This window comes from Hemitrygon akajei, chromosome 1, assembly GCF_048418815.1.
Source record: "Hemitrygon akajei chromosome 1, sHemAka1.3, whole genome shotgun sequence".
In the NCBI taxonomy this organism is placed as follows: domain Eukaryota; kingdom Metazoa; phylum Chordata; class Chondrichthyes; order Myliobatiformes; family Dasyatidae; genus Hemitrygon; species Hemitrygon akajei.
Genome location: NC_133124.1, coordinates 154433396 through 154577574, shown reverse-complemented (window position 1 = coordinate 154577574; position 144179 = coordinate 154433396). Strand labels below are relative to the sequence as shown.

Here is a 144179-nt window from a genome sequence, read left to right as displayed (position 1 = left end):
GGGGTGGGATGAAGCTGAGAGCCAGAAAGGTGATTGGCAAAAGTGATACAGAGCTGGAGAAGGGAAAGGATAATGGGACGGGTGGCCTCAGGAGAAAGAAAGGTGGGGGAGCACCAGAGCGAGATGGAGAACAGGCGGACAACTAAATATGTCAGGGATGGGGTAAGAAGGGGAGGAGGGGCATTAACGGAAGTTAGAGAAGTCAATGTTCATGCCATCAGGTTGGGGGCTACCCAGCTGGTATATAAGGTGTTGTTCTTCCAACCTGAGTTTGGATTCATTTTGACAGTAGAGGAAGCCATGGATAGACATATCAGAATGGGAATGGGACGTGGAATTAAAATGTGTGGACACTGGGAGATCCTGCTTTCTCTGGCGGACCGAGCGTAGGTGTTCAGTGAAACGGTCTCCCAGTCTGCGTCGGGTCTCACCAATATATAAGAGGCCACACCTGGAGCACCGGACGCAGTATACCACACCAACTGACTCACAGGTGAAGTTTCGCCTCACCTGGAAGGACTGTCTGGGGCCCTGAATGGTGGTGAGGGAGGATGTGTAAGGGCAGGTGTAGCACTTGTTCCGTTTACAAGGATAAGTGCCAGGAGGGAGATCAGTGGGAAGGGATGGGGGTGACGAGTGGACAAGGGAGTCGCGTAGGGAGTGATCCCTGTGAAAAGCAGAAGTGGGGGGGAGGGAAAATGTGCTTGGTAGTAGGATCCCGTTGGAGGTGGCAGAAGTTACGGAGAATTATACGTTGGACCGGGAGGCTGGTGGGGTGGTAGGTAAGGACATGGGGAACCTTATCCCAAGTGGGGTGGAGGGTGGATGGAGTGAGGGCAGATGTGCGGGAAATGGGAGAGATGCGTTTGAGAGCAGAGTTGATGGTGGACGAAGGGAAGCCCCTTTATTTAAAAAAGGAAGACATCTCTTTCGTCCTGGAATGAAAAGCCTCATCCTGAGAGCAGATGCAGTGGAGACGGAGGAATTGTGAGAAGCGGATAGCATTTTTGCAAAAGACAGGGTGGGAAGAGGAATAGTCCAGGTAGCTGTGAGAATCTGTAGGCTTATAGTAGATATCAGTAGATAGGCCATCTCCAGAGATGGAGACAGAAAGATCAAGAAAGGGGAGGGAGGTGTCGGAAATGGACCAGGTAAATTTGAGGGCAGGGTGAAATTTGGAGGCAAAGTTAATGAAGTCGACGAGCTCAGCATGCATGCAGGAGGCAGCGCCAATGCAGTCGTCGATGTAACGAAGGAAAAGAGGGGGATGGATACCTGTATCGACTTGGAACAAAACATTTACTTATCACTTTTAAGAGAATAGCAACAGCATGAAGATGGCCAATTGGAGATTGGGCCTTTAGGCTCATTCCATCATTGACAGGTAAAGCTAGGAGTGCCTATGTTCATATGGGCATTGATGAGGCTCTATACTATGAGGAAGTTAGAAGTTCTATTCTAAAAAACATATAATATAAATCCAGAAACCTACAGATACAGATTTTGCAGCCTTGAGGTTGAATTAGATGAAGGCCCAAAATAGCTATACATCAGGTCAAAGGAGCTTCCTCAAAGGGGAAGACGGTGAATGAAATTGGAGAAATTATTGTCCTGGAACAATATCTGAGAATGCTTTCCTCTGAGCTACAGGTCTGGATAAGGAGCACAACCCTGCAACGGCTGTAGAAGCAGCTGGCCTAGCTGATGTGTTTGTTGCTGCCAGATGGAAGAAGCAGCCGTGGAGCTTCACTGCCTGGAAAATTAAATAAAGATCACAAAGAGCCAAGTGTCTCCCAGTCAATACAAAGGGTGGATTCAGCCGGGAGTACGGCTCCTGTAAAGGAGAAGTCTACGGAGGTCAACTCATTTTCTTGATCTTCCAAGAGACTTGTTTGTTACATGTGTGGTGAAGAGGAGCACGCTAAATTTGTCTACCACAAGAATTCTGTGAAACTAACCCAGATGTGCTATGTGCCCATAGGTGACCTGAAGTCAAAGATGGAGCCACAACAATCGCAGAGAGAGATCATGGTGGAGGTGAATGGCTGAGAGTTAAAGGCACTCATTGACAGAGGCAGCAACCAGACCCTTGATCATAGACAATTTATTTCTCCTCATAGTATGTGTATGACTGAGAATGTGCCCATCTGTTGTGTATAGGTAGATAAAAATCTTATCCCACAGCAGATGTTTATATCGAAGTGCAAGGCCAGAACTATCACCGGAGCGTAGGGGTTGCTGATCATCTCCCCTTTCCACTGGGGCTAGGTCAGGATTTGCCTGTTCCTCTTGATATTTGCATCCAAGTAAGGTCTGTAATGTTGCATCTACACGGGGAAAAGCCAAGGACATCGAACAATCCACCCAACCCCTCAGTGAACTTCCTTTTAATAATGCTGAAATTGAAACTAAGTCTGGAAGGGATCATAAAAGTCGTAGCCAGAAAAGACAGGAAAAATTTCAAAATACTTAAGAGAATTCATCCATTGAACCAGCTTTTGGGGTTTCCAATACCAATTGACATCCAGACAATGCAACAAAATGATGTTCGTCTAACTCCTTATTTTAAGCAGGTTAGACACTTTAAGAAAGGGGAAAAAGTTGAACTGATGAATGGAAATGGGTGTTTTATAGAAAATGGGATACTGCACTGCCAGCAGGGGTTAGTGAAGCAGCTAATCTGCTAGAGAAATTGTACTTGAGTTGGGTCACTCTATACCCTGGGCAGGCCACCTGGGGAAATACAAGTTTTGACCGTAAGAAGAAACATTTTCACTGGGGGGAACTACGTGTTGATGTGGCCCAGTATTGCAGAAGCTGTTCTCAATGTCAACAAACCTCAGCCAGATTTCCTTCTAAAGTTCCCCTTCAGTCTTTGCCAGTCATTGCCACTCCATTTGAACGGATGGGTATGGATGTTGTGGGCCCAGTAGAATGAAGCAAGTCAGGAAATTGCTTTATATTGTTGATTACTGACTGTGCTACTAGATATCCAGAAGTTTTTCCACTTAAAACTGTCAAGGCTAAGTCAGTTGCTTTGCGTTTGGTGCAATTCTTTGCAAGGGTGGGTTTTCCTAAGGAAATTCTTACTGATCAGGGACTAACTTCATGTGCAAGTTATTGAGGGATGTGTACAAACTGCTGGGGATTAATAGCATCAGGACTACCCCATATCATCCCCAGACTGATGGGTTGACAGAGAGGTTCAACCAAACCCTTAAACAAATGCTCAGAAAGTTCATAAATGATACAGGATCTGATTGGGACCAATGGTTACCCTATATGATTTTTGCTTATAGGGAAGTACCTCAGGCATAAACCGGTTTTTCACCTTTTGAATTATTGAATGGACATGAGGTAAAAGGCCCACTTACTTTACTTAAAACCCACTGGGAAAAGAGTCACAAAATAGCTGAGCCACAGGGTGTGGTAGCCTATGTTGTCCACGTGAGGGAGAAATTGGAGAAAATGGCACAACAAAACCCAAAAACCTGGTATGTCCAAACTGCACGGGAGCGGAGTTTTTCCCCTGGACAGAAAGTTTTGGTAATGCTCCCTACACAAGAGTGCAAGCCTTTAGTTAAGTGGCAAGGGCCTTATGACATAACACGGAAAGTAGGTCCAACAACGTATGAGATAGCAACTCCTGACGAGGGATGCCCACGGAGAATTTTGCAGGTTAACTTACTGAAAGAGTGGTTTTCCAGGTCTGACCAGAAAGAGGTGTTGTTGATTAGACGTGTGGAAGAAGAGGACGACGATGAGGAGCAGTATCTTCCGGTACCTGTCCCTGCCTTGCCCGATCTCATTCATCTCACGGCTGATCAGCAGGCCCAGGTCAGTGCTCTTTGTGTCCCGGAAGTTTTTAAAGAAATTTCTGGTCATACAAAAGTAATTGAATACAACATTGCGCTTAAAAAAGAATGCTGCTGCGAGAAGAAGCAGCTACAGAATCCCAGAGCGCCTTCCGGTGCCCCTAAAAAAGAACATAGAACTCATGCATTCCCTGGGCATCATTGAGGTATCAAGAAGTGGGTGGTGAAACCCCATTGTCTTGGTTCAAAAGAAAGATGGTACTGTGGCGATCCACTTCCCAGCGCACTCAAACCGGCTCACAAAGCGGCGCGCGCCGGCATTGAGGCCGGTCCCAAACAGGGCGACAGGCCTTCTTCACCAGCAAAGGGAAAACCCGCGCGCGGGACGGGACTGTGAATACGCGCCCCCTACAGCATTCCCGCCCGGGGAGGGAGGGATCAGGAAGGCTTTAAAGCGAGGCCGCGAAGTTTGACTAAATATCTTTTGCAACTGCAGCTCATCGACTACGTGTCGTTATTTCAGCGAGGCGTGTAGCACACCGCTACACTAGCATAATTTCAAAACTATATTCACATTTTATAAATATAAAATTCCAGCTGTGTGGCAAGAACGACTGTGTGAGCGGGATATGCGTCCGCCCAGCTCAGAGGGGACAGTGCTGACACCAGGGAGCCTGATAAGAATTTGGTGCTGGGAGGAAATTGTAAATTGCCAAATAATGAAAATTACGGTATGGCTTAATTCAACAAATGCTGAAGAAATGGAAGAATAGGAGCTAAGTTTATTTTTCCAGAAAGACGGAATAAAGATTTCTCATGAATAATGGAAAATTTGTCATTAAGCGCTCAAGCTTTGGAGGTGGCGTGCGTGCCAGTTTGTGGAACGGACACAGTCACTGAGCCACAGCTGGAGCGAAGCATCATTTATTGCAGAACTGCCAACTTATTGTAAAACCGCTTTTGTTTCAACAATGTCCTTCCGGGATAGAAAATAACCGGCCTTCCTTGGATTTTTCGTGGTGTCGGTACAAGGATCTTGTGAATCGTTACATTAATACCCTAATTGCAGGAGTCAGAGCGGGATAATAATATCAAAACTGCCGGCAATGCTCACATCCGTCAAACCGGAGAAGAAAGGGGAAAACACTTTTACAAGTTGAAATCAAAGCTATTTACTGTGAGTTATGTTACGTACCCGTGACACGTGACAGTGGTACCCTTGTCACGTGACTGGGGTTGAAGCTATACCGGACTTGAGCTAATGGTCTTGTGATGGTGGAGTGACGTCATTTTCCCGCCAGTAGAGGTCATGTGACAGGTTTTTTTTACAGGTTATAAAAGGAAGACCCACCCTGTGGGGTGGGGCAGTTCGTGGCTGGGTTTGCCAAGCTGACTTCATGTCACTGCGTGATTTAATGTTATGACGCAGTTTAGTTGAAAAATGAAGTTTTCTATAATGCCTAAAGTTTAAAAGGTCATTGCCGGCAGTTTCTTACAATACTGCTAGTGGAGAGTGAATATCGGAGTTCGGAAGTTAAAGATCGAGGAGAATCGATTTTCGACGGTGGATGGGTTTCGACCTTATTTGATCCTCATTCGGAAGGATTCCGTTGACTATTCTTGCTGTTAATCCCTGGGTTTGACCAGAAAGGATTTGAGAATAGTGTGGAAGGAAGGTCAGTGCCTTTAAGCCGTTATATTTCATAAAATTCTTCGTGGGAAAGTTCGACGCCGGGGATCGAAGGACAACGACGTGGAAGAGAATTTAAATCGCCTTAAAAAGTCTCTCCTTTTAAATGGACTGTGAGCGTTTGAACTTTCGACATACCGCTTTAAAGAACTGTTTTTTTTTCAATACCGTTTTAAGAACTGTTTGAACTGCAACGCTATTAAGAACTGTGAATCTGCCGCATAGCAGCTGTTTTCCGGTTACGCTAGTGTTTGTTTACTTTTGGGGGGTTTGTTTTCAGTGTTTAATAAACGTGTAATTTGTTATAAAAACCCTTGCCTAACTCATATATATTTATTGTTGCCTGAATACGTAACAGTTAAAATCAATTCATCGATTGCTCATGTGAAAATAAAGTTGCAATGAATGAGGTCCGCTAGTGACAGGAGGTTTTGACAGACATGTATTGTGTGTGTTGTTTCTGCACAGTTTGATGTCCAACGTCACGAATGAAAGGCCTATAATCAGTTCCAGTGACAAGTCTGCATCACCTAGGTTAAAATATCAACTGCTGTTAATACTGGACAGAAGCTTGAGAGGAAGAGACAGCATTATAAGGACTGACGGGAACACGCGCTGAAGGTCTGACAGCGAGTGCTCATAGATCAGGTTGTCAGTAAACAGCTCTGGTTCCGCTAATTGTTTCAAGGAATCAGCTGATTTGCGAGCAGCCCCGTTCGAAAGAGACCCTCGTACGCCACGATTCTAACGTGGAATGTGAGTATTTTAATTAATAGGAATTAAAATCGCATCAGCAGCTGCTGAAGGCAGCTTTATGTCCTAGTAACCGAAAGGTACTTACCCGGGACACCAATAATTCCAATTACCGTGTAACAAATAATCGGTTCGTCCAACATCATTAATCCTGGGTAGTTCAACTTTAAACTTGTGCTCCTAAATTTCTAATATACTACTTTTCATAAAAGACGGCGCGGGTAAATAAGTTCAAACAAAGCTGATTTATCAAATTTCTTCTGCGTCTGCTGGGTAAAATACTTCCGCGATCAGTCGTTCAGTGTGCACCGCGCCTGAATGTTTCCGTCCTTAATGTAACTGAAGCACAGAATGAGATTCTTTTATAGAATAACCGGTTACCGATAGCGAAACATCTTGTACGGTGACAGGTGTTATTTACTGCTAATTAGCAATTATTTTCTGCTTTCACGAATCGGTGCGGCAATGGGGAAATAATTCGCTTTACTTTGTAAAAGTGAACGCAGCACCGGTCAAGGAACACACACAAAATGCTGGTGGAACACAGCAGGCCAGGCAGCATCTATAAGGAGAAGCACTGTTGACGTTTCGGGCCAAGACCCTTCGTCAGGAGCCTCCAGAGACGGCCGGTGCTGGGACTACAACACCAATGACGATGCTGTTAATATATTCCATGTAATGACAGGATATTATCCGAGTATCGCTGTTGGCGACAGTCATCAGTAATACTGTGATGTGTCCACTTCATCAAAGCTGATTCCACTCTAACATTGTGAGTCGAGTTTCTGCCCCGCACAAACTATAGTGGCATTCATTAAACAATAAAGTCCACACTGCCTTGTTGTTTCGCTCTGATGACGCACCTTTAATATGACTCGCAATTACTTTGTTCCGGTGATGTTTTCTGGTATGTTGTAGGAGTCAAACTGGACAAACTGGAGGGAGTGGTAGAACAAGGGACCCTACGGAAAATCCAAGCAATTCTGGACAATATCTCTCACCCTCTGCTTGCCACCTTGGCTAAACAGTTGGGCACTTTTAGTAATAGATTAAGGCAACTGCCCTGCTCCAAAGAACGCTTTATAAGTTATTTTTACCCTCTGCAATTAAGCTCTGTAATGAGTTAACTGAGAGCCGGGTAAGTGATGACTCCCTCCGGTTAGATTGTTTAAAGTAACTTTTTTTAAAAAATTCCCTCTACTTTTCTTCTAATATTTACATCTGTACACTTGTATTGCTACGATGACACTGTAATTTGTTTTGGATCTATAAAGTATCTCTCCATCTATCTCTTGACGTTACTGGTGCAAACCCTTAATATCTGCGCTACTACTGAAGTAAGCCGCAAACACAGATGATAGCTAATATGCAGCGGGAGATACAATACAGACCCCTGCATTACAGACCCTATCCTCCACTACTGCTGACAGCACATAAAAAAGAGAAAGCATTGTATCGCCGTAGGATTTAAGGGAAAGCAAATGCTGGTAATAATATGAAATATGTCACCAAGTTAACAGATGACGTGAAAGCTGAATTTTAGAACGTAATTGATTCAGGCAAGGAGATAAAGTGCTTATCAAGTTACTAACCAGACATGTACTGCGCACTGGGACATCGATAAACTTGAATCAGAATCAGAATTAGGTTTAATATCCCCGGCATTTGTCGTGAGATGTGCTGACTTTGTGGCAGCGGTACAATTCAATACACAATATAACGAAAACAAGACTGAATTACAGTTATTACATATATAGGTATAGATAAACTCAATACTCGTGCAAAAATGAAAAATGGAAATTTAAACTAGTAAGCCAGTGTTCATGAGTTCAATATCCATTCAGTTATCTTTTGGCGGGGGAAGAAGCTGTTCCTGAATCGTAAAGTGTGTGCCTTTACACTTCGGTCCCTCCTTCCAGATGGAAGCAATGAGAGCATGGTATGACCACGGTGTCAGGAATCCTTAATGATGGACGCGGCCTTTCTGAGGCATCGCTCGTTGAAGATGTCCTGGATACTACAAATGCTACTTCAATCCTGTGCGGTAGCGACCTCCCCACCCATTACAAGACGATGATGCAGTCAGTTAGAATATACTGCATGGTAGATCAGAAGAAATTTCCGAGTGTTGCGATGACATACTAAATATTCTCAAACTCCTAATGAAATATAGCCGCTGACTTACCTTCTATTAGCGGCCTCAATATGTAGGGTCTGTGTACGGATTTCAGGGATACTGACACCAAAGAACTTGGAATTATTCACTCTTACCACTACAGATCCGTCTGTGGGGACTGGTGTGTGCACAGTAAAGCATCCTGATATATAAAGTGAGCCATCGCTGAAATACGCTGTTCGTGTTTAGACAGATAAATATACGGAAGAGGGGAGGAGTGGGGCATCATGAAGCATCAAAGTGATACAGGAATATTGTGTAAATTGAGATACTATCGATTAGGAAGAATGTTATGGTCCAACGAAAGATGAGACGAAGGAATGGCAATATTTAAGAAAAGGAGTTTCAGCCGTAGAAGCCGTGGTATTTCTCCTTTGCTTAGAATAAATGAGGCAGCGGAGAGATCTGAGAATGATAGGAGCTCTCATGACGGATTCAATCACAACTGAAAGAATCGGTTCTCAACGGTATTGGTAACAAGAGGAACAGATTCAAAGTGGCGAAAAATTAACGCACAGAAGATATTTAAGAAGCAAATTGGTATCACACCGAAGGAGGGAGAGGTTGAAAATTTGGACCTTTGACTCCAGTGATATTAGCGACAATCAAGTCGCAGAAGGCGAAGCTACTTTCACGTCTGTATAAGCTGCAGGGGTACAGGGAATTTGTGGGAGAATTGGTCAAAGTAGTTAATTCACACCCCCCCCCCAAGATATTGAAAGTGTCTTTCCTGAGTTTGAACAGTTCCACGATCACAAAAGTCGCCAATGGACACACCTGAGAAATGCTTTATGGTGGCAGACCGAGCCAAAATACTCGAACCAAGGGGAATGAAACTAATTTGACTTTTATTTTTGGAAAAGATAATGCCTTGCCCAATCGAGTGCTTGACCAGCATATTAGAAGTTCTTTATGATTATGAACAGTGGTTTGGGGAAGTTCATTGTAGTGCCTGTTCAATCGAATGCGTAGTATATGTCTCTATAATTACAGTAACTGTTTTTCTGAGAATGATTGTGATGGTGTTGTACCGGTAACTGGGAGAGCCCATAGAGCAGTCACGTATTTTAAATAAATAGGCAACATTCTGAAACCAGTTTTGGCTGTTCGGTGTCCTGACATTACAGTTGCTGAAATATCCGAGAGCCAGAGAACTTGGATTCATGGTATATCCCTTGCATACTGTTCATATTCTATACCTTCACAGTATGGTCCGGGACAATTTTGACCCGGCCCAAGAGTCCCCTCATAACAGGTGTCTATACAAAATTCTGAAGCACAGATCTATTTAGGATGTATAAATAAACTATCTTGCATTAATAAATGGGTGGTTAATCCTTAATTAATGTTTCAGAGAGCAGGAAGAGTGTATTTTTGGTTGCACACCACTCGTTTATGGGGGGAAAACAGTTACTATCACACAATATCATGTGCTATTTTACCTAAGCATGAAAATATGGGATTATTATATGGATTATAAATATGGATTATTATATGCATTATAAATATGGGATAATAAATATATATGATCATATGGGATACTAAAAGTTTTGTTTGGTTACAGGAGGTGAGGGTTGATATTGGACCAGTGGAAAATAATGCTGGTGAGGTAGTAATGGGAGACAAAAATAGCAGATGATTGCAATGGGTACTTTGGATCTGTCTTCACTGTAGAAGACACTAGCTAGGTGCCAGAGGTCTGTGAGTGTAAAGGAGCAGGAGTGAGTGCCATTGCTATTAAAAGAAGGAAAACGTGCTAGACAAAGTCAAAGCTCATAAGGTGGATAGGTCAGCAGGGCCAGATGGACGACACCTCAGATTCCTGAGAGAGGTTTCTGAAGAGAGAAAAGGAAACATTGATCATGATCTTTCATGAATCACTTGATTGTGGCATAGCCCCGGTGGACAGGAAGATTGCAAATGTCATTCCGCACTTTATGGAGGAAGAAGGTAAAAGAAAGGAATTGAGAGGCCAGTTAGACTAACTTCAGTGTTTAGGGAAGTTTTGGAGTCTATTATTAAGGATGAGTTTTGGAGGTACTTGAAGACTAATGATAAAATAAGTCAAATTCAGCATGGTTTCAGTCAAGGGAAATCTTGCCTGACAAATCTGTTAGAGTTATTTGAGGAACTAACATGCAGCAAGGATAAAGGAGAGGGATTGGATGTTATTTACTTGGATTTTCAGAAAGCATTTGGTAAAGTGTCACACATGAGGCTGTTTACAAAATCCTATGGTGTTACAAGAAAGATACTGGCATGGATAGCAGAATAGCTGAAAGGCAGGAGGCAAAGTGTGGGAATAAAAAGGCCTTCTCTGGTTGGCTGCCAGTGTCTAGTGGTTTTCCTCATTGGTCTGCATTGGGACACCTACTTTTCAAATTGTTTGTCAATGATTTGGATGTTCAGATTGAAGGGCTTGTAGCAAAGAATTCGGATGAAATGATGATGTGGAGGCCTAGGTAGTGCTGAAGAAGCAATGCGTTTGCACCAGGGCTTCGAGAAGTTGAAAGAATGGGCAAAGAAGTGGCAGATGGAATACGGTGTTGGAAAATGTACGATAATGTGTTTTGGTATAAGGAAAGTGGTATAGACTACTATCTGAATAGAGAGGTTCAAACATCAGAGGTTCAGAGGGACTTAGGAAGCCTCATGCAACAACTTCCAGAAGGTTATATTATAAGCTGAGTTTGTGGCAAAGAAGGTAAATGCAATGTTGGCATTTATTTCAAGGGGAATGGAATATAAAAGCAAAGAGACAATTCTGCACCTTTGTAAGGCTCCAGTAAGGACGCACTTGGATTTTTGCCAATGGCTTTAAGCCACATATCTAAGAAAGGAAGTGTTGTCATTAGAGACAGTCCAGAGGAGGTTCAGGGGGATGATTCCGGATATGAAGGAGCTAACATGTTAGGAACATTCAACAGCTTTAGGCCTGTACTCACTTGAATATAGAAGAATACTGCTGTTCTAATTCAAACCTACTGAATCTTGAAAACACTAGGTAGAGTGGATGTGCACAGGAAGTTTCCGATGATTGGGGCAGCCAGAAGTAGAAGACACACTTTCACAAACGGGGTGGGGGGTGGGGTGACCTTTGAAAACATTGATAAAAGGGAATTGTTTTAGCCAGAAGACTAGTGAGTCTCTGGAATCCTCTGCCACAGTCTGCAGTGGAGGTTAAGTCCTTGGGTATATTTAAGGTGGAAGTTAATGGTTTACTGAATGGGTCGAGGAATCAAACCATATGGCAAGAAGATCGGTGTATATGGTTGAATGGGATCCGGCATCAGCCATGATGGAATGATAGAATAGACTCAATGGGCTGAATAGCATGATTATGCCCATGTGTCTTATGGTCTTATGGTGACAATGGAACATCAACACGGTGCAGAGCTGGCCTGAGAATTTGCAGCTGGAGTTCTATCTCGAGAAGTATGAGGTGATACACAATGAAAAATCTAACTGGATTACAGAGTACAAAGGACAGGATTATGACATGAAAGTTTCTGATGAGTTGGTTTTCATTAGTCAGGGGCTGAGTTCAAGAGTTGTGGGTTAATGTTGCAAATAAATAAAATTATGATTTGACCAGACGTGGGGTACTGTGCTCAGTTCAGGTTGCCCATTTAAAAAAATAACACATGGAAGCTTTCGAGTAGGCTCAGGGGTATTAACTAAATATGTATTATGAGGACAAGTTTAGAAAAATAGGGCTTTTCTCTTTGGAGCAAAGAGGAATAAGAGGAGAATTGACAGAGGTATACAACAGAAAAGAAAAGGACGGATAGCGTGGCCATGCGGTGCGTTTTTGACATGTTGGCAATGACAAACACGAGTATACATACCTTTCAGGTAGCTGGAGGAAATTATAGGAGGAGGGGTGCCAAAGGCAGTTTTATTCTGCACTCAGTGAATGTTGAGTGTTTGGAAGCCCTGCCAGGGGATGCCGCAAGATAACTGTGAAAACTTCTTGGCTTATGCTGAAATAAAATGGAAGTCTGTAAAACAAAACTGTGTTAGCTTGGAGTGGGATTGCTTTGAGAAAGTACAAGACAACCTGTCTACAACGTTTTCAGAGAGTCAAGTGTTTGTCTGGGCAGAAGGTCATTACAGATGGAACAACAACAGTGGAACAACAATGGCAGCTATTTCTGGGAATAATAAAGAAGGTGCAGGATCAGTTCATTCCAAAGAGGAAGAAAGATTCTAAGGGGAGTAAGGGGTGACCGTGGTTGACAAGGGAAGGCAAGGACAGTATAAAAATAAAAGAGAAGAAGTATAACACAGCAAAGATGAGTGGGAAGCCAAATGATTGGGAAACCTTTAAAGAGCAACAGAAGATAACTAAAAAGCCAATACAAGGAGAAAAGATGAGATATCAAGGTAAGTTAGCCAAGAATATAAAGGAGGGTAGTAAAAGCTTCTTTAGGTATGTGAAGAGAAAAAAAAAACATAATTAAGACCAAAGTTGGGCTCTTGAAGACAGAAATAGGTGAATTTATTATGGGGAACAAGGAAATGGCAGACGAGTTGAACAGGTACTTTAGATCTGTCTTCATTAGGGAAGACACAAACAATATCTTGGATGTAATAGTGGCCAGAGGAATTGAAGGCAATTTACATTAGGCAGTAAATGGTGTTGGGTAGACTGATGGGACTGAAGGCGGATAAATCACTGGGGCCTGATGGTCGGCATCCCAGTCTACTTAAGGAGCTGGTTCTAGAAATCGTAGATGCATTGGTAATCATTTTCCAATGTTCCATAGATTCAGGATCAGTTCCTGAGGATTGGAGGGCAGCAAATGTTATCCCTTTTTTTTAAAATGGAGAGAGAAAACAGGGATTTAGACTAGAATGGTTGGGGGGTGGGAATCAAATTAAACAGTCTATGAGAGAGGACGTTAGTTCACAAGTAGAGAAAGCTTGTAGACAGTGTGTGAGGGGAGTTAGGCAGGTGATAGTGAAGGGAGTGCTCAGAACGAAGATGTAGGGGAAAAAGAAGAAAAAAAAAGATAGTAAAGTTGTTTGCACCGTTAGGGGTAAACAGAGAGTAAGAGGTGGAGAATTTCTTAAATGCATTTATTTTAATGCTAGGAGCATTGTAAGAAAGGTGGATGAGATTAGAGCAAAGACTGATACCTGTGAATATAACCATATAACCATATAACAATCACAGCACGGAAACAGGCCATTCCGGCCCTCCTAGTCCGTGCCGAACTCTTAATCTCACCTAGTCCCACCTACCCGCACTCAGCCCATAACCCTCCACTCCTTTCCTATCCATATACCTATCCAATTTTACCTTAAATGACACAACTGAACTGGCCTCTACTACTTCTACAGGAAGCTCATTCCACACAGCTATCACTCTCTGAGTAAAGAAATACCCCCTCGTGTTTCCCTTAAACTTTTGCCCCCTAACTCTCAAATCATGTCCTCTCGTTTGAATCTCCCCTACTCTCAATGGAAACAGCCTATTCACGTCAACTCTATCTATCCCTCTCAACATTTTAAATACCTCGATCAAATCCCCCCTCAACCTTCTACGCTCTACTACGTTCTACGTTCCAATGAATATGATGTAGCTATTAGTGAAACATGGTTGCAGGAGGGGTGTGATTGGCAACTAAATATTCCTCGATTTCGTTGCTTCAGTTGTGATACAATCAGAGGGGCAAGAGGGGGAGGTGTTGCATTGCTTGTCAGAGAAAATATTACAGCGATGCTTTGGCAGGATAGATTAGAGGGATCGTCTAGGGAGACTATTTGGGTGGAATTGAGGAATGGGAAAGGTCCTCCCCAGTCATCAGTGCTCTTTCCCTACCACAAGCTTCTTATTATTTCAGTGAAACCCTCACTGCCCCTTCACATCCAGAAATCCCTGAATCTGCTGTCCTTGCCCATCTCCCTGACAGGAATATGTACTTCACTCTGAAATGACTGTCATTTCCCAAATGTAGATATAACTGCAAGTAACATCCTCACATCCACACTTGTCATATCCTGCCAGTGGTCATGAAATGTGCCTTAATTTCCAAGTTCTTCTTAATTTTCTGTCGCTTTCCAGCTTGATGACATTTTTTTTCTATAAATGGGTGACAGAAATGTTCACAATACTTTCAGGTCTCAACAATTACTTATACATTTACAACATTAGGTCCATGTTCCAGACTTAGGTGAAAAATGTTAAATTCTGTGCTGACTCATCTCAAACTCCTCACCCACTGACACTTCATCAAACTCTCTGCCCAATAGCGACCAGGACTATCAATATACTGGCATAAAAAGCTCTCCTGGATGCACTTCAGAAGTTCCACCTCTTATCATTTTACACAAAGTTGATTCAGTTAATTTTGTTTAAATGCCCCATTGCTGTAACGCTGTTCCCATAACATCTCTGTGATTTATCAACAGATCTGTTGCTCAATCTCTGAGAGATTTATGGTAGAAATCCAGCAATATGATTGCTGTTTCATTTGTTTCTAAACTCTACTCACACTGCCTCATATGAATAATCTTCTGAGATATCCTACATCAGTAATGGTGTCCTCGATCAATAATCCACATTCCTCTTCCTATCTTGTACATACTCCCCAATCATATGAGAACCATCTATACCTGGAGTGAGGGATCTCCAGTGCTGTCCATCTTTCACTCAGTTACAGAGCTTCACAGGACAGAAACGCGGCCATGCTGACCAAGGTGTAAATCCTAGAGTCCCATTTGCCTATGTTTGCCCCATATCCCTCTAAACCTCTCCTATCCATGTACAAATGTCTGCAAAACATTGTGATTGTGTCTCCTCTACAGCTTCCTCTGGCCGCTCGTACCATATACCCCCCACTCTCTGTGTGGAAGAAGTTGCCCGAGTGTCCTTTTCCTATAAATGAAACACCACAACTGCACACAATACACTGTGGTCTCACCAATGACTTGTACTGTCATAATATGGAGTCCCATCTCCTGTACTCCAAACTCTAACTGATGAGTGCCTTCTTCACCACCCTATCTACATTTTCAGAGAGCTATGTACTTTTACTCCTTGGTCTTTCTGTTATCCAACACTCTTGAGGACCTGACTCATTGCCACAGATGGACCAGTCGGTGCCCCCTTTTAGGTAGTTTTCTGTCACTGAGGCTCAGTCAGAACATTGAATAGTACAGTGTAGGAACAGGCCCTTTTCTCCCCCGATGTCTGAGTTAAACACAATGCTACATTAAGCTAAATCTCTTCTCTCTCTTTAATTTCACTATCATATCTGCTTCCATCACTCCCCATGGCAGCCCATACCAGGCCCCACCACTCTGTAAATAAAACTGATCTACTACTTGCACTGCACATCATCTTTAAATTATTACCCTGTCACTTTAACGGCAGCCTTCTTGAATTTGACATTTCCACCCTGGGGAAATGATTCTGACTGTTTCCCTTATCTACAACTCTCATAGTTTTATAAACCTCTGTCAGACCTCCCCTCAGCACTCCAGTGAAAACAGTCCCAGTGTGTCTGATCTTTACTTATAACACCAGGCCCCAGTCCAGGCAACATTCCTGTGAATCTTTTCTTCATCTTTCCAGCTCAATCACTCCCTTCCTTATTGTGAGGACCAGAACTGCACAGGACTGCTGCTGTGGTGTAATTAATAATTTATACAACTGCAATGTGATGTTGCAATTCCTCTGCTGCCAAGGACAAGCATGCTGTTCACCTACTTCACAACCTTGTTTAATGTGTGGTGACTTTCAGGGAACTATGTACCTGTATTCCAAGATCTCTCTGTTCAGTAACACTCTCCATGACACTGCATATGTCCTGGCCTGCTTTAACTTCCCAAAATCCATCACTGTGCAGCTGTCTGACTCTGTAACAACACCTCTCTGTTCTCTGCACCAACCACACAGAAATAAATGTCCATCAACCATTCACTGCACCTGCCTGTTAAGTGTGTGTTAATTCTACAAGACAAAACCTGGACCCCTATGTACTTCACTGATGTGCTGTTTCTCTCCATGTAATTAGTCATCTGCTTTTGATTCTTTCCACCAGTGAACACACCATCACTGTTTACCACATTAAACTCCATTTTCCAAGTATTCTCTCTTTTACCCAGCCTCTCTATATCCTGTTGCAGAGACCAAATATCTCATCACAACGTTACCCCCACCACATTCTCTGTCACTGACAGGCAGCTTTGGACCCCTCACACTCTGCTCCCTTGTCCGGGTGATTAATTTCGATTGTGAATAATTGATGGCCCTCAGCTTACCCCAGCTCCCTTAGCCAAACCGTTACCACCCCAACCTCCACCCTCTCCACCAGGATTTTAATATTGGTAGTATATAATTGAGGGTCCAGAACTGATCCAAGGGATATTCGAGTGGTTACATCCTCCCATCCTGAAACAAACCTGTTCATTGAGTTTCTGTCTTCTGTGTGAAAACCAGCCTTTTATCCTTGTGAACTCGTCTTGTGATTTCTGGTGTCATGCACAGCCTTTCATGAGGCACCTTGTTAGATGCCTGCGGAAAATCTAAGTCTACCACATCTACAGGATCCCTTCTAACATCTAGATGTACTTTTTTCATGTTAATCTAACTTGATTTGCCTTTTACTCAGTGAGCTGAGAGGGTCTCAAATTGGGTCAAAGATAGACATACTGGTGATGAATCCTTTTGGCACACTGGCCTTCATCAGTCAATGCACTGAGGATGGAGGTTGGGGTGGTGTGTTGCAGTATATAAGATGTGATGTCACATTGAAATATCGTGTTTAGTTTTGCTCACACTGTGACAAGAAAGATGACATTAAGCTGGAAATAAGGCAGGGAAGTTTACAAGGTCAATATAGGGACCCAGTTGACTGAGTTATGAGCAGTTTAGGATTGTTTTCCTTGTACTGTGGGAGAATGAGGGACGATATTATGGAGGTGTATGAAACAATGAAGGTCTCAGATAGTGTGAATGCACAATGACAACTTAAATGGATGTGGAATCAGCAACTAGAGGGTACCAGATGGTGAGAGAGCAGAGATCGAATAGGAATCTGTCGCTCCAGGTCTTTCAGTCAGACGGCGGACAGTTTCGCACATCACACACACTGGGGCACAAAACACTGACCCGAGTTCTCTGTGCTGTGCCAGTCTCCCCAGGTGCAGCCAGGCTTCATGGTGGATGTATTTTTTTCTCAGGGATGAAGTCTTTGGAGCTTCTGTAGCTCTTGGTTTTTGTGGGATTGGGTTGCTGGTGTTAGGATGTCCAACTCTACTCCATTTGCATCCGGGCTCCGGACAGTGCTGGAACATTGGATATGTTCGAAAACTGAGGTCCATCTCCCGATCACCCTACAACCATCTCCCTTCAATAGCTATAAGATCAAACACGCTTCTCACAATACAATACATCCATTCACCCTATCGATGACCTTCACAGTTTTGTATACATCTGTCAAATCTCCCCTCATTCTCATGAATAAGGGTAAATTGCCTTGAGATTATTTTTTATCCTGCTCAGAGGAACGTCTTATGGCCCTTTTTGGCTTTTCTAATCACCTACTTAAGCAATTTTCTGCTATCTTTGTATTCATTGATGCTCCAGTCAGATTTAGCTTCCTGAATCTGTTTATTTGAGCTGTAGAAGGCTACAGCAGCACAGATCTGCCGGTATATGCAGTTCCTTCCTGTGTCCATATTTCATTTTCTTCTCACAATCTGGTTTTACACTGAGACCAGTTGTACCCTCGCCCTCCAGCTGCTGTGTCTGAGGAGGGCGCTCTGCACTGTTCTTGGTCCCGGGGAACGAATGACATCACTTTCACCAACTCCTCAAGTGTTTGCTTGCAGAGTGGAAAATTAACACTTATAATTCTTGAGCAGAGCTGTGAACAGTAAAACCGAGGAATTCTTCAGTATGGACCCAGTGTGGTTAGTGTGCTTTCTTTCAGTTCTGTTGTGCATATATCATTGGAAATTGGTGGATGTGTTAAAGTGCAAGTGGAGTTGGAAGATGAGAGGCCGCTCTCTGCAGTCTGTCACTCTGACTCTGTCACATCCTCTTCCGAATCTGTCTCTCTGCACCTTCCTCGGGCAGTTCGAGGTGTTGCATATAAAAGGAGACACCAGCAGTCAGTTTGTCACTGAGCATCCATCTGAGTGAAGCAGCATCATATTTGGTGGAGGTAAAGAAGGTAAATGACTGGAAAAACAGTGGAGCAGGCATCTTTAAGTGCTCTGTGTTACTATCCAGTGAAACATCAAACCAGCAATTTGCCCCCTGACTCCTACTGGCACATTTCAAGCTGCAGCAGGACATGCTGAGGGACACAGTGAGGCTTGGTGCAGCCGTGAAAAGAGTTCGGTTGTGGTGGATAGCAGGGTAGTGTTGTTCTGCTGTTGGAGAGGGAGTGGCTGTGTTGGGAGAGGAATCCGCTCAATGATTGCACTTGTAAACTATCCCTGTGAGTCATATGACTCGCAGCTGCGCTACAGACTGACGTGTAGTAATGTAGAACATTACTCAAAGCATTGACTGTCAATGGAAAGAATGAAAAGGCTTTGTATTGTCTATTCTTGTAACTTTTATTGTGAATAATCTTTGTTTTGTTAATGATTTGCACCCAACTGTGTATCTGAGAGTATAGATATGCATAGTCCAGTTCTCATCAGCCTCATCAGAAAGTGCATACCTGTATTGTAATCCATTTGCCATTCTATGGCCCTCTTCCCCAAATGATCACTGTCTCCCTGTAATGTGTGGCATGTGGCCAGATGCGTAAGGCCTTGGACTGGTGTTCTGAAGGTCGCTAGTTCGAGCCTCAGCTGAGGCAACGTATGTGTCCTTGAGTAAGGCACTTTACCACACACTCCTCCTGCACAGTTATCGCCCAGTGGCAGCGGTTGGTGCAGTATATAAAATAAATAAATCTATCTTAACCTTGAACTGGTATTTAACTCTCTCAGCTTCTCGTCGCTATGCCAATTTGCACATGGCTCAGGTGGTAATGCAAAGATTACCACCTATGTTCTACATTTAAATTTGCTGCTCAAATTCCCTTAGCAGATCCCGTTTCCTTGTTCTACCTATGTCATCCATACCACTTTCACTGGACCTTTTCCCTCCCACTGCATGTTCCTCCACAGGGCAGATAAGCTGTCCTGAAGCAGGGCATAGGCAGGCAACACAATCAGTCTGTGACTGTGCTACAAGTTCTTCGACCATATCCAGTCTCCATCAGTAAGCAGGGGCTAAAGCATGCTCAGGTGTAACCTGCAGAGTAGTGGTGTGAAGGAACACCTTATATCTCCTTTATTTGGTCTATCTGCACAAAAATAATTCCGGACATTGTTCAGTGGAGTAGTGGATAAAGAACTGAAAATATGAAAAGAGGTGCAGCTTGTATTCAGTGATGCAGATAATGGAACACACTGGGGAACATAAAAATATCTGGTCTTCATGACTTACAGCTTCATATCGCCTCTTCTTTTCCTGATCTCACATACTGCTAATAACATTATAAATAAATATAATTGTTAAAATATCCCACATGGAGGTAAACATACAAATAACGTAGTTAAACACTATGAAATATTGTGAAGAATGCTGCAAATAAACGTTCAGGTTTATGTTGTTCTGAGCAGGCTGTGTACAACAACAAAGAGAATTATTGCGCATCACAAATCAGATTAATTACAGTCAGAAATAAATGTAGTTAACCCGTTGTAGTTCAGCACATACAGAAATATGGGATACACCACATGCTGGTATAAAAGGAAAATAGGACACATTATTATTAAAGGTTTTGGAATCATTTTAATTGTTGCTCCAATAGGAGTGAACATTCCAAGGAAGATTTCTCTGCAGACGGGAAAGTATGTGAAACACAGACTTGATGAATCTGTGCAAAATCTCCACTAGTCACACTCAGATTCTTCTCTCTGACATCCTGGAGATCCACTCCCTGGACTGGAACTGCAGAACAGAGGACACGAACAGACACATTGAGCGTTAAGCTGGAACGTCAGAACGGTTACGGGCTCTTGTATTCAATATGAAAAATAGTCTGAACTTTCAAATCACTTCACTGACCACTCTGATGTTGCCATTGCTCCTCTGGATCTCAGCTCACTGAACTGAGATGGTGATATCACTGCAGGCAAGCTGACGATTTCATTACTATTCCACGCCCACCGTTGACCATGATGATAATGTTGTCTCTGGAGCCTTAACACTGACCACTGTGGTCATGTTACAGCGTGTCTTAGTCATTCCCAAGAGACCCATATTTTAAATTCCTCCTCTCTGCATAGAATTCAATTTGAGCATTATCAAATGAGAGTTCCCTGCTGATCGTGATTATCCAGCACAAAGGCACCTATAAATGGTGTACATTACTGCTGCATTTGATTGCGTAACTAACAACTCAGGAGAGGAATTAGTCCAGATGCTGCTGTCCTGCCGCTTCAACGCAAACCTCAAATGCAGGATCACCGCCTACCCTATACATCAGCTTTTATCGTAAATATGCAACCGATGTGTCATTGTTCTCATGCCAATAGATTACAATTTGTTTAAATGCATCTGGTCTGGATTCTATGTCGATAAGCCACTGCACACCTGATTTCAAATTATATGAAATGAAGACCAACAGAAATAACTAGATACTTTGTTTCTCAGACTGGACGGCTATGTTTTGTGATGTGTCACAGGGTTCAGTTCAGTGACATAAGTTGTTGGAAAAAATATGACACAGCTGTAAATCTGACAGCAGGCTGTCCTCAAAAAATGAGAGATCGTACGTGAAAGGGACTAGTGATGGAGGCCACCAAGAGATATATGTCAACCCGAGGACAGTTAAATGCTTCAGTGGCTGAGATGAGCCAGACTGCACAGAGAACAGCTGTGGTCTTTGTGCTGCACCAGTTTTCTTGCTTTTCAGTAACATTTTTCATGAAATTGCTTGCAGTGTTCTTTTGTCTTTATGGTGTAGCTTTTGCCAGGACACTGTCTCAACAGCAGTTGGATTTGCCAGATACAAGGAAGCCAGCAATGCCGGAGCAGTCTCAAAGAACATAGAACATAGAAATGTACAGCCCTTTGGCTCACCGTGTTGCGCTGACCACAATGTTGTCGCCTACTCTAGAGATTGCCAAGAATTTCCCTAAAAGACCTTATTGTGTCCACTTACATCACTGCCGCCAGCAGTGTATTCCACGCACCCACCTCGCTCAGTGTGAAAAACTTACCCCGACACTATTCCCCTTGAAATATATACTAACCTCTTTACCACAGACTCAGCTAATAAAATAACCTTCTGGATGTCGTGCATGAGGAATCCTATGTCCCACTGCACCTCTGATGTTTGAACCTTCTCCCCATTCAGATAATAGTCCACACTATTTTTCCCTTTACCAAATGCATTATCATGCATTTCTCAACACTGTATTCCATCTGCCACTTTTTTGCCTATTCTTGCAATTTCTCTAAGTCCTGCTACAAACGCTTTGCTTCCTTAGCACTACCTACCTCTCCACCTGTCTACATATCATCCGCAAACTTTGCAACAAACCCTTCAATTCGTTTATCTAAATCGTTGGTAAAGAATATGGAAAGTAGCCCTCCTGATAGAGACTTCTGAGGAACACAAGTCTCTGCCAGCCAGCCAGAAAAGGCCCCTTTAATTCTCACACGCTGCTTCCTGCTTGTCAGCCATTCCACTATCCATGTCACTATCATTCCCTTAACACCATAGGATTTTATCTTGTTAAACCGTCTAATGTGTGGCACCTTATCAAACACCTTCTGAAAAACCAAGTAAGTGACATCCTCTGCCTCTCCTTTCTCCATACAGCATGTTACTTCCTCAAAGAATTTGAACAGATTTGTCAAGGAAGATTCCTTTGACAGATTTTATTATCAGTCTCCAAGTACCTCAAAACCTCATCCTTAATAAGACTCCAGCACTTTCCCAACCACTGAGGTTAGGCGATCAGGCGGCTCCTTGCATTTTTAAAAATTCTCTCCCTTATTAAAGCGTGGAGTGACATTTGCAATCATCGAGTGCCCTGGGGAAATGCCATAATCTAGTGTTTCTTGAAAGATTATGACCAATGCATCCGTTATCTCTTCAGCAACCTCTCTCAGATGTAGTCCCTCTGGTCCTGGTGACTTATCCTCCTTAAGACCTTTGAATTTACCTAGAACTTTTTCCTTTTTATGAGCTATGGCACTCACATCTGCTCCTTGACCCTCACAGACCTCAGAGACGTAGCTAGTATCTTCCACAGTGAAGGCAGTGCAAAGTACCCAATACATTCATCCGCTATATTTTGGCTCTCATTACTATCTCACCAGCATCATTTGCCAGTGGTTCAATATCAACTCTCACCACCCTTTTACGATTTATATAATCAAAACAACTTTTAGGATCCTGCTGTATATGTATGGCTGTCAATTTGAGAACTTCTTTCCCTGTGCAACATATCAACCCTGTGCCTTGTGAATTATTCCCAGATACTTCAGCCATATATATCTGCTCTGCTGTAATCCCTGTCAGTATCCTCCAACAGTCCACCTGGGGAAGGTCCTTTCTCTTGCCTCTGTAAATTCCTTTATTCCATTGCGATACTGATACATGTGAGTTATGTTTCACCCTCTCAAACTGCAGTATGAATTCAATCATATTATGATCACTGACTTCTAAGGATTCATTTATATTCTCCCTTACGAGACCAGGGGTTTCACGAGCAGCTCAAGAACAAGCAGCTCTAAAAGCCATTTTGTAGGTATTCAACAGATTCGCTCTCTTGTGATTCAACACCGACCTTATTTTCCCAAATCCCTTTGATATTGAAGTCCCACATTACAAATGTGTCATTACACTTATTATCAGAATGAGAATCAGGTTTATTATTATCAGCATGTGACATGAAATTTGTTAACTTAGCAACAGCAGTTCAATGCAATACATGATACAGAAGAGAAAAAATAATAAAATATTTATAATATAATAATATTATAAATATATAAATAGACAGATAAATAAATGAATAAATCGATCAATTACATTACATGTATATTGAATAGATTAAAGCCGTGAGATATATATATATATATATATATATATATATATATATATATATATATATATATATATGTATATGAAGAAGCTCCTTGAAGATGTCTTGGGTACGTAGTAGCATAGTAACTAAGATGGTTACTAAGTTTACAACATTCTGCAACATCTTTCGGTCCTGTGCAGCAGACGCCTCAGCACCCCCACCCCCTCCATACCAGACAGTGATGCTGCCTGTGGGAATGCTCTCCATTGGACATTTATAGAGGCTTTTGAGTTAATTTGATGACATACCAAATCTCTTCAAATTCCTAATGAAGCATAGCTGCTGTATTGCCTTCTTTAAAACTGCATTGACATGTTGGGACCAGGTTAGAGCCTCAGAGATCTTGACACCCACCTCTGATCCCTCTATGGGGATTGGTATGTGTTCCTTCATATTATCGTTCCGGAAGTCCACAATCAGTTTTTCATCATACTGACGTCGAGTGCCAGGTTGTTACTGCAACACTAGTTATCATTTCTTACCCCTGTACGCCCTCTCGTCACCACTTGAGATTCTACCAACAATTGTATCATCATCAAATTTATAGGTGGCATTTGAGCTATGCCAAGCCACACAGTCATGGGTATTTAGAGAGTTGAGCAGTGGTCTATGCAACACCCCTGAGTTTGCCAGTGTAGATTGCCAGAGAGGAGGAGATAATATAACCAATCCGCACATGTTGTAGTCTTCCGGTTACAAAGTCAAGGATTCAATTTCAGAAGGAGGAACAGAGCCCAGATTCTACAACTGCTCGATCAGGATTACGGGAATTAGATGCTGAGAAATAGTCGATGAGCAACATCTTGACATACGTGTATGTGTTGTCCTCGGGCTCTAAAGCGGTCTGACGGGCTACTGAGATTGCATCTGTCACTGGCCAATTGTGGCCACAGGCAAATTGCAACAGGTTCAGGTCTTTGCTGAGGCAGGAGTTCAGACTAGTCATAAGCAACCTCTGAAAGAATTTCATCACTGCAGATGTTAGTGCTACCGGGCGATAGTCATTAAGGCAACACACATTACTCTTTTTAGGCACTGTTGTAAATATTACCTTTTTGAAGCAAGTGGAAGTTTCTGCCCGTAGCAATGAGAGGTTGAAAATGTCCTTGAATATTTCCGCCAGTTGGTTGGCTCATGTTTTCAGAGCCTTAACAGGTACTCCATCAGGACCTTCTACTTGTAAACCTGCTGGATCATGCTCAGCTCTGTCATACTCGCTTCCAGTATATGGAACAAATCATACAACAGTACAGCACAGGACATACAGATTGTCCCATAATTGCATGCCAAACCATCTGAAACGAAAATCAGTAAACCTCCAAATACTAATCCTTCTGACCTACACAAAATACACGGCATCCAGCACTCTCTGAGTAAAAAACATACCCCTCACATCTCCTTTCAAATTACCCTCTCTCACCTTCAATGTATTAGACATTTCTATTTTTTTTGTAATTTATTTTTTTATCATTTTTATTGTTCATCATCAAACAAACATTTCCATAAGATGTATTCAGACATTGCACATATATATCTTATAATCATATATATCACAAATTCCCACAAAGCAATTATCTGAGGGATACACTTTTAGAAAAGAACAGAAAGAAAAAACAAGCAAAAGGAAACAAAAACTATGTACAAGTAGGGAGTGATCTTTTTTTTTACAACATATTCATTGATTTGTGAGAATAAAATCAGGCCTATGAGGCATTATGTAGTTAAACCATTTTTCCCAGTATGAATCAAATTGTTCCAGCTTATGATTAACAGATGCTGTTATCTTCTCCATTTTGTAAATGTCCATTGTAATTTCCATCCATCCATTTAAAGTTGGGCTGGCCTGTGATAACCATTTCCTAGAAAGAGTCTTTTTACCAGCCACCAACAGTATATTCATTAAATATTTATCTCTTTTCAAACATTCTTGAGGTATATATCCAAAATATATGGTCTTACTCTCTAAGGGTATTTCACAGTTAAAGATGTCTTGTGTATCCTCCTCCAATAGTTGTGTATCCTCCTCCAATAATTGTGTATCCTCCTCCAATAGTTTATGATAACAGGGCAGTCCCAAAAAATATAATAATGATTTGCATTTTGATTTCCACAGTTTCTCCAGCAAACAGGGAGGTTACTATCATAATGGGATTTCTGAGAGGGTGTAATAAAATATCAAGTTTTTCTATCCAAACTCCCTCCATTTCTGTGAACTGGTACTCTTCCATTGATACCTCCATATTGTTGTCCATTCTTCCTCAGATATAATTATCCCTCCTTCCTTCTCCCATTTTGTTTCAATGTATGAAGTTGAATGTGTTTTAAGATTTGACAACCCCTTATACATGGTTGAAATGATTCTACTACCGTTATCTGAATTATATGCTTTTCTAAATAGCTCTATCAAGCATGTACTTGCCTTGGTTACATTTTGAAGCATCTTATTAACATATTGTCGCTTCTGTAAATACCGATAAAAATCTTGTGTTTCTAATAGATGTTTCTCTTTAAGCATTTCAAAACTGAACAGTGTTTCTTCTTTCATTATGTTGCAAAGAACTTTTATTCCTTTAGCTGTCCATTCCTTAAATCTAGCATCCAATTTATTTGGTGTAAAATCCGAGTCATATGCACACCATTTAAGAATTGCAATATCTCCCTCTAGATCATATTCTTTTATAGTAGTTTTCCATATTTTAAGAGTCAGTTTCACCCATGGGTTATCAATAGTATTTATGTACCTTTGCAAGTTGTTATCAGCCAAAATTGCTTGTATGGGGATGGGAAGTACCCGCTCCTCAATGTTTTCCCATTGAGCGTCATATGATGGGTTGCACCAACATATCACAGCTCTCAACTGTGCTGCAAAATAATAATCTCTAAGAGAAGGTAGGCCCCATCCCCCTTTTCCTTTGCTAATTGCAAAGTTTTGAGAGGAACTCTAGGCCTTTTACCCTGCCAAGTATACCTTTATAACATCTTGTTCCATTCATTGAATTGATTTTGATTAATCTCTATTGGTAGGGTCTGAAAGAGATATAACAGTGTGGGTAGTATATTCATTTTAATAGACTCAATCCTTGAACTGAGACTGAAAAAAGGAATCAGGTTCCATCTTGCCATATCTTCCATAATTTTTTATATAAAGGCTGATAATTACATTCTGATAATTTTGCCAAATCTTTTGGCATAATGATGCCCAAATATTTGAAAGACTCTGTGTTCCATGCCCAAGGATATCTACTTTCAATTTCTCTTGGTGGGCTATAGTAATATGAAAGTAATTGGGTTTTATCTATGTTGATCTTGTATCCTGATAATTGACCATATTGTTCAAAGGATTGCATCAAATTAGGTAAAGAGTATGTTGGTTGCCTTAGGTAGATCAACATGTCCTCCGCGTAACAACCCAATTTATGCTCTGTCCCTTTAATAGTAATTCCCCTGATATCTTCATTTTGTCTAATGTATTGAGCTAATGGTTCCAGATATAATGCTAAAAGTAGCGGTGACCATGCACAACCCTGTCTCGTGCCCCTTTCTAGGGTAAGACTATTTGATAAATATCCATTGATTTTAATCCTAGCAGTAGGGTTGTCATATAGTGTCCATATAGTTTTAATAACTGTGTCTTGGAAACCAAATCTATGTAAAACTCTGTAAAGAAAATTCCAATTAACCAAATCAAATGCCTTTATAGCATCCACACTTATCACTATTGCTTCGATTTTATTTTTTTGTATATGATCCATAATGTGAAGTGTACTTCGTATATTGTCTTGTGTTTGGTGTTGTCGTATAAAACCTATCTGATCGTTACATATCAGTATGGGTACAAACTCCTCTAATCGTTTGGCCATGATGGAGGTAAGTATTCTATAATCTACATTAAGAACAGATATTGGTCTAAATGACCTACATTCCATTTTATCCTTGCCTTCTTTTGGTATAGCTGAGATTATTGCCTCCTTCCAACTAGGTGGCATTAGTGCCTTTTTTAAAGCCCAGTTCAGTGTGGGGAGTAAAACAGGAATTAACTCATTTTAAATTCTTTGTACCACTCTGCCGTATACCCATCTGATCCTGGTGACTTGCTTAATTTAAGCCTACTAATTGCAACTTTTAATTCAACTTCAGTTATGTCAGCAGTCATCGTTCTATTTTGTTCTTCGCTTAAAGTAGGTAATTCTAGAGAATTCAAGAATGTGTCAATTTGGGTTATGCTTCCCCCTGGAACTTTGGAATATAGAGTTCTGCAAAACACTTCAAAAGCTTCTTGAATTTCACTTAGCTTATTTTTTATCATTTTCGTTCTTGGGTCCCTAATTCTATGAATTGTAGTTTCTACTATCTTTTTTTTCAATTTCCACGCCGGTATTTTCATAGATTTTGATCCACTTTCATAATGTCTCTGTTTCAGAAACATTAAATTTTTCCTGATTTCTTGCGTAGCTGAACTATAAGTTTCATTCCTAATACTTTTAATTTCCCCTAATGTATCTTGTGCCAAATTCAATTTGTGTTTTTTCTCTAGTTCATTCAGCCTATTTTGTAATTCCTCTAATGTTTTATTCCGTATTTTTTTTCTTATATGAAGATATCACTGTAATTTTCCCTTTTAAGACAGCCTTCAGTGTATCTCATAAAATGGGAAATGAAACCTCTCCATTATCATTAAATTCTAAGTGGAGACCAATTTCTTTTTTAATTTGTTCCTTAAAGTATGAATCATTGAGTAGACTTGAAGTTAGTTTCCAAATAGTATTCTTTGGTTGTAGGTCAAAATCAACTGATACATATATAGGTGCATGGTCACTTACATCTATTGTCCCAATTACACAGGTGTTTATTTTGTCTTTGTCTTTTCCAAGTGTTATGAAATAGTCTATTCTTGTATATACAGAATGGGGAGCAGAATAATGAGTGTATTCCCTTCTGACGGGGAAAAGGCCCCTCCAAATATCAATTAAACCAACATCCTCAAAAAGTGTATTAACTTTCTTTTGTAAAGATTTTGTTTCATAGGTTTTTCTATTGGAAGAGTCTAAGTTTGGTTGTAATTGTAAATTTAAGTCTTCCCCACATATCAGGAGACCTTCTGTTTCTGCTACAATTATATCAGTAATTTTCTGAAAGCAACCAATATCACTTCCCGGGGGTGCATATATATTCAATAGAGTAATTGAATTTCCATCTATATTCCCCCTTATCAGAATATATCTGCCCTGTTTATCTCCCATTTCGAATACTTATTCAAAATTTAGCTTACTTGAGATAAGAATAGCAACTCCTGTCCTATGTCCTGATTTATATGAGGAGAAAAACAAATTAGTGAAGACCATTCTCTTTCATTTTCTATGTTCATTATCACTTAAGTGAGTTTCCTGTAAATATACTACATGGGCTTGCTCTTTTTTCATTTTGGATAAAATTCTATTATGTTTGATTAGATTTAATAGCCCATTGACATTAAAAGAAATGAATTTTACCTTGTCCTTAGCCATCTGTATTTATCTCTCAATGTATCATTGAAATTAGCAGGATAACACTTAATCGATCTACTCCCTGAACAAATAAGAACCAAGAAACGCAAATAATAACAAAAATGGCAACAAACGTGTGATTCCAAGGCTGAGGTCTCCAGCACATGACCCTGCGTTAAGCTAGAGGAAATGTCTAGCTGTGGGGGATAACCCCTCCTACTTGCAAGTGTCCACACCAGGTTCCACTTGCAGGCAAGTGTAGCAGTTTTATTGGTTTCCTGGACACAGTGTTCCATGGTTGGGAGAGACTGTGGTCCCACACGTGCACCTGTTACATATACATTCAGTTCTTGGTCCTCAATGGTGACTGATCTCTGCTTCAGTTTCTCATTGTGTGGAAGCTCAGCTCTTGGCAGATGTGGTCCATAGACATTGGCCTGTACCACACTGCCATTGACTCTATGTGATGTACCCTTTCCAGTGAGAGTTTCCTCAAGAATATTGATATTGCCCCATGCAAGATTGGTGAAGACATGAGGCTTGATGGAGGCTGGAAATATAACTCTCTGGTTGGAGGCTGTTGCTAGCTTTTAGAGACACAGAGCAGTGTCAGGCACTTCAAGTTGTAAGACACCCCATTCCCAAGCCTGTTCAGTGTTTGGATGAGCTCAGTGCTACTCACGAGTGTTTTTACTGCATAAAGAAGTAGAAAGTGCTTTGGTGGTTTATGTTGACCACATATCACAGCATATATCATGTCCTGACTAACTGACTGTTAGACTGTCACAGAAGAAATGACCCTCTGTGTTTGAGTTTTGTGTCAGGATTTCCAGTGAGCAGTCCAACAAGAAGCCGCTCTCGTTGATCTGGTATGGAGGTATGAGCAGTATCTTTCACATCAGATGGATGGAATGGCCAGGGAGTCAAAGTCAACTCCTGTCTAATGATTGATCTGATATGTGATGAAGTCTGATCTATGATCTTGTTGAAATTGGTTGCTTTGGCCCTCCAAACTTTGAGTTCTTTCTGTAGAGTTTGATTTTCCAAGCAACGTCTCTTAATGATGCATTTTCAGGAACAATTAACATTTTTTCTTTGTCATCTGGAAATATATCTAATGAATTGCTCAGATCAGATTCCAGTTTCCTACGAATGTGGTTCCTTGTAGAATCTTGCAGGAGTGTAACTCCACCAGATAACATGAAAGATTCAAGTTTGGTGAACAATGAACTAACTTGTACAATCATCTTGCTGGGTATGATAGCAGTTCTTATACACACAGAACGCTACCACCGCTCCAATGCTATCACATATTTTCTAGCACTAGGGGTGTATACCTCACCAAAAATCACTATAAGAATTATTCACCCCGGATGGTACTGGTGGCCCAAATGTGGGGTTCCGGCTCACGGATAAATGCAAGTCTCCAATCTGAGAAATAACTTTCAAGTATCATCCTCTGCTTCCTTCGGCTGAGGTAATTGTGAATCCAGTCAGTCCTCTGCTCTAAACTCTTTGCAATATAACCTGTAAGACTAATCTGCCATGAGGGACATTGTCAAAGGCATTGCTAAAATCTACACAGAGAACATCCACCATGCTATCTTCTTTTAAAATCCCAGTTACTTTCTTGTAATTACTCAAGGCATTTATCAGACAGGACCCTACAAACAGCCAAACTGATTGTTCCAAATCAGGCCATGTCCCTCCATATGTTGGTTGATCCTCTCCCTTAGAATTGTGGCATATGATACTAAGATATGATACAGATGATTCTAAGGTAGGTGGCATTGTAGATAATGACGTAGGTTTTCAAAGCTTGCAGAGAGATTTAGGCCAGTTAGAAGAGTGGGCTGAACGATGACAGATGGAGTTTAATGCTGATAAGTGTGAGGTGCTACATTTTGGTAGGAATAATCCAAATAGGACATACATGGTAAATGGTAGGGCATTGAAGAATGCAGTAGAACAGAGTGATCTAGGAATAATGGTGCATTGTTCCCTGAAGGTGAAATCTCATGTGGATAGGGTGGTGAAGAAAGCTTTTGTTATGCTGGCCTTTATAAATCAGAGCATTGAGTATAGGAGTTGGGATGTAATGTTAAAATTGTACAAGGCATTGGTGAGGCCAAATTTGGAGTATTGTGTACAGTTCTGGTCACCAAAGTATAGGAAAGATGTCAATAAAATAGAGAGAGTACAGAGAAGATTTACTAACATGTTACCTGGGTTTCAGCACCTAAGTTACAGGGAAAGGTTGAACAAGTTAGGTCTTTATTCTTTGGAGCATAGAAGGTTGAGGGGGGTACTTGAAAGAGGTGTTTAAAATAATGAGGGGGATCGATACAGTTGACATGAATAGGCTTTTTCCAATGAGAGTAGGGGAAATTCAAACAAGAAGACATGAGTTGAGAGTAAGGAGGCAAAATATTAATATAAAGAACACAACATATATAACTCGTGTTAGTATGGGAAGGAGGATTTTACACCATGTTCCAGGTATAATCTCAATAAATCCCAAATAATTGTCACATTGCCCGGATCATTAGCCCCGCTTGCAGGCCAACAGTCTGCCGGCGTTTGCCCCCAATGTGGTGAATCCCTCTGCTCGCCACCACCGTGGGCTCAGACATTTTCACAGTTGAGCCCCTCCTGTTCCCACCGGGACAAATATTCTGTCCGCCCCTTTTCACACCATCTTTATCCTCTCAATAAAATTCCCTGTCCCTCTCTCCAAGAATCGCCGATGGGGTGAGTGGTCTCCTCCTACCTCTCAGCGAAATATCAGACTCCAGAGGCGCTTCACAAATGCGCCAACTTCCCTCAGAGGGAAATGGAAATAAATCAAAAACGGGACATTTACCTTGAGGTTTTCTCCGCTGTACGGTGAGGTCGAAGCTTGAGCGGGAGATGAGTTAGCAGGGATACCGCCCTCTCGGCTGGTCCGCTACTGGTTGTAACCAGTGATTGACATCACTTCGCACCAATGGGAATAGCGCAGCTCCTGAATCCTTGGTTGACAGCGGTGGGGGAGGGGCTCGTCACGTGATTATTAACCTAGCCGTTAAACCGACCAAGCATGGTGACGTAAGATACCGTGCACGTGAGGACAGATCCCGGTGTGGGGAGCCCATGTGTGACGTCTGGCGAGTGGGTGTGCCTGTGTGACGTCACTTAGGGGGAGTGCTTGTAATTAAAAGCTCCTAAATAGACGTTTCCTATGATTTCAGTGGGACAACAACATTAATCACGGGTTTCATCACTGTTGTGTTGTGAGATGTAACGTCCCCTGTTATGTGTCCGGCTGTGCCGTATTGTTGGTGGAGTGGCAGTGTGGTTTGTCTCGACTTGGGTCACAACACCAGAATTGTCAGCGGGGTCCACACACAGTCAACAGAAAACCCCTCGACCCTGCAGTCTTTGTCTCCTGGTAAACTCAACACCCTGACAATGGGACCACAGATACCCCTTACTCTTTAAAGTCAGTTATTCATTCAGACAGCTGATCGCTGAGACGAATTATATTTGTTGGTCATTAAATTTCGCCCAGATTCGTTTAGACGGATTTGATGATGAGTTCGGGGTGTCACAGTGAAAGGGCTGGATGGCCGAACTCTCTCCGTTGTCCAACCATCCTTCCAGGTGAGGCGTCACTTCATCTGTGAATCTTCCGGGGTCGCCCGTTGTGTCCGCTGCTCCCGATGCGGCCGCCTCGACACTGGTGACACCAGCTCCTCCGCAGTTGTGCGGGGTAGGGTTGATTTTTGTTATCGGGGGTCGATATTATTGCTCCCTTTTTTGCGGAGGAGGGTTGTTTTTTTGGGGGTCGATGTTATTGTTCCCTTTTGTGCGGGAGGGGTGTGTTTTAGGGGTTGATGATCGGGATGCCGTTCTTTATTATGCGGGGGGGGGGGGGTGAGAATTTGATTTTTCTCTCTGAACAACTTTCATGCTCTTTCTTTGTTTCGTGGCTCTCTGGAGAAAAATAAAACCACAGAGTTGTTTATAAATACCTGCTTTGATAATAAGTCAACCTTTGAACTATTCTTCCTGGTGTCCAAACATTCCCATTCCCCTTCCGACGTGTCAACCCATCGCCTCCTCATTGTGCCAAGATGAGGCCACCCTCAGGGTCCAGGATCAGCGCCTTACATTCCGCCTAGATACCCCCCACAACCTGATGGCACGAATCGATTTCTCCTTCCGGTGAACAAATTTCCCCCTCGCCCCCCCCCCCTTCTCCCACTCCTTCTCTGACTTTTCACGTGCTCTCACCTGCTTATCACTTCTCTCTGGGTCCACTGCTCCATCCCTTTCTCCTATTCTCCACTCTCCTCTCCTATTAGATTCTATTTTCTTTTGCTCTTGAGCTTTCCCATCTACCTGGTTTCACTTATCACCTTCCAGCTAGATATTTCCTCGCCCGCCCCGATTTTATTCAGATATTTCCCCCATTCCTTTCAGTCCTGAAGAAGGGTTCACTTTTCGATAGATGCTGCCTGGCAGTTCCGCCAGTATTTTGTTTGAGTTGCTCTGGATCTCCAGCATCTGCAGACTTTGTCGCGTTTGTGAATTACCTCTCCGTTGCCCCTCCCGCCTCCGGCCACAGTTGGCGCTGCATGGACCTCCAGTCGCGGGTGGCGCTGTATGGACCTCCAGCCACGGGTGGCGCTGCGGCGAACCTCCTGCTCGCTGAAGAAGAAGAAGCGGCGGCAGCTGTTGGCGGTGTTTGTCCGATTCGGGTGGCGGTGAGTAGAGGCTGATCCCGAGGTTGAGTAAATCTGCTGGTGGAACGCAGCGGCCAGGTAGCGTCTATAGAAAGAAGCGGTGTCGACGTTTCGGGCCGAGACCCTTCGTCAGGACTAATTTGAAAGAAAAGACAGTAAGAGATTTGAAAGTAGGAGGGGGAGGGGGAAATGTGAAATGATAGGAGAAGACCGGATGGGGTGGGGTGAAGCTGAGAGCCAGAAAGGTGATTGGTAAAAGGGATACAGAGCTGGAGAAGGGAAAGGATCATGAGACGGGAGGCCTCGGGAGAAAGAAAGGGGGAGGGGAGCACCAGAGGGAGATGGAGAACGGGCAGAGTGATGGGCAGAGAGAGAGAGAGATAAAAAAGAGGAGGGGGCTTAAAACTAAATATATCAGGGATGGGGTAAGAAGGGGAGGAGGGGCATTGACGGAAGTTAGAGAAGTCAATGATCATGCCATCAAGTTGGAGGTTACCCAGCTGGTATATAAGGTGTTGTTCCTCCAACCTGAGTGTGGCTTCATCTTGACAGTAGAGGAGGCCATGGATAGACATATCAGAATGGGAATGGGATGTGAAGTTAAAATGTGTGGCCACTGGGAGATCCTGCTTTCAACACCTTATTTACCGGCTGGGTAGCCTCCAACCTGATGGCATGAACATTGACTTCTCTAACTTCTGTTAATGCCCCTCCTCCTCTTCTTACCCCATTCCTGATATAGTTCCCCCCCCTCTTTTTTTCTCTCTGCCCATCACTCTGCCCGTTCTCCATCTCTCTCTTGATGCTCCCCTCTCCCTTTCTTTCTCCCTAGGCCTCCCGTCCCATGATCGTTTCCCTTCTCCAGCTCTATATCCCTTTTGCCAATCACCTTTCCAGCTCTCAGCTTCACCCCACTCCCTCCAGTCTTCTATCATTTTGCATTTCCCCCTCCCCCTCCTACTTTCAAATCCCTTACTATCTTTCTTTTCAGTTAGTCCTGATGAAGGGTCTCGGCCTGAAACGTCGACAGTACTTCTTCCTGTGGATGCTGCCTGGCCTGCTGCGTTCCACCGGCATTTTGTGTGTGTTTCTTGAATTTCCAGCATCTGCAGATTTCCTTGTGTTGTGTAAATCTGGGCCGGTTGCATTGGAAAAAGGCCGGGACTGAGCTCTGCCGGACGGCTGGAGCAGGGGTACAGTGCCAATCTTTTAGCTGCTGGAGCTGTATGAGGGGTGATTGTTAAGTTTGTGGCCAAAGTTAGAAGGCCTAAAGTTATACAGCTCTCAGTACATTCACATGCAGTACAACTCTTTGAGTGGTTATGCAGAAAGTTTGTAGTTAATAACTTTTGTGATATTTCTGTTTCTGATACAAAAATTTCTAGGTTTTGTAAAATTGACTCCTTCCACCTTAGGCCACAAACTTATCAATCACCCCTCGTTTGTCACACCCAATTTGTGTACCTGCTCATTTCATGTAGAGACAGAGAAACAGTTTCAGCGACAGGTTGCTATCAATGCAATGCTCCTCAGACAGGATGAAGAGGTCAATACTCCCCAATGCCATTAGGCTTTACAATTCAACCGCCAGGAGTAAGATATGTTAAAGTGACAGGGTTGATTGTATTTAATGTATTTAAGTAAACTACTTAAGAACTTTTTAAAAGCTATTATTAATGCTTTTTGAGAGAGTGATTTAGATGCATATCATATTTTTACTGAGTTAAGTATTGTATGTAATTAGTTTTGCTACAACAAGTGTATGGGACATTGGAAAAAATGTTGAATTTCCCCATGGGGATGAATAAAGTATCTATCTATCTATCTATCTATCTATCTGTACTGGGCAACGTCGTTCATATGAATGAATGAATGAATGAATAGGGCTTCTTATAATGTCAAGCATTAAACCAAGGTGAAAGAAATATATGAATTCCAGAACTCCAAAGGAGTATAGTAAAGATATTAACAAGAGTATAGCCTATCAGTACATTTCAGTGTTTAACTGGTACAATAAAACATACAGTACTTAATTTAATAATATAAGTATTGCATGATTGCACTCACTAAATACTGTAAAATATAATTATCAAGCAACTAAAGAGGAAACGGTAATCATGTAGTTTACTAATTTAAAAGTAATTACCTACTTACCAAATGCCACCAATGAGACACTTCACAATAACTTCCACAAAGGGTCGGGCGTAATGTGTGTTTGGGGGTCTGAAGCAACTCTTGTCCTGGTGTCATCTGCTGATCTGTTGTTTCGCAGCCATGATATGACATACGGCTCAGGATTCCACGGAACTAGAGGAGGTCTGTGTGGTTTAACAAATGTATCTCTTTGATCTATGAGAATTCTTGAGTGTGTTATTGTCAAGTTCATGTGACAGAATCCTTTCTCACACTCAGCAGTACTAATAGGAATAACTTGTGAACAGCTCAGTATTGGGCATAAGTCTTGGGGGATGCAGCATTTTACAGTCCTCCACATAATCTCTGAAGGTATTTATTACAGAGGAAGAAGAAAGCTTATCCCTCTTACAGAGAGACGATATTGTAGCTTCTCTACAATTAGGCCGCATTTCAGCAGGCCAGTTTTCTTTATCAAGGACACACATATCATTTAGCAGGGAATTAATACTGTAGTGTTCTCGCACAGGTGTAAAAGAACTCTGAACTAAACACCAAGCATAAACCAGTTAATGAGGCAGTCCCAGTAAGATTAACCGTTTACTGTTCACTCTTCCACATTAACGTATGGTGAAAACTGTTGATAAAACAATACAAAATATATACAGTATTTGTTTCCTTCTTGACATCACATTTACATCATAAATACTTGCAAAAGTAAAACCACAACAACTATATTACATTAAAGTGCAACATACAGTCAGAATCTACCTACGCCATCGACTGGCTTTAAATACACTTCAACACAAACTATCCGCAACTCTTTAAATAACAAAAAACATAAACTTTATCAACCGTCATTACTTTTAACAGAATCAGCGTTAACATTTTTAATTCAACGTATCGATTATCTCATGAACTTACGGCGTTGCTTCACTAATGTTTCTAGTGCGTAGAAAGAAAACTCTTCTCGCGCTGATCCTGCACACATAAGCCCCCTCCTTCCCATTTCACCAAACTGGTATTTTCCCACAAGACGCAGCGTAACCGGGTGTGACATCATCGCATGCTGCGATATATCACAGACAACGAATTTACTTTAAACAACTTTAAACTAGAAAATGATAACAAACGAATTACTAAAGCGAAAATATAATAAACTAAACAAATGCCTTAAAGGCAACACAAATACATACTTAGAGGTTTAGAAGTTTGAGAACCTTTCAAGGATGTTGCAGTGAACATACAGTGCTGCAAATTGTTTATAAGACTAGTAAGAAACTGTAGATAATTAATAGAGACAATTTTGTTGGTGCTTGTTCAGGTAATTTCTCCAAACTTCCCCTTTTCAGCTGCCTCTTGAGCTTCTAGAGTTTTTGTACCAGGTTGCTTTCAGTCCATGCAGTGATCTTATGCTCCATTGGATCAGTTTGTCTGCATAAACAATCGTAGTAGTGCGTTTCTGTAAACACTAACAGTAAACCACATTCATGCAACGTGTCATACGTTAGAGCTAAGCCCAATAGAAAGTATTCTGAAGAGTCTTTTCAACAGACCTTCATAGGTTGTTCTGTCACTCCCAGATCTTGTTTCATCCTTCATTACTTTTTCAAAATGAAAACGCAGTGCTTCATAATTTTGCCACACTGTTGAAACTGAAACGAGCTAGCTAGGCCCAGAACACGGCCTATTTTGCAAATTTTTTGTTCTAGTTGAGAGGCACATTCAGACAATTCCTTTTGATTTAGAGGTGATCTACTGTAAACAGAGGACAATTTGTCCATAAAGGGTTGAAAATAATTTATTCCATGAACTTCTCTCACCGAATCACCTACTGCAAGTTCTAATCTGTCATCAAGACAGTGCCAAATTGTCACATCAGGGTAATGTTCATTGAGAATTGTAGCAACATTGGATTTGACACCATGCATTACGCTTACCCATTGCTTGCAAATGCTACAAGGTTCTGTTTCAAGTAAGAGTCATCAAACACATGGTTATTGAGACAGTTCAATAGATGCTCAGCAATAGTTGCAGTTTTCAGATCAGGCAGTTCCATTAGATCTGGACACATAAAATGGGGACCACCTTCCTTATCACTTCCTCATTTCAAATAAACCATTCGGGCGGTCTTAATGCTCAGGCTTGTTGATTCATCAATGAGAACAGGAAATTTGCCATTCATCTGCTTGATATGCGGGCAAATTTTCTTTTTCATATTAATGGCTACAGTTGAAGTCAGAAGTTTACATACACCTTAGCCAAATACATTTAAACTCAGTTTTTCACAATTCCTGACATTTAATCATAGAAAACATTCCCTGTCTTAGGTCAGTTAGGATCACTACTTTATTTTAAGAATGCGAAATGTCAGAATAATAGTAGAGAGTGTAAAAGAGGTTTACCAGGATATTGTCTAGATTAGAGGGCATGAGGTATAACGAGAGGTTGGACAAATTTGTACTGTTTTCTCCAGAGCGGGCTGGGATGAGACTGGATAGATGTTTATAAGATTACGAGAGGAATAGATAGAGTGGACAGACGATATGTTTTTCTTGGGGGTTGAAATGTCTAATATATTTAAGGTGAGAGGAGATGTGAGGGGCAAGTTCGTTTCTTTCCACAGAGTGGTAGGAAGCTGGAGTGCTCTGTTTGGGGTGATGGTAGACCCTACCAGTCACGTGATCCCATTTGCCCCTCCCATTTATCTGCAGGTGTAACAATCACTTCGCGCATGCTCACAGTCTGCGGATGGACAGTGCTTTCCTGTCCGCTCAGTGCTGAAGTGGATCGTCTGCGGGATCGGGAAAGTGTCTTCGCCTCCTGGATCGGGGAGCTGGGGGTCGGGACACTATCTGCGGGCCGAAAATATCACTTTCCCATCGGTGAGTATTGAGAACGATCCCGAGCAGGGTGATTTGATGTTGGCCGTGAGCCGCGAACTGAGGGCCTGTTACTCATTTAGTACTCAGTTATCTGGACTCGTCAAAAATGTGTCAACTCCACTGAATCTGCATTGAGCAATGCAAACCAGGAGCCCATGCTGTCTATTTCCACAGAAATGAAATGGGAGTCCTCCTGACAGGTCACGTGAGACTGTTTACCACAGATCTGCCCGCCCTCCGCTTTGTGATGCAAGATCATGTGGTGTGTGTGGACAGTCCCCGGATGGGTGGTGATGCTTCCTCCATGTTGTGTTGGGAAATCTGATGTTGGCCACTGAGTCCCGTTAACTTCCCCAACTCGCCTCGCTTCCTGAGGCTCCTCACCTTTGACCTTGAGCTTTATGGCTGTTGTGTCTTCTCCCAGCGGGGGTGGGTGAGAAAGGAGAATGTCCCAGGTTGTGGGGATCTTTGATTTCACTGCCTGCTTTACTGAGGGACTGGGAAGTCTAGAGGGGGGAGAATGGTTTCTGTGATGTGCTGATCGGTATCCAAAGGTCTCTGCAGTTCCTCACAGTCACGGGCAGAGTAGTTACCATTCAAAGCGTGAGGTGTCCGGATGGGAAACTTTATATGGTGTGCTGATAAAAATTTGGGGAGGGTCAAAGTGTAAATGCCAAAGTTATTATTGTTTGTTCTAACTCTGTTATTTTAGAATCTTTTATACAGTAGCGTGTACTATTAATTCAGTATCTGTGTATTGCTGAAGGGCCATCAGTGATGATTTTCTCCCACCTGGATCCATCTGCTCATCCCTGCCCATCTTGTTCAACCTCTGTCCAGTCTCCTAACCCCCCCCCCCCCCCACCTTCAGTAATATACATCAGCCATCTGTGTCAACCTCAGTCCACTCTGCATCCCACCACCTCAGTGTTATCTATCAGCAATCTTTCTTCTAACCTTTGTCTTCATTGTGTAGTGTTCTTTTGCACCTGTGGCCTTGCTGAGTTATTTCCAGAATCGGTTTTTGTTAGCTGGAATGCTGGAGGATCATCAGGTACCAGTTCTGTTGTGCATTGGTTTGGAGGTGCTAGTTTTTGAACAGTGACTGGCTGACACACTGCAGCATATCATTGTCAGCAAAGAGTACTGGGAGAATTGGTGCTTGGGCTATAATCCTGTGATCTACATTCCAGGCATATGGAACTGTTGGTGTTTTGGCTTTGACTTTAGATAGTGTTTCTACAGATGGGGCTGGATGGTCGTCCTGCAATGAAGCAGAAATTTTGGGCAGCTGGACATTGGTTGTGGGGAAATCCCGGATTGCACTACCCAGTGTGAGATGCAGGGACGATGTGTGAGACTGTCAGGATTGGTGAGTGGCAGATTCACCTGTGTGACTCTGTGAGGGTGGGTCCTGGGATATCACACTTTTTGATCCAGGTAAAATGGATCTGGGGATTGAGCTGCCCAGGTTCATGAGGTGTTGTGCAAGTATTTCTGGTCTGGGATCAGATGTTTGTTTCTGCAGTTCCTTTGGAAGCAATGACTGCTAATCTGAGGAGAGGATGAGTTCCCATTCCATCCTCACAGGGAGAGGCTATGAGTAAATGGGCTGTTCCGTGTTTACAACAGTAGAAATCGACCTGTGAGTTTGGTGTTCAAACTGTGTTTGGAAATTCGCCCCCTCATTGTCACCTATATGTCACTTCATAAGACCATAAGACAAAGGAGCAAAAGTTGGCCATTCAGCCCATCGAGTCTGCTCTGCCATTTCATCATGAGCTGATCCATCTCCGCTTTAGTCCCATTCCCCCCACCTTCTCACCATAACCTTTGATGCCCTGACTACTCAGATACCTATCAGTCTCTGCCTTAAATGCACCCAATGTCTTGGTCTCCACTGCTGCCCGCGGCAACAAATTCCATAATTTGTGGCAACAACCACACTCTGGCTAAAGTATTTTTTTCGCATTTCTGTTCTGAATGGGCGCCCTGCAATACTCAAGTCATGTCCTCTAGTACCATACTCCCCCACACCATGGGAAACAACTTTGCCACATCCTCTCTGTCCATGCCTTTCAACATTCGAAATGTTTCTGTGAGGTCCCCCTCATTCTTCTAAACTCCAAGGAGTACAGTCCAAGAGCGGTCAAATGTTCCTCATATGTTAACCCTCTCATTCCTGGAATTATTCTAGTGAATCTTCTCTGAACCCTCTCCAATGTCAGCACATCCTTTCTTAAATAAAGAGCCCAAAACTGCATACAGTATTCCAAATGAGGTCTTACCAGTGCCTTATAGAGCCTCAACATTACATCATTGCCCCTATACTCTATTCCTCTAGAAATGAATGCCAACATTGCATTCGCCTTCTTCACCGACTCAGCCGGAATTTAACCTTAAGGGTCTCCTGCACGAGGACTCCCAAGTCCCGTTGCATCTCAGAACTTTGAATTTTCTCCCTATTTAAATAATAGTCTTCCCGTTTATTTCTTCTACTAAAGTGCATGACCGTACGCTTTCCAACATTGTAATTAATTTGCCACTTCTTTGCCCATTCCCCCAATCTATCCAAGTCTCTCTGCAGACTCTCTGTTTCCTCAGCACTACCGGCCCCTCCACCTATTTTTGTATCATCAGCAAACTTGGCCACAAAGCTATCGATTCCATAATCCAAATCGTTGATATACAACATAAAAAGAAGTGGCCCCAACACGGATCCCTGTGGAACACCACTGGTAACTGGCAGCCAACCAGAATGGGATCCCTTTATTCCCGCTCTCTGTTTTCTGCCAATCAGCCAACGCTCTATCCACGTATGTAATTTTCCCGTAATTCCATGGGCTCTTGTTTAGCAGCCTCATGTGCGGCACCTTGTCAAAGGCCTTCTGAAAATCCAAATACACAACATCCACTGCATCTCCCTTGTCTAGCCTACTTGTAATTTCCTCAAAAAATTGCACTAGGTTTGTCAGGCAGGATTTTCCTTTAAGGAAACCATGCTGAGTTCTGCCTATCTTGTCGTATGTCTCCAGGTACTCCATAACCTCATCCTTGACAATCGACTGCAACAACTTTCCAACCACTGATGTCAAGCTAACAGGTCTATAATTTCCTTTTTGCTTCCTTGCCCCCTTCTTAAATAGTGGAGTGACATTTTCAATCTTCCAGTCCTCCAGAACCAGGCCAGAATCGGTATCGATTTTTGAAAGATCATTGCTAATGCCTCCGCAATCTCCACTGCTACTTCCTTCAGAACACGAGGATGCATTCCATCTGGTCCAGGAGATTTATCTACCCTTAGACTATTCAGCTCCCTGAGTAATTTCTCTGTCGTAATTGTGACTGCGCATATTTCTCTTCCCTGACACCCTTGAATGTCCGGTAGATTGCTGATGTCTTCCTCGGTGAAGACTGATGCAAAATACTCGTTCAGTTCCTCTGCCATCTCCTTATCTCCCATTACAATTTCTCCAGCATCATTTTCTATCGGTCCAATATCTACTCTCACCTGTCTTTTACTCTTTATATACTTGAAGAAGCTTTTAGTATCCTCTTTGATATTATTTGCTAGCTTCCTTTCATAGTTCATCTGTTCCCTCTTAATGACCTTCTTAGTTTCCTTTTGTAAGCTTTTAAAAACTTCCCAATCCTCTGTCTTCCCACTAATTTTTGCTTCCTTGTATGCCCTCTGCTTTGCTTTTACTTTGGTTTTGACTTCTCTTGTCAGCCATGGTTGCATCCTTTTTCCATTCGAAAATTTCTTCTTCTTTGGAATATGTCCGTCTTGCACCTTCCTCACTTCTCGCATAAACTCCAGCCACTGCTGCTCTGCTGTCCTTCCCACTAGTGTTCCTTTCCAGTCAACCTTGGCCAGTTCCTCTCTCATGCCACTGTAATTTCCTTTACTCCACTGAAATACCAACACATCGGATATTGGCTTCTCTTTCTCAAATTTCACAGTGAACTCAATCATGTTGTGATCACTAACTCCTAGGGGCTCCTTCACTTCCATCTCTCTAATCACCTCTGATTCATTACACAATACCAGTCCAGTACAGCTGATCCCCTAGTGGGCTCAACAACAAGCAGTTCTAAAAAGCCATCACATAGACATTCTACAAATTCTTTCTTGAGATCCAGTGCCGACCTGATTTTCCCAATCCACTCGCATGTTAAAATCCCCTACAATTATCATAACACTGCCCTTCTGGCAAGGCTTTTATATTTCCTGTTGTAATTTCTAGTCTACATCACTGCAGCTGTTTGGAGGCCTGTAGATAACTGACATCAGGGTCCTTTAACCCTGTGATTTCTTAGCTCAACCCATACAGATTCTGTACCTTCTGATCCTATGTCAACTCTTTCTAATAATTTAATATCATTTCTTACCATTAAAGCCACACCACCTCCTCTGTCTACCTGCCTATCCTTCTGATACACCGTGTATCCTTGGACATTCAGCTCCCAGAGACATGCATCCTTTAGCCGCGTCTCAGTGATGGCCACAATATCATACCTGCCATTCTGTAACTGTACAACAAGATCATCCACCTTATTCCTTGTGCTGCGTGCATTTAAGTATAACACCTTAAGTCCAGTATTTAGTACTTTTTGCATTGATTGCACTGCAACTCATCCCAATGGCTGCAAATTTGCTCCATCACCTGCCTGTCCTTCATGATATTCTTACTGATTAGATAGATAGATAGATAGATAGATACTTTATTCATCCCCATGGGGAAATTCAACTTTTTTCCAATGTCCCATACACTTGTTGTAGCAAAACTAATTACATACAATACTTAACTCAGTAAAAAATATGATATGCATCTAAATCACTATCTCAAAAAGCATTAATAATAGCTTTTAAAAAGTTCTTAAGTCCTGGCGGTAGAATTGTAAAGCCTAATGGCATTGGGGAGTATTGACCTCTTCATCCTGTCTGAGGAGCATTGCATCGATAGTAACCTGTCGCTGAAACTGCTTCTCTGTCTCTGGATGGTGCTATGTAGAGGATGTTCAGAGTTTTCCATAATTGACCGTAGCCTACTCAGCGCCCTTCGCTCAGCTACCAATGTTAAACTCTCCAGTACTTTGCCCACGACAGAGCCCGCCTTCCTTACCAGCTTATTAAGACGTGAGGCGTCCCTCTTCTTAATGCTTCCTCCCCAACACGCCACCACAAAGAAGAGGGCGCTCTCCACAACTGACCTATAGAACATCTTCAGCATCTCACTACAGACATTACTACCTTACTACCTTAGATCTATTTCTGTTTTCCCTCTCCTCCGCTCCATCATTCCAGATCCCATCCCCCTGCCAAATTAGTTTAAACCCTCCCTAACAGCTCCATTAAACCTTCCCACCAGGATATTGGTCCCCCTAGGATTCAAGTTTCACCTGTCCTTTTTGTACAGGTCACATCTGCCCCAAAAGAGGTCCCAATGATCCAGAAACTTGAATCCCTGCCCCCTGCTCCAATCCCTCAGCCACGCATTTATCCTCCAACTCATTCCATTGCTACTCTCATTTTCATTTTCAATCTTTTTTATTAATTTTCAGCAGAGAAAAAATTACAAATCAGAGGAGAAGTTTTGGCAAACACATAATACAAAAGACGTGGAAACAACAAAAAAATATATTGTCAAGGTCAATTGAATATAAAGTTAATCTGTTGTAGATACTATATAAACAAGAAATCACAACTCCTCTTGACAAATTATAAAAAAAAGACTGGCGGTTGATATTCTCGCTGCGTTGGAACAGCATCGACAAGATATTTTAAAGGAATTTAGAACTTATTTCAACCAGCTGGATGCCAAATTGGATCGGATCAACGCTAGAGTGGACGAACATGCTGAACATTTATCTCGCATCGACTCAACTTCTGAAGATTTAAAACGCCGTGTTCTTTATCTTGAGACTCTATGCTCCAGCCTAGAGGAGAAGAATTGTAAACTTTTTTCCAAAATGGTGGATCTTGAAAACCGTAGCAGACGTTGCAATCTACGAATTCTTGGTTTGCCAGAGGCCACCGAACAGGGCTCTCCCGTGGAATTTTTTTCTGATTTTCTCTGTGAGATTTTTGGGAAAGAATTTCTTCCGACTCCACCTGAGCTTGAAAGGGCACACAGGATCTACGTTCCCCGTGCAATTCTGGGTTCCCGCCCACTGCCGGTAATTTTGTGCTTTCATCAATACGAGGTGAAAAACCGTTTGATTATGGAGGCACGCCGCAGAGGTACTTTTGCTTTTCAAAATACAATCATTCGTTTTGTGGAGGATTTTGCCCCCCAGGTTCTGAAGATGCGTGCTGAATTTAAAGGTGTACTGAAAGTGCTTTTTGATCGCGGTCTTAGACCCTCCCTTCGGAATCCAGCTGACCTCCGAATTACGCTTACTACTGGAGAATATAAGTGGTTTAAATCAGTGAAGGATGCTGAGGCATTTGTTGGAAGTCTTCTGGCCATCTCGTCTCCTTAGGAACCCGGTCTGACCTTCTAAAATGGTGGATAAGTACTTCTCGTAGTAAAGCTATTTTTTCCGGACTCAGACTTTTCTTGTATAATTCAGACATTATTTATTGAAATTCTAAGGGCTGTAGACAATCTCTCCCTGGACTTGGTGCGTTTTTTTTAAATAGATAATCCGAGTTTAATGTTTCCCTGCGGACGTTTAGATTGTACTTGTGTAATCCATTTTATTCTTGTATAACTTTATCTATAGAGATCTACAAGCGACTTTAACTTGTTTTGGAGGTTTGGAGTTTTTATTGAAGGCCTCCCTGTTGGTTGATTCATAGTTTAAGTTTTGCTCCCTTTTTTTTTCCTGTAAATGGTTGATAAGTACTCTCTTCCAATCTACAATTTCCCCCTTTTCTCCCTCCCTTTTTTTTTCCTTTTCTTTTAATCTTCTATAATTTTTTGCGGGTAGGTTAGTTTTGGTTTTCTTTTGATTTTCTTTGTATTAAGTCTTATACTTCTGTTGAAGTTGTTCCTATTTGTAATTATGTTTTCTAGTGCATAAACTAGCTACCATTTGCTATAGTATTTATACGGAACTGTTGTTAACGACACAGAACTGGAAGTCATACTTGGGTTAATTTTTTTGGTAGAGCTAGCTGCTTTTTTTGGTAGCCGTCTAGTTTTGGGTTACGAGGATAGGGCGGGTTCTCCAGTTCCAACACTACTCACTGTTTCATTTGCTTTCCTTTGTTACTCAGGACATGTTTCTGTTTTGATTCTACGAATCTATGTTTACATTTTTGCTCCCAAACTGTTATTGTACTGCTTGACTTTTTATATGCCTGCTGCCTTCTACACACTAACAATTGATAATGGTTAATACACTTAAATTTGTGAGCTGGAATGTAAAGGGATTGAATCACCCTGTTAAAAGAAGGAAGGTCTTCTCACATATTAAAAAACTCAAAGCTGACATTGCTTTCCTTCAAGAAACTCATCTTCGTTGTTTTGATAACTCCCGGCTTTTGTCAAAGTGGGCGGGTCAGCATTTTCATTCATCCTTTGCTGCTAAAGCTAGGGGGCTCTCCATCCTTATTAATTCAAATATTCCTTTTGAACGCCATAATAAGATATCTGATACAAATGGCCGTTTTATTATTGTTTCTGGTAAATTATATAATGCTAAAGTTGTACTAGCAAACCTGTATGCCCCCAATTTTGATTATGTTAATTTTTGTGAACGTTTTTTCTCCTCACTACCAGACTTAAACTTATACTCTCTTATACTGGGTGGTGATTTCAATTGTTGGTTAGATCCTAATTTGGATTGATCGTCCTCTGTTACTAGACCACCTACTAAATCTGCCTTAGCTATTCAATCATTTCTCTCTAATTATGGTATCTCTGATATATGGCGTTTCCTTCATCCTACTGAGAGAGATTATTCTTTTTTTTCACATATTCGCCATACCTTTACTAGAATTGCCTACTTCTTACTCAATAATCAACTCATTCCATTTGTCTATTCTTCTGATTATCAGAGTATACTGATTTCTGACCATGCTCCAATTACTCTGTCTTTAAATTTTCCTGGTCTCCCTCAGAGGAATAAACACTGGTGGTTTGATTCGACTTTATTATCGGATGATGATTTTCTAAAATTTATTAAGGATCAGATAACCTTTTATTTTAACACCAATACATCACCTGAAGTGTCATCCCAGATTGTCTGGGATGCCATGAAAGCATATTTGAGGGGCCAAATAATCTCCTATACAGCAAATCTTAATAGAAAGTCCTGTGCAGATCGATTAGACCTCATTAATCAGATTAAAGATTTGGATCAACTGTATGCTCAAACTAAGAACCCTGAACTATACAAGAAGCGTGTAGAACTTCAATCTAAATTTAACCTCCTGTCTACTCAACCTGTCGAACGCCAACTTCTTGAAAGTAAGAGTCGCTTTTATATCCATGGTGACAAATCTGGTAAATTTCTAGCCAATCAGTTGAGGCGTTCCAAAGCCAAACAACATATTACAAAGATCCGGAAGGAGAATGGAGACTTTACATCGGATCACCTAGAAATCAATGACGCATTTAAAAATTTCTACTCTCGACTTTATTCCTCTGAATCTTTGAATGACAAAATCTCTGTTGATCATTTTTTAAATAATCTGAATATTCCTTCGCTTTCATCTGATTTTAAAGCCAAACTTAATGCGCCTATATCATCAGAAGAAATATCTTTTGCAATTTCTGCATTGTCTTCAGGGAAATCTCCTGGACCTGATGGGTTCCCCGTAGAATTTTATAAATCATTCTCTTCACTTCTCTCTCCTCAGTTACTCTCAGTATTATCTGACTCGTTTAAGTATGGCCAATTGCCACCCTCCTTTAATGAGGCATCTATTATTCTTTTATTAAAAAAGGGTAAAGACCCAACAGAGTGTTCCTTGTATAGGCCGATTTCTTTGCTTAATGTTGATGTTAAAATCTTGGCCAAAGTTTTGGCTTATAGATTAGAAAGTGTTATTCCCTCTATTATTTCCGATGATCAAACTGGTTTTATTAAAAACCGTCTCCCTTTTTTTAACATGCGACGCTTATTTAACATTTTATATTCACCTCTAACTGGGATTCCTGAATGTGTTATTTCCCTCGATGCGGAGAAAGCATTTGATCGTATAGAGTGGAACTACCTTTTTGCAGTTTTAGAAAAATTTGACTTAGGTCAAAGTTTTATCTCTTGGATCAAATTGCTGTATTTGTGTCCTACTACCTCTGGTTTAACTAATTTTCAGAAATCCCAGTTATTTAACCTCAAACGTGGCACCCGTCAGGGATGCCCTTTAAGTCCCTTTCTCTTTGATTTGGCTATAGAACCCTTGGCAATAGCATTTCGAAATTGTCCTGAACTGACCGGGATTTGGAGAGGGGGTGTTGAACATAAAGTTTCTCTTTATGCCGATGACTTATTACTTTTTCTTTCAAATCCATCTACATCCTTACCTCCAATGTTTTCACTTCTTGACCAGTTTAGCCAGCTCTCTGGATATAAACTTAATTTACATAAGAGCGAACTTTTCCCAATTAATAAAGAAGCACAAGAATTAACATTTCGTGATCTCCCTTTTAAAGTAGTTCATAATCAATTTACTTATCTTGGGATTACAGTCACAAGGAAGTTTAAAGATCTCTTTCGTGAAAATTTTGCCAATCTTTCATATACTATTAAACAGAGTCTGTTACAATGGTCACCTCTTTCTATGTCTTTGGTAGGTCGTATTAATGTTGTTAAAATGTATGTTCTCCCTAAACTTTTATATTTATTTCAATCAATCCCAATTTTTATTCCTAAATCTTTTTTTGATTCCTTAGACTCTATTATTTTGTCATATCTGTGGAAGAATAAGCGCTCTAGAATTAATAAAGGTGAACTCCAAAAATCTAAAAAAGATGGTGGCATGGCTTTACCTAGCTTTCGTTTATATTATTGGGCAGCCAATATATGTTGTGCTACCTTTTGGTCTTTTTTTTGTGGCCAACCCGAGTGCCCTAATTGGGTGGCAATGGAGTTGAGCTCCACTAAAGAATTATCTATCTCTGCACTTCTTGGCTCTGTACTCCCTAGTAGTTTGTCCAGATTAATAGTTAATCCTCTTGTCAGACACACTTTGTGTATATGGGCTCAGTTTAGGAAATTCTATGGTTTCCATGGTTTTTCCCTTTCTAGCCTTATCTTACATAATCACCTTTTTTTACCTACTACGTATGACTCAGCATTCCATGATTGGTATAGGAAGGGCATTAGACATTTTGAAGATCTTTTTATTGATAATCGCTTTGCTTCTTTTCAACAGCTCTCTGCTGTTCAATCTGCCCAATGCTCATTTTTTTAGATATCTCCAAATTAGACACTTTATTACTCCTTTAATTCCTAACTTCCCTGAAATGCCTGAGAAAAATGTTATGGACTTATTTCTTTCTATTAATCCACTAGGTAAAGGTTTAATATCATTTATTCGTGATAAATTAGCAGCCTTACGACGTGACCCTGTGGATAAAATTAAAATGGCATGGGAGCATGATTTAAATACCTCCTTATCTGATGAGACTTGGGACTCGATTGTCAAATCGGTTAATTCAACCTCTCTTTGTGCTCGCCATTGCCTTTTACAGTTTAAGATTGTTCATAGAGCCCATATGTCTAAATCTAAATTATCTCGATTTTACCCTAACATTAGTCCGCTTTGTGATAAATGCAAAAGGGGCGAGGCCTCTCTCATTCATATGTACTGGCTTTGTCCTAGCTTGGAGAAATTTTGGAAAGATGTCTTCATAACGTTATCGCATATTCTGAATCACCACCTAGAACCTAACCCTTTAATTGCTTTGTTTGGTTTCTGGGGTAAGACAGATTTATGTCTGAGTTTGACTAAGTGTCAAATATTATCTTTTGCCTCTCTCCTGGCTAGACGTTTAATCCTCCTTAGATGGAGAGATGTTGCCCCGCCCAGCATGCTCAATGGCTTAACGATATTATGGCCTGCTTAGACCTTGAAAAAATTCATTATTCAGTTCTTAATTCGGATTTAAAGTTCCATAAGGTCTGGGGACCTTTCATTGAGTACTTTCATAACCTTCCTCTTGACTAAGGTTTTTTTTCGGTCCCTTGCTTTCAGCTCCTTTTTTTTGGTAGTAGGCATTAATATCTTCTGTTGCTAAGTGTATTTACAGTTTTGGGGGTTTGATTGTCCTGATTTATATTCTCTATATTGTGTTGTGGTTGGTCTGCAGTTTTTTTTGTTGCGGGGCTTGGGAAGGATACTAATTTTACATGTCTTCAATTTGGGTGCTTTCTCAATTATCTTTCTTTGTATCATATTATTATTGTATGTTTATTTTTGCACTGTATCAATGTTCTTCATTTTGATCTGGGATTTTTTTATCTGTAGCTATGTAGAAAATGTATAAAAAAACTAATAAAAAAAAAAGACTGAAAATTTTATTAATAATAAGAAGAAGAGATCCCGCTAAACTAGCCTAAAATAAAAAAAAGGAAAGATTGGGCAGTCCATTTGAGGAGAAAAAGAGAAAAGAATAGAAGAAAGAAAACATTCTTTCAGTCAACTCGAAACCTTTGCGGATAAGGAAAATTTTTCCTTAAAAAAATTAAATCAAATGAAAATGTTGAATAAAGGGTCACCAGACTTGCTCAAAGTTAAAAGATGTGTCAAACGTCCGGCTTCTAATTTTCTCCAAACTTAAACACGACAGAATGGAGGAGAGCCGGTTAAAAACAGTAGGTGGATTAGAATCTTTCCAGTATAACAAGATAGCTCTCCTGGCCACTAAAGTTGAAAAGGCTATCACATGTTGAACGGAAGCAGGAACTCGACCTGTTTCCTCTGGAATAATCCCAAAGATTGCCGTAAGTGAATTGGGTTGTAAATCCACACCTGTAACTTTTGATAATATTCTAAACACATCCCTCCAAAAATTATTTAACTTTACACAGGACCAAAACATATGAGTTAGAGTAGCCACCTCAGCATTGCATCTGTCACAAATAGGGCTTATATTAGAAAACAAATATGCGCTAATTTGTCTTTTGACATATGGGCCCTGTGTACTATCTTAAACTGAATTAGGGAGTGACGTGCACAGATAGATGAATTATTGACTAGATAATAAATTTTACTCCATTGATCATCTGAAAGTGAATGTTGAAGTTCTATTTCACAAGTATGTTTAACCTTATCACTAGGCGTCATACGTGCATACATTAATTGTTTATAAATAATAGCTATTAATCATTTTTTGAAATGGTATAAGCTGAAATATAGCATAAACCAGATTTGAAGAATAAGTCAAAGGATAGTTCAGTAAAAAAATCACGTAAAAAATTCCTAATTTGTAAATATCTAAAAATAATCTGTACTAGATTATGTACTAGATTGAAAATTTATTCACTCTGGAGCTTTTATTATTCCAAATGTAAGACAAGTTCATAGAATCTATTTTATCAAAAAGTATTTTCGGAACAAAAGATGGAACTGCTTGAAATGTAAATAAAAATGTCAGTAAAATAACCATTTTTATAGCATTTATTCGACCAATTAATGACATTGATATAGGCGACCATTTGGAAAGCGCTTGTTGAGTATATTCAATTAGAGGGGAAAAATTATATACAAGGGGGAACTTCTTTACTCAGAGAGTGGTAACTGTGTGGAACGAGCTTCCAGTAGAAGTGGTAGAGGCAGGTTCAGTATTGTCATTTAAAGTAAAATTGGATAGGTATATGGACAGAAAAGGAATGGAGGGTTATGGACTGAGTGCGGGCCAGTGGGACTAGGTGAGAGTAAGCGTTTGTCACGGTCTAGAAGGGCCGAGATGGCCTGTTTCTGTGATGTAATTGTTATATAGTTATATAGGTCTTTAAAATTTTTAGTAATTTTAATACCAAGGTAAATGAAATAGTGTTTAGCAATATTAAAAGGTATTTGATCATAATAATCAGAATAATTATTAATAGGAAATAGTTCACTTTTATGGAAGTTGAGTTTATATCCAGAGAAAATACTAAATTCTGTAAATATAGATAACATAGAAGGAATAGATTTCCTAGGGTCTGAAATGTAAACTAATAAATCATCCGCATATAACGAAAGCTTTTGCAGTTTATCCCCTCTCTTAATACCCTGCACAGAATTAGAATCCCTAAGAGCAATAGCAAGTGGTTCTAAAACCAAATTACATAACAAAGGACTGAGAGGACAGCCCTGACGGGTTCCTCTATATAATCTAAAATAAGGAGACTTTTGATTATTAGTTATAATCGCAGCTTGATAACCGGGGCTTGATAAATCAGTTTAATCCAGGAAATAAATCCCAGACCAAAATTAAACCTCTTCAAAACCTGAAACAGATAAGGCCACTCCACCCTATCAAAAACTTTTTCTGCATCCAGAGACACAATACATTCAGATTCTTTAACTGAGGGGGAATAAATGATATTTAACATTCTTTGAATATTAAAATATTAGTACCTATTTTTAATAAATCCAGTTTGATCATTTGAGATAACAGTAGGCAAAATATTCTCAGGTCTATTGGCTAGAATCTTAGAGAGAATTTAAAAATCTACTTTCAGTAAAGAGATAGGTCTATAGGATGCACATTCCAATAAATCTTTTCCTTTTTTAGGAATCAATGAAATTAATGCCTCATAAAAAGTTTCCAGAAGATTCCCAGAGGGTATAAAATCAGTAAAAGTTTGATGAAGATGTGGTATAGGCATTTCATGGGACATTTCATATTTCCTTGTAAAATTCCACCGTATAACCATTTGGTCCCGGAGCTTTCCCTAATTGCATAGAGGATACAGCTTTAGCCATTTTCTCTTGTTTAATAAGTGCATCTAATATGTCAACATCTTGAGTCAAAATTTTGGGTATATTTAATTTTTGCAAAAATCTATTCATAATAATAGTATTGTCAGAGAATTCAGATTTATAAAGATGAGTAGAAATCCATAAATATCTTATTAATTTCATAAGGATCTAAGGGTTCAATTCTATCTGGTCTACAAATTTTTAAAATCTGTCTTCTAATCATACCAGCCTTTAACTGACCAGCCAAAAGTTTACCTGATTTAACTCCATGTATATAAAGTAGACTTTTAAGAATTTGCTGTTCGATGAGAAAGGTTAGAAACAAATCATATTGTGATAGAAGTTCGACCCTTTCTTTATATAGGTCTTCAGTAGGTTTAACTGAATACGCTTTATCTATCTCTCTAATTTTATTAGTAAGCACTGACAGTTGTGCTTTAGTTTTCTTTCTTAAAGCTGCTGAGTATGAAATTATTTGTCCTCTAGGAAAAGATTTCATCGTGTCCCATATAACCAGGTTTGACATTCCTTCAGTTGTATTAAATTCAAAAAATATAGAAATTTGCTCCTTAATAAAACTAACAAAGGCTGGATCCTGTAACAATACGGGATTCAGTCTCCACTATGACATTTTCAAAAAGCTATCCGAAAACTTCAGGGTTAACTTCAAAGGCACGTGATCCAAAAACGCAATGATGTCATATGCACACTCAACAGTGGAGTGTAACAAACGTGTGTCTAGAAAAAAGTAATCAATTCTAGAGGATTTATGATGAACGTGTGAAAAAAAAGAAAAATCTTTGTGTTAGGGTGTTTAAATCTCCAGATATCGACCAGGCCATATTCTAGTAAAAAAGAATTAATACATGCCGCTGCTTTGTTGGGAAGCGATGGATTGGTTGATGACCTGTCAATTGCTGGATTCAGATAGCAATTAAAGTCACCGCCCATGATCAACTTACATTCATTCAAATTCGGTAGCTCAGAAAAAAGCTTCTTAAAAAATTCAGAACTATCTACATTAGGTGCGTATACACACACCAAAGCTACCTTTTGATCGCATAATAAACCAGTAACAATTAAGTATCTTCTAATCGAATCAGTAATAGTATTAAAATGTACAAAAGGGATTTTAGAGTGAACAAAAATAGATACGCCTCTAACTTTATTAGTCGATAAAGAATGAAATAAAGGTCTTTTTCAAAATTTTAAAAATCGCTCCTCATCCTGTCTCCGTATATGATTTTCTTGTGCATAAATAATATCTGCGTTAAGTGTTTTTAATTTCTTAAAAATCTTTTTACACTTAATAGGATGATTTACACCGTTCAGATTCCAAGAGATTATATTAATTTTATTAACATCCATGTTTAAAATTTAATTTAATACTTTATAAAGAAAACTATTGCACAAGCATAGATTAATCAAAAAGGTATGGATATGACTAGAAGGGATGACGTATTTGCGAAAAAAATGTCCATCAAAATAACCACCCAATCGAGAAAGAAAACCTATTCTCATAGCTCCTCCCAGAAAACCAGAAAAAAAGCAACCAATAGGCTGGTCGCATGCTAACCTAATAACCCTTGAACCTATCCTCCATTTTGCAGCTACGTATATTAAAATATTAAAATTGAAATAATAATCTTATCCATTATAGCCATAATAAAAGGGACAAACAAATTTCAAATACTGCAATGTTATGTCTAACAGTAATAACAACATAACTGGCGATGGCCATCTTAAATTCATCTAACGTATATTAATCACATATTCAAAGAAAAGTAAATCCAAGCAAATAATATTACAAATGAAGTTCTTTCTCACAAAAAAAAGAAACCTAAAACTATATTAATGTTGAAAAAAACAAAAAAAATTAAAAAGAGTAGTGCACGGCAGGTCCTATATGGACCTCTATAGTATAATACTATAAGAGTTCCCTACAAAATATATACACACACACACACACTAATTATTCAGCAATTGGCTTAACTTTAAGATTTTTAATGTACTCCCATCCCTCCTGGGGGGAGTAGATTCTCAGTGACTGAGACCCTTCAGAAAAGATTATCAGCCGCGCTGGATGCTGAAGAGATGGATGTAAATTTCGCTTATACATTTCACTCATGACTTATCGGTATTTCCTTCTTTCAGCAAAAATCTCAGGAGGGAAATCTTCGACTATACGAATCTCTGTTGATTTGAGGATTATCTTTCGCTTTCTTTGAGCCTCTCGAAGTATTGCTTCTTTGGTTGTATAATAATGCAAACAAAGTACAATTGGTTGAGGATGTAATTCAGATGAACACCAAGAAAATCGGACTCTATGGACTCTATCGATTAAAGGTCTAGCTTCCAGGGTCTCACTAAAAAGTGAGTACAGCATGCCTGCGAAAAACTTTAACAGATCACCAGCTTCAGTATTTTCAGGCAATTCTAGTATACGCAAATTCCTCCAATGTACTCTACTATCTAAACCACTTTTTTCTTCGTTTTAGGTAGTTCCGAGGTAATTTCATTAATTTTCTTTTCCATCGAAGACATCTTCACTCCTTGTTCTTTAATAGTTTGCCTGAATTGATCGTGTTCGTTGTCAATTCAATTTGTAGTCTGCTTAAGTGTCTGAAATTGAAAGTCCAAATTCTTCAGATTCTTGAACACTAGAGATAAATTTTTCAAGCTTTCCATTGGTATCCATCAGCTTATCAATCTTAGTATTGAGCGATCCAAATTCAAACTTCATATCTTGTACTGAAGAAAATATTCCTGCTAAAGTAACAGGTTCCTCCACTTTCTTTACTTGTTCAGTTTGCTCCATTTCGGGAAAAGTCTTGCCGCTTCTCAGTTCAATACCAGATTGACTTCCGGCCACTGTAATTAAATTGTAAGTCCTTCAGTAGAAGCAATAAATCATCAAACTTAAAAGGAATCTGTCAGTGGGATATAAGGTATAAAGAAAAGTGGAGCCGCTATAAAATGTGACTTACTCCATGCGCTGCAAAATGGTGGATGATTCCTACTCTCACTGTCGCGTGGCACAGGCAGTAATCCCAAGATTACTACCTTTGCAGTCCTTCTTCTCAACTGCCTTCCTAACTCCCTGTATTCTCCTTTCAGGACCTCTTCCCTTTTCCTACCTATGTCATTGGTACCTATATGTACCACCACCTCTGGCTCCTCACCCTCCCACTTCAGGATATCTTGGACATGATCAGAAACATGCCGGACCCTGGCACCAGGGAGGCAGACTGCCATCCACAGAATCGCCTGTCTGACCCCCTAACTATCAAGTTCCCTATTACTACAGCCTTCCTCTTCCTTTCCCTACCCTTCTGAGCTACAGGGTCGGACTCTGTGCCAGAGGCATGGCCACTGTTGCTTCCCCCAGGTAGGCTGTTCCCCCCCCCCCCCACCCCCCAACAGTACTCAAACAGGAGTACTTATTGTCAAGGGGTACAGGCACTGGGGTACTCTCTAGTACCTGACTCTTCCCCTTCCCCCTCCTAACCGTGACCCACCTGTCTGCCTCCCATGGCCCTGGTGTGACCATCTCCCTATAACTCCTCTCTATCAACTCTTCACTCTCCCTGACCAGACGAAGGTCATCGAGCTGCATCTCCAGTTCCCTAACACGGTCCCTTAGGAGCTGCAGCTCGGCGCACCTGGCGCAGATGTGGATGTCCGGGAGGCTAGGAGACTCCAGGACCTCCCACATCTGACACCGAGAACAACAAGCTGCCCTCACACTCATACTTCCCCTTTCCTCAAATAACATGAAAAACTGAAACCTAAACCTACCTTGCCTCGCCCGCTTCCGCGTAAGCCCGTTGAGCCAAAGCCCTCACTCTGCTGCCCGCAAACGACGCTGCCCGCTGAAGAAGTGCTGTGGCCTTTTTAACTCTTCCCTGCTTCACTGCCCGGCATCACATGCCTGCGCAGTCCTGGCTCTCAACTCCGATGAGAATAAGAAAAAGTCAAAATGGCTCCCGCCGCACTCCCGTTCTGATCCTCCATCTTCCTTCTCCAAGTGAAACCCGATTTAGAATTTCTGTCCTTTTTAAATCTTCCCCGCTTCACTGCCCAACGTCACACGCCTGCGCAGTCCCGCCTCTCTTAACTCCGATGAGTCACTCACTCAGTGGAAATCAAGCAGAATCTCAAGTTGCTGGAGATCTGCTCTAAAAACTGAAAATGCTTGAAGTCATTCTGCCGAAACTTTATTAACCTGAATTGTAAAGTTTGTTCCTCTCCCCACAGCTGTTCTTTGTCTGCTGAGCGTTTCTGGTAATTCCAGTTTCTTTTTATTACATTCACCCTGGACTGGTTTATATTACCTGAAATGGACCTGTTTTAACCTGGAAATGGAAATGGCTTGTTCTGTGATAGTAGAACAGTAAAGAAACCACAACCATCCCCTGTAAATTATCCTGGCACCAATTTGTCTGTTATTTCTGGAAATGTGTTCAGTGCAGTTGTTGCTAACGAGGTCTACAAGAATAATCTCAGGAATGATCGGCGCTATGTATGAGGAGCATCTGATGGTTCTGGACCTGTGCTCAATGGAGTTCAGAGGGACGGTGGGGTGGTGGGGGGATGTACGGTTAAGTAAACCTACCAAATGCTGAAAAGCCTGGATACGGTGGACATGGAGAGGGTGTTTCCATTAGACGGGGAGTCTGGGATCTGACGGCACAGTCTCAGAATAAAGATGCTTCCCTTTAAAACTGAGATGAGAAAAATTCTTTGGCCAAAAGATGTCTGATCTGTGGAATTTGTTGCCGCAGAGGTTGGTTGAGGCTGCCATTTGGGTATGTTTATGACAGAGATTAATACATTCATGATTGCTAAGTAGCTTCAGGGTTGCAGGAGGAAGGCAGGAATATGGTGCTGGAATAAAATTCAGCCATGGTTGAGTGGTGGGGCAGACCAGATCGATCAAATCACCGAATTCTGTTCCTGTGTCTTACGTCTTACCATGTCTAAACAGTGACTCCTTCATATCCCAGATCAGGTTTTGTAAAATGTGAGGGACTATTACAGATTTGTTCACTGAGATAGTTATATTTGTATTCAACATTTAAATTTCAGAGAGTTTTGCTCTCAGTAACATTAAGCAGAAATATTTGGTTCTCCTTTGTATTGTTAACGTGTTTCATTGTCTCTCTGGTTAAAGTTAGATCTGCGCTGAGAGATCTATTGGAAGAAGAGCCCGTAACTGGAAGCAAACCACGACCGAAGACGAGGGAACAGCAACGAGTGAACCAGCCTGAGGACTGAGAGCATCAACTGGAGAGAACCCTTCTGACTCAGAGTTTCCATTGATTCAGACAGTACAAAGTCTGGTGAGTCTCATTTACTCAAACTCTGGTTGTTTAGACATAATGTATATCTGTACAATGGAAGGTATGAAATAGTTGGAGTGAGGCTGAACGTGCCCAGAAGTACAGTTACGCCTCTGGTCAATTCTCCTCATATCACTCCAGATTCGATAATGTGCTGTTAGCAGGCCAGCTCTTTAAAGCCACTCACATCTCCTCTGTGTTTTCTCATTTCAATGCCCTGCATCCTCTAAGAAGGTTTTAGTCAGTTCTGACATTACCTTGTCTGGCTGTGTTACATGATAATCATCACAAAATGCCAAAGTCCTGTCCTCTGTTCTCTGGATAAAACATTTCCATACATTAAAGCTATTGTACATTCTTCAAATGTTAACCCTTACTTGGAATTTCTAATTTTCTAAGATCACTTAATGCTTAAATTTGTGTTGTCTGAATGTAAACATTCAGGATGCTGTTGAGGGGGATCACCTGACAGGGGACAGCCACGGTGACCGGGTCTCTGGCACTGAGCCTGGCGCAGTTGTTCAGGAGGGAAGGAGGGAGAAGAGGAATGCGGTAGTCATTGGGGATTCCATAGTCAGGGGAACCGACAGGAGATTCTGTGAGCCTGATAGAGATACCTGCATGGTGGGTTGCCTCCGGGATGTCTCAGATCGGGTCCAGAATATTCTGAAGGGAGAGGACGAGCAGCCAGCTGTCTTGGTACATGTTGGTACCAAGATAGGAAAAGGGAGGACCCATCACCCAGGCAAAGCAGGATCTCCCAGTGGCCACACATTTTAATTCCACGGCCCATTCCCGTTCTGATATGTCTATCCATGGCCTCCTCTACTGTCAAAATGAAGCCATACTCAGGTTGGAGGAACAACACCTTATATACCGGCTGGGTAACCTCCAAGCTGATGGCATGAACATTGACTTCTCTAACTTCTGTTAATGCCCCTCCTCCCCTTCTTACCCATCCCTGACATATTTAGTTGTTTGTTTTTTTTTCTCTCTCTCTGCCCATCACTCTGCCTGTTCTCCATCTCCCTCTGGTGCTCACCTCCCCCTTTCTTTCTCCCTAGGCCTCCTGTCCCATGATCCTTTCCCTTCTCCAGCATTGTATCACTTCTGCCAATCACCTTTCCAGCTCTTAGCTTCGTCCCACCCCCTTCGGTCTTCTATCATTTTGCATTTCCCCCTCCCCCTCCTACTTTCAAATCTCTTACTATCTTTCCTTTCAGTTAGTACTGATGAAGGGTCTCGGCCCGAAACGTTGACAATGCTTCTCCCTATGGATGTTGCCTGGCCTGCTGTGTTCCACCAGCATTCTGTGTGTGCTATTTGTGTGAGAGTGTTTCAGTTACTGTGGGGCCAGGCACCCATGCAGCTCAGTGGGAAGAGGGAATAATACCAATGGAGAGAGTCAAACTGAGCCAGGTCACAGATTGGAGACAGCAGAAACATAGAAAAAAACCTATAGCACAATACAGGCTCTTTGTCCCACAAAGCTGTGCCGAACATGTCCTTACGTGAGAAATTACCTAGCGTTACCCATAGCCCTCTAATTTTCTGTGCTCCATATACCTGTCCAGGGGTCTCTTAAAAGACCCTGTTCTCTCCGCCTCCGCCACTGTCGCTGGCAGCCCATTCCACGTACACACAACTCTCTGTGTTTAAAAACTTACTCCTCTGTACCCATTCTTATAGAGACAGAAAGAACATCAGAGAATTTGATGGTCATTCCAGATACCATCACTGTGCTCTGTTAGAAAATGATTTCTCTCTCCAAGTTGGGTTGAACTTCACTGTAACAGTGTGATACCAGATCACACCTTGACAACTCAAGTGATCACATCTGAAATGTTGTCCACACATTAATGGATTTTGTAAATCTTCTTACAGGTTAAAAATGACAAAGAATTTGTCTGCAGGAATCTCGAATACAACACGCCAGTTTTGCTGTCTCTGTCCAGATATTTAAGAAGTGGAGCAAGGTTTTCACTCAATCATCCTTCCTGCTCAGACTGTGGGGAGGGATTCACTGGGTCATCTCAACTGAAGGTACATCAGCAAGTTCACACTGGGCAAGGCCATTCATTTGTTCTGTGGATGAGAAGGGATTCAGTTGGTCTTCCCACCTGTGGACACAACAGTCCGTTCACACTGGGCAGAAGCTGGTCATCTGCTGAATTTGTGGGGAAGGATTCACTCGGTCATCTGACCTACTGGTACACAAGTCAGTTCACACTAGCGAGCGGCCATTCACCTGCTCAGACTGAGAAGGGATTCACTTGTTCATCTAAACTGAAGGTACATCAGCGAGTTCATACAGGAGGGAGGCAATTCACCTGCTCAGTCTATGGGAAGGAATTCACTAAATCTCACCTACTGAAACACCAGCGAGTTCACACTGGGTAGAGGCTGTTTACCTGCTCAGACAGTGGGAAGGGTTTCACTCGGTCATCTGATCTCCTGGCTCACCAGTCAGTTCACACTAGGGAGAGGCCATTCACTTGCTCAGTCTGTGGGAAGGGATTCACTCGGTCATCCACGATAATGGCTCACCAGCGAGTTCACATCGGGGAGTGGCCATTTACCTGCTCAGACTGTGGGAAGGGATTCACTAAATCATCCAACCTACAAGCACACCGGTCAGTTCACACTGGGGAGCGACCATTCACCTGCTCAGACTGTGGGAAGGGATTCACTCAGTCATCCTACCTACTGAGACACCAATCAGTTCACACTGGGGAGTGGCCATTCACCTGCTCAGACTGTGGGAAGGGATTCACTAAATCATCCCACCTACTGAGACACCAATCAGTTCACACTGGGGAGCGGCCATTCACCTGCTCAGACTGTGGGAAGGGATTCACTCAGTCATCCCGCCTACTGAGACACCAATCAGTTCACACTGGGAAGTGGCCATTCACCTGCTCAGACTGTGGGAAGGGATTCACTCAGTCATCCCACCTACTGAGACACCATTCAGTTCACATAGGGGAGAAGCCATTCACCTGCTCAGTCTGTGGGAAGAGATTCACTGAATCATCCAACCTACAGAGTCACCAACGAGTTCACACTGGAGAGAGGCCGTTCACCTGCTCAGTCTGTGGGAAGGGATTCGCCCAGTCATCCACCCTATTGGCACACCGGTCTGTTCACACTCAGGAGTGGCCATTCACCTGCTCAGAATGTGGGAAGGGATTCACTCGGTCATCTAAGCTGCAGATACACCAGCGAGTTCACACTGGGGAGAGGCCGTTCACCTGCTCAGAATGTGGGATGGGATTTATTTCATCATCTTACCTACTGACACACCAGTCAGTTCACACAGGGGAGAAGCCATTCACCTGCTCAGTCTGTGGGCAGAGATTCACTCAGTCATCCCACCTACAGAAACACCAACGAGTTCACACTGGGGAGAAGCCGTTCACCTGCTCAGACTGTGGGAAAACATTCACTCAGTCATTCCAACTACGGAGTCACCAACGAGTTCACACTGGGGAGAAGCCGTTCAACTGCTCAGTCTGTGGGAAGGGATTCACTCACTCTTCTGCCCTGCAGAGACACCAACAAGTTCACACTGGGGAGAGGCCATTCACCTGCTCAGAATGTGGGAAGCGATTCAGTCGGTCATCCGAACTACTAGCACACCAGTCAGTTCACACTGAGGAGAAGCCGTTCACTTGCTCAGACTGTGGAAAGGGATTCACTCGATCATATACCCTACAGAGACACCAGTCAGTTCACACTGGGGAGAGGCCGTTCACCTGCTCAGACTTTGGGAAGAGTTTCTCTCAGCCAAATCAACTGAATGTGCATCATTGAGTTCACATTGGGGAGAAAATTTTAATAAGCTGCAAGCTGGTTATTTGTTCATCACCGTTGCTGAATACAATTTTGAGAGTGACTGTTGGTGCTGAACTCTGCAATTATTGCTGCTGCTCACCACACCCAGTTCTGCACCCTGGTCACTGGGCATGGGAGGAGTTTCTTCTGCTGCACATTCACCTTTAATGGGACTGGAGTTTAATATTCTGGATCTGAGAGAAATAAATCAGTTTATCTTAAACTCTGTCTCCGGTACTTAGTGAATTTATAACATACCCAGTTTACAGTACAGAGTCAACTCAGGCTGGCTGGACCCTGCCAGTGATTCAGTTCCATGACAGTCCTTTTAAATCCTCCCCTGTTGTTGCCCTCTCACTCTCCCTGTGATGCTGGGTTCCAGACAGCCACCACTCTGTGGGTGAAGAGGTTTCCTGTGAATACTCTGCAGACTGAAGAAGTCGAGCTGACAGCAGTTCTGTCTGAGATGTTCTTCGCCCCTCAAATCTCTGGACTGAGGAAGAATGACATTGGGAGTTAACCTCCTTATTCAGGGCTCATTTCCACATTATGGGTCATTTTCCCTGCTTTTTTCTTTTTCAATATTTTTATTGATTTCTATATAGAAGAATACAGAGTACAATTGAATACATGTTATAAAATGAAAGAAAAAATATAATAATACTAGATACAGTATATTGAATCATATTAACTAACTGCTTACCCTATATTCATATAGATTATTTCATATATTAGAACTTAAACAGTTTTATTAAAAAAAAGAGAGCTGTACCCACTACCAAAGTCGAAGCTGTTTCGGAAAAAAAAAGTTAAAAAAAAAACCTTATCAGATAATAAAATATGTTATTAACCAACTTCTGTACTTTAATGAGAACTCAAAGATTATCAAAATAATTTTAAAATGGCCCGCACAAATTTTGAAAATCTTTTATAGATTCAGAAACTGAACAACGAATCTTTTCTAAATTTAGGCATGCCATAACATCCCGTAACCACTGAGCATGGTTAGGCGGAACAGCATCCTTCCATTTAAACAAAAGTGCCCCCCCCCCCCCCTAGCCATAGAACCATAGAATACTACCGCACAGTACAGGCCCTTCACCCCCTCCATGTTGTGCCAACCCATATAGTCCTTAAAAGTACTAAACCCACACTACCCCATAACCCTCTATTTTTCTTTCATCCATGTGCCTGTCCAAGAGGCTGTTAAATACCCCTAATGTTTTAGCATCCACTACCATCCCTGGCAAGTCATTCCAGGCACTCACAACCCTCTGTGTAAAAAAAAACTTACCCCTGATGAGTCCCCTAAACTTCCCTCCCTTAATTGTGTACATATGCCCTCTGATGTTTGCTATTGGTGCCCTGGGAAACAGGTACTGACTATCCACCCTATCTATGCCTCCCATAATCTTGTAGACCTTTATCAAGTCTCCTCTCATTCTTCTACCCTCCAAAGAGAAAAGTCCCAGCTCTGCTGACCTTGTTTCATATGACTTGTTCTCCAAACCAGGCAACATCCTGGTAAATATTCTCTGCACCCTCTGCATAGCTTCCACATCCTTCCTATAATGAGGTGACCAGAATTGAACACAATATAGAGAGATAAAAGAGAACACCATAAGAGAGATAAAAGCCAGAATGTGCAAATCAAATGTCTTCAAGACGATATCTTTCCTTCCAACAATACCAAATAGGGCAGTCAAAGGATTAGGCTTAAAATTTACTTTAAAGAGTACAGAAAATGTTTGGAATACAGTTGGCCCTCCTTATCCGCGGGGGATTCGTTCCGGTACCCCCCACGGATACCAAAAAATGCAGATGCACAAGTCCATTATTTAACCTGTCTCAATACAGTGGTCTTTAGGAGCCAGCGGAACACCGGACCTTATTTAACATGTATTAGTGCGGTAGTCTTTAGGACCTGGTGCAGCTCTGAATCTGCAGTGTTTCTGTTCACGAAAATAATCACGATCAGGATTGAAAATAAAGTGGAAGTAATAAAGCAATCGTAAAGAGGTGAAATGCCATTGGTCATTGGAAAAGCGTTAGACTACAGTCGGTCAATGATCGGACAGCAGGGAGTGGACTAGTTTGATGGACATGGACATGTGGAGTTGATGGATGGCTGATACTCCATCAGTGGGGATAAAAGACAGGTCTGGGGAGACACCCTCAGACACACCAGTGGACACTGAAAGAGTGTTGTGCACCCACAGGAAGGTGGGGGCCTGGAGGATCGGTTCAGGAGAATCGGTCTGGAGCACAGTGGATGAAGGCAGACCAGTGGGGACGTGTGTGTGTGTCCGCCCTTGCCTGGGTGACGAGTCCATCACTGAAGAACGGTCTAGCCTGGAACGGAAGGGTCATAATCGGTGACCCCAACGGTACAACGGAACAAGAAGATGACGGAAGGTTTGCCTGCTGCAGCTGCTCATCTCTTGCTCGCTTCCTCTCTCTCCAACATTGCAACACAACAACTACCTCAGCGCGAACTGAACTGAACTCTATATTCTCTTATTCCTTGACCCCTAGACTTTGATAGAAGTTGTTTTTTTACTGTTGATTATTATTCCTACACTTCTGTATTTATCATTACTAACCTGTTTTATATGTATATTGGCATTTTTGATACTGTATTCCTTAGTTTACTAATAAACACCTTTAGTTACAGTACTACCAGACTCCAACATATCAGTCCTTTTCTGCTGGTCTGTTAACCCAGTTACGGGGTACGTAACAATACTAAGACAAACATTTTACAAACTGAGGCTACATAATACCGGATGTACCTGTTCCGACTTCAGATCGACTTAAAGACGGACTCAGGAACGGAACTCGTTCATAACCCAGGGACTGCCTGTACTTTTAAATCATTTCTAGATTACTTAATACCTAATACAATGTAAATGCTATGTAAATAGTTATTATACTGTATCATTTAGGGGAAAATGACAAGAAAAAATAGTCTGTACATGCTCAAACGACGAGTGCTGGAGAGAGAACTTCCTGGTTTTCCTAATCTGCGGTTGGTTGAATCCGTGGATGCGGAAGCCACGGATAAGGAGGGCCGACTGTACTTCCTTCCAATATTTTCCAAACTTGGGCATGTCCAAACCATATGAATAAATGAAGCTTCTCCATTGTTACACCTATCATAGTAGGGAGATATATCCATATAAAAACAAGATAACTTATCCTTGGTCATATGAGCCCTATGAACGACTTTAAATTGTAGGAGGGAATAACAAGCACATAAAGATGAAGTATCAACCATTTTAAAAATTTCATTCCAATTTTCTTCAGAAATTGAAGTCTGTATATCTTATTCCCAAAGACTTTTGATTTTGTCTAAATCATTTCTCATTCCCAACAACATATCATAAATATTGGATATTGAACCATAATAAAATGATTTCATACAAGGTATTTAGAATTTCATCTAATACATTTTTATCAGTTCTATTAAGAAATGTATATAATTGAGATCACAGAAAATCTCCAGTTTGTAAGTACTGAGAAAAATGGGTTTTTGATAAACTATACTTAGTTGACAATTGTTCGAATGAAGAAAGACTTCCTCCACAAACAGATCCTGGAAACATGTAATACCCAATCCTCCCCAGTGCTTAAAAACTACATCGGTCATAGAAAGCTTAAAGAGATATTTTTTTAAAATGGGATTAGAAAGGGAGAATCTCAATAAATCAAAGTGTTTTCTAAATTATATCCAAATCCTCAAGGTAAGTTTGACTACAACATTTTCAGTTATCTTGCTTAAGGATAAAGGAAGTGAAGATCCCAAAAGAGAGATAATAGACAATTTATTAACCGAGTTAGCTTCTAAAGAAATCCACCCAGAACAGTCCTCGTGATGAATGTAGTATAACCGAAATGTGAGATTCCGTATATTAGCTGCCCAGTAATAAAACCCAAAGCAGCCAGTGAGTGAGTGGGCCAGTGAAGGAGTGGAGATTTCAGGCTTTGACTCGAGAGGCTTTGGCGAGCAGAGGCTGAGGACGAGCTTCACTCCAAGTGAGGTAAGGCCGGGTAGGTTCCTTTCAAAGGAGAAAGTTTCAAAAGTTGAGGCAAGTATTGTGTAGGTCATGGCAGCTGAGATCGGCCCCGTGGTTTGTTCATCCTGCAGCATGTGGGAAATCTGGGATACTTCCAGTGTCACTGACGACTATGTGTGCAGGAAGTGTGTCCAACTGCAGCTTCTGGCAGACCACATTGAGCGTCTGGAGCTGCGATTGGATTCATACTGGAGCATCAGCGATGCTGAGAAAGTCGTGAATAGCATGTTCAGTGAGTTGGCCACACCACAGGTAAAGGCTACACAGACAGAAAGGGAAGGGGTGGCCACTAGACAGTGTAGCAGTAGCCAAGTAGTGCAGGAGTCCCCTGAGGTCATCTCCCTCCTAAACAGATATGCTGTTTTGGATACTGTTGGGGGAGATGTCTCATCAAGGGAAGGCAGCAGCAGTCGAGTTCATTGCACCATGGGTGGCTCTGCAGCACAGGAGGGAAGGAAAAGGAGTGGGAGAGCTATAGCGTTAGGGGATTCGATTGTAAGGGGAATAGATAGGCGTTTCTGTGGCCGCAAACGAGACTCCAGGATGGTATGTTGCCTCCCTGGTGCAAGGGTCAAGGATGTCTCTGAGCGGCTGCAGGACATTCTGGAATGGGAGGGTGAACAGCCAGTGGTCGTGGTGCACATAGGTACCAACGATATAGGTAAAAACCCGGATGAGGTCTTACAAGGTGAATTTAGGGAGTTAGGAGATAAACTAAAAAGTAGGACCACAAAGGTAATCATCTCTGAATTACTACCAGTGCCACGAGCTAGTCAGAGTAGAAATAGCAGGATATTTCAGATGAATACGTGGCTTGAAAAATGGTGCGGGGGGGGGGGGGATTCAAATTACTGGGGCATTGGAACCAGTTCTGGGGGAGGTGGGACCAGTATAAACAGGACGGTCTGCACCTGGGCTGGACTGGAACCAATGTCCTAGGGGGAGCGTTTGCTGCTCCTGTTCAGGAGGATTTAAACTAATGTGGCAGGGGGATGGGAACAAGTGCAGAGAGACAGAGGGGTGTAAAATGAGGGTAGAAGCAAAAAGTAGTAAGGTGAAAAGTCAAAGTGGCAGGCAGGCAAATCCAGGGCAAAAAGCAAAAAGGGCCACTTTTTAACATAATTGTATATGGGCTAAGAGTGTTGTGAAAACAAGACTGAAGGCTTTGTGTGTCAATGCGAGGAGCATTCGTAACAAGGTGGATGAATTGAATGTGCAGATAGTTATTAATGAATATGATATAGTTGGGATCACAGAGACATGGCTCCAGGGTTACTAAGGATAGGAGCTCAACATCCAGGGATATTCAATAGACAGGAAAGAAAAGGAGGTGGGGTAGCATTGCTGGTTAGAGAGGAGATTAATGCAATAGAAAGGAAGGACATTAGTCTGGAGGATGTGGAATCGATATGGGTAGAGCTGCATAACACTAAGGGGCAGAAAACGCTGGTGGGAGTTGTGTACAGGCCACCTAACAGTAGTAGTGAGGTTGGGGATGGCATTAAACAGGAAATTAGAAATGCGTGCAATAAAGGAACAGTAGTTATAATGGGTGACTTCAATCTACATATAGATTGGGTGAACCAAATTGGTAAGGGTGTTGAGGAAGAGGATTTCTTGGAATGTATGCGGGAAGGTTTTCTGAACCAACATGTCGAGGAACCAACTAGAGAGCAGGCCATTCTAGATTGTGTATTGAGCAATGAGGAAGGGTTAGTTAGCAATCTTGTCGTGCGAGGCCCCTTGGGTAAGAGTGACCATAATATGGTGGAATTCTTCATTAAGATGGAGAGTGACATCGTTAATTCAGAAACAAAGGTTCTGAACTTAAAGAAGGGTAACTTTGAAGGTATGAGACATGAATTAGCTAAGACAGACTGGCAAATGATACTTAAAGGGTTGACGGTGGATATGCAATGGCAAGCATTTAAAGATCGCATAGATGAACTACAACAATTGTTCATCCCAGTTTGGCAAAAGAATAAACCAGGGAAGGTAGTGCACCCGTGGCTGACAAGGGAAATTAGGGATAGTATCAAGTCCAAAGAAGAAACATATAAATTAGCAAAAAAAAAAGCGGCACACCTGAGGACTGGGAGAAATTCAGAGACCAGCAGAGGAGGACAAAGGGCTTAATTAGGAAAGGGAAAAAAAGATTATGAGAGAAAGCTGGCAGGGAACATAAAAACTGATTGTAAAAGCTTTTGTAGATATGCGAAAAGAAAAAGATTGGTCAAGACAAATGTAGATCCTTTACAGTCAGAAACAGGTGAATTAATCATAGGGAACAAAGCCATGGCAGACCAATTGAATAACTACTTTGGTTCTGTCTTCACTAAAGAGGACATAAATAATCTTCCGGAAATAGTAAGGGACCGAGGGTCTAGTGAGATGGAGGAACTGAGGGAAATACATGTTAGTAGGGAAGTGGTGTTAGGTAAATTAAAGGGATTAAAGGCAAATAAATCCCCAGAGCCAGATGGTCTGCATCCCAGAGTGCTTAAGGAAGTAGCCCAAGAAATAGTGGATGCATTAGTGATAATTTTTCAAAACTCCTTAGATTCTGGATTAGTTCCTGAGGATTGGAGGGTGGCTAATGTAACCCCAGTTTTTAAAAAAGGAGGGAGAGAGAAACCGGGGAATTATAGACCGATTAGTCTGACATCAGTGGTGGGGAAAATGCTAGAGTCAATGATCAAAGATGTGATAACAGCACATTTGGAAAGAGGTGAAATCATCGGACAAAGTCAGCATGGATTTGTGAAAGGAAAATCATGTCTGACGAATCTTATAGAATTTTTTGAAGATGTAACTAGTAGAGTGGATAAGGGAAAGCCAGTGGATGTGGTATATTTAGATTTTCAAAAGGCTTTTGACAAGGTCCCACACAGGAGATTAGTGTGCAAACTTAAAGCACATGGTATTGATGTGGATGGAGAATTGGTTGGCAGACAGGAAGCAAAGAGTGGGAGTAAACGGGACCTTTTCAGAATGGAAGGCAGTGACTAGTGGGGTACCGCAAGGCTCAGTGCTGGGACTCCAGTTGTTTACAATATATATTAATAATTTAGATGAGGGAATTAAATGCAGCATCTCCAAGTTTGTGGATGATACGAAGCTGGGCGGTGGTGTTAGCTGTGAGGAGGATGCTAAGAGGATGCAGGGTGACTTGGATAGGTTAGGTGAGTGGGCAAATTCATGGCAGATGCAATTTAATGTGGATAAATGTGAGGTTATCCACTTTGGTTGCAAGAACGGGAAAACAGATTATTATCTGAACGGTGGCCGATTAGGAAAAGGGGAGGTGCAACGAGACCTGGGTGTCATTGTACACCAGTCATTGAAGGTGGGCATGCAGATACAGCAGGCGGTGAAAAGGGCTAACGGTATGTTGGCATTCATAGCAAAAGGATTTGAGTACAGGAGCAGGGAGGTTCTACTGCAGTTGTACAAGGCCTTGGTGAGACCGCACCTAGAATACTGTGTGCAGTTTTGGTCCCCTAATCTGAGGAAAGACATTCTTGCCATAGAGGGAGTACAGAGAAGATTCACCAGATTGATTCCAGGGATGGCAGGACTTTCATATGAAGAAAGACTGGATCGACTAGGCTACTACTCACTGGAATTTAGAAGATTGAGGGGGGATCTTATTGAAACATAAAATTCTAAAGGGATTGCACAGGCTAGATGCCGGAAGATTGTTTCCGATGTTGGGGAAGCCCAGAACGAGGGGTCACGGTTTAAGGATAAAGGGGAAGCCTTTTAGGACCGAGATGAGGAAAAACTTCTTCACACAGAGAGTGGTGAATCTGTGGAATTCTCTGTCACAGGAAACAGTTGAGGCCGGTTCATTGGCTATATTAAATATATTAATATGGCCCTTGTGGCTAAAGGGATCAAGGGGTATGGAGAAAAAGCAGATACAGGGTTCGGAGTTGGATGATCAGCCATGATCATACTGAATGGCAGTGCAGGCTCAAAGGGCCGAATGGCCTACTCCTGCACCTATTTTCTATGTTTCTTAAATTTGGTAAAGCTAAACCTCTGTTCTTTTTAACTTCCTGGAGATGGACTTTATTCAATCAAGGACGTTTAATTTTCCATGTATAGGAGAATGAAATAGAGTCCAGAGAGTCAAAAAAGGATTTAGGAATAAAAACAGGTAAAGCCTGAAAGAGGTGTGTAAATTTAGGTAAAACATTCATTTTGATAGAATTAATTCAACCAATCAATGATAGCGAAAGGGGCGACCAATTTGATAATGTTCTTTTTTTTATAGTTTAATAAAGTAAGAAAGTTTTCTTTAAATACGTATTTATAATTCTCAGTAATTGTTACACCCAAATAAGTGAATTGGTTTCTTACAATTTTAAAAGAAAGGTTAATATCAGTTGATACCAAATTATTCGAAGGAAAAAGTTCACTCTTGTGCAGGTTCAGTTTATATCCAGAAAACTGACTAAAACAAGAGAGTAAAGAAAACACAGAAGGTAACAAAGTTTCAACATTAGAAATGTAAAGGAATAAGTCATCCACATAAAGTGAATCTTTGTGGATAATATCCCTCCGTAAAATACCAGTGATATCATTAGATGCTCGAAAAGCAATAAATGTAGCTAAAGGTTCTAATGTCAGGTCAAAGAGCAAAAGACTCAAAGGGCAACCTTGTGTGGTTCCACGTTGAAGTTTAAATGGTTTAGAATTCTGAGAATTAGTAAGTACCCGAGCAAAAGGAGATAAGTTCAGTAGTTTACTTCATTGAATAAAGTTAGACCCAAAATAATTTTTTTCTAAAATTTTAAATAAATAATGCCATTCAACCCGATCAAAAGCCTTCTCAGCATCTAAGGATATCGCACACTCTGATATCTCCTTAGAAGGAGAATAAATAACATTTAATAACTGACAAATATTAAAGTGAGAATATCGATTTTTAATAAAAACCAGTCTGATCGTCAGAAATGATAGATGGTAAGATATTTTCCATCCTACGGGCTAGAACTTTAGATGGGATTTTAGCATCAACATTAAGTAAGGAAATTGGTCTATGAAGAACATTCAGTTGGGTTCTTATTTTTTTAAGGATAAGCGAAATAGAAGCTTCGTAAAAAGATTGCTGCTACCTACCTGACTTAAAAGAATCTTAAAAAAACTGAACAGAAATAAGGTATAAGCAAAGAAGAAAAAAGCCTTATAAAATTCTCCAGAAAATCCATCAGGACCTGGAGCTTTCCTTGAATGCAGTGAGCATGCAGCCTCGGCTATTTCTTTATGAGTAGTACATTGATCTGTTTTTGGTTATCAACGGAAAGTGTAGGGATATTTAATTGGTCTAAAAATTATCCATTACAGTATTATCTTTGAGGATCAGAACTATAAAGTTTACAATAAAATTCTTTAAAAGTAAAATTTATTTCTGAATGATCAGTTGTCCTAATACCATCAGCTTTAGAAATTCCTTTAATCTGTCGTTTAGCACTAGAAATTTTAATTTGGTTAGCCAATAATTTACCAGTTTTATCTCCATAAAAATAAAATAGATTTTTATCCTTTGGGAGTTGAGTTTAAATAGGATGTGTTAATTAAAAAAATCATATTTAGTTTTAATTTCAACCCGTCTTTTTTATAAAACAGGATCTGAAGTCAAAGCATATTCTTCATCTATTTGTTTCAGCTGATTGGGCTAAATTAATTGACTCTTTATTAGCTTTTTTTTCTTAACACTTGCAGTATAAGAAATGATTTGTCCTATGATATATGCTTTAAAGGCATCCCATATGACAAGGATAGAAGTCTCCTCCACTGTATTCTCTTCAAAAAAGAGAGTAATTTGCCTTTTCAAGAACTTTAAGAAATCCTTGTCAGATAACAAAGTTAAATTAAAACGCCAGAATCTGTTTGTCTGAGGAAAACCAGGAAGATTTATGAATAAAAGCACAGGAGCATGGTCAGAAATAGCAATCTCTTTATATTCACAAGATTGAACTAATGGAATCATTTGGTTAACAATTTTAAAAAAAAGTCAATTCTGGAATATGCATGATGAACATGAGAAAAAAATGAGTATTCTCTATCTGCTGGATGTAAGAAATGCCATGTATCAACAATACCACATTTCATTAGAAATGAATGAATAAACACGGCTGATTTATTCAGTGTTGCTGGTTTAAAAGACCATTCTAAAACTGGATCTAGCCAGCAATTAAAGTCTCCTGCCATCACCAATCTGAGTACAAACTCAGATCAGGCAGAAACAAAAAAAAAAAACGCTCAAAGAATCCTGGATGTTCTATATTTGGAGCATAAACATTAGCAAGTTCCAACAATTTAATCTCTAATTTCCCAGATACTATAACAAATCGCCCACTAGCATCAGAAACAACCTTGTGTTGCACAAAGGCAACTGTATTTTCTATAACAATCGAAACTCCTCTAGGTTTGGCCTGAAAACAAGAATGGCAGAGTAATGCTCTCCATCAGCTAAAAAGGTGAGAATTAGCAGAATTGCGTACCTGGGTTTCTTGTAAAAAAAATAATTGGGACCTTAAGTATTTTAATAAAGGCAAAAATCTTATTTCTTTTCAAAGGGTGGTTTAAGCCTTCACATTAAGACTAAGTAAATTAATACAATAATCCATGTTATTATTTTTTAAAAGAAAAGTTAGAAGGATAATTCCCTGCTTCTAAAGGGTTGCTAGAAAATACCACTGTGTCCTAAATACTGAAAGTAGAATGGGAAAATATTAGTTGGATGTTCAACACAGCAGGGTCAGAAACCAGAGGCAGGTCTGCACAGAGCAGAGTTTGGAGCTCTGGACGATGGGCAGGCTAAGAACGTATGATGAGGAGAAGGGAATCAGCAGCGGGGTGTGGCAGCGAATGTCAGAGTAGCAATATTTGGAAGCTGATTGACAGAGAAAATCTTTCCGTTGTCTGACTGATGACACAATACCTGTGATGAGGTGCTCCACTGGTCGAGGAACGTGTGTGTGTGTTGGGAATAGTCTTATCATCTGAGGGAGTTGTTCCTGCTTGCTTATCATTTCCGGATGGTTATTATGGATTGCCCTATCTGAAATAATGTATTGACTGTCATAAAATTTGTAAGATTTTAACTCTAAAACTGGATCAGGCTTGAATTTATGGTGCCTTTATGAAGTGATGGAGGGCATCCATGAGTTTGTATTTTAAAGGAAGGTTTTGGTGAATGATATTTGTCATTTGATTGTATCTGTGTAAGTAATCAGGTTGAGTTAAACTGGAATGTGTTGGATTGTGTCTAGTTTCCCTTGGCATTTTCTGCAGTTACTGCCTTGTTTGTTTGTATTTCATGTATTTTTGATTTTTTTCCCCTTTTGTTAGCCACCTTGTCCTGTTCTGCAAGGAACCCCTTTGTTTCTGGGAAAAGGTCTCCAACTCTCTGTCAGGTGCTCGATGCTTTCTTGTCACCATCTCGTCTGCTCAGATTATTGGGATGTCTCCCATGAAGGTTCATACTCGTTCCGCTGGTTAATGTTTTCTTCCATAGTGACGATTCATTTTTATGAGTTGGCCTCTCATTTAAATTTTATGGAATGCATTTCTTATCACGATTGCATATACACGCATGGAGTGCTGAATCCTGTTCATTTTTGATGAAAGTATATACTTACAAGTTTTATCTGACTGTTGTGTGATTTTCTTTTTCATGTGTGTGTTATTTCTCTTCCTCCTTCTGTCCAAGGTAGTGTTAATCTAAGTGGGTTTGAGTGTAAATAGTGTTTTCTAAAGTTCTTATTTATCTTTGTAAATTTTACTGATTCAAATGGGACCAAGATATTATTTATAAAAAAAAAGACAATGTTGGTATTGATGGAAGTGTTTATTGCCTTTGTTGTATTTGTTAACTATTGAGCTCTGTTTGGCAGGTTTTTTAAGCCTTGAACTAATTTTTGTCAAAGGTTTTCTCACTACTTTCTATTTTCTTTGCTTGTTGATATTCCAGATACGTGGGTATCAAGAGTCCCGATGAAGGGTCTTGGCCCAAAATGTTGATTCCCATCCATAGTTGCTGCCTAACTTGTTGAGCACCTCCAGCAATTTGTGTGCAGTTATCTAGATTTCTAGCATCTGCAAGTCCACTTGTTTCCCAGATACTTACTGTATATGTTTCTTGAAATAACAACCAAGAGGAAGCTGGTAGTGGGTTTGTGTGGCTGATTTGGTAAAATATTAAATAAAATCATTGGGGATTGTCATGCAGGTGATTAGACAAATAAGGATGTTGTTGTTCTCAGGAAGAGGAATTCCTAGAATACCTACAAGATGCTTTTTTAGAGCAGCTCGTGGTTGAGCCCACTATTTTGAATTGGGTGATGTAATGAACCATAAGACAAAGCAGCAGAAGTCAGCCATTTGGCCCATCGAGTCTGCTCCACCATTTCATCATGAGCTGATCCAATCTCCCCTTTAGTCCCATTCCCCCGCCTTCTCACCATTTGATGCCCTGACTACTCAGAATCCTATCAATTTCTGCCTTAAATACACCCAAAGACTTGGCCTCTGCTGCCGCCTGTGGCAACAAATTCCATAGATTCACCACCCTCTGGCTAAAATATTTTTTTCACATATCTGTTCTGAATGGGCGCCCTGCAATCCTCAAGTCATGTCCTCTCGTACTAGACTCCCCACCATGGGAAACCACTTTGCCACATCCACTCTGTCCATGCCTTTCAACATTTGAAATGTTTCTGTGAGGTCCCCCTCATTCTTCTAAGCTCCAAGGAGTACTGTCCAAGAGCGGTCAAACGTTCCTCATATGTTGACCCTCTCATTCCCAGAATCATTCTAGTAAATCTTCTCTGAACCCTCTCCAATGTCAGCACATCCTTTCTTAAATAATGAGGCCAAAACTGCACATGGTATACCAAGTGAGGTCTTACCAGTCCTTTATAGAGCCTCAACATCACATCCCTGCTCCTAAAATCTATTCCTCTAGAAATGAATGCTAACATTGCATTTGCCTTCTTCACCACCGACCCAACCTGCAGGTTAACCTTAAGGGTATCCTGCACAAGGACTCCCAAGTCCCGTTGCAACTTAGAACTTGGAATTCTCTCCCTATTTAAATAATAGTCTGCCCGTTTATTTCTTCTACCAAAGTGCATGACCGTACACTTTCCGACATTGTAATTCATTTGCCACTTCTTTGCCCTTTCCCCCAATCTATCCAAGTCTCTCTGCAGACTCTCTGTTTCCTCAGCACTACCGGCCCCTCCACCTATCTTTGTATCATTAGCAAACTTAGCCACAAAGCCATCTATTCCATAATCCAAATCGTTGATATACAATGTAAAAAGAAGCGGCCCCAACATGGATTCCCGTAGAACACCACTGGTAACCGGCAGCCAACTAGAATGGGATCCCTTTATTCCCACTCTCTGTTTCCTGTCAATCAACCAACACTCTATCCACGTATGTAACCTTCCCATAATTCCATGGGCTCTTATCTTGTTTAGCAGCCTCATGTGCGGCACCTTGTCAAAGGCCTTCTAAAAATCCAAATACACAACATCCAGTGCATCTCCCTTGTCTAGCCTACTTGTAATTTCCTCAAAAAATTGCACTAGGTTCGTCAGGCAGGATTTTTCTTTAAGGAAACCATGCTGAGTTCTGCCTATCTTGTCATATGCCTTCAGGTACTCCGTAACCTCATCCTTGACAATCGACTGCAACAACTTCCCAACCACCGATGTCAAGCTAACAGGTCTATAATTTTCTTTTTGCTTCCTTGCCTCCTTAATTAAATAGTGGAGTGACATTTGCAATCTTCCAGTCCTCCAGAACCAGGCCAGAATCTATCGACTTTTGAAAGATCATTGCTAATGCTTCCGCAAACTCCACTGCTACTTCCTTCAGAACACGAGGGTGCATTCCATCTGGTCCAGGAGATTTATCTACCCTTAGACTATTCAGCTCCCTGAGTATTTTCTCTGTCGTAATTGTGACTGCGCATATTTCTCTTCCCTGACACCCTTGAATGTCCGGTATATTGCTGATGTCTTCCGCAGTGAAGACTGATGCAAAGTACTTGTTCAGTTCCTCTGCCATCTCCTTATCTCCCATTACAATTTCTCCAGCATCATTTTCTATCAGTCCTATATCTACTCTCACCTGTCTTTTACTCTTTATATACTTGAAAAAGCTTTAAGTATCCTCTTTGATATTATTTGCTAGCTTCCTTTCATAGTTCATCTGTTCCCTCTTAATGACCACCTTAGTTTCCTTTTGTAAGCTTTTTAAAACTTCCCACTAATTTTTGCTTCCTTGTAAGCCTCTGCTTTGCTTTTACTTTGGCTTTGACTTCTCTTGTCAGCCACAGTTGAATCCTTTCTCCATTCGAAAATTTCTTCTTCTTTGTAATATATCTGTCTTGCACCTTCCTCACTTCTCGCATAAACTCCAGCCACTGCTGCTCTGCCGTCCTTCCAGCTAGTGTCCCTTTCCAGTCAACCTTGGCCAGTTCCTCTCTCATGCCACTGTAATTTCCTTTACTCTGCTGAAATACCGATACATCAGATTTCGGCTTCTCTTTTTCAAATTTCACAGTGAACTCAATCATGTTGTGATCACTAACTCCTAGGGGTTCCTTCACTTCCATCTCTCTAATCACCTCTGGTTCATTACACAATGCCCAATCCAGTACAGCCGATCCCCTAGTGGGCTCAACAGCAAGCTGTTTTAAAAAGCCATCTCGTAGACATTCTACAAATTCTCTCTCTTGAGATCCAGTGCCGACCTGATTTTCCCAATCCACTCGCATGTTAAGATCCCCTACAATTATCATAACACTGCCTGTAGACCTGGAGGCCTGTAGATAATTGACATCAGGGTCCATTTACTCCTGCGATTTCTTAGCTCAACCCATAAAGATTCTGTACCTTCCGATCCTATGTCAATTCTTTCTAATGATTTACTATCATTTCTTACCATTAAAGCCACGCCACCCCCTCTACCTACCTGCCTATCCTCCCAATACACCGTGTATCCTTGGACGTTCAGCTCCCAGAGACATGCATCCTTTAGCCATGTCTCAGCGATGGCCACGATATCATACCTGCTAATCTGTAACTGTACAACAAAATCATCCACCTTATTCCTTATGCTGTGTACATTTAAGTATAACACCTTAAGTCCAGTATTTGGTACATCTTGCATTGATTGCACTGCAACTTTATTGCACTGCAACTCATCCCAATAGCTGCAAATTTGCTCCATCACCTGCCTGTCCTTCCTGACATCCTTACTGCTCACTACCTTAGACCTATTTCTGTTTTCCCTCTCCTCTGCTCCATCATTCTGGTTCCCACCCCCCTGCCAAATTAGTTTAAACCCTCCCTAACAGTTCTATTAAACCTTCCCACCAGAATATTGGTCCCCCTAGGCTTCAAGTGTAACCCGTCCTTTTTGTACAGGTCACACCTGCCCCAAAAGAGGTCTCAATGATCTAGAAACTTGAATCCCTGTCCCCTGCTCCAATCCCTCAGCCACGTATTTATCCTCCACCTCATTCCATTCCTACTCTCATTGCCACATGGCACAGGCAGTAATCCCGAGATTACTACCTTTGTGGTCCTTCTTCTCAACTGCCTTCCTAACTCCCTGTATTCTCCTTTCAGGACCTCTTCCCTTTTCCTACCTATATCATTGGTACCTATATGTACCACAACATCTGGCTCCTCACCCTCCCACTTCAGGATAACATGGACGCGATCAGAAACATCCCGGACCCTGGCACCAGGGAGGCAAACTACCATCCGGGTCTCCTGACTGCGTCCACAGAATCGCCTGTTTGACCCCCTTACCATAGCGTCCCTTATTGCTACTGCCTTCCTCTTCCTTTCCCTACCCTTCTGAGCTACAGGGCCAGACTCTGTGCCAGAGGCACGGCCACTGTTGCTTCCCCCAGGTAGGTTGTCCCCCCTCAGCAGTACTCAAACAGGAGTACTTATTGTCAAGGGGTACAGCCACTGGGGTACTCTCTGGTACCTGACTCTTCCCCTTCCCCCTCCTAACCGCGACCCACCTGTCTGCCTCCCGTGGCCCTGGTGTGACCACCTGCCTGTAACTCCTCTCTATCAACTCTTCACTCTCCCTGACCAGACGAAGGTCATCGAGCTGCAGCTCCAGTTCCCTAACACAGTCCCTTAGGATCTGCAGCTCGACGCACTTGGCGCAGATATGAACGTCTGGGAGGCTAGGAGACTCCAGGACCTCCCACATCCGACACTGAGAACAACAAGTTGCCCTCAAATAACAGGAGCAAATGAAAACTAAACCTACCTTGCTTTGCCCATTTCCACCTAAGCCCGTTGAGGCAAAACCCTTAAGCCTACACTCTGCTGCCCGCTATTTAAGGCTGTGTCCTTTTAAAATCTTCCCCACTTCACTGCCCGACGTCACATGCCTGCACAGTCCCGCCTCTCTTAACGCCGATGAGAATAAGAAAAAGTCAAAATGGCTCCCACCGCACTCCCGTTCTGATCCTCCAACTTCCTTCTCTGGAATTAATTAGGTCACTTAAGTTCAAAGAACCCTTTGGGGCAAGTGATCTTAATATGATCAAATTTACCCTGACATTAGAGAAGGAGAAGTTAAAGTCAGATGTGGAATAAAGAGAATTAGCAAGGCATGAGAGAAAAATTGGTCAAAATTGATTTGAAAGGAACACGGGTAGGGTTGAAAACAGAGCACCAATGGATGGAATTTCTGGAAACAATTTGGAAGTCACAGGATATCTACATCACAAAGAGGAAGTAGTATTCTAAAGGCAAGGTGTCAAAACCGTGGCTGATAAGAGAAACCAAAGGCAGATTAAAAGCCAAAGAGAGTGCATAGAGATTGGGAATCGTTGAAAAACCAACAGTGCAACTAAAATAATTAAGAAGGACTACTCCTCCTCTCCCAGTTTCACCTATCACCTTCCACTTCTTCCACCCCTTTCACCCCCACACTCCTTCCTCTGATGTCTCATCTTTTTTTTCCCAGTCCTGATGAAGGGTCTTGGCCCGAAAGCGGGGTCACATCAAGAAGCAACAAAATGGTGGGAAGTTAGAGGATTGGAAAGCTTTTACATAACCAACAGGAGACAACCAAAAAAAAACTCACAGGAGAGACAAGATGAAAAATTAAGGTGAGTGAGCCAATAATATCGTATCAAAAGTTTTTCAGATATATAAAGAATTAAAGAGAGGCAAGAGTTGATATTGTACCGCTGGAAGATAATAATGGCTAGTTAGTAATAGAGCAAAGAAACAGTGGCCGAATGTAAAAAGTACTTTGTGTCAATCTTCACTGTGTAGGAGACTAGCAATATAAGGCCATAAGACAGGAGCAGAATTAGGCCATTCAGCCCCATCGAGTCTGCTCGGCCGTTCTATCATGGCTGATCCCGGTTCTCACTCAACCCCATGCACCTGTCTCCTCGGCATATCTTGTAATGCCCTGACTGATCAGCAAACTATTAGCTGCTGCCTTAAATGTACCCACAGACTTGGCCCCCACCGCCGTCTGTGTCAGAGAATTCCACAGATTCACTGCTATCTGACTAAGTAGAGTCCTCCTTAACTACTCTAAAAGGTCACTCCTCAGCTTTGACGCTGTGCCCTCTGTTGTGGCTACTCCCACCATATGAAAAGTCCTCTCCTCATCCACCCTATCGAGATCTTTCCACATTTGGTGGGTTTCAGTGAGACATAACACCCGCGACCTGCACTTATTAAACATAGATCAGTGCAGGAGTACAGGCCCAAGGCTGGCAAATGCTCCTCATACCTTAACCGTTTCATTCCCAGAATCATCTTCTTCACCATCTTCTGGACTCTCTCCAACGACAATACAACTTTTCTGAGCTGAGGGTCCTAAATACTCTAAGTTAGCCCAAGTGTTGTCTTATAAAGTACCAGCATTATCTCATTGTCCTATATATTCTACTTAACTTTAAATGCAATAGACAATAGGTGCAGAAGTAGACCATTCGGCCCTTCGAGCCTGCACTGCCATTCTGAGATCATGGCTGATCATCTACTATCAATACCCGGTTCCTGCCTTGTCCCCATAACCCTTGATTCCCCTATCCATAAGATACCTATCTAGCTCCTTCTTGAAAGCATCCAGAGAATTGGCCTCCACTGTCTTCTGAGGCAGTGCATTCCACACCCCCACAACTCTCTGGGAGAAGATGTTTTTCATTAACTCTGTCCTAAATGACCTACCCCTTATTCTTAAACCATGCCCTCTGGTACTGGACTCTCCCAGCATCTGGAACATATTTCCTGCCTCTACCTTGTCCAATCCCTTAATAATCTTATATGTTGCAATCAGATCCCCTCTCAATCTCCTTAATTCCAGCGTGCACAAGCCCAGTCTCTCTAACCTCTCTGTGTAAGACAGTCCGGACATCCCAGGAATTAACCTCGTGAATCTACGCTGCACTTCCTCTACAGCCAGGATGTCCTTCCTTAACCCTGGAGACCAAAACTGTACACAATACTCCAGGTGTGGTCTCACAAGGGTCCTGTACAAATGCAAAAGGGTTTCCTTGCTCTTGTACTCAATTCCCTTTGTAATAAAGGCCAACATTCCATTAGCCTTCTTCACTGCCTGCTGCACTTGCTCATTCACCTTCAGTGACTGATGAACAAGGACTCCTAGATCTCTTTGTATTTCTCCCTTACCTAACTTTACACCGTTCAGATAATAATCTGCCTTCCTGTTCTTACTCCCAAAGTGGATAACCTCACACTTATTCACATTAAACGTCATCTGCCAAGTATCTGCCCACTCACCCAGCCTATCCAAGTCACCCTGAATTCTCCTAACATCCTCATCACATATCACACTGCCACCCAGCTTAGTATCATCAGCAAACTTGCTGATGTTATTCTCAATGCCTTCATCTAAATCGTTGATTTGCCTTCTGAAAATCGAAGTACCCTACATCCACTGGATCTCTCTTGTCTAACTTGCTGGTTACATCCTCGAAAAACTCCAATAGATCAGTCAAGCATGATTTACCCTTGGTAAATCCATGCTGGCTCGGCCCAATCCTATCACTGCTATCTAAATATGCCACTATTTCATCTTTAATAATGGACTCTAGCATCTTCCCCACTACTGATGTTAGGCTGACAGGACGATTGTTTTCTCCCTCCCTCCTTTCTTAAAAAGTGGGATAACATTAGCCATTCTCCAATCCTCAGGAACTGATCCTGAATCTAAGGAACATTGGAAAATGATTACCAATGCATCCACAATTTCCAGAGCCACCACCTTCAGTACCCTACGATGCAGACCATCTGGACCTGGGGATTTGTTAGCCTTCAGTCCCGTCAGTCTACTCATCACCGTTTCCTTCCTAATGTCAATCTGTTTCATTTCCTCTGTTACCCTATGTCCTTGGCCCATTCATACATCTGGGAGATTGCTTGTGTCTTCCCTAGTGAAGACAGATCTAAAGTACTTATTAAATTCTTCTGCCATTTCTCTGTTTCCCATAACAATTTCACCCAATTCATTCCTCAAGGGCCCAACATTGTTCTTAACTATCCTCTTTCTCTTCACATACCTAAAAAAGCTTTTGCTATCCTCCTTTATATTCCTGGCTAACTTGCATTTGTATCTCATTTTCTCTCTCCATATTGTCTTTTTAGTTAAGTGCTGTTGTTCCTTAAAAATTTCCCAATCATCTGTCTTCCCACTCACCTTAGCTCTGTCATACTTCTTTTTTTTTAATGCTATGCAATCTCTGACTTCCTCTGTCAACCACTGTGGCCCCTTTCTCCCCTTTGAATCCTTCCTTCTCTGGGGGATGAACTGATTTTGCACCTTGTGCATTATTCCCAAGAATACCTACCATTGCTGTTCCACTGTCTTTTCTGCTAGGATATCCATCCAGTTAACTTTGGCCAGCTCCTACCACATGGCTCCATAGTCTCCTTTGTTCAACTGCAACACTGACACCTCCGATCTGCCCTTATCCTTCTCAAATTGCAGATAAAAACTTATCATATTATGCCTGCATAATATGATAAATAAATGCCTGCATTGCATTTGCCTTCTTTACCACAGACTCAACCTGTAAATTAGCCTTCTGGGAGTCTTGCCCAAGGACTCATATTCCCTTCTGTACTTCTGTTGTTTTAACCTCCTCCCCAATCAGATAATAGTTCACTATTGCTCCTTTTGCCAAAAAGCATTATTGTACATGTAGGCCTTTCAGTAACAGTGGTGTTAAGTGTTCAGGCTAACAAAATGGCTTTTCTGTACTGTAATAATGAAATGGCTTCTCTGTAATGTTTTTAAATGCTGTAATGGGTTTCTGTATCTGGTATGTTTGGGTTATGACTACCGATAAGGGGGAAACTAACCAATTCTATCTCATACGTGTAAGCTCAGGGGAGTTCGCGGACTTTTTCAGGAGGAGAGCGAGGAGGACGGACGTGTAGGGAGCGCACAGCAGTTCCAGAGCGACGGATACTGGACCGGTTTGGACAGTGGTCGAAGGCTTGGAAGGTCGTTGTGGATGGAACCAGGGGTGTGAGCTCCAATGTAGTAACATATTATGTGCACAAACTGATAAACTTATTTGGCGTCTTTAGGTAATCTGTTTCTACTAACCCATCACTAAGAAATAACCATAAAGTTGCAATTATTTACTCGCTTTGGTGTCTGTCTGTTATTTATATCGCGAGTGTGTACTGGGGTGCATTACACCGTATTTACACTGAAGTATCGCACTGTTGGTGGGTGACGGCGGTTCACCTTAGGCGAACGGGGGGTAAACTGGGGGGCACGAAGGCTACATACATTTTCCAATATTGTATTCCATCTGCCACTTTTTTGCCCGTTCTTCAAATTTGTCGGTGTCCTGCGGCAATCACATTGCTTCCTCAGCACTACCAACTCCTCCACCTGTCTTTGAATCATCCGCAAACCTTGCCACAACGCCATCAATTTCATCATCCAAATCATTGACAAACAATATGAAAAGTAATGGACCAAATACTGACCCTGAAGGCCACTAGTCAATGCTAGCCAACTAGAAAAGGCTCCTTTTATTCCCACTCTCTGCTTCTTGGCTGTCAGCCATTCCTCTATCCATGACAGTATTTCTTCTGATTTTTATACTGTTAAACAGTCTCATGTGTGACACCTTATCAGATGTCTTCTGAAAATCCAAGTAAATAATATCCACTGCCTCTCATTTGTTCATCCTGCTTATTACTTCCTCGGAGAACTCTTAATAGATTTGTCAGTTAAGATTTCCCTGTACAGAAGCTATGCTGGCTTTGACTTATTTTATCATTACTCTCCTAGTACCCCAAAACCTCATCTGATATAATAGACTCCAACTCTTTCCCAGCCACTGTGGTTTGGCTAACTGGACTTTAATTTGCTTCCTTTTGACTTCCTCCCTTCTCAGAGAGTGGATTCAAATTTGTAATCTTCCTGTCTTTTGGGAACATGCCTGAAGCAAGTGATTCTTGACAGGTCATGACCAATGCATCTGTTATCTCTTCAGCAACCTCTCTCAGGACTCTGGGATGTAGTCCATCTGGTCCAGGTGACTTACCACTTTAAGAACCTGAGTTTGCCTAGCACATTTTCCTTTGTAATAGCAATGACACTCACTCTTGCTCCCTGACACCCACGGATCTCTGGCACATTGCTAGTGTCTTCCACAGAGAAGACAGATGCAAAGTACGTATCAAGTTCATCTACCATCTCTTCCCCATTTCTACCCCATGAGCATCATTTTCCAGTGGTTCAATATCAACTCTTGCCTCCTTTCACAATTTTTATAACTGGTTTATATTATTGTCTAGTTTGCCCTCATACTTCACCGTTCCAATTCTTATAGCATTTTTCTTAGTTGCCTGTCATTGCATTTTAAAAGCTAGCCAATTATTTAACTTCTTGCTCATTTTTTGCTACCTTATTTAGCACTTTCTTTGGCTTTTATAGAGTCCTTAACTTCCTTTCTCAGCCACGGTAGCGCAGCTCTGCTGTTTGAGTACTACTTTTGAGGGTCATATCTATTCTGTGCAACTATTCTCAGAATGTGATACTAAGGTAGGTGGTGTTGTGGATAATGAAGTAGGTTTTCAAAGTTTGCAGAGAGATTTAGGCCAATTAGAAGAGTGGGCTGAGCGATGGCAGATGGAGTTTAATGCTGATAAGTGTGAGGTGCTACATTTTGGTAGGAATAATCCAAATAGGACATACATGGTCAATGGTAGGGCATTGAAGAATGCAGTAGAACAGAGTGATCTAGGAATAATGGTGCATAGTTCCCTGAAGGTGGAATCTCATGTGGATAGGGTGGTGAAGAAAGCTTTTGGTATGTTGGCCTTTATAATTCAGAGCATTGTGTATAGGAGTTGGATGTAATGTTAAAATTGTACAAGGCATTGGTAAGGCCGAATTTGGATTATTGTGTTTAGTTCTGGTCACCGAATTATAGGAAAGATGTGTTACCTGGGTTTCAGCACCTAAGTTACAGGGAAAGATTGACCAAGTTATGTCTTTATTCTTTGGAGCGTAGAAGGTTGAGGGGGGGGGGGACTTGATAGAGGTATTTAAAATTACGAGGGGGATAGATAGAGTTGACATGGATAGGCTTTTTCCATTGAGAGTAGGGGAGATTCAAACAAGAGGACATGAGTTGAGACATGGGGGGCAAAAGTTTAAGGGTAACATGAGGGGGAATTTCTTTATTCAGAGAGTGGTAGCTGTGTGGAACGAGCTTCCAGTAGAAGTGGTAGAGGCAGATTCAATATTGTCATTTAAAGTAAAATTAGATGGGTATATGGACAGGAAAGGAATGGAGGGTTATGGGCTGAGTGTAGGTCAGTGGGATTATATGAGAGTAAGCATTTGAGACGGACAAAGAAGGGCCGAGATGGCCTGTTTCTGTGCTGTAATTGTTATATGGTTATATGATAAGTATATATGCATACTGAATAGATGAAAATTAGTGCAGGACATATCTATCCCATACATTATGAACTATTCTCAGAAACGTCAACCATTTCTGCTCTGGCGTCATCCCCATCAGTATCCTTCCCCAATCCACCTGGGGAATCACCTCTCTCATGCCTCTGTAATTCCGTTTATTCCATTGTGATGCTATGCATGTGACTTATGATTCTCCCTCACAAATTGCCATTGAAATTCAGTCATATTATGATCACTGCCTTCTAATGGTTCCTTTACATTAACCTCCCAAATAAGATCTGGGTTATTGCACAACACCCAATCTAAGACAGCAGTTCCCCCAGTAAGCTCAATCATCAGCCGCTCTAAAAAGCCATTTCGTAAGCATTCAATACATTCCCTGTTTCGATCTCACACCAATCTGACTTTCCCAATCCTCCTGCAGACTGAAGTCACCCACTACAATTCTGTCATTAAATTAATTACATAAATGCAAAACATTCAGGTGTATCTGGGACAGAAGTGAGGATAAATGCTTTTACCAAGGTGAGAAGGTGTTTTGGAAGCTGAAAGGGCTGAAGGTAGATAAGACTCCTGGACCAGAAGGTGAACACCCCGGGGATCAGAAAGAGGTAGCTGAAGAGATTGTGAAGCCATTATAGTCATAGAACACTACAACACAGGAAAATGCCATTCAGCCAATCTAGTCCGTGCCAAAGTATTAATCTGCCGGGTTCCAAAAGCTTCCACCTGCACCATAACCCTCCATATCCTTCTCATCCATGGGCCTAAGCAAACTTCTCTTAAAGATTGAAATCGTCCCTGCCACTTGCTCTGGCAGCTCGTTGGACACTCTCCCTGCCTCTGAATGAAGAAGTTCCCCCTTAGTTTTCCCTTAAGGTAATGAATAATGATCCATCAAAAATCACTAAAATATAGAATGATTCTGATGGACTAGAAAGTTACAAATGTCATTCCACTCTTTAAGAAGAGAGGGAGTCAGAAGAAAGAAAATTAGAGGACAATTAGTCTGACCTCAGTGGTCAGGAATATGTTCGAGTGTATGAAGGGTGAGTTTTTGGGTTCTGTAACTGGAGACGCATGATGAAGTCGGCCAAAGTCAGCAGGATTCCTTTGGAGGAAATCATGTCTGACAAATCACTTGAAATGCTTTGGGGAAATAACAGAGAAGATAAATAAAGCAGAGGCAGTGGATGTTGTTTGCTTGGATTTTCAGATGATCTTTAACAAGGTACCCCATGCAAGGCTTATTGAGAAAGTAAGGAGGCATGGGATCCAAGGGGACATTGCTTTGTGGATTTAGGACTGGCTTGCCCACAGAAGGCAAAGAGTGGTTGTAGATGTGTCATATTCCGCATGGAGGACGGTGTCCAGTGGTGTGCCTCAGTAATCTGTTCTGGGACCCTTACTCTTCATGATTTTTATAAATGACATGGATGAGGAAGTGGAGGGATGGGTTAGTAAGTTTGCTGATGACACCAACGTTGGGGGTGCTGTGGATAGTTTGGAGGGTTGTTAGAGGTTTTCATCAGGACATTGATAGGATGCAAAACTAGACTGAGAAGTGGCAGATGGAGTTCAACCCAGGTAAGTGTGAGGTGGTTAATTTTGGTAGGTCAAATATGATGGCAGAATATAGTATTAATGGCAAGACTCTTGGCAGTGTGGAGGATCAGAGGGATTTTGGGGTCTGAGTCCATAGGACACTCAAAGCTGCAACGCAGGTTAACTTTGTGGTTAAGAAGACATATGGTGTATCAGCCTTCATCAACCCTGGGACTGCGTTTAAGAACCTAGAGGTTCAGCTATATAGGAACCTGGTCAGACCCCACTTGGAATACTGTGTTCAGTTCTAATTGCCTCACAACAGGAAGGATGTGGAAACCATAGAAAGGGTGCAGAAGAGATTTACAAGGATGTCGCCTGGATTGGGGAGCATGCCTTATGAGAATAGGTTGAGTGAACTTGGCCTTTTCTCCTTGGAGTGACGGAGGCTGAGAGGTGACCTGATAAGATGATGAGAGGCATTGATCGTGTGGACAGACAGGGTTTTTTTTCCAGGGCTGAAATGGCTTACACGAGAGGGCACAGTTTTAAGGTGCTCAGAAGTAGATACAAAGGAGATATCAGGAGTAAGTTTTTTACGCAGAGAGTAGTGAGTGCATGGAATGGGCTGCCAGCATCAGTGGTCGAGGCAGAAGCGATAGGGTCTTTTCAGAGTCTCCTGGATAGGTACGTGGAGCTTAGAAAAATAGAGGACTATGGGTAAGCCTAGGCAGTTCTAGCGTAAGGGCATGTTCGGCACAGCTTTGTGGGCCAAAGCACCTGTATTGCCCTTCAATCCTGTATTGTGTTGCAGGTTTTCTATGTTTCTCAGGTGCTGCACGTGAGGCTGCTTAACAAGATCACAGCTCATGGAATTACAGATAGATACTTGTATGGATCAATGTTCGGCTGACTGACAAGGGAGAAAGAGTCAGAATAATGTGGGCAGTTCTGTTTTGCTGTCAGTGACTAATGGTGTTCTGTAGGGGTCAGTATTGAGAACACATTTTTTCATGTTAAATCTGAATGATATGGATGACAGAATTAATACCTTGGTGACGAAATTTGCAGTTGATACAATGATAGGTACGGGACAGGTAGTTTAGAGCAAATTGGGAGTCTGCAGAAGGACTTTGATAGGTCTGGAGATCAGGCATCGAAGTAGCAGATGAAATACAGTGTTTGCAAGTGTACGGTCACGTACAAGGGTGGAGAAAAAGAGGTTTATAGGTACTTGGGAGTCCTTGAGCTGGAGACCCTAAATGTTTGCTTGCAGATTGGGTTGATTAAGGATGACAACTGTAATGTTAGCATATAAGAGCAAGGATGTGATACTGTAGCTTTATGACACATTGGTCAGATTGCTCTTGGTGTATTGTGAGCAGTTTCCGACCTCCTTTCTGAGGAAAGATGTACTCGTATTGGAGCAGGTCCGGAGAAGGTTCACGAGAATGATTCCAAGAATAAAAGGGTTAATGTATGAGGAGCGTTAGACGGCTTTGAACCTGCACACGCAGTTCTAGAAGAAAGAGAGGAGATCTCATTGAAACCTATTAAATATTGAAAGGCCTCGACAGAGTAGCTATGAAGAACATACACCCTCTACTTTGTGAGTCTGGGACAAGATGCCACAGTGAGAGAGAATTGATTTAATAGGGATCCCAGGGGAAAATTATTAATCCACTCTTGCTTCTGGTTCATTGTTTAACTAACACAATGAGTGCACTCTCAGTTTGGAGGAGCAAGACCTCATATTACATCCAGGTAATTTAAACCCGATGGCATGAACATCGATATCTTTAATTTCTACCTCCAGCTTTTCTTTTCATCAACCCACACGCTCGTCTCCTCCATTCTGTCTCCCCACTTCTCTTTTCTCCACTGTGGAACGTCTTCCTTTGGTTCTTCTTTTACTTCCTTTTGTTACCCATTTCCCGCTCTCCTGTCCTATCAGATTCCTTCTTTTCAGTCCTTTGCATTTTCCACCTACCGCCTCACAGCCACTCACTTCATCTCCCACCTCCCCCACCCACTCACCTTCACTCTTATCTGGCTTCACCTATCATCTACCAGCTTGGACTCTTTCCACTTCCGGCACCATTTTATCCCGGTTTCTCCCCACTTCCAGTCCCGATGAAGGGTCTCGGCAGGAAATTTCCGTTTTGCTTTATCCCCCTCTATAGAAGCTTCCTGACTTCCTCCAACATTTTGTGTATGTTACTCTGCATCTCCAACATCTGCAGAATCTCATTGTGACAGAGTGCAGAATGCAGAGCGTACATCGGGTCTCACTAATGTCGAGGAGGCCACACCTGGAAAACCGGAAACAGTAGATAACCCCAACAGTCACGATGTTGAAAAGGTTCCTCAGATGGATGGACTGTTTGGGACCCTGACTAGTAGTGAGGAGAGTGGTTTGGGGCAGGTCAAGCACTTCAGCCACTTGCAGAGTTGACTTCCAGCCCCTTACATCCCGCCGTATCGCTGCAAACCTCGCTCTTTTGTGGACAACACTGCCGCTTGGTGGTGATTTGCCACAATATCAGGATCCCCGATTTGTGGACTCCATTGCCACCAGGTGGCGCTCTGCCACAATAAAGCTGAGAGGCAGAAATGTGACGCTACAGCCTGCTGAAATGTTTATTCAAGATTCAAGTTTGTTTAATTCCATATCCAGCAGGCAAGTGCAAATGAGATCGAAATAATTATTACTCCGGCTCCAATGCAGCACAAAAACACAATAGTAAATACATATATCCACAGCTTATATACTGTGCACGGATTGATTGCCTGTCCATAAAGTGACGCTCGGCATAGGATGACTGCAAATAAGATGACAGACAGAAAATGATAAAGTAGAGGTGTTTGGTGGTGTGGAAGGGTGGGTTAGTGGGTAAAGAAATTTATCAGCCTTACTGCTTGGGAAAAGTAGCTGTCCCAGAGTCCTGGTGAGGATGCTGCGTAGTCTACCCCTCCCCCCCCCCCCCCCCCCTCCATGGGAGTGGGACAAACAGTCCATGAGCGGGATGGGTGGAGGTAGGTTATGAAAATCAGGTTGGTGCTTGATCTCAAGAGAGGGAATTTGGAAAATACAAATGAGATGCCTTTTAGAACACCTTGTACTTGTGCCTACAAGGGAACAGTTAATTCTGATTGGGCGTTGTGTGATGAACCAAATTTGATGAGGGAGCTTATGGTAAAGGAAACATGTGGAGGCAGTGACTCACCCTGCACTTTGAGAGGGGAAAGGTACAACAAGATGCATCATTATTAGTGGAGTGAGGGGAACTACGGAGATACAGGAGAAGAGCTCACAAAAGTTGATTGGAAGGGGATACTAACAGGGATGATGGCAGAATAGCAATGGCTGGAGTTGCTAAACTTGACAGCCTCCGGGTTGAAGAGAAACACATCATATTCCACCTGCGTAGCTCCAACCTGAAGGCATGAATTTTGATTTCTCCTTCCAGTAAAAAAAAATCACTGCCCATCGCCTTTCCCTCTACTCTCCACTCTGGCCATTCTCCTCTAAGGTTCTGTAAATATGATGTTACCATTCATTACAAGAGGACTATTTGTAAGGATACAATGTTGAGACATTATAAAGCATTGGTTAAACCATGATGACTATTATGAACAGTGCAGGGACTTAACTCAGGAAAAATGTGCTGGAATTACAGAATCCAGAGGAGGTTCATAAAAATGATTCTAAGGCTGACAGGGTTAATGCATGAGGAGCATTAGATGTCTCTGGGCCTGTATCCTATAGCGTTTAGAAAAAAATGAGGGAGGATCTCGAATACCGAAAAGCCGAGAAAGTGTGCATGTGGAGAGGATTTTTCCTGTAGTCGGGGACCAGGGGAACTCGCCTACTCAATAGCGGGAACTCCATTTAGAAAAGAGAAGAGGAAAAATTCTCCTGCTGTGTCTTATGAGCTTATGATTATTCAACACGACTGTGTATGATCTGAGCTCCTGTGACCATTCCACTCACTCTCCTTAATTAATTTTCTATCTCCACTTCAAAAATACCCAGCCAACTGGGGCAGTGAATTCCAAAGATTGTACATTTAAATGGATAGATACTTCATTGATCAGAAAGCAAAATTAAATGGAAGATATCAAATTCCAGGAATTTTAACACATCTGCATTTGAAATTAGCATCCCTTATCAATCCCACTCTGTGGCTCTCTAACTGACGAGCAGAGATACTCTATCAAGATATTCCACAAATACCCTATCATTTGTGAATATGTTCTAAATTCAGGGCCAAATCATCTCACCTCTGCTGGTAAATCATCCGATGTGTTATGTCACTGGGCAGCCTCTTCACAGATTCTGTAAATTTCTGGGTTCAGTCATTACAGCAAGTTACTGACTGTGGAAATTACAAATCAGAATATTATTAAGAGTCACAGAGAACTAAACAGAAACAGGCCCTTCAGTCCATCTAATCCATGCCAAACTGATTTTTATGCCTCGTCCCAACTGCCTGCATCATAGTCCTCCATACACATCCCATTCTGTACATCAGAATTTCTGATAATTGTTGAAATCAAACCTACATCTACCACTTCCAAGATCAGCTTGTTCTGCACTCTCACCAAGCAATGTGAAGAAGCTTCCCCTTAAGGTTCCCCTAAGATATTTCACCTCTTACACTTAACCTATGACCTCTGGGGGGTCAGGGATCACTGTGTGGAGAGGGAAGGCGGGTGGGGAGTGGGGAGTTGTGGGAAGAGGGAGACAGCTGTAGAGGTAGAAGAAGGTCAAGTGAGAGAATGAAACAGAGGGGAGTGTTTATCCTTACTATCTTTGAATAAAATTGTTTTGAAAAAGTTACGAACCCTGGACATTCACAACCAAACTATTGATATCAATGACAAGCAGCAACATGCCTACATAGGCCATGATCCTGGGTCAGAGGTGTCAAACGTCAGAGAGCAGAGATTTAAGCAGAGGACAAAGAGGTTTAGAGGGATCTGAGGTGGAGATTTGTCAGAGTGTAGTTGAAATTTATAACACACTGCTCGAGGCGGTGATGGAGGCAGGTCCCTTCACAACATTTACGAAGTGGATGAGCATTGAAGCTGCCAAGATACAGTCGGCTATGAACCAAGTGCTGATAAATGAGACCTGTGTAGACAGTGAGTGGATGGTCAGAACAGGTATGGGCGGCCAAAGGCCTGTTTCCGTGCTGTGTGACCTACCACTCCGGACATGCTAAATTAGCGTTGGTGGCACCACAAGACATTGATTTCAAAACTCCACACCCCTCTCCAACCTGCAATAAACCAGACTGCACCCCTTTGTCACCACTGCGAATATCTGTTTCTCTCAAGGTAACATACAGGTTGGTCATTTCTATGAAACAATTGGCAATTGATGAAGTTCCTGCATCTTCTTCCATTAATGTTGTTTCTTTACAGCAAAATTAACCCTCTCACTGTGTCAGAATTAGTGATTAAATCCAGCCCCAAACACTGTGCTTTCACCCCAGCACATTGTAACTGGAAACATCTCACTGAGGGTCTGATGGAGACACAACCCCTGTCCTCTGCACATGTGATCACATCTCCCCTGCTTCTGACATTTCAAATACATTCAGAATGGTTTTCTGATTCAGTCTGAAGGTGAAGGTACATTCAGCTTGTCGTCAGACCTGACAAACCATGTCTTCCCACAGCTGGTTCCACCCGTTGGTGTGTCCTCTTTCCTCCACCTCCAGGGAAGCTGCATCTCCACCAAACTCCTCACTTGATACGACTGCCTATACCCATGACACAGGAAATCACATCAGTGTCACTGTCCCGATACCATGTCTGACCTGTTCACCTCCAGGTATCCTCCCTCAACAAACTTCTTCCTCAGTCACCATCTGTGAGATTATAAAAATTATAAAAATTGATCTATCAGACAGCTCCTGTACCCCTCCACCCCGGACCATGCTTCTCTGCTTAAAACTCTCTCTCCTCAGCCCCTTCCCTATTCCCTTCTCCTTTGCAGACTCCAGATATGCCACCAGATCCGAATCCACTGTGTAGACATTTATATCTCACAGGAGAATGTACAAACCCGTGATCATTGACACCCCATACCCCACTTCCCAATCTGCACTCACAGCCCATGACAGTGATAGCTCTTCCCAGACTCTGGGGCTTTGTAACAAACACAATGTTAACAGCAGCAAAATTAATCAGTAATTCACATGAAGAGAGATTGTTGCTCACTGAAAGGATACCCGAGCGTCCGATACAACAGAGCAGATCCTCCCCTGTTTACACTTTTATTTGACCCGGGTCACGGAACGTCCGATCATCCCACTTTCTCACAGCAGTAACCCCACCCTACACCCCTCCCCCGACTACGGTCCTACATCCTTCCCTTTATTCACCCAACACCCACAGTCCACCCATAACCTCTACCCTCACATAGACAGATCCCCTTCACTCCAAACCCCTTCCCAGCTTGGGAACGACAACTAGCTGATCCCATAGCCCGGGCTCGGGCACAAAGCTAAAACTGGGGCTGCGGGAGCGGAGAGCCCAGAGCCTCCAGCCATCTGGCAGAACTCGGTCCCAGCCTTTCCCACTGCAGCAGGCCCCCGATTTACACAATCCCAGGATCAGGCCCTTCCTCACCGCTACCCGAATAAAGAACCGCCATCTGCAGTCGGCACGTCGCCTGCGTTTAGCGGCAGCACCAACAGTGTCTGGAGGTCCCTACAGAGGTACCAATGGCCGGAGGCACAACGGAGAGGTAAATCACAAACACCAGACTCTGCAGATGCTGGAAATCCAGAGCAACACAAACAAAATGCTGGCGGAACTCAGCAGGCCGGGCAGCATCTGTCGAAAAGAATCAACAGTCGACGTTTCCAGTTGAGACCCTTCTTCAGGACTGAGAAGGAAGGGAGAACATATCTGAACAAAAACGGGGCGGGTGGGGAAGGGGTATCTGTGGTCCCCATTGTCAGGGTGATGAGTTTACCAGGAGACAAAGACTGCAGGGTCGAGAGGTTTTCTGTTGACTGTGTGTGGACCCTGCTGGCAATTCTGGTGTTGTGACCCGAATCGAGACAAACACCACGCTGCCCTCCACCAACAACACGGCACAGCCAAACACATAACAGGGGACTTTACCTCTCACAACACTGGATTCAGTGATGAAACCCGTGATTAATGCTGTTGTCCCACTGAGATTATAAGAAACGTCCATTGAGGTGTTTTAAATGCGAGCACTCGCCCACAGGTGATGTCACACAGCCACCCCCCCCACCCCCCACGCACCTGACGTCACACATGGGCTCCCCACACCGGGATCTGCCCTCACGTGCTTACGTCACCCATGTGCTGCTGTGGTCAAGCTTTATCGGTTTAACAGCTGAGCTACTAATCGCGTGACCACCCCCTCCCCCCTCCACCACAGACAACCGACGCTAGAGGTGTTGTGCTATTTCCATTGGTACGCAGGAATGTCAATCACTGGTCACACCCAATAGTGAAAGTGGACCAGCAGAGAGGGCGTTACCCTCCCGTCAGGGCGGAACGAATTCCAAAGTAAGGGTTTCGGCCCGAAACGTCGTCACTACATCTTCCCATAGATGCTGTCTAACTAACTGCCATACTAACACGGGTTATACAGTCCGAAGAACTAACTGCGGGAGGAACTCAGTGGGTCGGGCAGCATCTGTGGAGGGAAATGGACCATCAACATTTCGAGCTGAGACCCTCCATCTGGACTGAGAGTGGATGGGAAATAGTCAGGGAAAAGTGGTGAGGGGTGGGGATGGGGCAAGAGCTGGGGAGTGAGAGGTGGGAAGGTGGAAATAGTGACAGGGGTGGGAGGTGAGCATTTGGGGCAACATGGAGCTGCAGAAGATGGAAATTAATTCCATGATCGAGGAAATGAGGAACATGTATCTGAGATGGGAGAGCTGTAAATGTGAAATAATGTGCGAAATGCAGCCGGTGGGTCGGGCAGCGCGTGCGGGACAAGGAACAGTTGCCAGGTCACGTGGGAGACCCCACATCGTCATGTGATCCCGTTTTACTGCAGATCGGCAGTATCTGCGTGTTTGTCTCCGAGGCTCCACCTCCTGCTCTGATGACTCAATAAGCACAATGCGCATGTTCACAGTCCCGGGATGGGCAGCGATTTGTTTCCCCGTCTTTGTTGAAGCGGATCCGGAGCGGCGGATCATCAGCGGGATCCAGGTTGGGAGAGGGTCCTCGCCCCCTTGGGCGGGGAGCCGGGGGTGGGACGGATCATTCTCTGCGGAGCAAGACCAACAAGATCCATGTATTGAGTCCCATCTCGAGCGATGTTGAGCAGTGAGTCCCATTAACTTCCCCGACCTCACGGTCTCACCCCGCTTCCAGGACAAAACCTTCCGGGGTCGCTCAGGGTTGTGAGGTCTTCAGACCGAAATTTGGGATACTTTCCATGGTGTGTTGATAAAAGTTGGTCAGGGGAGAAAGGTAAATGCCAAATTTCCTGCTGTTCTAGCTTTGTCATTTTAGTACATAGTACATGTACTGTTAGTTCAGTATTTGTGTATTGCTGGAGGACCGTCAGTGATTGTCCTTGATCCCTTCTCCACCTGGTTCTATCTGCTCGTTCCCTACCCAACTTGTTCAACCTCAGTCCAGCCTGTATCCCAACACCTCGATGATAAATATCAACAATCTCTCTTCTACCGTTGCCTTCATTGTGAAGTATTTTGCTTTACTGGGTTATTTCTGAAATTGGTGCTTGTTACCTGGAACTATGAGAGGATTTATTTAATGCAGACTGAGTAAGGATAAAGACATCACCACAATTTTAGTTTCAAGATTACCAAATGGCCGCTGTGTTAATCTTTTCAACAGGAGACTCTCCACATTTAGAGTTGAGTGTATTATTTCCGGTTTTGGCCTTGTTTGGAGAGGCAATTTCCCTGTTGCCAGGAGCAGGCCACAGAGTCATAGGAGGGAGGAGGAGAAGATGGCTGGAGAATGGATATCTGTTACGTGTTAAGTAGGGATCCGTGCACAATCCTGATTTGATGGAGGCAGACGTGAGAGCGTGGAGGAACTTCTGAAATGCCCGCTTCTGAAATACCCACCCCACTGTCAACAGAGGAGTTACTCCCTTCCCATTGGTGTGCAGGAATGTCAATCATTTGCTGTTCCCGCCCCGAACTTCCCAGCAAAGCGGAACAAATCTCAAAGTAAATGTCCCACTTTCTGATTTATTTCCATTTCCCTCCGAGGGAAGTTAGGTGCGTTTGTGAAGTGAAGTGACTTCTGCGGCTGGGGTATAATGTATCGTGACAGGTAGGAGGAGACTGGTCGGCCCATTGGCCTGATGCAGGCTCCCTGCGGAGTGAATGGGACGGCAGAAGGATGAGGGTGAGGGATTTAACTGAGAGCATAAAGATGGTGTGAGAGGGGGTGGACAGCATAATGTCTGAGGGGATGTTTGTCCCGGTAGGGGAACAAGGAGCAGGATGGGGGAAGGAGCCCATTAACAGTGGGGAAGGGACATGAGGGGCTCATCTGTGGAAATGTCTGAGCCCACAGTGGTGGCAAGCAGAGATATTCACTTTGTGGGGCAAACACTGGCAGACTGCTGAGCAGCAAGTGGGGTTGTGGGACCTTCACACTGAATTGCCGCTCAGCCCCTATTATTCTGCTCCTCGGGAGGGGCGGGGATGAGGCGGTGACTACACCCATCTTTCATCTTTCCACCAGTTGGATAGGGCGGTGAGATCCACATCTGTCACGTCCTCTCATTGTGGGCAGGCAAAATGATTTTCTTGACTCTGTTCACTCCTACGACTTGCTAAAATGTAGCCAGTGTTTAGGGTATATGACCCATTTACGTGAGAATTCAGCCTGTTCTATTTATCTGAGCTTCTCAGAAACAGGTACACTTCAGTTAAGCCTCCCTCCAGAATTTTGAAAGGAGCAACTAAGCCTGTCCACATATTTCCACACAATGAGGACCCGGTTTATTGTCGTGGGAGGCCCTCCACCAGTCATGGGATCCTGCATCCCGGTCGCATTTTACTGCAGATCTGCAGCATCTACGGGTTTGATTTCAGCCCCCGCGCCACTCCCCGCACTGATGTTGCGACAAACACTGCGCGTGCCCACTGTTCCTGGATGGATGGTGGTTACCTTTCCATTCTGTTTTAGGGCTGTTTTCAGAATCAGGATTGGGAGAGGACCCTCGCCCCCAGAGCCGGGGGCGCGGCGGGGTGGAGGTGGAGTTAAATGCAGCACAAGGCAGGGTAAAAGGAACCATTATAGTTTTAATTTTATTGTTAAAGAGTGCTGCCGCGTTACTCTTGGTCCTAATTAAACTCACAGTATACAATGTAGAGCTTTGTTATTTGCTTTTTTGGTTATTTTTGGTGAGCTGCTTGTTCAGTAACAGCTAACGAAGGAGTATTGCAAGTTTTCTTTTCATTCTCTGATCACTGCCTCTTAGTGAAGAGACACGTGACCTCAGGAGCAGAGGTAACAGATTGACAGTGAGGTGGGGAGGGGAGAGGGAAGGATGTTGTGAACTGACTGTATTGGAATGAAGAGAAAACTAATAAGTATGGCATCCCAACCACAATCTATTCCAGCTGCTGTCATCCAGGATACAATATCGCAGCATAAAAGCCAGGACCGGCAGGCTTTGGGACAGCTTCTTCCACCAGGCCATCAGACTGATGAACTCACACTGATTTGAGTGTACTCTGTATTACATTGTCTGTTCTATTTATTATAAATTATAGCCTTAAATGTATCCAGTGACTTGGCCTCCACAGCCACTTGTGGCAACAAATTCCACAGATTTACCACCCTCTGACTAAAGTAATTTCTCTGCATCTCTGTTCTAAATGGACGTCCTTCAATCCTGAAGTTGTGCCCTCTTGTCTTAGACTCCCCTACTATAAGAAATAACTTTGCCATAACTAAACTTTTCAGGGTTTTCAATATTCGCAATATTCCTGTGAGATCCCCCTCATTCTCCAGGAATACAGCTCAAGAGCTGCCAGACGTTCCTCACACAGTAACCTTTTTATTCTTGAAATCATTCTCGTGAATCTTCTCTGAACCCTCTCCGATGTCAGTATATCCATTCTAAAATAAGGAGCCCAAAACTGCACACAATACTCCAAGTGTGGTCTCACGAGTGCCTTATAGAGCCTCAACATCACATCCCTACTCTTATATTCTATACCTCTAAAAATGGATGCCAACATAGCATGCGCCTTCTGCACCACCGACTCATCCTGGAGGCTGACCTTTAGGGTATCCTGTGCAAGGACTCCCAAGTCCCTTTGCATCTCTGCATTTTGAGTTCTTTCCCCATCTAAATAATAGTATGCCCATTTATTTGTTCCACCAAATTGCATGACTATTCATTTTTAAACATTGTATTTCATATGCCACTTCTTTGCCAATTTCCCTAATCTAGGTCTCTCTGTGTACTCTCTGTTTCCTCAACACAACCCGCTCCTTCACCTATCTTCGCATTGTTAGCAAATTTAGCCATAAATCCATTAATCCCCATGTCCAAATCATTGATGTATATCGTAAAAAGCAGCAGTCCCAACACCGACCCCTGTGGAACTCCACTGGCAACCGGCAGCCAGCCAGAATAGGATTCTTTTATTGCCACTCTCTGTTTTCTGCAGATCAGCCAATACTCCTCCAGTGCTAGGAACTCTCCCCCCTGTAATTCCATGGGCTTCTGTCTTGCTAAGCAGCCTCATGTACGGCAACTTGTCAAAGGCCTTCCGAAAATCCAAGTACACCACATCTACTACATCTCCTTTGTCAACCCAGCAAGAAATTTCTTCAACACATTTGCTTTACTTTAGTCAGGCAGGATTTTTCTGTCAGGAAACCATGCTGGCTTTGGCCTATCTTGTCATGAGCCTTCAGGTACTCCGTAATGTCATCCCTTACAATTGATTCTGACAACTTTCCAAACACTGATAACAGGCTGACAGGTCTATAGTTTCCTTTCTGCTGCCTCGCACCTTCTTAAATAGCGGAGTAACATTTGCAATTTTTCATCCGGTAAAATGCCAGAATCTATCGATTCTTGAAAGATCATCTGCAATCTCTCCAGCTATATCTCTTCAGGACCTCCTCTCTTTTCTACCTATGTCATTGGTACCGATGTGTACCAAGACTTCTGGCTGTTCACCCTGTCCCTTCAGAATACTCTGCACCCGATCCGAGACATCCCATACCCTGGCACCCTGGAGGCTACACACCATGCGGGTATCTCTATCAGGCTGACAGAACCTCCTGTCTGTTTCCCTCACTATGGGATCCCCTATGACTACCACATTTCTCACCTTCCTCTTTCCCTTCTGCTCCACTGAACCAGACTCACTGTCCGAGACTGGATCCCTGTGGTCGTCCTCTGTCAGGTCGTCCCCCTCAACAGCATCCAAACCGAGACAACGATTACTCAGGGGGGGATGGCCACAGGGGTGCTCTCTACTATCTGAGCTCTTCCCATCCCTTCCCTGACAGACACCCACTTATCTAACTCCTGCAGCCTCGGGGTGACTAACTCCCTGTAGCTCCTATCTATCTCTGCTCATGTTCCATTATAAGCTTTAGGTCATCAAACCGCAGCTCCAGATCCCTAACACGTTCTCTCAGAAGCTGCACCTCGGTGCACCTGGTGTGGATTTAACCATCTGGGAGACTGGAAGATTCCCACATCTTAAACCCAGAACAAAGTACTAACCCTACAGTCATGCTATGGTACATCTTTATATGCTCAATAAACATGTTCACTGCTTAATCGCCTGAAGGAGGAAACGAGATGTGAGATGTCCAAATCTGCTGATAACACAGAAATAGAGGAAGGAAATCTAATGATGACGTTGTGATTCTGCATCGAGTAGTTCAAAAGCCAGATTGTATTTTGGCCGTTACTGCACAGGGAGTAGAGATTAATTAATGGGCCGGTGTAGCTACCATTGTACAGGGTGTTAGCGAGACCACAACTGGAATTCTATGCACGGTTTTTATCCCAATGCAGAAAGAAACCTTAAGAGTATCTGAGGAGCCAGCCAGTTTTACCAGTGTAATACATGGGATGATTTACCAGCAGAGGTGAGGTGATTTGGCCCTGAATTCAGAACATGTTCACAAACGACATGGTATTTGTGGAGCATCTTGATGGAGTATTTCTCCTCATCAGACAGTGAGCCACCGAGAGGGGTTGATAAGGGATGCTCATTTCAAATGGAGATGTGTGAAAATTCATGCCTTCAGGTTTGAGCTATGCAGGTGGAATATGATGTGTTTCTCTTCAACCCGGAGGCTGTCAATTTGAGCAACTCCAGCCTTTGCTATTCTGCCATCATCCCTCCTAGTGTCCCATTCCAATCAACTTTGGTGAGCTCTTCTCCCGTGCCTCCATAGTTCCCCTCACTCCACTAATAATGATGCATCTTGTTGAACCTTTCTGCTCTCAAAGTGCAGGGTGAGTCACTGCCTCCACATGTTTCCTTTACCATAAGCTCCCTCATCAAATTTGGTTCATCACACAACGCCCAATCAGAATTAACTGTTCCCTTTGTGGGCACAAGTACAAGGTGTTCTAAAAAGCATCTCATTTGTATTTTCCAAATTCCCTCTCTTGAGATCAAGCACCAGCCTGATTTTCATAACCTACCTCCACCCATCCCGCTCATGGACTGTTTGTCCCACTCCCATGGGGGGGGGGGGGGAGGGGGCAGACTACGCAGCATCTTCACCAGGACTACCAGCCTCTGGGACAATAACTTTTCCCAAGCAGAAAGGCTGATAAATATCTCTACCCACTAACCCACCCTTCCACACAACCAAACACCTCTACTTTATAAGTTCCCGTCTGTCATCTTATTTGCAGGCATCTTATGCCAAACGTGACATTATGGACAGACAATCAGTCCATGCACAGTATATAAGCTGTGGATATCTGTCTTTACTATTGTGTTTTCCTGCTGTATTGGAGCCAGAATAATAATTATTTTGATCTCATTTGCACTTGTCTGCTGGAAATGGAATTAAACAAACTTGAAACTTAAATAAACATTTCAGCAGACTGCAACATCACATTTCTGGCTCTCAACGTTATTGCGGCAGAGCGCCGCCTGGTGACAATGGAGTCCACAAATCGGGGAGTCCTGCAAATCACCACCAACTGGCAGTGTTGTCCACAAAAGAGAGAGGTTTGCAGCGATAAGGAGGGGTGTATGTGGCTGGAAGACAACTCTGCAAGTGGATGAAGTGCTTGACCTGCCCCAAACCACTCTCCTCACTACTAGTCAGGGTCCCAAACTGGCCTTCCATATGAGGCAACTTTTCAACATCGTGACTGTTGGGGTCATCTACTGTTTCCAGCTTTCCAGGTGTGGCCTCCTCGACATTAGTGAGACCCGATGTAGTCTCTGCATTCTGCACTCTGTCACAAAGAGATTCTGCAGATGTTGGAGATGCAGAGTAACATACACAAAATGTTGGAGGAAGCCAGGAGGTCAGGTAGCTTCTCTAGTGGGGGATAAAGCAAAACAGAGATTTCCTGCCGAGACCCTTCATCGGGACTGGAAGTGGTGAGAAGCCGGAATAAGATGGTGCCGGAAGTGGAAAGAGTCCAAGCTGGTAGATGATAGGTGAAGCCAGATAAGAGTGAAGGTGAGTGGGTGGGGGAGGTGGGAGATGAAGTGAGAGGCTGTGAGGTGGTAGATGGAAAATGCAAAGGGCTGAAAAGAAGGAATCTGATAGGACAGGAGAGTGGACCATGGGGAAAAAAAAGAAGTGAAAGAGGAACTAAAGGGAGACAATCCGCAGTGGAGAAGAGCGAAGTGGGGAGACAGAATGGAGGAGATGGGTGTATGGGTTGATGAAAAGAAAAGGTCCAGGTAGAAATTAAAGATAGCGATGTTCATGCCTTCAGGTTGTAAAGTATTCGGATGTGATATGAGTTGTTGCTCCTCTAACCTGAGAGTGCACTCAATGTGTTAGTTAAACAATGAACCGAAGGGATCCCCTGGGATCCCTATTAAATCAATCCTCTCTCACTTTAAACTGGTGCCCTCTGGTTGTTGATTCCATAAAAGTTGGGAAAAGGACTACACACATTCCCCATTTCTGTACATTCATGGTTTGGAACTCCTGCATAATGTCAGCCTCAATCTCCTACATTTCAAGGTGTGAAGTCCCAACCTGCCCAAACTCTCTCCAGAACTCAGTCCCTCGAGTAATGGTGCACCATTCTCGTAAATCTGCCCTGCCTCATTCCAGCTTGACGTCCTCTCTCCCATAGCTGAACGAACAAAACTGAATGCAATAATCCATGTGCAGATACCCTAACAATACCCTAACCCTAATGCAACCTCACTAGCCTCTTCTACAGACCGTGAGCCATGAGACAGAGGCTGCTCAGCCAATCGAGTCTGCTCTGCCATTCCTTTGTATCCAATTGATTATCTCTCTCAACCCCATTCTCCTGCCTTCTCCCCATAATCTTTGAACATCCATTTAAAATACACTCAATGAATTGGCCTCTACTCCATCCGCGGCAATGAATTCCAGAGATTTGCCTCTCCCTGACTACAGAAATTCCTCCTCATCTCTGCTCTCAGTGGATGCTCTATGTGTTGAGACCGTGGCCTCTGGACCCAGACTCACACAGTGTGGGTGCATCTGCTTCATAGCCACTCTGTCGAGGCCTTTCAGTATTTAATAGGTTTCAATGAGATCCCCTCTCTTTCTTCTAGACCAGCGAGTACAGGGTCAAAGCCACCCAACACTCCTCATACGTTAACCCTTTTATTCTTGGAATCATTTTCGTGAACCTTCTCCGGACCGGCTCCAATACGAGCACATCTTTCCTCAGATAGGATGTTGGAAACTGCTCACAATACACCAAGAGCAATCTGACCAATGCGTTATAAAGCTACAATATCACATTCTTGCTCTTGTATGCTAACATTACAGTTGTTATCCTTAATCAACTCAATCTGCAAGCAAACATTTAGGGACTCCTACTCAAGGACTCCCAAGTACCTATGCACCTCCAATTTTTGTATTTTCTCCTATTTATTTTTCTTCTACGCCCTTATTCCTTCTACCAATTGTACTGACTGTACACTTGCATACTCTGTATATCATCTGCTACTTTGTTGCCTGATCTCCAGACCAACTGAAGTCCTTCTGCAGACTCCCACTTTCCTCTAAACTACCTGTCCCGTACCTATCTTTGTGTCAACTGCAAAGTCCGTCACCAAGGTATCAATTCCGTCATCCATATCATTCAGATTTAACATGAACAGATGCGGTCTCAATACTGACCCCTGCAGAACACCATTGATTACTGACAGCAAAACAGAATTGCCCATATTATTCTGAGTCTTTCTCCCTTGTCAGTCAGCCAATTTTCGATCCACACAAGGATCTTGCCTGTGATCTTATTAAGCAATCTCACGTGCAGCAACTTAGAAACATAGAAGACCTGCAACACAATACAGGCCCTTTGGTCCACAAAGCTGTGCCGAACATGCCCTTACCCTAGAACTACCTAGGTTTACCCATAGTCCTCTATTTGTCTAAGCTCCATGCACCTTTCCAGAAGATTCTTAAAAGACCCTATCATTTTCGCCTCAACCATTGCCGCTGGCAGCCCATTCCGTGCACTCACTACTCTCTACATAAAAAACATACCCCTGATATCCCCTCTGTACCTACTTCCAAGCACTTTAAAACTGTGCCCTCTTGTGTTAGCCATTTTAGCCCTGGGAAAAAGTCTCTGTCTGTCCACGTGATCAATGCCTCTCATCATCTTATACACCTTTATCAGGTCAAGTCACTTTTATTGTCATTTCGACCATAACTGCTGGTACAGTACATAATAAAAATGAAACAATGTTTTTCAGGACCATTGTGTTACATGACACAGTACAAAAAAACTAGACTGAACTACGTAAAAACACAACACAGAGAAAGCTACACTAGACTACAGACCTACCCAGGACTGCGTAAATTGCACAAAAACAGTGCAGGCATTACAGTAAATAATAAACAGGACACTAGGGCAGTAAGGTGTCAGTCCAGGCTTTGGGTATTGAGGAGTCTGATAGCTTGGGGGAAGAAACTGTTACATAGTCTAGTCGTGAGAGCCTGAATGCTTTGGAGCCTTTTCCCAGATGGCAGGAGTGAGAAGAGATTGTATGAGGGGTGCATGGGGTCCTTCATAATGCTGTTTCCTTTGCGGATGCAGCATGTAGTGTAAATGTCCATGATGGTGGGAAGAAAGACCCCGATGATCTTCTCAGCTGACCTCACTATCTGCTGCAGGGTCTTGCGATCTGAGATGGTGCAATTTCCGAACCAGGCAGTGATGCAGCTGCTCAGGATGCTCTCAATACAACCCCTGTAGAATGTGATGAGGATGGGGGGTGGGAGATGGACTTCCCTCAGCCTTCGCAGAAAGTAGAGACACTGCTGGGCTTTCTTTACTATGGAGCTGGTGTTGAGGGACCAGGTGAGATTCTCCGTCAGGTGAACACCAAGAAATTTGGTGCTCTATACGATCTCTACCGATGAGCCGTCGATGCTCAGCGGGGAGTGGTCGCTCCATGCCCTCCTGAAGTCAGCAACCATCTCTTTTGTTTTGTTCACGTATAGAGACAGGGTATTGGCTCTGCACCAGTCCATTAACCACTGCACCTCCTCTCTGTAAGCTGACTCGTAGTACACCTCTCATCCTCCGTCACTCCAAGGAGAAAAGGCCAAGTTCACTCAACCTATTGTCATAAGGCATACTCCCCAATACAGGCAACATCCTTGTATATCCTCTCTGCACCTTTTCTATGGTTTCTACATCCTTCCTGTAGTGAGGCAACTAGAATTTAGCAAATTACTCCAAGTGGAGTCTGACCAGGGTCCTATATAGCTGCAACGTTGCTTCTCGGCTCTTAACCTCAATCCCAAGGAAGGCCAAAGCGCCATATGCCTTCTTAACCATAGAGTCAACCTGCATAGCAGCTTTGAATGTCCTAGGGAGTCGGACCCCAGGATCCCTCTGATTTTCCACACTACCAAAAGTCTTACCATGAATGCTATATTCTGCCATCTTATTTGACCTAACAAAATGAACCACCTCACATTTATCTGGGTTGAACTTCATTTGCCACTTCTCAGCCCAGTTTTGCATCCTATCAATATCCTGCTGTAACCTCGGACAGCCCTCCACTCTGTCCATAACACACCCAACCTTTGTGTCATCAGCAAAATTACTAACCCATTCCTCCATTTCCTCATCCAGGACATTGATAAAAATCACGAAGAATAGAGGTCCCAGAACAGATTGCTGAGGCACACCACTGGTCACTGAACTCCATGCAGAATATGACGCATCTACAACCACTCTTTGCCTTCTGTGGGCAAGCCAATTCCCTTGGATCCTTACTTCCTTAATGGTACCCCATGCATCCTTACTTTTTCCAATAAGCCTTGCATGGGGTACCTTGTTAAAGATCATCTGAAAATCCAATCAAACAATATCCACTGCCTCCGCTCTATCTATCTTGCCTGTTGTTTCCTCAAAGTATTCCAAGAGAGTTGTCAGTCACGATTTCATCTAAAGGAATCCTGCTGACTTTGACCTACTTCATCATGCGTCCCCAATAAATACACACTTCATATACACTAACATCTTCATGACCACTACGGTCAGACTAACTGTCCTATAATGTCCTTCCTTCTGTCTCCCTCTCTACTTAAAGAGTGGAGTGACATTTGCAACTTTCCAGTCCGCCAGAACCGTTCCAAAATCTAGTGATTCATGATGGATCATGACTCCTACCTTTAAGAGAAAACTAAGGGAAAACTTCTTCATTCAGAAGTGGGGAGCATGTACAACGAGTGTGCAAGTGGCAGGGATGATTTGAACCTTTAAGAGAAGTTTGCTTAGGTCCAAGGATGAGAGGGATATGGAGGCCTATGGTCCAGGTGGAAGTTGTTGGAACTCGGTAGATTAGTGCTTTGGCACGGACTAGATTGGCCGAGTGACATTTTCCTGTCTTGTAGTGTTCTATAACTCTAATGCCTTCACAATCTCTTCAGCTACCTCTTTCGGAACCCCGGGGTGTTCACCTTCTGGTCCGGGAGTTTTATCTGCCTTCAGGGCTTTCAGCTTCCAAAACACCTTCTCTCCCTGGTAAAAGCTTCTGTCCCAGATACTCCTGATTGTTTGGCATTTATGTAATAAATTTAAAGACACAATTGTAGTGGGTGACTTCAATCTGCAGGAGAATTGGGAAAGTCAGATTGGTGTCAGATGGCAAGTGAGGGAAAGTATTTAATGTTTATGAAATGGCTTTTTAGAGCAGCTGATGGTTGAGCCTACTAGGGGAACTGGTATCTTAGATTGGATGTTGTGTAATAACCCAGAACTTATTAGGGCGGTTAATGTAAAGGAACTATTAGAAGGCAGTGATCATAACATGATTGAATTCCTACTGCAATTTGTGAGGGAGAAGCACAGGTCACATGTGTAGTATCGCAATGGAATAAAGGGAATTACAGAGGAATGAGAGCAGTGATTCCCCAGCTGGATTGGAGAAGGATACTGGTGGTGATGACACCAGAGCAGAAATGGCTGAAATTTCTGAGAATACATCATAATGTACAGGATAGGTAAGTCCCGCAGAAGTAGTTCTTGAACAGCGGGGTTAGGTTACCGTGGCTGTCAAAGGAAGTTGAGGACTGTATAAAAGCCAAGGAAAGTGCATATAGGGTAGCAAAGGTGAGTAGGAAGTTAGATAATTGAGTGGCTTTTAAAATCCAACAACAGACAACTGAAAAAAAAGCTATATGAAGTGGAAAGGTGAAATATGAGAGTAAACTAGAAAATAATATAAACCATTATAAAATATGCAAATAGGAGTCAAGAGTTTATATTGGACCACTGGAAAATTATGCTCATGGGGAAATGGGGAAGAGATGGTAAATGAACTTGATAGCTCCTTTGCATCCATCTTCTCTGTGGAAGGCACTAGCAGTGTGCCAGAGATCTGTGAGTGTCAAGGAGCAGGAGTGAGTGCCATTGCTATTACAAAGGAAAACGTGCTAGGCAAACTCAGGTTCTTAAAGTGGATAAGTCACCTGGACCAGATGGACTTCATCCCAGCGTCTTGAGCGAGGTTTGCTGAAGAGATAACAGATGCATTGGTCATGACCTGTCAAGAATCACTTGATCCTCATGGTCCCGGAGGACAGGAAGATTGCAAATGTCAGTCCACTCTTTGAGAAGGGAGGAAGGCAAAAGAAAGCAAATTAAAGTCCAGTTAGCCTAACTTCAGTGGCTGGGGAAATGTTGGAGTCTATTATAACATAAGAGGTTTTGGGATATTAGGAAACTAATGATAAAATACGTCAAAGCCAACATAGCTTGTGGACAGAGAAACCTTGCCTGACAAATCTGTTACAGTTCTTCGAGGAAGTCACAAGCAGGATGGACAAACGAGAGGCAGTCAAAATCATTTACTTGGATTTTCAGAAGACATCTTATAAGGTGTCACACATGAGACTGCTTAACAGGATAACAATCAGAAGAAATACTGGCATGGATAGAGGAATGGCTGACAGCCAAGAGGCAGCGAGTGGGAATAAAAGGAGCCTTTTCGGGTTGGCTAGCTGTGACTAGTGGTCTTCAGGGTCAGTATTCGGTCTGCTACTTTTCACATTGTTTGTCAATGATTTGGATAATGGAATTGATGGCTTTGTAGCAAGGTTTGTGGATGATACCAAGACAGGTGGAGGCGTTGGTAGTGCTGAGGAAGCAATGCGATTGCAGCAGGACACAGACAAATTTGAAGAATGGGCAAAAAAGTGGCAGGTGGAATACAATATTGGGAAATGTACTATAATGCATTTTGGCAAAATGAATGACAGTGAACTATTATCTGATAGGGGAGAAGGTTCAAATCACAGAAATACAGAAGGAAATATGCATCATCGGGCAAGACTCCCAGAAGGTTAAATTACCGGTTGAGCCTATGGTAAAGAAGTCAAATGCAATGCTGCCATTTATTTAAGGTGAAGTAGAATATATAAGCAAGGATTTAATGCTGTTACTTTATAAGACACTACTTAGGCCGCACTTTGAGTATTTGGGATCCATATTTCAGAAAATGTGTGTTGCCATTCGAAAGAATCCAATGGATGTTCAAGAAGATGATTCCAGGAATGAAGGGGTTAAGATATGAGGAACATTTGCCAGTCTTGGGCCTGTTCTCCTGCACTGACCTATGTTTAATAAATGTGGGTGGTGGGGGGTAAATCTCACTGAGACCCACCAAATGTGGAAAGGTCTACATCGGGTGGATGAGGAAAGGACCTTTCATATGGTGGGGGTAGCAATAACAGAGGGCACAGCCTCAAAACTGAGGAGCGACCTTTTAGAGTATTTAAGGAGGATTTTGCTCATGTAGCTCAGAAGGGTAGGGTAGGGAAAGGAAGAGGAAGGCAGTAGTGATATGGGACTCTATAGTTAGGGGGTCGGACAGGCGATTCTTTGGACACAGGAAAGAAACTGGGATGGTAGTTTGCCTCCCTGGTGCCAGGGTCCGGGTGTTTCGGATTGCGCTCAAGATATCCTGCGGTGGGAAGGAGAACAGCCAGAGTTTGTGGTACATATTGGTACTGATGACATAGGTAGGAAAGGGGAAGAGGTCCTGAAAACAGACTACAGGGTGTAACGAAGGAAGTTGAGAAGTAGGACTGCAAAGGTAGTAATCTCGGGATTACTGCCTGTGCCACGTGACAGTGAGTATAGGAATAGGATGGGGTGGAGGATAAATGCATGGCTGAGGGATTGTAGCAGAGGGCAAGGATTCAGATTTCTGGGTCACTGGGACCGCTTTTGGGGCAGGTTTTTGAATCCCAGGGGAACCAATATCCTGGCAGGGAGGTTTGCTGAGGCTACTGAGGAGAGTTTAAACTAGAATTGTTGGAGGGTGGGAACCAAACTGAAGAGACTGGGGAAGAGGAAAATGGCTGACAAATAGAGAAAGCTTGTAGACAGTGCAAGAGGGAGAATCGGCAGGTGATAGAGAAGGGATGCGTTCAGACCGAAGGCTAGAGATGTGTCTATTTTAATGCAAGGAGTGTTGTGAACAAGGTGGATGAGATTAGAGCGTGGATCAGTACACTGAGATATGATGTGGTGGCCATTACAGAGACTTGGATGGCTCAGGGACAGGATTGGTTACTTCAACTGCCGGGTTTTAGATGTTTCAGAAAGGACAGGGAAGGAGGCAAAAGAGGTGGGGCATGGCACCTTTGATCAGAGATAGTGTCACGGCTGCAGAAAAGGTGGATGCCATGGAGGGATTGTCTACGGAGTCCCTGTGGGTGGAGGTTAGGAACAGGAAGGGGTCAATAACTTTACTGGGTGTTTTTTATAGGTCGCCTAATAGTAACAAGGATATCGAGGAGCAGATAGGGAAACAGATCCTGGAAAGGTGTAATAATAATAGAGTTGTCATGATGGGAAATTTTAATTTCCCAAATATCAATTGGCATCTCCCTAGAGTGAGGGGGTTAGATGGGGTGGAGTTTGTTAGGTGTGTTCAGGAAGGTTTCTTGACACAGTATGTAGATAAGCCTACAAGAGGAGAGACTGTACTTGATTTGGTATTGGGAAATTAACCTGGTCAGATGTCAGATCTCTCAGCGGGAGAGCATTTTGGAGATAGTGATCATAATTCTATCTCCTTTACAATAGCATTGGAGAGTGATAGGAACAGACAAGTTAGAAAAGTGTTTAATTGGAGTTAGGAGAATTATTAGGCTATCAGGCAGGAAACTGGAGGCTTAAATCGGAAACAGATGTTCTCAGGGAAAATTACAGAAGAAATTTGACAAATATTCAGGGGATATTTGTGTAAAGGTCTGTATAGGTAGGTTCCAATGAGACAGGGAAGTTATGGTAGGGTACAGGAACCGTGGTGTACAAAGGCTGTAATAAATCTAGTCAAGAAAAAAGAAAAGCTTACAAAAGGTTCAGAGAGCTAGGTAACATTAGCAATCTAGAAGATTATAAGGCTACTAGGAAGGAGCCTAAGAAGGAAATTAGGAGAGCCAGAAGGGGCCATGAGAAGGCCTTGGCGGGCAGAATTAAGGAAAACCCCAAGGCATTGTACAAGTATGAGAAGAGCAAGAAGAAAAGACGTTAAATAATAGGGCCTACCAAATGTGACAGTGGGAAAGTGTGTATGGAACCGGAGGAAATAGCAGAAGTACTTAATAAATACTTTGCTTTAGTATTCACTATGGAAAAGGATCTTAGTGATTGTAGTGATGACTTGCAGCAGACGGAAGTGCTTGAGCATGTAGATATTAAGAAAGAGGATGTGCGGCAGCTTTTGGAACACATGAAGTTGGATAAGTCGCCGGAACCAGACGAAATGTGCCCTAGGCTACTGAGGGAGGTGAGGGAGGAGATTGCTGAGCCTCTGGCGATGATCTTTGCATTATCAATAGGGTCGGGAGAGGTTCCGGAGGATTGGAGGGTTGTGGATGTTGTTCATATATTCAAGAAATGCAGTAGAGATAGCCCAGGAAATTATAGACCAGTGAATCTTACCTCAGTGGTTGGTGAGTTGATGGAGAAGATCCTGAGAGGCAGGATTTATGAACATTTGGAGAGGCATAACATGAACAGGAGTAGTCAGCATGGTTTTGTAAAGGGCAGGTAATGCCTTACAATTCTGATTGGATTTTCTGAGGATGTGGCTAAACATATTGATGAAGGAACAGCAATAGATGTAGTGTATATGGATTTCAGCAAGGCATTTGATAAGGTATCCCATGCAAGGCTTATTGAGAAAGTAAGGAGGCATGGGATCCAAGGGACGTTGCTTTGTGGATCCAGAACTGGCTTGCCCACAAGAGATAAAGAGTGGTCATAGACAGATCATATTCTGCATGGAGGCTGGTGACCAGTGGAGTGCCTCAGGGATCTGTTCTGGGACCCTTACTCTTCGTGATTTTTATAAATGACCTGGATGAGGAAGTGGAGGGATGGGTGAGTAAGTTTGCTGATGGCACAAAGGTTGGAGGTGTTGTGTATAGTGTGGAGGGCCATCAGAGGTTACAGTGGGACATTGGTAGGATGCAAAACTGGGCTGAGGAGTGGCAGATGGAGTTCAACTCAGCTAAGTGTGAAGTGGTTCATTTTGGTAGGTCAGGTATGATGACAGAATATAGTATTAATGGTAAAACTCTTGGCAGTGTGGAGGATTAGAGGGATCTTGGGGCCTGAGTCCATAGGACGCTCAAAGCAGCTGCACAGGTTGACTCTGTTGTTAAAAAGGCATACGGTGTATTGGCCTTCATCAGTCATGGAATTACATTTAGGAGCTGAGAGGTAATTTTGCAGCTACATAAGACCCTAGCCAGACCCCACTTGGAGTACTGTGCTCAGTTCTGGTCGCCTTAGTACAGGAAGGATGTGGAAGCCATAGAAAGGGTGCAGAGGAGATTTACAAGGATGTTGCCTGGATTGGGGAGCATGCCTTACTCACAGGTTGAGTGAACTCAGCCTTTTCTCCTTGGAGCGAAGGAGGATGAGAAGTGACCTGTTAGAGGAGTACAAGATGATGAGAGGCATTGATCGTGTGGATAGTCAGAGGCTTTTTCCCAAGGCTGAAACGGTTGCCACAAGAGGACACAGGTTTAAGGTGTTGGGGAGTAGGTACAGAGGAGATGTCAGGGGTAAGTTTTTTACACAGAGTGGTAAGTGCCTGGAATGAGCTGCCGGCAACGGTGGTGGAGGCGGATACGATAGCGTCTTTTATGAGGCTTTTAGATAGGAACATGGAGCTTAGTAAAATAGAAGGCTATAGTTAAGCCTAGTAATTCCTAAGGTAGGGACGTGTTCGGCACAAATTTGTGGGCCAAAGGGCCTGTATTGTGCTGTAGGTTTTCTATGTTTCTATCTCCTCTGTACCTACTTCCAAGGAGGTTAAAACTATGCCCCCTTGTGTTAGCCGGTTCAGCTCTGGGAAAAAGCCTCTGGCTATGCACACGACCAATGCCTCTCATCACGCTATACACCTGCATGAATTTCCTTCATGCTTCTCTCCAGACTGAATAAGACGATGAGCTCACTGTGGTTTTGACGTCCTTCAGGGCTCTGGGTGAAGTTGGTTAAACTCCTTCTCCTCGCTCTTTTCAATGTTTTGAGTTATTTTCACTCATTTCAAAGGACTGTGCCTCAGACAGCTGGGTTGTTGCAATGTGCCTCTAAAGTGTGACAGCAGTCGAGCAAGTGAACCTGCGATGGAGCAGAGTCAGAAGCAAAGGAGTTATCTGTCTGTGTCAGGGCTTTGGGGCTCCAGAAAGAGATGAGACCTAGAGTTTACAAGGTGGAAGAGGAACAGGAATCAGACCAGCAGGATGTGGCTACAAATGAAAAATCAGAAACATTTTGAAACAGTTTGATTGTTTAAAAAAAAAGTGGTTAATTTTTGCAAAATGCTGGAGGAAATCAACAGATCAGGCCGCAAATGTGGAGAGGAGTAAATAGACAACGTTTAAGCCGAGCCCCATCAGACTGTGCACTCCTCTGCTTAGTTGCTGCCTGAACTGCAGAGTTCCTCCAGAATTTTGTGTGTGTGCGTCTCTGTACTGTATTTCCAGCAACTGCAGAATCTCTTGCGTTTTATATCTACATTTGTAAGAGGATTGTACTTTGGCATTAGATGCACGTTGATATTGAGTATATTGTTTATGTGAGCCGCTTTCTGCGTTAAAACAGCTGGTGAATTTTCTATACACACAAAACAAAAACTGAGGTATGGCCATGGAACCGGTGCTTGCATAATCTTTAATGGCACCATAATTACCCAGAAAGAACTGCGTTAAAAATTTCGCCGTCGCCGTAGCTTCGATCAAATGCGCAGGCGTCAGGGTTGTGACGTTACCAAATTTCACGCCTGCGCGCAATACCCAATAGGCCTCGGGAGGGCCACTGCAGGTAATAACGGGTCTCCGGCGAGATGGGGAAGGGGGAAGGGGAAGGGGAAGGGGGGCTTGAACGCCGACCGAGGGACAATTGCTTTGAATTTCGAGCACCGTGGCTCGCAATCCCGGCACAGTCCTGCTCTCGCCCCTCTCTCTCAGCCCCACGATCTGTGCACGGGCCCCGGGGAGCTTCCGGCTGATGAGGGAATGGGAACTGATGGATCTGTCAGACAGAACTGAGCTCCAGCTGTCTAAATGAAAGGATTAGGAACTCGGAAAAGGGAACAGAATCTTTTACATCACCAGCTGAGAAAACCACCTTTGTTCTACATCCAATCACAAACAAGAGAAAATCTGCAGTTGCTGGAAATCCAAGCAACACACACAAAATGCTGGAGGAACTCAGAATTAGTACTCTTTTCCATAGATATTGCCTGGCCTGCTGAGTTCCTCCAGTATTTTGTGTGTGTTGCTTGTTCTATCTCCTCTTGCTCGGGACTTTTCTACCCGTGAGAACATGTTTTGACCCATTCTCTCTGGGTATATAATAATATCAAACACCTTTGCCCTGGGCAACTAGTAGCTTTCACATCATGAATGTGCCAGACTCCAATGAGACAGACTACTGACCTTCCCTTCATATTCATTGGCATTGCCATCATTGAGTTCAATGTCGTCGGTTACCTGGGGGAGAGTTCAGGGGAAATATTTCTGTACAATACAGAAACTGGTGTTACCTGTATGTGTCGTGGCGATGCAAAAGTTGCTAGAGAATTTGCAAGTGGGAAGAAGTGGAATGATATTTGGAAATCTGACTTTTTTAAAGTGTAATTTAGCAAGCAAATCACATATTGACAATGTGTAAAAGCTCTTGTGAGAAAATCCTTCATTACCCGCTACAGGCCTGCTACATAGGTTGTGTGAGAGTGCAGATGAATTCAATCAAACCCAGGGGAGATCAAAGTTCTTATTGATAGTGATTTGCTAGCTGTTGAAATGAATACCTGTATATATAAAATTCAGAGTGCACATGTTGTCACCATGCAAAAAAAAAAATGCACGGTATAAGATTTTTCTGCCCACTGGTCATTACAAATTGGAGGGGACATTGGTGGGAAGGTGGGGAGGCCTCCAGTGTCCCTGACCTACAGGATGTGCATCCAGCTGCAGCTTGTAATCCTGCACTTTAAGGAGTTGGAGCTGGAAATGGATGAATTCTGGATCATCCAGGAGTTAGAACCATAGAACATTACAGCACAGAAACAGGCCTTTTGGCCCTTCTTGGCTGTGCCAAACCATTTTTCTGCTTAGTCCCACTGACCTGCACCTGGGCCATATCCCTCCATACACCTCTCATCCACATACCTGTCCAAGTTTTTCTTAAATGTTAAAAGTGAGCCCGCATTTACAACTTCATCTGGCAGCTCATTCCACACTCCCACCACTCACTGTGTGAAGAAGCACCCCTTATTGTTCCCTTTAAACTTCTCCCCCTTCACCCTTAACCCATTAACCCATGTTCTCTGTTTTTTTTTCTCTCCTAGTCTCAGTGGAAAAAGCCTGCTTGGATCAACTCTATCTATAGCCATCATAATTTTATATACCTCTGTCCCGGCAACATCCTTGTAAACCTTCTGTGCACTCTTTCAATCTTATTAATATCCTTCCTGTACTGTGGTAACCAAAACTGCACACAATACCCTAAATTCGGCCTCAGCAATGTCTTATACAACCTCACCATAACATTCCAACTCTTACACTCGGTACTTTGATTTATAAAGGCCAACGTACCAAAAGCTCTCTTTACGACCCTATCTACCTGTGACACCACTTTTAGGGAATTTTGTATCTGTATTCCCAGATACCTCTGTTCTACTGCACTCTTCAGTTTCCTACCATTTACCTTTTATGATCTACCTTGGTTTTTCCTTCCAAAGTGCAATACCTCATACTTGTCTGTACTAAACTCCATCTGCCATTTTTAGCCCATTTTCCCAGCTGGTCCAAATCCCTCAGCAAGCTTTGAAAACCTTCTTCACTGTCCACTACTCCTCCAATCTTTGTGTCATCAGCAAATTTGCTGATCCAGTTTACCACAATATCATCCAGATCATTGATATAGATGACAAATAACAATGGACCCAGCATTGATCCCTGTGGCACACCACTAGTCACAGGCCTCCACTCAGAGAAGCAATCCTCCACTACCACTCTCTGGCTTCTCCCATTGAGCCAATGTCTAATCCAATTTACTACCTGACCGTGAATACCTAGCGACTGAATCTTCCTAACTAACCTCCTATGCGGGACCTTGTCAAAGGCCTTACTGAAGTCCACGTAGACAATATCCACCACCTTCCCTTCATCCACTTACCTGGTAACTTCCTCAAAAAACTCTAATAGATTTGTTAAACATGACCTACCATGCACAGAGCCGTGTTGACTCTCCCTAATAAGTCCCTGTCTATCTAAATACTTGTACATCCCATCTCTTAGTACTCCTTCCAATAATTTACCTACTACCAACATCAAACTTACTGACCTATAATTTCCCGAATTACTTTTAGAGCCTTTTTTAAACAACAGAACAATACGAGCTATCTTCCAATGTTCCAGCACCTCACCCGTAGATACCGATGTTTTAAATATATCTGCCAGAGCCCCTGCAATTTCAACACTAGTCTCCTTAAAGGTCCAAGGGACCCTGTCAGGTCCTGGGGATTTATCTACTCTGAGTTGGAGGGTGGAGATAGCAATGACATGAAGAGAGGTGAGTTACACCCAAGCTGCAGAACACAGGAAACTGGGTGAGAGTCAGGAATGGGAATGAGGTTAAATAGCCATTGCAGAGTACCCTTGTGGCCATCCCACACAACAACAGGTGGATCACTTTAGACACTGCTGGGGGTGGAGGGAGGGGGGTATTACCTGACAGTGGAAAGTCAAAGGGCTGATACGTGATTCGTTCGGGGAACAGAACTAGAAGGGGACTAATGTCCTAGTGGTAAGGCTTGCTAGTGCCACTATTGGCATGAATTAATCAATCTGATGGCCTGGTGGAAGAAGCTGTTCCTGACCCTGTTGTTCCTGGTTTTTTTGCTGCGGTACCATTTCCCGGATGGTAGCAGCTGGATCAGTTTGTGATTGGAATGACTTGGGTTCCCAATGATCCTTTGGACTCCTTTTACACACCTGTCTTTGTAAATGTCCTGGATAGTGGTAAGTTCAGACCTACAGATGTTTTGTTCCCAAAACTAATGAGTACTCTATCATCCCTTTGGCTTTCCTCTCCCAGATCAAAAAACACTCAGAATCAGAATCGAGTTTATTATCACCAACATGTATCCTGAAATTTGTTAACTTAACAGCAGCAGTTCAATCCAATTCATAATAATAAAGAAATAATAAATAACTAAAACATATTCATTATTCTTTATCGAATATATATATATATATAAAATCTTTTGCTAAAAAGCAGAAATAATGTACATTAAAAAAGTGAGGTACTGTCCAGGGGTTCAATGTCCATTTAGGAATCAGGCAGCGGAGGGGAAGAAGCTGTTCCTGAATTGCTGAGTGTGTGCCTTCAGGCTTCTATACCTCCTACCTGATGGTAACAGTGAGAAAAGGGCATGCCCTGGGTGCTGGAGCTCTTCAATAATGTCTTTCTGAGACACTGTTCCCTAAAGATGTCTTGAGTACAGGTTTCCCCCGCTAAAGGTAGAGTGTTCTTATGAAACCGTTCGTAAGCCGAAATGATGTAAAGCAAAGAAGCAATTACCATTAATTTATATGGGAAAATTTCTGAGCATTCCCAGACCCAAAAAATAACCTACCAAATCATACCGAATAGCACATAAAACCTAAAATAACATGAACATAAAAGCAGGAATGATATGATAACTACACAGTCTATATAAAGTAGAAATAATGTATGTACAGTGTAGTTTCACTTACCATAATTGGGAAAATCGAGCCAAAACTGATTTGTAGAAAAACAATCGGCAGGTACACGCATGCTCACGTACACACATGCGTACACATGGTCATGGTCTTTGTTACGTACCCCGTAACTGGGTGTCTTACCAGCAAAGATAGAAGTGTCCATTGGAGTCTGGTACTATTTTCAAAACAGTGTTTATTAGTAAAAATATACAAATCAATATCAACAATGCCAATATACAGATAATACACGTTAGCAATACTAAACCTAGAAGTGTGGGTATAATAATAATCAATAATAAACAAGCTCTATCATTGTCTAGGGGATAATGAATTGTCATATGTGAGTATAAAGTTCAGTTCAGTTCATACAGGCTGAGGTAGTTGTTGGTCGATGTGTTGTAATTGTTGGAGAGAGAGAGAGAGAGAGAGAGATCAAACAGTGACAGCCAGTCAAACCTTCCTTTACGATCTTGATCCATCGATGTGTTGTTGTGGCCATTCAGGTATGACCCCTCTGTCCTTTAGCTAGACCGTTCTTCTATGGTGGACTCGTCACCCAGGCAAGGGTGGACACACACACAAGCCCCCACCGGCCTTGCTATAAACACTGTGAGTAAAAATTGACCGATCCTTCGTTCGGTCTCCGATGCCCCACACTTTCTCGTGGGTTCCAACACTTAAGCAGTGCTCACTAGTGTGTCTCCTGGTGCGTCTGAGGGGTGTCTACCCGAACCTCACTTTTATCCCTACTCACGGGGTCTCAGGTGTCAATCAGTTTTGAATGGCTTAGCCCATCAAACCAGCCCACTCCGGCTGTCCACTGAGGAATTTTAATGAACAGAATAGTACCAAGTAAACAGCCCTCTCCGGAGCCATGAGTCTTACAGGAGTCATAATATGGTCTCTCTCCCCCGGTGTTATCTCGCCCTTGTCTGAAGCAAATGTTCCAGTCCCAGTATGTTTTGTTCCATCTCTTTCTCTCTCATTAACAGCCTGGCCACAGTAACGGTTTGTAATTCTCCCAGGGGAGGGGGACATGGGCAACCTTGCACCCTTCTGCCCACTTTTTCATTGACAACTTCACCTCTGTGAGATTTAAACCTTTTGCAATATTCACCAAGTCCGTCTTTTTGGCACTCTCTAGCGCCTTCAAAGTCGGGTTTTGTATAAATTTGTCTACATCCATCTTTGCTGGTTTCCCGTCTGGCTACCTACGCAACCAGAACAAATAATGGACTTATAGCCCGGTTCACTGGCCCCCCAATTTGGTATCAAATCTCAAGACGAGGCCCCAATTTGAATGGACGAGGCTTCATGGTCATGGTAGTCTTTCTCAGGGTAAACAGAAGTTTAAAGCGGGCGTCTTTTTCCGCAAAAAAATCCTCTTTCAGTTAGTGAAAACAGGTACTAATGTATGTCTTTTGTAAAAGCAAAATGTCGTAAAGCGAACGTTCAGAAAGCAGGGGACACTTGTACTTTGTAGGCTTGTACCCAAGATGGAGCTGACTAAATTTACAAACAAGGAGGTGCATACCAGGTACAGGCAGATAGAAACAAATGAGGTAGTTACGAAGTATAGGAAATTCAAGTGAACATTTATGAAAGACAAAGAAGGCTTAAGGTTGCCCCAGCAGACAAGGTGAAGCCGAATGGGATTCTGCAGATGTGTTAAGAGCAAAAAGACTGCAAGTGACGAAATCTGTCCTCTAGAAGATTAGATTGGTAATCCATACTGAAGACAAAATAGATGGGGCAGATTTTAAATATATTTTTGCATCTGTATTTACTCAGGAGTTAGACACAGTCTATGGAAGTGAGGCAAAGCAGCATCAACTTCATGGACCCTGTACAGGTTACAGAGGTGGAGGTGTTTGCTGTCTTAAGGCAAATTAACGTGGATAAATCCCCAGGGCCTGACAAGTTGCTCCCTAGGACCCTGCGGAAGACAAGTGCAGAAATTGTCGGGGCCCAAGCACAGATATTTAAATCATCCCTAGTGACAGGTGAGGTACTGGAGGATTGGAGGACAGCCAATGTTGTTCCGCTGTTAAAGAAAGTCTCTAAAAATAAACTAGGAAATTATAGTTCAGTGAGCTTGACATCAGTAGTGGCAAAGTTCTTGGAGTGTATGTGCAGGAACTGGATATATAAGTATTTGGATAGATGTGGACTAATTAAGGATAGACAGCATGGCTTTGTGCATGGTGGGTCATATCTAACCAATCTTACAGAATTTCTCATTGAAGTTCTCAGGAACGTGGATGAAGGTAAGTTAGTGGATGTTGTCTACATGGACTTCAGCAAGGCACTTGACAAAGTCTCATATAGGAGGTTGGTCAAGAAGGATCAGTCATTCAGCATTCAAGATGAGCTAGTAAATTGGATGAGACATTGGCTTTGGGAGAAGCCAGAGTGTGGTATCAGATGGTTGCCTCTCTGACCGGAGGCCTGTGTCCAGTGGTTGCCATAGGGATCAGTGATGGATCTGTTGTTGTTTGTCATCTATATCAGCAATCTTGATGATAGTGTGGTTAACTGGATCAGGAAATTCGTGGATGACACCAGGACTGGTGGTGTAGTGGACAGCGAGCAAGACTATCTTGGCTTGCAGTGTGATCTGGACCCGCTGGGAAAATGGGTTGAGAAATGGAAAATGGAATTTAATGCAGACAAGTGTGAGGTGTTGCACTTTGGTAGGACCTACCAGGGTGGGTCTTACACAGTGACTGGTTGGGCATGGAGGAGTGTTGTAGTAGAAAGGGATCTGGGAATACAGGTCTGTATTTCACTGAAAGTGGTGTCACAGTTCAATAGGGACGGGAAGAAAGATTTTGGCACATTGGCCTTCATAAACCAAAGTACTGAGTACAGGAGATGGATGTTATGTTGACTTTGTACAAGACATCGATGAGGCCTATTTTGCAGTATTGTGTGCGGTTTTGGTCACCTACCTACAGGAAAGATGTAAAAGAGGTTGAAAGAGTTGAGAGAAAATTCACAAGGATGTTGCCAGGTCTGGAGGACTGGGTTATAAGGAGAGTTTGAACAGGTCAGGGCTTTATTCCTTGGAATGTAGAAGATTGAGGGGAGAATTGATGGAGGTATACCACAATTATGAGGGTAAATTATAGGGTAAATGCAAGCTGGCTTTTACCACTGAGATGGGGTGAGACTACAACCAGAGGCAATGGGTTAAGGATGAAAGGTGAAACTCTAAGGGGAACATGAGGGGAAAGTTCTTCACACAGATGGTCATCCAGGTTTGGAATGAGCAGACAGCACAACATTTAAGAGGGTTGTATAGGTACCTGGATGGTAGAGGTACAGGAGTATAAAGTGTAAATAGCTCAGCACCAACTAGATGGGCCAAAGGGTCTGTTTCTGTGTTGTACTTTTCCATGACTGTGACAAGAACCTTAAATAATACTAATATTCACTCTAATTCTTTTTAACAGCTATGCAGATGAACTATACATCTAAGTAGGAGATATTTACATGGCATTAAAACTGTGGCATTTTAAATTAATGGTACATAAAAGAAAATCCCAGCTGCACGTTAACAAAGGCTATTTGCACTAGAGTGTTTCAGTTACTATGGAGCCAGGCACCCATACAGCTCAGTGGGAACAGGGAATAATACCAATGGAGAGAGTCAAACTGAGCCAGGTCACAGATTGGAGATGACAGAAATGCCGCATTCTTACAGAGACAGGAGGAGCATCAGAGAGTTTGAGGGTCATTCCGGATACCAGCACTATGCCCAGTTAGAAGATAATTTCTCTCTCCAACTTGGGTTGAACCTCACTTTAACAGTGTGACGTCAGATCACACCTTGGCAACTAAAGTGATCTCATTTGAAATGTTGTCTTTTACCCATTGATGGATTTTGTAAATCTTTTTACAGGTTAAAAATGACAAGGAATTTGTCTACTGGAATCTCAAACACAACACGCCTGTTTTGCTTTCTCTGTCCAGATATTTAAGAAGTGGAGCAAGGGATTCAATCAACCATCCTTCCTGCTCAGACTGTGGGGAGGAATTCACTCTGTCACCTGACTGACTGGCATGCCCGGTCATTTTACGCAGGGGAGAGGCCATTCACCTGCTCAGACAGTGGGAATGGATTCACTCGGTCATCTCAACTGAAGGTACATCAGCAAGATCACACTGGGACAAGGCCATTCACCTGTTCTGTGGGTGAGAAGGGATTCAGTCGGTTTTCTCACCTGTTGACACCAGTCACTTTACACTGGGCAGAGGCTGGTCATCTGCTGAACTTGTGGGGAAGGATTCACTCGGTCATCTGACCTAATGGCTCAGCAGCAAGTTCACACTGGGGAGAAGCCATTCACCTGCTCAGACTGTGGGAAGGGATTCACTAAATCATCTCAGCTACTGAGACACCAGTCAATTCACACTGGGGAGCGGCCGTTCACCTGCTCAGACTGTGGGAAGGGATTCACTCGGTCATCTGACCTACTAAGTCATCAGTCAGTTCACACTGGGGAGAAGCCGTTCACTTGCTCAATCTGTGGGAAGAGATTCACTCACTCTTCCACCCTTCAGAGACATCAGCGAGTTCATACTGGGGAGAAGCCGTTCACCTGCTCAGTCTGTTGGCAGACATTCACTCAGTCATCCACCCTACAGAGACACCAGCGAGTTCACACTGGGGAGAAGCCGTTCACCTGCTCAGACTGTGGGAAGGGATTCACTTGCTCATCCCACCTACAGAGACACCAGCGAGTTCACACTGGGGAGCGGCCGTTCACCTGCTCAGACTGTGGAAAGGGATTCGCTCAGTCATCCACCCTATTGGCACACCGGTCAGTTCACACTGGGGAGTGGCGGTTCACCTGCTCAGATTGTGGGAAAGGATTCACTCAGTCGTTTGAACTACTGGCACACCAGTCAGTTCACACTGGGGAGTGGCCTTTCACCTGCTCAGACTGTGGAAAGGGATTTACTCGGTCATCTGCTCTGCTGGCACACCAGCAGGTTCACACGGAGGAGTGGCCGTTCACCTGCTCAGACTGTGGGAAAGGATTCACTCGGTCATCTCATCTGCAGAGACACCAGCGAGTTCACACTGGGGAGAAGCCGTTCACCTGCTCAGTTTGTGAGAAGGGATTCAGTCAGTTATCCTCACTACAGAGTCACCAGCGAGTTCACACTGGAGAGAAGCCATTCACCTGCTCAGACTGTGGAAAGGCATTCGCTCAATCTTCCACCCTATTGGCACACCAGCGAGTTCACACTGGGGAGAGGCCATTCACCTGCTGTGAATGTGGGAAAGGATTTGCTCGGTCATCTCATCTACAGATACACCAGCGAGTTCACACTGGGGAGAGGCCGTTCACCTGCTATGAATGTGGAAAGGGATTCACTCGGTCATCTCATCTACAGGCACACCAGCGAGTTCACACTGGGGAGAGGCCGTTCACCTGCTGTGAATGTGGAAAGGCATTCACACGATCATATCTTCTACTGAAACACCAGCGAGTTCACACTGGGTAGAGGACGATCGCCGGCTCAGACTTTGGGAAGAGATTCTCTCAGCCATCTCCACCAATTGTGCATCATTGACTTCACACAGGGGAGTGGTCGTTCACCTGCTGTAAATGTGGGAAGCGATTCACTCAGTCATCTAATATAGGGTGTGATAGACCCTCCAGCCCGGCCAAACTTAAGAAATCTCGTTTGGGTCGATGCTGTGCGATTTGTCCCGTTAGAAATCAGTACCCCGAAATAACAAACAGTACACAATATGTGATTAAACGATTGAGCTTTATAATTCTTACTTTGACTATAGGGTTAGTAAAGAAAAGCAAAGAAAAAGGGCCCATTCTCTCTATTCACATCTTCTCATCTCTCCCCGGCAAAAGACCACAAAACTCTCTCTTCAGAACTCACAAGAAAGAACATTTCTGTCATTGGATAGCCCCGAACTCCAAAACTCTGTTATCTCTAGTTGTAACCTAAGCATTGCTGCTACAGAGAAACCATTACCTCAGCAGTGAAACATTGTAGGAAGGCCATTACATGAGCAATGAAACCTTACAGCATGTTATACTTGTGACACAGTACTGGGTTCATAGTGGGGAGAAAGTTTCAATAAGCTGCATGCTAGATATCTGTCCATCACCGTTGCTGAATATAATTTTGAGAGTGACTGTCAGTGCTGAAATCTGCAATTATTGCTGCTGCTCACCACACCCAGTTCTGCACCCTGGTCACTGGCATGGAAGGAGTTTCTTCTGCTGCAAATTCACCTTTAATGGGACTGGAGTTTAATAAGAGTCAACTCAGGCCAGCTGGACCTTACCAGTGATTCTGTTCAATGGCAGTTCATTTAAAGCTTCCACTGTTTTTTCATCTCTCGCTCTCCCTGTGGTGATGGGTTCCAAACAGTCACTGGGTGAAGAGGTCTCCCTTGAATTTTCTGCAGACTGAAGAAGTTGAGCTGACTGCAGTTCTGTCTGAGATGTTCTTCGCCCCTCAAATCTCTGGGCTGAGGAAGAATGACATTGGTAGTTAACCTCCTTAATCACGACTCATTTCCACATTATGGGTCATTTTCCTTGCTTCTAAAGGGTTGTTAGAGAACACCCCTGTCCTCTAAAAGACTGAAAGCAGAATGGGAAACCATTAGTAGGATGTTCAGTGGAGCAGGGTCAGAAACCAGAGGCGGGTCTGGGGTGTTTGGGGCTCTGGACGATGGTTGAGGTTAAAACGTATGATGGGAAGGGAATCGGCAGTGGGGCATGGCAACAAATGACAGAGTAGCAACATTTGGAAGCTGATTGGCAGAGAAAATCTTTCGGTTGTTGGACGACACAAACAATACCTATGGTGAGGGGCTCCACTGGTCAAGGAACATGTGTGTGTTGGGAATGGTTTTATCTATTGATGGAGTTGTTCCTGTTTGTTTATCCTGTAATATTATATCCAGATGGTTATTATGGATTGTCCTATCTGAAATAATGTATTGATCCAGTGGATGTAGTGTACCTCGATTTTCAGAAGGCATTTGATAAGGTCCCACATAGAAGATTGGTGGGTAAAATCAAAGCTCAGGGCATCGGGGGGAAGGCATTGACATGGATAGAAAACTGGTTGGCAGATAGAAAGCAAAGGGTAGCGGTGAATGGGTGTTTCTCGGAATGGCAGGTGGTGACTAGTGGGGTGCCACAGGGCTCGGTATTGGGACCACAGCTGTTTACCATTTACGTTAACGATTTGGATGAAGGCATAGAAAATAACATCAGCAAATTTGCTGATGATACTAAGCTGGGTGGCAGTGTGACATGTGATGAGGATGTTAGGAGAATTCAGGGTGACTTGGATAGGCTGGGTGAGTGGGCAGATACTTGGCAGATGACGTTTAATGTGAATAAGTGTGAGGTTATCCACTTTGGGAGTAAGAACAGGAAGGCAGATTATTATCTGAACGGTGTAGAGTTAGGTAAGGGAGAAATACAAAGAGATCTAGGAGTCCTTGTTCATCAGTCACTGAAGGTGAATGAGCAAGTGCAGCAGGCAGTAAAGAAGGCTAATGGAATGTTGGCCTTTATTACAAAGGGAATTGAGTACAAGAGCAAGGAAATCCTCTTGCATTTGTACAGAGCCCTGGTGAGACCACACCTGGAGTATTGTGTACAGTTTTGGTCTCCAGGGTTAAGGAAGGACATCTTGGCTGTAGAGGAAGTGCAGCGTAGATTCACGAGGTTAATTCCTGGGATGTCTGGACTGTCTTATGCAGAGAGGTTAGAGAGACTGGGCATGTACACGCTGGAATTGAGATTGAGAGGGGATCTGGTTGAAACATATAAGATTATTAAGGGATTGGACAAGTTAGAGGCAGGAAATATGTTCCAGATGCTGGGAGAGTCCAGTATCAGAGGGCATGGTTTGAGAATAAGGGGTAGGTCATTTAGGACAGAGTTAAGGAAAAACTTCTTCTCCCAGAGAGTTGTGGGGGTCTGGAATGCACTGCCTCGGAAGGTAGTGGAGGCCAATTCTCTGGATGCTTTCAAGAAGGAGCTAGATAGTTATCTTATGGATAGGGGAATCAAGGGATATGGGGACAGGGCAGGAACTGGGTATTGGTAGTAGATGATCAGCCATGATCTCAAAATGGCGGTGCAGGCTCGAAGGGCTGAATGGTCTACTTCTGCACCTATTGTCTATTGATTAAGGTATAATTTGTAAGATTTTGACTCTCAAACTGGATCAGGCTTGAATTTATGGTACCTTGATGAAGTAATGGAGGGCATTCATGAGTTGGTATTTTAAAGCAAGAGTTTGGTGAATGATATTTGCCACTTGATTGTACCTTTGTAAGTAATCAGATTGAGTTCAACTGCTGCAGGATCCTGGAATGTGTTGGATTGTGTCTAGTTTCTCTTGCCATTTTCTGCACTTACTGCCTTGTTTGTCTGTATTTCATGTATTTTCAGTTTTTTTTTCCCTTTGGTTAACCACCTTGTCCTGTATTTCTGTAAGGAACCCCTCTGTTTCTGGGAAGAGGTCTCCAACTCTCTGTCAGGAGCTCGATGCTTCCTTGTTGACATCTCGTCTCCTCAGATCGTTGGGATTTCTCCCATGGAGGGTCACACTCATTCCACTGGTTAATGTTTTCTTCCATAGTGATGATTCATTTTTATGAGTTGGCCTCTCATTCAAGTTTTCTGGTCTGTATTTCTTATCACGATTGCATATACACACATGGAGTGCTGAATCCTGTTCATTTTTGATGAAAATGTATACTTCAAAGTTTTATCTGTCCCATTCTTTAAAAACTGAATTGGTCAATGAAGATTTAAAAAAAAAATATTTAGAACAAATAGGACTAGATAAAGAAAATCTCCATAGACCAAAGAATTTCCTAAATTGTACCCAGATCCTCAAAATATGTTTAGCTACCAAATTTTCAGTTAGTTTACTTAAAGATAAAGGGAGTGAGGATCCGAGAAGAGAAATAATAGAAAATTTATTGACAGAGTTAGCTTCTAAAGAAACCCATATTGGACATTCCTCACGGTTAATATAATATGCCCAAAACATAAGATTTTGTATATTGACTGCCCGATAATAAAACCTAAAATTTGGTAAAGCTAAACCTCTATTCTTTTTAGATTTTTGAAGATGAACTTTATTTAGTTGAGAATGTTTGTTTTTGCATATGAAAAAATGAATTAGGAATAAAAACAGGATAGATTGGGTATTAAATGATTCCAGGATTTGTTTGTTGGAAGAAGTCTTCTTCTTTTGTTTGAGCAAATGTCGGCTAAATATAGTTTACCCAAAACTCATTTTTTTTCGTTATTTACAAATTAGAGACTTTCTGCCTTCTCAACCATATACATTTCCTACAATTTCTGATAAGGACTTATTAGATGTAATTTTTAATTTTAAACCTTTTTATAATGGTTCAATATCCAATATTTATGGTATGTTGCTAGGAATGAGAAACGTTCCTGTAGACAAAATTAAAAATCTTTGGGAACAAGATTTACAGACTTCAATTTCTTAGGAAACTTGGAATGAAATTTTAAAATTGGTTAACACTTAATCATTATGTGCCTGTCACTCCCTTTTACAATTTAAAGTGATTCATAGGGCTCACATGTCTAAAGATAAGCTATCTCGATTTTATTCGGATATATCCCCTTTCTGTTGAAGATGTAATACAGTAATGGAGAAGCTTCATTAATTCACATGTTTTGGACATGTCCAAGCCTTGAAAGATACTGGAAGGAAGAAGTTTTATCTGACTGTTGTGATTTTTTTTTCATGTGTGTTATTTCTCTTCCTCCTTCTGTCCAAGCTGGTCCAAGGTAGGGTTTGAATGTAAATAGTATGTTCTAAAGTTTTCTAAAGTTCTCATTTATCTTAGAAAATTTTACTGATTGAAATGGGGCCAAGATATTTTTATTAAAAAATGGTGAATGTCAGTATTGATGAAAGTGTTTATTGCCTTTGTTGTATTTGTTAACTATTGAGCTCTTGTTTGGCAGGTTTTTTTAAGCCTTGAACTAAATTTTTGTCAAAGGTTTTCCTTATTTCATACTACTTTCTATTTTCCTTGCTTGTTGATATTCCTGATACGTGGGTATCAAGAGTCCTGATGAAGGCTCTTGGCCCGAAATGTTGATTCCCATCCATAGATGCTGCCTGACATACTGAGCTCCTCCAGCACTTTGTGTGTAGTTATCTTGATTACCAAAACGCCGACTGTTTACTATTTTCCATTTATGCTGCCTGGCCTCTTAGGTTCTTCCAGCATTTTGTGTATGTGTTGCTTGGATTTCTAGCATCCACTAATTTTCTCCTGTTTTTGATAAAAGCAAAAGCGGGGTCATATCAAGAAGCAAGAAAATAGTTGGAAGTTGGAGGATTTGAAAGGTTTTACATAACCATCAGGAGACAACTAAAAAACACACAGGAGAGACATGATGAAAAATTAAGGTAAGTGAGCCGATAATATCAAGTATCAAGAGTTGTTCAGATATATAAAGAGTCAAAGAGCGGCAAGAGTTGATATTGTACTGCTGGAAGATGATACTGGTGAGTTAGTAATAGAGCAAAGAAACAGTGGCCGAATGTAATAAGTATTTTGTGTCAATCTTCACTGTGTAGGAGACTAGCAATATAAGACCATAAGACAGGAGCAGAATTAGGCCATTCAGCCCCATCATATCTGCTCCGCCGTTCTATCATGGCTGATCCCGGTTCTCACTCAACCCCATGCACCTGCCACCTTGGTATATCCCGTAATGCCCTGACTGATCAGCAAACTATTAGCTTCTGCCTTAAATGTACCCGCAGACTTGGCCCCCACCGCCGTCTGTGTCAGAGAATTCCACAGATTCACTGCTCTCTGACTAAATAAAATCCCCCTTAACTACTCTAAAAGGTCGCTCCTCAGTTTTGAGGATGTGCCCTCTGTTATTGCTACCCCCATCATATGAAAAGTCCTCTCCTCATCCACCCTATCTAGACCTTTCCACAATCAGTGTGTTGCAGTTGAGATTTACCCCCCAACACCCACATTTATTAAACATAGGTCAGTGCAGGAGTACAGGCCCAAGGCTGTAAAACGCACCTGATACCTTAACCTCTTCATTCCCGGAATCAGCTTCTTCACTGGACTCTCTCCAATGACAACACACGTTTTTCTGAGATATGGGTCCCAAATACTCAAAGTGCGGCCTAAGTAGTGTCTTATAAAGTACTGTATCAGCATTATCTCCTTGCTTATATATTCCTCTTCACTCTGAATTAATGCCAGCATTGCATTTGCCTTCTTTACCAGACTTAATCTGTAAATTAACCTTCTGGGAGTCTTGCCCGACGACGCATATTTCCTTCTGTATTTCTGTTGTTTGAACCTTCTCCACAATCAGATAATAGTTCACTATTGTTCCTTTTGCTAAAATGCATTATCATACATTTCCCAATGTTGTATTCCATCTGCCACTTTTTTGCCCATTCTTCAAATTTGTCTGTGTCCTGTTGCAATCACATTACTTCCTCAGCACTACCAACGCCTCCACCTATCTTTGTATCATCCGCAAAGCCATCAATTCCATTATCCAAATCATTGACAAATAATGTGAAAAGTAGCGGATCTTATACTGACCCTGAAGACCACTAGTCACTGCTAGCCAACTAGAAAAGGCTCCTTTTATTCCCACTCGCTGCCTCTTGGCTGTCAGCCATTCCTCTATCCATACCAGTATTTCTTCTGATTTTTATCCTGTTAAGCAGTCTCATGTGTGACACCTTATCAGATGCCTTCTGAAAATCCAAGTAAATGATTTCGACTGCCTCTCGTTTGTCCATCCTGCTTGTGACTTCCTCGAAGAACTGTAACAGATTTGTCAGGCAAGGTTTCCCTGTCCACAAGCTTTGACGTATTTTATCATTAGTTTCCTAATATCCCAAAACCTCTTATGTTATAATAGACTCCAACATTTCCCCAGCCACTGAAGTTAGGCTAACTGGACTTTAATTTGCTTTCTTTTGCCTTCCTCCCTTCTCAAAGAGTGGACTGACATTTGCAATCTTCCTGTCCTCCGGGACCATGAGGATCAAGTGATTCTTGACAGGTCATGACCAATGCATCTGTTATCTCTTCAGCAAACCTCGCTCAAGACGCTGGGATGAAGTCCATCTGGTCCAGGTGACTTATCCACTTTAAGAACCTGAGTTTGCCTAGCACTTTTTCCTTTGTAATAGCAATGACACTCACTCCTGCTCCTTGATACTCACAGATCTCTGGCACACTGCTAGTGCCTTCCACAGAGAAGATGGATGCAAAGGAGCTATCAAGTTCATTTACCATCTCCTCCCCATTTCTACCCCATCTTTCAGTGGTCCAATATCGCATCCCTTTCGCATTTTTTTTATAACTAATATATATTATTGTCTAGTTTGGCCTCATATTTCACCTTTCTCCTTCTTATAGCTTTTGTTTAGTTGCCTGTTGGATTTTTTTTATTTCTTTATTTTCAAAATTTTCAAAAAAAAAAAACACCAATGAAATCAACAGGAACATACCAGCTCAGAAACATGTAAAAATGAAATAAGCCAAAAAAGAGCACATCACATTAGAGGGATGCCTATTGTACAAAGTGCTCAAAAATACTAAACATTAAATCGCAATTGAGGTCTGTGAGAAATCAGCTGGGGGGGTGGAATTGTTCATCTGCCCCCAGCCTCGTCCAGGTAGGCAAGAAATGGATCCCAGATAGCGAAATTTTTTTAATTGAATTGGTTCTCAGGAACCTAAGTTTCTTCATCTGTATGACTGAGATCATATCAGCCATCCATCTCCGAAAGGAAGGGGGAGAGGGTGATTACCATTCCCTCAAGATAAGTCATCCCCAACATCAGAGACTGGTGTATGGCTGTAGAGAAACAAATAGATTGCGAGCAGCTAAAGATGGCGAGATCAGCTTCCAAGGGGAAGGATCTTTTATAGGCCTTTGACTACCAGTGGAATATTTTGGACCAAAATCCAGTCAGCAATGGGCAAAACCAAAAGGTGTGTGACAACGTGGCCTCCATCCCTTGGCATCTATCACACATTGGCGAGACAGAAGGGTAAATCCTGTGCAATGTAAGTTTAGAGTAGTGGAGATGTTGAACAACTTTAAACTGGATCAGTTGGTGTCTGCTGTAAACAGAGTGTACGTACCCCGTAATTGGGTTAACAGACCAGCAGAAATGGAATGATACATTGGAGTCTGGTGGTACTGTAACTAAAGGTGTTTATTAGTAAACTAAACAATACAGTATCAAAAATGCCAATATACATATAAAACAGGTTAGCAATAATAAAAACAGTAGTGTAGGAGTAATAATCAACAGTAAAAAACAAGCTCTTTCAAAGTCTAGGGGTAAATGAATTGTCATAAGAGAATATAGAGTTCAGCTCAGTTCGTGCTGAGGTAGTTGTTATGTTGCAATGTTGGAGACAGAGAGAGCGAGTAAGAGATGAACAGCTGCAGCAGGCAAACCTTCCGGCATCTTCTTGTTCCGTTAAACCATTGGGGTCATCGGTTATGACCCTTCTGTTCCAGGCTAGACCGTTCTTCAGTGAGGGACTCGTCACCCAGACAAGGGTGGACACACACACAAGTCCCCACCGGTCTGCCTTCATCCACCGTGCTCCAGACTGATTCTCCTGAACAGATCCTCCAGGCCCCCACCTTCCTGTGGGTGCACAACACTCTTTCAGTGTCCACTGGTGTGTCTGAGGGTGTCTCCCCAGACCCGACTTTTATCCCCACTGATGGGGTATCAGCTATCCATCAACTCCACATGTCCATCAAATTAGTCCACTCCCTGCTGTCTCAGCAAGAATGTTAACGAGCAAAGAAGTGTCCTTGTAGCAAAAGGTAAATAATCAGTGAAGAAGCCATAATACATAAATCAGTCGTCTCTGTCTCTCTCTTATCTGTAGCAGATGCCTCTACCTCTGTTCTTCATCTGTCTCTCATTAGCAGCATAGTTCCTGGGGGGTGGGGGTGTAGCTCTGGACCCCATTTCCATCTGGTTTGTTCAGCACACATAACAAGAACAAGCCAATATCATAGACAAACTCTTGTCCCAGGCAGCTTCAGATAATTCAATGCCCAAATCCTCTCTCCAGGCATCTCTAATCTTCACAGTAGACGCTACAGTGTGATCATCAAACAAACATACAAACTCAGAAACGAGATGCTTGGAGTCAGGAGGGTTCTTTAAAATATAAAAAAAATGCTTCCCTGGAAGGATTTCAAAATTACAAATCTTCGATTGAATGTAATGTCTAATTTCTAAGTAATGAGAAAAGTGTGAATGAGGCAGCACAAATTTCTCTTTCTGCAGACTAAATGTTGGAAACTGTCCCTCTATGTACAGGTCTCCAATAGTAACTAGACCCTTCTCCCTCCAAGCATGGTAGGTTTTATCTGACCATGAGGGTAGAAGGGAGTGATTGAAACAGATTGGTGTTTGTACAGAGGTCTCTGGTAGATTTAGAACATTCCTAATCTGATTTGGAATTCTGACAGAATTTTTCAAAACAAAACTCAAACTTTTTGAAGTCCCAGGCTTTTCTAGCTTAGAGAACTGCATGGCTGGCAAGGAGGAATTGACAACAGAGTTAGACTCCATACATAGCCACAAGGAAGCCCGAGGAACTAAGTTATCCGGAGTCCTCTGTTGCCAAAACATTAAAGCCCTAGCAATGACAGCCCAATAACAGTGTCTAAATGCAGGTAATCCCACCCCTCCTTCAAACCTGGGCTTTTGCAAATGAATTTTCAAAATCCTGTGATTCTTATAATTCCAGGTACAAGACAAAATTATGGAGTCCAATTCTTTAAAGAAGGCTGATGTAAGAAAATGGGGAGATTTTGACAAAGATAGAGAAACCTAGGAAGGGAAACCATTTTAACTGAATTTATACGACCAATCATGGACAGAGGTAGGGTTTTCCAACTTTCTATTGTTATGCCTGCAGCCCCCTCCTTTGTGAGAATCGCAAGATCACTGTTGGGTTGGGTCAGGGGGCCCAGGAAATGAGAGAGAGACGTGCGGAATGTCTCGTTCCCCGGCGATGTAAAGCTACGGGACATGGCCATTGTCTCTTGGAGACAAATTTGTGGATTGAGATACTATGCTACGTGAACGCCCTCAGGCAAAGTGGGCTGATTGAGGGAGAGATTGCATCACCCCAACCTGATTGACATCTACGACCCTGCGAGTCAGGATAAAAGAGGGTCTCAGACGCACCAGAAGAAACGCTAGCGATCCCGTAATAGCGGGAAGCCATTTGAAGGAGGCCACATGCGTTCAGTTCCATTGCCTGGGACTGGTGGCTGGTACCACGGAAAACGGCTTTTAGCTAGCAACGGGGAAACCAACTCCCCCGACTCAAAGGATTGGCATCATAAAAGACCTGGGCAAGTTTAAACAGTCTCTCTCTTAAACCCAAAACGCTGCAGCTTGAACGAACTAACAGTGACTGTTATATTTCCATCGGACAATACATTATCCCCAAGACAACGATAGAGCTATTTCTTATTGATTATTATTATACCCGCACTTTTAGATTTAGTATTGACGACGTATATTATCTGTATGTTTGCATTAATCTTATTTTTGTGCCCCTTTATCAATAAATACTTTTAAAAATAGTACCTTCAGACTTCAACGGACCTCTCTATCTTTGCTGGTAAGTGACCCAGTTATGGGGTACATAACACTATATTCTGTTTAAGTTTTGAGATAAACTCCGCAAAGTTTAATTTAAATATTAATTTAGCATCTTTGGGGATTGCCAAGCCAAGCTAGGTAAAGTGATCTTTAACTACTTTGAACGGGACACTTTCCAAAAAACCCCGTGTGTAGGTGTTGGAGAAGGGCACAAAGTCACTTTTTGTCTAATTAATTGAGTATTCCGATAGTCTGCCAAAAGAGGTGTTTAAATCTAGAAGGGGGACTGACTTTTCTGAGTTTTGTAAGTAGAGTATCACATTGTCAGCATATAAACTAATAAGTGTTTCAATACCTCCCACTTTCAAACCCACAATATTTGGGTGACATCTTATTTTTAGGGCAAGGGGCTCTACCGCAATGGCAAAAAGGGCTGGCGAGAGAGGGCAACCCTGCTGAACTAAACAGTGTAGGGAAAACATAGTTGAATTGTCACCATTGGTTATAATAGAACACATTGGACTGGCGTTTATCAGTTTTACCCAGGATACAAATGACTTGCCGAACCCAAACCTGTACAGTGACTCAAACATGCAAGGCCACTCAATCTGGTCAAAAGCCTTCTGTGCTTCAAGGGATAAAATTGCTGCCCCACTAGCTTTCCCATGATCAGCATACATAGTATTAAGGAGGCATCTGACATTGGAAAAAGTGAACCTACCCAGGATAAATCCTGTCTGATCAGGATGAATGATAGATGTGGAAAGCGACCAGTGAAGGAGTGGAGCTTTGAGGCTTTGACTCGAGAGGCTTCGACGAGAAGAGGCGGAGGACCAGCTTGTTCCCAATTAGTCTTTACAATGCCTCCTGAGATGTTGATGTGCCTCTCCTGTGAGATGTGGCAGTCTTGGGGGAACTCCCCTCTCCTGCAGAGTCACATCTGCCAGAAGACCATGTGAGGAATCTGGAGCAGCAGCTGGATGACCTTCGACTCATAAGGAAGAATGAGGCAGTCATAGATGAGAGCTACAGTGGGGGGTAGTCACACCTAGGCTGCCGGAAGCAGGTCATTGGGTGACAGTCAGAGGGGGGAACGCGAAGGTGAGTAGACAGGTAGTGCAGAGCACCCCTGTAGCCATTCCCCTGAATAATAAGTTCACCGTCCTGGATACTGTTGGCAGGGACGACCGACCAGGTGTGAGCCACGGTGGCAGAGCCTCTGGCACTGAGTCTGATCCTGTGGTGCAGAAGGGTGGGACGGAGAAGAGGAGAGCTGTCGTCATTGGAGATTCCATAAGGCTTTCTTCAATTATGTGAAGAACAAAAGGATGACAGGAGTGAAGGTAGGACCAATTAGAGATAAAGCTGGGAAGATGTGCCTGGAGGCTGTGGAAGTGAGCAAGGTCCTCAATGAATACCTCTCTTCGGTATTCACCAATGAGAGGGAACTTGATGACGGTGAGGACAATATGAGTGAGGTTGATGTTCTGGAGCATGTTGATATTAAGAGAGAGGTGGTGTTTGGAGTTGTTAAAATACATTAGGATGGATAAGTCCCCAAGGCCTGACAGAATATTCCCCAGGCTGCTCCACGAGGCGAGGGAAGAGATTGCTGAGCCTCTGGCTAGGATCTTTATGTCCTTGTTGTCCATGAGAATGGTACCGGAGGATTGGAGGGAGGCGAATGTTATCCCCTTGTTCAAAAAAGGTAGTAGGGATAGTTGGGTAATTATAGACCAGTGAGCCTTACATCTGTGGTGGGGAAGGTGTTGGAAAAGATTCTTAGAGATAGGATCTGTGGGCATTTAGAGAATCATGGTCTGATCAGGGACAGTCAGCATGGCTTTGTGAAGGGCAGATCGTGTCAAAAAAGCCTGATAGAGTTCTTTGAGGAGGTGACCAGGCATATAGATGAGGGTAGTGTAGTGGATGTGATCAACACGGATTTTATTAAGGTATTTAACATGGTTCCACACAGTAGGCTTATTCAGAAAGTCAGAAATCATGGGATCCAGGTAAGTTTGGCCAGGTGGGTTCAGAATTGGCTTGCCTGCAGAAGGCAGAGGGTCGTGGTGGAGGGAGTACATTCAGATTGGAGGGTTGTGAATTGTGGTGTCCCACAAGCATCTGTTCTGGGACCTCTACTTTTCGTGATTTTAATTAACGACCTGGACATGGGGGTAGAAGGGTGGGTTGGCAAGTTTGCAGACGGCACAAATTTTGGTGGTGGTGTAGATAGTGTAGAGGATTGTCGAAGATTGCAGCGAGACATTGATAGGATGCAGAAGTGGGCTGAGAAGTGGCAGATGGAGTTCAACCCAGAGAAGTGTGGGGTGGTACACTTTGGAAGGAGAAACTCCAAGGCAGAGTACAAAGTAAATGGCAGGATACTTGGTAGTGTGGAGGAGCAGAGGGATCTGGGGGTACATGTCCACATATCCCTGAAAGTTGCCTCACAGGTAGATAGGGTAGTTAAGAAAGCTTATGAGGTGTAGGCTTTCATAAGTCGAGGGATAGAGTTGAAGAGTCGCGATGTAATGATGCAGCTGTATAGAACTCTTGTTAGGCCACACTTGGAGTACTGTGTCCAGTTCTGGTCTCCTCACTATAGGAAGGATGTGGAAGCACTGGAATGGGTACAGAGGAGATTTACCAGGATGCTGCCTGGTTTGGAGAGTATGGATTATGATCAGAGATTAAGGGAGCTAGGGCTTTACTCTTTGGAGAGAAGGAGGATGAGAGGAGACAAGATAGAGGTGTACAAGATATTAAGAGGAATAGATAGAGTGGACAGCTAGCGCCTCTTCCCCAGGGCACCACTGCTCAATACAAGAGGACATGGCTTTAAGGTAAGGGGAGGGAAGTTCAAGGGGGATATTAGAGGAAGGGTTTTTACTCAGAGAGTGGTTGGTGCGTGGAATGCACTGCCTGAGTCAGTGGTGGAGACAGATACACTAGTGAAGTTTAAGAGACTACTAGACAGGTATATGGACAAATTTAAGTTGGGGGGGGGGTTATATGGGAGGCAGGGTTTGAGGGTCAGCACAACATTGTGGGCCGAAGGGCCTGTAATTTGCAGTACTATTCTATGTTCTATGACAAATGCTTATTTAGTCGATTAGCCAGCATTTTAGTAATTACCTTTCTATCAAAATTCTGGAGTGCAATGGGCCTTTAGCTGGCCGGGTCTGTTTCCTGTTCAGCTTTCTTTAAAATGAGGGAAATATTGGCCTTAAATAAAAACACAAAATGCTGGCAGAACTCAGGCCAGACAGCATCTATGGGAGGAGGTAGTGACGACGTTTCGGGCCAAAACCCTTCATCAGGAGACCTTGTACAATGTTCTAGGCAACCTTTATCTCTGTTAGAGCAAGATATCATTCTGAGGAGAAGTGGGGCAAGGATATCACAAAATTTCTTATAAAATTCACAGCCAAATCCACCTGGCCCAGCTGCCTTGCTGAATGGAAATGACATAATGCAGAAGTTATTTCTTCCAATGTGATGTCAAAATTTAGGTCCTCCCTAGCAGCATCACTAAGTTTCGGCATTACAAGAGAATCAAATAAGTCATTTAAATCAGATTGAGTGGTATTGCATTTAGAAGTGTAGAGTTCACTGTAAAATTCTTTAAAACAGTCATTTATCTCTTTGGGGTTAGTTAACAGGGTGCCTGCCCTCGATCTAATACAATGAATTGACCTTAGGGGCTGGGCGCCCCTAAGCTGCAGCGCCAGGAGTCCCCCCCCCTCCCCCCCGGACTTGTCCCCTATTTCGAAGTGCTTTTGTCTTAACTTTAAGAGGAGGTTATTTATTTGTCTACCCAAGATAGAACTGTACTCATATTTAAGCTTCATTATTTTATTATCTTCTTCAGAAGATTTCGAAGCCTGGTATGTTGCTTCGAGGGTTGGGAGAGCATTCTCAATCTCTAATAATCACCCTTCTCTCTCCCTCTTAGCAGCAGATTCATATGAAATTATATACCCACGAATTACAACTTTTAATGTCTACCAGAGTGTGGAATCTGACACCTCGCCGTTATCATTAATTTCTATAAAATCTCTTAATTTGGTGATGATATTTTCAAAAATTTCTTATCGGCGAATAGAGAGGGGTTAAAACGCCAGGAATAGATTCGTTTGGGAAGTGAGAAATTTAGGGACATTGTCAAGGGGCTATGGTCAGAAATTAATTTATTATAATATTTTGTATTGGTAACACGAGATATTAAATGAGAGTCAACCAAAAAATAATCAATTCTACTATAAGATTTGTGAACATGAGAATAATAAGAATAGTCCTAGTCGGTGGGATGTTGAACTCGCCAGATATCTACTAAATTCCTAGATTTAATCAAATTATTTAGGATCTGCTCTGACACGATATTTGAAGCCGGACAGGAAGACAATCTATTTAAATATGGATCTAGGTAGCATTTGAAGTCACCGCCAATTATTATATTTGAATTACTGGCATCCAGAAGTAAATCAAAAACTTTCCTAATAAAATTTGGCTCATCTGTGTTTGGACCATAAATATTAAGGAAGGTTAGCAGAAACGAATTAATGATGCCAGAGATCATAATAAACTTGCCGAGAGGAACTGTGGTCATGGAAGTGAGTTGAAATGGAATAATTTTCCTAAAGAGGATAGCCACACCACGGGCATGAGAGGTAAATGATGACTGGTATACCTGCGATATCCAGTTAGACCTCAATCTGTGTTGCTCAGTTACTTTGATGTGGGTTTCCTGTAGAAAAATCACACCTGCAGATAGAGATTTGAGATGTCTAAAAACTTCATCCTCTTAACAACATGACCAAGGCCCTTAACATTCCACGAGACTATTGTAATATCTTTACCCCCCAGCTGCGTTCTACCGCATGGCCTCTGCATATGAGAATAGAAAAGAGATTATTAGAATTGAGCACAAACATAGTGTTACGCCTGCGCCCCAACTCTGAGGGGCTGAAGGGTAGAAAGTAGCCCCCTCCTTTTTGAGAATCGCAAGGTCGCTATTAATTCAGGTCAGGAGACCCAGGAAATGAGAGAGAGACGCAGAATCCACAGGGGGTTTGGAATGTCCTGGCCCTCAGCGATTTCAAAGCCACAGGAACCGGCCATTGTCTCTTGGAGACAGAATTGTGTGTTGAGCTCTGTGCTATTCATCGATGCCCTCAAGGAATGAGCAACGTGGGCTGATTGGGGGGGATGGCATCCTCCCCAACCTGATTGACAGCTGAGACCTCGTGAGTAAGGATAAAAGAAGGTCTGGGGAACAACCCCGTTTCAGACGCACCAGGAGAAACGATAGAAATCCAGTGACAGCGTTTAATAGCGAAAGCCGGTGGAAAGCCCACATGCGTCCTTTTCCATTTGCCTCGGAATTGGTGGGACTGACCACGGAAGACGGGTTAGCTAAAAGGAAAAGGACACCGACGACATTTCGAAGGATCGACATCATAGAAAGGAAAACGGGCAAGTTCTAAACCCCGCCTCTCTCTCCAGCCAAAAGCTGCAGCCTAAATGAACTTGAGTGACTTATATTTCCATCGGACAATACATTATCCCCTAGACAACGATAGAGCTATTTCTTATTGATTATTATTATACCCGCGCTTTTAGATTTAGTATTGATGACGTATATTATCTGTATATTTGCATTGATATTTTTGTGTATTTTTATCAATAAATACTGTTAAAAATAGTACCATCAGACTTCAACGGACCTCTATCTTTGCTGGTAAGTGACCCAGTTACGGGGTACGTAACAATAGTAAACAATGCAAAATGACTGGCAGCTTCATAAGATCACAACATACACAAAAAAACATGTCTGAGCAACAAACAAGAGCAACACACACCCTAACGCACCCCCCTTCATGTCTCCCTAACCCAGACATGTAGTTCCCCATTTCCATCCCAGAAAGAGCTGCTGGGCAGGTAACTAACATTACACAATTATCACAAACCCCCTCTCTGAGAAAACTTATAACACAAACTATATAATACCGTTAAACAAATGCTATTAGGGCTGGGGAGAGTTAACCAATGTCCGCACCTGAAGCTGGACATTCATGACACCAACTCAAATTTAACCATTATAATAACAGAAATATTTAGAACATTCTCTGCAGTTAAATCCCAGTGCAGCATACAGCATTGTAAAACTACATATAACAAGCAGGTCCCTCCCCTTATCCCAACATGGAAACCGGCACAAGTATAAGCTGAATAAACAGTGCCAATGTATCTACTCCCTTTTGCGTACGTTATTCCTTTCCAAAAATTGTGCTGCTTCTATCGGGTCGTTGTATACTATAGGCGCTCTTCCATCTTGATGATAAATAATGAGCCTAGCCGGGTACCGCAGGGTGTGCTTGATTCCTCCATCACGCAAAGTTCGCAATAAATCACGAAAGGCACGACGTTGAGTCATCACCTCATTAGTATAGTCCGGGAAGATCAAGACCTTGTTTCTCTTGTACTCCATGGGTCGTAGTCTGCTGCGGCGCAGGATCAGCTCTTTCACTTGAAAGTGATGGATACATGCCAAGATGGTGCGCGGCCGGCTTTGGCTGGAGAGAGCGATGTGCGCGATCGACTTTAACTGGGTATGGGAAATGCTCTTCCCCGAGCAACTTGGGAATTCATCTGGAAACAAATTTAGTAGGTTTACCATCCTTCTCGCCCTCTTGTATCCCTACAATCTTAATGTTATGTCTCCGGGAACGAGCCTCTTAAGTCATGCACTTTAAATTGGAGCTGGCTATTTTGTCTCAATAACTCTGAATACTTCAAACTCCTGCACACGTGCTTCAAGGTCGCTAGCAGTTAGTTCTTGATTAGCCACACGGGCTTGTAGATCATCCTGCGAGGCCACAAGCGTCTGGAACTTGGTCTCAAAAACATCAAAGCGGTGGTTAATGCCGCGCAGAACCGACTCAGAAATCTCCTGACCTAACTCCTCGCACACGGCCTAAGATTTCTCCGGCCGTATCTCAGACGCGGAGAAGCTGTTTACAGACCCGTTGTTAACACTTGCTTCGGTAGTTTTGGCAGTCGGCCGTCTTGGCTTTATTTGCCTTCGGCACTGTCAAACTTTTCCAGACACTTAGTTTAGACATACAGTGTTGGTCTATGAATGAATAAAACACGGTATAAGGCTTCGGAGAGGAGCACTGACTAAACACGTCTAATCCATACACATGCGCACTGGCAAGCACACATGCTGGATTTTAAAAGCTACCCAATTATCTAACTTCCTCCTCACTTTTGTTACCTTATATGCACTTTCCTTGGCTTTTACACAGTTCTTAACTTTCTTTGTCAGCCACAGTAGCCTAGCCCTGCTATTTGAGAAGTACTTCTGCGGGACATATCTATCCTGTACATTATGAACTATTCTCAGAAACGTCAGCTGTTTCTGCTCTGGCGTCATCCCGACCAGTATCCTTCTCCAATCCACCTGGGGAATCACCTCTCTCATTCCTCTGTAATTCCCTTTATTCCATTGCGATACTACGCATGTGACCTATGCTTCTCCCTCACAAATTTCAGTCGAATTCAGCCATATTGTGATCACTGCCTTTTAATTGATTCTTTACACAAGAAAGTCTGTGTTATTACACAACACCCAATCTAAGATAGCAGTTCCCCTGGTAGGCTCAACCATCAGCTGCTCTAAAAAGCCATGTCATAAGCATTCAATACATTCCCTCTCTTGTAATCTGACACAGATCTGACTTTGCCAATTCTCCTGCAGATTGAAGTCACCCTCTACAATTGTGTCTTTAAATTTATTACATAAATGCCAAACAGTCAGGAGTATCTTTGACAGAAGCTTTTACTAAGGAGAGAAGGTGTTTTGGAAGCTAAAAGGCCTGAAGTTTAGATAAGACTACTGGACCAGAAGGTGAACACCCCAGGGTTCAGAAAGAGGTAGCTGAAGAGATTGTGACGGCATTAGAGTTATAGAACACTACAAGACAGGAAAATGCCGTTCGGCCAATCTAGTCTGTGCCAAAGCACTAATCTGCCGAGTTCCAACAAATTCCACGTGGTCCGTAGCCCTCCATATCCTTCTCATCCATGGGCCTAAGAAAACTTCTCTTAAAGGTTGAAATCGTCCCTGCCACTTGCTCTGGCAGCTCGTTGCACACTTTTCCTGCCTCTGAATGAAGAAGTTCCCCCTTAGTTTTCTCTTAAACTATGAGTAATGATCTATTATGAATCACTAGATTTTGGAACGGTTCTGGCGGACTAGAAAGTTACAAATGTCACTCCACTCTTTAAGTAGAGAGGGAGACAGAAGGAAGGACATTATAGGACAGTTAGTCTGACCTCTGGTCATGAAGATGTTAGAGTGCATGAAGAGTGAGTTTTTTTGGATACTGTAATTGAGGACGAATGATGAAGTCGGCCAAAGTCAGCAGGATTTCTTTAGAGGAAATCGTGTCTGACAAATCTCTTGGAATACTTTGAGGAAACAACAGGCAAGATAGATAGAGCAGAAGCAGCGTATTTTCTTTGCTTGGATTTTCGGATGATATTTAACAAGGTACCCCATGCAAGGCTTATTGAAAAAGTAAGGACGCATGGGGTACTATTAAGGAAGTAAGGATCTAAGGGGATATTGCTTTGTGGATCCAGAATTGGCTTGCCCACAGAAGGCAAAGAGTGGTTGTAGATGTGTCTTATTCTGCATGGAGGTCGGTGACCAGTGGTGTGCCTCAGGGGTCTGTTCTGGGACCTCTACTCTTGGTGATTTTTATCAATGTCCTGGATGAGGAAATGGAGGGATGGGTTAGTAAGTTTGCTGATAACACAAAGGTTGGGGGTGTTATGGACAGTGTGGAGGGCTGTCCGAGGTTACAGCGGGACACTGATGGGATGCAAAACTGGGCTGAGAAGTAGCAAATGGAGTTCAACCCAGATAAGTGTGAAGTGGTTCATTTTGTTATGTCAAGAACGATGGCAGAATATAGTATTAATGGTAAGATTCTTGGCAGTGTGGAGGATCAGAGGGATCTTGGTTTCCGAGTCCAGAGTACACTCAAAGCTGCTACGCAGGTTAACTTGGTGGTTAAGAAGGCATACGGTGCATTGGCCTTTCGTGGGATTGAGTTTAAGAGCCAAGAGGTAATGTTGCAGCTATATAAGACCCTGGTCAGACCCTACTTGGAGTAATTTGCTAAATTCTGGTCACCTTAGTACAGGAAGGATGTGGAAACCATAGAAAGGGTGCAGAGGAGATTTACAAGGATGTTGCCTGGATTGGGGAGCATGCCTTACTCACAGGTTGAGTGAACTCGGCCTTTTCTCCTTGGAGCGAAGGACGATGAGGGGTGACCTGATAGAGGAGTACAAGATGATAAGAGGCATTGATCGTGTGGATAGTCAGAGGCTTTTTCCCAAGGCGGAAATGGCTAACAGGAGAGGGCACAGTTTTAAGGTGCTTGGAAGTAGGTACAGAGGGGATATCAGGGGTAAGTTTTTTTTAATGTACAGAGTAGTGAGTGCGATGGGCTGCCAGTAGTGGTGGTGGAGGCGGATACGATAGGGTCTTTTAAGAGTCACCTGGATAGGTACATGGGGCTTATAAAAATAGAGGACTATGGGTAAGCCTAGATAGTTCGAGGGTAAGGACATGTTCGGCACAGCTTTGGGGGCTGATGGGCCTGTATTGTATTGCAGGTTTTCTGTGTTTCTCAGGTGCTGCATGTGAGGCTGATTAACAAGATCACAGCTCATGGAATTACAGGAAAGTTACTTGTATGGATCGAAGATTGGCTGACTGATAAGGGAGAAAGAGTCAGAATAATGTAGACAATTCTGTTTTGCTGTCAGCAACTACTGGTGTTCCATAGGGGTATTGAGACCGCATCTGTTCATGTTAAATCTGAATGATATGGATGACAGAATTGATACCTTGGTGACGAAATTTGCAGTTCATACAAAGATAGGTACGGGACAGGTAGTTTAGAGCAAACTGGGAGTCTGCAGAAGGACTTCGATAGGTCTGGTTTCAGGCATCGAAGTAGCAGATGAAATGCAGTGTTTGCAAGTGTACGGTCATGTACAATCGGCAGAAGGAATAAGGGCATAGAAAAAAAATGGAAGAAAATTCAAAAATCGGAAGTGCATAGTACTGGGAGTCCTTGAGCAGGAATCACTGAAGGTTTACTTGCAAATTGAGTTGATTAAGGATGACAACTGTAATGTTAGCATATAAGAGCAAGGATGCGATATTGTAGCTTTATAACGCATTGGTCAGATTGCTCTTGGTGTATTGTGAGCAGTTTCCGACCTCCTTTCTGAGGAAAGATGTGCTCGTATTGGAGCAGGTCCGGAGAAGGTTCACGAGAATGATTCCAGGAATGAAAGGGTTAACGTATGGGGAGGGTAAAACGGCTTTGACCCTGTATTTCCTGGTCCAGAAGAAAGAGGAGGGATCTCATTGAAACCTATTAAATATTGAAAGGTCTTGACAGAGTGGCTATAAAGAGGATGCACCCTATACTGTATGCATCTGGGACCAGAGGCCATGGCCTCAATATATAGGGCATCCACTGAGAGCAGAGATGAGGAAGAATTTCTTTAGTCAGGGAGTGGTAAATCTTTGGAATTCATTGGCATGGACGGAGTAGAGGCCAAGTCATTGAGTGTATTTTAAATGGATATTCAAAGATTATGGGGAGAAGGCAGGAGAATGGAATTGAGAGAGATAATCAATTGGATACGAAGGAATGGCGGAGCAAACTCAATTGGCTGAGCAGCATCTGTCTCACGGTCTGTAGAAGAGGCTAGTGAGGTTGCATTAGGGTTAGGGCATTGTTAGGGTATCCACAACTGGATTATTGTATTCAGGTTTGGTTGTTCTGCTATGGGAGAGAGGATGTCAAGCTGGAATGAGTGGAGGGCAGATTTACGAGAATGGTGCCGTTATTCAAGGGACTGAGTTCTGGGGAGAGGTTGGGCAGGTTGGGACTTCACATCTTGAAGTGCAGGAGATTGAGGCTGACATTATGCAGGAGTTCCAAACCATGAATGTACAGAAATGGGGAATGTGTGCAGTCCTTGCCCCCACTTTTGTGGAATCAACAATCAGAGGGCACCGGTTTAAGGTGAGACAGGATTGATTTAATAGGGTTCCCAGGGGAACATTATTAAACCCTCTCTCTTCTGGTTCATTTTTTAACTAACTCGATGAATGCCCTCTCAGGTTGGAGGAGTAACAACTTATATTACATCCGGGAGGTTTACAACCTGATAACCAGACCTTTTCTTTTCATCAACCCATTCGCCCGTCTCCTCCATTCCATCTCTCCACTTCTCTCTTCTCCACTGCGTATCGTCTTCCTCTGGTTCCTCTTTTCCTTGCTTTTTTTCCCATGGTCCGTTTTCTTATCCCATTCGATTTCTTGTTTTCATCCCTTTGCATTTTCTGCCTACCGCCTCACAGCTTCTCACTTCACCTTCACCTCCCCCATCCACTCATCTTCACTCTTATCTGGCTTCACCTACAGTGGTATGCAAAAGTTTGGGTACCCCTGGTCAAAATTTCTGTTACTGTTAATATCTAAGCGAGTACAAGATGACCTGGTTTCCAACAGGCATAAAGTTAAAGATGACACATTTCTTTAATATTTTAAGCAAGATTATTTTTATTCCATCTTTTACAGTTTCAAAATAACAAAAAAGGAAAAGGGCCCGAAGCAAAAGTTTGGTCATCCTGCATGGTCAGTACTTAGTAACACCCACTTTGGCAAATATCACAGCTTGTAAACACTTTCTGTAGCCAGGTGAGTCGTTCAATTCTTGTTTGGGGGATTTTCCCCCATTCTTCCTTGCCATCTTTGGTTCTTGGGCCATCTTGCATACACTGCTCTTTTGAGGTGAATCCAGATTTTTGATGATGTTTAGGTTGGGGGACTGTGAGGGCCATGGCAAAACCTTCAGCTTGCGCCTCTTGAGGTAGTCCATTGTGGATTTTGAGATGTGTTTAGGAACATTATCCTGTTGTAGATCCCATCCTCTTTGTGAAACTAACCCAG

At 42.7% G+C, this 144179-nt stretch overlaps 2 protein-coding genes across 13 annotated transcripts; both read left to right on the top strand.

Annotated features, from left to right (window-relative positions):
- Nucleotides 1–33630: 33630 nt before the first annotated feature.
- On the top strand, nt 33631–82567 carry LOC140731567 (uncharacterized). Of its 8 annotated transcripts, none has more exons than XR_012099874.1 (5): nt 33631–33782; nt 38609–38779; nt 57820–57988; nt 78925–79069; nt 82333–82567. XR_012099874.1 is itself a non-coding variant. In XM_073053107.1 (5 exons), exon 5 carries the CDS (start codon nt 60527–60529, stop codon nt 61799–61801), a length of 1275 nt encoding a protein of 424 aa, XP_072909208.1. In that variant the 5' UTR covers nt 33657–33782; nt 38609–38779; nt 54801–55019; nt 57820–57988; nt 59873–60526; the 3' UTR covers nt 61802–62041. The 8 variants fall into 8 exon arrangements, 5 of the variants coding, with proteins under 5 accessions (XP_072909208.1, XP_072909217.1, XP_072909190.1 ...); XR_012099875.1 differs by having other exon boundaries at nt 33632–33782; nt 82355–82567; XR_012099873.1 differs by having other exon boundaries at nt 33632–33782; nt 82328–82567.
- A 12038-nt stretch (nt 82568–94605) lies between these two features.
- LOC140731555 (uncharacterized) lies at nt 94606–132069 on the top strand. 5 transcript variants are annotated; one of them, XR_012099866.1, is made up of 4 exons: nt 112441–112477; nt 120314–122939; nt 126759–126879; nt 131255–132069. XR_012099866.1 is itself a non-coding variant. In XM_073053064.1 (2 exons), exon 2 carries the CDS (start codon nt 120721–120723, stop codon nt 121924–121926), a length of 1206 nt encoding a protein of 401 aa, XP_072909165.1. In that variant the 5' UTR covers nt 100569–100844; nt 120314–120720; the 3' UTR covers nt 121927–126365. The 5 variants fall into 5 exon arrangements, 2 of the variants coding, with proteins under 2 accessions (XP_072909165.1, XP_072909155.1); XR_012099865.1 differs by having other exon boundaries at nt 120314–123261; XR_012099867.1 differs by lacking the exons at nt 112441–112477; nt 120314–122939 and adding an exon at nt 94606–94920.
- Nucleotides 132070–144179: the final 12110 nt, after the last annotated feature.

Bases quoted from the DNA above. Each gene is read 5' to 3' on its own strand.
- LOC140731567 (XM_073053116.1), top strand. From the start codon at position 60,527: ATGGCTCACCAGCGAGTTCACATCGGGGAGTGGCCATTTACCTGCTCA.
- LOC140731555 (XM_073053064.1), top strand. From the start codon at position 120,721: ATGGCTCAGCAGCAAGTTCACACTGGGGAGAAGCCATTCACCTGCTCA.